Below are 144,179 nucleotides of genomic sequence, written 5' to 3'. Positions count from 1 at the left end.
ATTTAGTTTCTTTATTTCATTCATCAGAGTTTTCTGGTATTCCTCATATAGATCTTGTACATATGCTGTTAGATTTACACCTAAGTATTTCTCTGCTTAAATATATACACATACATGTGACATATATGTAAGCATACATAATTGAATACATTTTGTTATAATTAGTTTGAACAAATCGTTATCTATTAGATCAACTAATAAGAAAAACAATAGTTTTTATTTTACCTTTACTTATTCCTTCGATGCTCCTCTTTTCTTTATACGTAACCGAGTTTCTGACCTATATTATTTTCCTTCTCTCTAAAGAGCTACTCTTAACATTTACTGTAAGGCAGGTCCACTGGCAACAAATTCCCTCCATTTTTGTTTCTCTGAGAAAGTCTCTACTTCTCTTTCAGTTTTGAAGGATAATATCACAGGGTACAAAATCTAGGTTGGTGATTTTTTTCTCTCAACACTACATATTTCACCCCACTCCCTTCTTGCCTGCATGGTTTTGAAGAGAAGTTGAATGTAATTCTTATCTTTGTTCTGTTGTAGGTAAGGTGTTTTTTTCTCTAGCTTCTTTTAGTATTTTTTCTTTATCTCTGATTTACTGTATTTTGAAAATGATACGGCTAGGTGTATTTTTGGACATTCATCTTGTTTGGTGTTCTCTGAGCTGCCTGGATCCATGATTTGGCATCTGACATTAATTGGGGGGAACTTCTAAGTCATTATTGTTTCAAACATTTCTTGTCTCTTCCTTCTCCTTCTGCTGTTCCCATTACACCTATGTTACACCTTTTAGAGTTGTTCCACAGTCCTTCAATATTCTGGTTTTTCTTCAGTCTTTGTTCTCTTTGCTTTTCAGTTTTGGAAGTTTCTATTGAGATACCCCCAAACTCAGAGATTCTTTCCTCGGCTGTGTCCTATCTACTAATAAGTTCATCAATGGCATTCTATATTTCTGTTATGGTAGTTTTTTATCTACAGCATTTCTTTTTTGGTGCTTTCTTAGGATTTCCTATCTCTCTGCTTACCTTGCTCATCTGTTCTTGAATGCCTTCTACTTTATCTATTAGAGCCCTTAGCATGTTAATCACAGTAGTTTAAATTTTCAGTCTGATAATTCCAGTATCCCTGGTTCTGTTTTTTCTGTCTCTTCAAATTGTGTTCTTTGCCTTTTGATATCCTTTGTAATTTTTTCTTGATAGCCAGACATAATGTATCAGATAAAAAAGAAAAGCTGCTATAAATAGGCCTTTAGTTGAGATGTGGGGAGATGAAGTGTTTTATAGTCCTATAATTAGGTCTCAGTCTTTTAGTGAGCCTGTGCCTCAAGACTGTGAACTTTACAAGTGTTTCTCAGGGTTCCCCTCAACTCCTCAGTTGTGAAGAGATGGCTGGAGTGGGCTAGAGTGGGCTGGAGTTGGATATTTCCCTTTTCCCAGTTTGCTTGGCTCTTAGAATACCCAGCAGGTTAGGCTCTGGTAACTAGTTTCTCATGAGAGCAGACTTTTTAAGAAAAAAGCATGCAGTGGCATATTCCAAAATGGTTCCTCTTCCCTTCACCCCGTGAGAAGCTCAAGGGGATTCTTCTCTGATAGTTACCATGGGAAACCTTTTAAACTCCTAGAGGTAAATCTCACAATATTGTGGGACCTCACTCTAGGACTGGGTCCCCCTGGAGTTTTTAACTGTCAGACTTGTCCACACTGAGTCTGTAGCAAGGTATCAATCACAATTCACATTCTCCTATCCTAGCAGTCGTTCCCACAGCTGTTTCTACTGAGTCTCTGCCCTGGTTAGCTGTGACTCCCTGTGTTCACCCAACTTTCTCTTTGACATCAGGATCAGTGGTTTGTCTTGGTCTTCATCTCTCTCATGAATACAAAAAGAGTTGTTGATTTTTCAGTCTGTTCAGCTTTTTATTTATTGTTAGGATGGTGACTTCCAAGTTCCTTATACATGGAACAAGAAACCACACCATCATTTTTTGGATGTTTCAAAAAATAGTAATACAGACACAGAAGAATTGGACCATAAAGTTGGGGTGAGGTATTATGAGATTCACAATGATAATCTGTATCAGTGTGGTCATCTGTAAATCAATAGTGGTATTTCAGAGGAAGGAAGAATTGATTATTTGTCAAGATCATTTTAAAGATAAAAATTTATATACAAATACATTTTGAGTGTAGAATGCACAAATTTTCTTATTGGTGCACAAAAATAAAAATATTGACATTTCAAATATTTGTTGACCTTTTAACTTGCAAATTACAGAAACTGAAATAAATAATTATTGTAATTAATACCCCTTGGAGAAATCTTTCCAATAAAGATAAGAAATACTAAATATACTAGTTAGAGGTAGGTTTGGCTGCAAGTAAAAAGCACCTGAAAAACAGTAGTTGAAATAACATAAAAGTTGATTTTTAACTCATGTGGAATTCTAGAAGCAGGCAGTTCAAAAAAGGGATCTTCAGAGAAACGGGTGCCATTACCAAGGTTCTTTCTTGACTGTATCAGGTCCAGGCATGATGTGTGAATTCCATCCAGACGATAGTAAGGGATAAAGAGGAAAGAACAAAAGATGCACACTAGCTTCTTTTAAGAAAGGTTCCCAGATGCTGCCACAAGACATTTCCACAACCTCTCACTGGCCAGAACTTAGCCATATAGCCACTTCTAGATGAAAGCAGGGCGGGGGAAATAATCTTTGTTCTGAGTAGCCATGTTCCCAGATAAAAATTAGAGATTCTACTACCACAGAAAAAGACAAAAATTTGTATAGGTGGACCATTAACCGCCTTTGCTACAGTGTTACATGTTTTAGAATATTCCTTCTTTTTTGGAACTCCAACCAATTTGGAGGGTTTGCGTGTTTATTTTACTACATCATGAAAAAGGGGGTAGGAATGAAAAGAATAATGTCATCAAAGGAGGATGTACAATTTAAAAATGGTGTGATGGTTAGGTTTTTAATTTGAGTCACTCCTTTTTCTTCTAAAAATTCTTAACCCAAGAAAGCGATTTCATTGGGTTTTGTGAAGAGAGCTAAAAGACTGGATTTGAGAAGGACTGACACAAGAAAATGTATTAATCTTACAAATATGCGCTGTGAGATGCTCACTGCCCTTAAGGAGAAGATTGTAGCACCCTAAAGGAATACAAAGATCCTGGTTTGTAAAAGGCGAATGGCAACCAAGCCATTGCTATAGTAGTGGCCTGTGAAGGGAGACTTCTCTGCCTCCTTCAAGTTTGAGGTGCACCAAAGATCAGCCTGTTCCTTCTCAGGCCTTGAGTTCTGTGCTAGTAAATCTAATCTGGAGGTAAGTTCTGAGAGACACTCCACATTAGACTCAAACTCACTAAAACTATACGTGGGTATTCAAAAAAACAAGTTCTATTTTCTAATATGACTGAAAGCAAGAAAATGCCATTAGGGGCATGGTCACTGAACTGTTCTGTATGCCTCCCTTTTCTTTGTACAGGGATAGGATTCAGGCAGGGCGATAAGCTTCGGTTTTCCAATTGCTCCATTTTGTTCTCTCTCAGAGAGAGCCTAATCTCTTTAAAAGCACAGTAACATTTAATCTCCTCAATGTACAAGGGTTTTTAATATATCAGGAGGCAAGTAATTATGAAGATATTTTAAAATCTAAGGAATATAAAGCTGGAATCACCTAAAAGTCAAAATCCTGTTTAAGCTATCTGTAGCATATATATAAATGTGATAGAGATCAGTCAAATCTAATGAAGTATAAAACACCATTTTTATGTAAAATTATGCTCTTTTTATAAATTAGATTTAGTGACTTTGAGGTTAACTAAATTTATGGCACTGACATTAAGCCAATTTATCTCATTACAGTTCAGCTAAATTTGAAATGTTCTAGGAAAAATATATTTTAAAACAATATATATTCTTTTTCAAAGGCTTTTGAAATTGGCTGTCCCTTTGGAAAATTAAAATATTGGGACACAAAGGGATTAAGCAAGTGCCCAAAGTCAAGCTGGAAAAGTTTATTTAGACAAAGTTAGAATAAAAGATTATACAGCTCTAAAATGTCTGCAACTAAAAAGAATTCTTTTACACTAAAGCCATAATCTTTACCAGAGTCTGTTCTCAAATTAGACAAAATAGATTTAATTACAGATAAGATTCTCTGAAGTAAGCAACCATTAGAGAGTTAAGGAAAGCCCTCAGGTAGTTCCTTTGGCATTGTCAGATCTGACCTGTCTCAACCAGCGATGGCAAAGGGGAAATTTTTTTCTTCAAAAGATGCATTGTAGGCTCGTTGCAATGCTGGAGCAGGAGAGCTGTTGTCAGAGTAATATGCACCCAGCCAAAATATGTGCGTCCTCCACTACTTCCAGGACCAAAATAGTGGAATACCAGCCAAGGCTACATATCAATACTTGGTGAGGGAGTAGTTTCCAAAACACAGCATCAGACTGGCCCATAGGTACAAGTGGTGTTGCAGAGTAACGTCTAAGATTGAACATGAAATGTCAAGGATTTACTAGTAAAATACTCCAATCAGTAGGCATTGTCTAACCAATTTTTCATATATTTAACAATACCCTCTCCTAAAATAGCACAAATATCTCTAAAATATGCACATAAAATACACCTTATCAAATTTAAAAAATGGAATTATACAATGTATGCTCTCAGACCATAGTGGAATTAAACTAGAAGTCAATAATAGAAAGATAGTTGGAAAACCCTTAAATACTTGGAGTTTAAACAACATACTTCTAAGTAACACATGGGTTAAAGGAGCAGTCTTAAGAGAAATGAAAAAATTCTTTGAACTCAATAAAAATGAACACATAACTTACCAAAATTTGTGGGATGCAGTGAAAACAATGCTTAGAGGGAAATTTATAGTATTTAATGCATATATTAGCAATGAAGGACTATCTAAAATCAATAATTTAAGCTTCCACTTTAAGTAACTATAAAAAGAAGGTAAATTAAATCCAAAGTAAGCAAAGGAAAAGAAATAATAAAAATAAGAGCAGAAATTTGAAGAGATACATGCACCCCAATGTCACAGCAGTACTATATACAATAGCCAAGACATGGAAACAACTTAAATGTCCATCAACAGATGACTGGATAAAGAAGCTGTGGTATATTTATACAATGGAATACTACTCATCCATAAAAAAGAAGAAAATAATGCCTTTTGCAGCAGCATGGATGGATCTGGAGATCATCATTCTAAGTGATGTAAGCCACAAAGAGAAAGGAAAATACCATATGATATCAATCATATATGGAATCTAAAAAAAAGAAAAGAAGAAGACACTAATGAACTTATCTACAAAACAGAAACAGACCCACAGACACAGTAAATGATCTCATGGTTACTGGGGGAAAGGGGATGGGAAAGGATAAATTGGGAGTTTGAGGTTTGCAAATATTAACTACTATTATAAAATAGGCAAAAACTGGAAATAACCCATTCACCATCAAAATGAGAATGGATAAGCAAATTGTGGCCCACTTATTCAATGGAATACACTTACCAATGAAAAAGAATGAATTTCTGATGCCTGCAATGGCATGTATGAATCATGAAAGCATTACACTGGGAAAAAGTCAGATAGGAAAAGAGCGTATATTGTATATTCCCATTTAAACTTCTAAATAAATGAAACAAATTTGTGATCAAAGTGATGACTGTCTCTTGGAAATGGGGTTGAACAGAAAGGAGTATGAGGGAACTTTCCAGACTGTGGTTCACACAAGTGTGACGATTTCTAACATCATTTAATTATACATTTAAACATACGCTTTTTTCTTATATGTAAATCCTATCTCAATAAAAAGGACTGTGGGTGGGAGGAAAAAATATTCTCACTTTATTAGAAAAGAAAAATGAAGCCCTCCATTATCCTGACTGTTTGACAGAAAGTCTAATCCATTTTTAAGTATTCATTTTTTTTAATAGAAAGATAATTAGAACAAATTATCTGAAGGATGCAGTGCTGAGAGGGTATTCATTGATGTTGATACCAAGTTATGATTTTGAAAATAGAAAGCCCAAAGAAACTGATAAGAGAATTTGGTTTCAATTCATATCAAAATATAGCTTTGGATTTTCAAAAAAAGGTGGACCATATGGATTTTCTATACATTTTGCTGAAACAAAAATGGATAGGACTATTTCATAAAAGCACATTAATTTTCAGCTTAATTTGTGCTCTGAACTTTTTAATTCCCATGGCTTTTCTTAGAAAATCTATTACAAAAGGAATTCTAAGCTCAAATTCTGTTTCTGTCCTTACCCAGTAGAATGTTAACAAAATTCTTGGTTTGCACAATCAAGAAAACAGAAGGCAGGATTCTTGGTACCCTTATAAATCTCCTTTGCCCTTAATTTTGTTCTACTATTTATGTATGTATGTAAGAATGTATGAATGTATGTATGTACGTACGTATGTATGTATGTATGTATTTAAGTTCAGAAGACTCTTATCCAAAGTCCTTTTACTAATCCATACATCAATTAATTCAGTAAACATTTTTATCCAATATCAAGAAAAGGTAATTATTTCTGAAAATATTCAATGCTATTTCAATCAAATTCCTCTAACTTGAAAAATCCTGACAGCCGTGTTTTAGAGAATTTGATGACTCTTTTTAAAACTCTTTAGGAAGGAGGCTGTCAGATGTATTGCTGTGTTCACATATGTCCATGCATGAGTGAATAAAGCAATTAAATGATCCTTAGGTAGAATGCTAAATCCTCCCAGAAACTTTGTTAGAAAACTTGGCATCTTCACCTAGGCTACTGATCTTGCTTCCCTATTTGCACCAAAGCATTTTGTTTCTAAAAATTATGCTTAGGAATTAATTTACCTTATGCCAACTGATGAGTGAGATTTATCTTAATTTGAATAAACCATAAATGTCCATTCATCAGTTATGATCTTTGTTAAGGCAGGCTGCCAAGAAACAGCAGGTGTCTGGGCCAGAGTTTACTCAAATATAAGATGAACCCTTTTCCTATGTTTGAAAGCTATGAATCCTCCTTTTGACTTTGGGCCAAATATTTAATGGCTCTGAGTCTTGGTTTTCTTGTCTGTGAAGTAAAAAAGTTGATTATATGGAATGTATGTTTTAGTTCTCTGATTCTGTGGACATATGATTGATAGCAAAGGAAGAGCTTATTGATACTACTAGCACAGGACCTGACACAAAACTCGGTGTGAACACATAAAGTTAAAGCCAAAACTATGCCTTGGTGACACATCAGAGTCTGATACCATACTATAAAAGTAATTAGCAAAATGGTCCTTATCTTCAAGAAACTTACCATCTACTTTTGGCCACAAGATAAACATAAAGAAATAACAAATGGCAATACATAGTGAAGTGTAAGGATAGACATTACATATAGATAGTAAATTCTAAGGATCAGGAGAGTGCATTGAGACTACAGCTTAAAACTAACTACAACTAACAATGTCATCATGCCCCCAGTGTCGGTTTTTTTCCCCCATAGACTTTGATATAATGTGGAACAATGAATTCTCCAAAACCAAATAGAATTATGTTAAGTGGAAAATATTGCAACCCAGTATTCAATGATGAACCAAACTTTAAACTAGTGTTCTACTAAAAGGAAAAATAATGGAAAATAGGGATTATATTACGTAACCTCAATAGTTTATTTTTTCTCAGTTTAAGTTTCATACATGAAAAATGATGCCTTACAAACACTGTTTTACTTTGTTTTTTTTTCTAGAGCTGAGTGAAAGAGAAGCTATTAAAACATACTTGGTATACATAACATGTACTGTTTATTACCTGTGTGATTACATGACAGAAGTAGATGATGGCTTTTACAGAAGGTGCACAATTACATTGAAGGAGAAGGCCCTTATCCTCACTACTGATGTACTTTTGGTCAGTAGCATGCTGTATATATTTTTGCTAATGTAAAACAACATGAAACATTCATTTTTTTCAGTCATTTCAGAACACCCCTTTTTCCAGTTTATCTTATATTTTGATGCTCTGTGGACAGTCTTGTTTATTAATATTAATATTAATATTATCAAGTCCTTTAACCTTTTTACTAGCATGTATGTGCAGGAATAAATGCTCCTTGCCACATTTTAAAAAATATTTTATTTGATAATATTTTTAATTTGGAGTACATTCTAATTTATTTCATATATATCTTTATCCATCAACAGAACCACAAATAGGAAGCAAAGAAGTCTAAAAGTATCTTTCTGATCTGTGCTTGGAGTAGAGTCTGCCTATACAACAAATGCTTTCTGAATCCTTAGCTTTCTATTTAAGATATTTTTCCTTTCAGGTTGACTTCACTTCTTAAGCTGGTGCTCAGAAGATGAGAGAAGGCAAATTGAAATTTTATAAAGCATAGGCAACTGAAAAAAGAATACTCACAATATATCTTTCAGTTCTCTGGAAAAGCCAGTTCAAAAACTGAAGGCATCATTTGTCTTTTTTTTTTCCTTTTAAAAAATGTGGTGTAGTACCCAAAGTCTAGCACTATTTTTGATCCTAGTGTTACAGTGTATTTAGAATGCACTTAGCTCAGAAGTACCGCCAATACAATAGATCCCAAATGCTTTCTTTTAAAATTCAGACCAGGTTTTCTGAAATGGAAATGCACATGCAACTCATTTGTAGGACGGAACATACATCTTACAGTACATACTGGCATTAAATTGAAACCTGAACGATGAGAAGTCATTTGTGTGGGCAGGAAGCCAAATTGTTCCTGGAGTTCTACATGCAGGCAATAATTTATATCGACAGGTAGAAAACATGTTATGAGCTTTTGGTACAATGATGCCAAAGAGCTTGGCAATGACTCATAACTCAGGTATCATTTAAAAATCCTCAGAAACATGGGAAAATGAATGAAAACTTGCTCTGGTCTAAATCCAAAGGCAAAGAAGTCCTTGGGATCTGACAAGGTGAATCATGGAACACTACCAAAAACAGATAGATGGATGGATGGATAGATCGATCAAGATAAGATAGATAGATAGATAGATAGAAAGAAAGAAAGAAAGAAATACTATGTTTTGAGTTTCACTTCCCTCTTATCTCTATTACCATAAGGGATCTGAAGGAAGAATTAATGATATCTGTTTTATTTATTTTTATCTATTTATTTATATATTTATCTATTTATTTCCTCATCGATTTAAGATAAATTTAATGACTTTTTACCCTTTCCATTTTTTATCACTGTGATTGGTTCCATCAGTTTCTATTATCTCCTCCCTGTTCCCCATGGAATTGTCAATTACGAACAGAAGGAATATAAGCCATTTCCCTTAAAATTAGTTATAACCATGTTTTCTGAACCAGCTGGTAGGAGGAAGACAGACTAAATAAAGGAACAATCCCAGCCCATGGCCTTCCCCGTGCCGGAACAGTCAGAATTCCAAAGACAATTCCCACACCATGAACACTATAGATTTATAGTGAATATTACTTTCCCGGGGCCAAACCACTGAATTTTCCTGCATAACTGTGTAACCAGGGATGTTCTCTTTCCTTTAACTTGTCCTGCCCAGAAAAATCTCTACACATAAAATCATTTTTGAAGATGCCGTAGTTAACCAAAAGGGACTGCACAAGAGCAATCATGGACACATCTAACAGCGGCTTCAAGTCTGACAGCTGTTTCCCATCCAAGCACATTGCAAGGGTGCTGCCATTATTCCCAAGTAACTGCACACGTCAAAGAGTCATCCTGCTGTGGTTTTGGGTTCCAGTGTACACTGCAAAGTGAAATCAGGCACATTCCATCTTATTGACACAATGTGCCTCAGCTGCTAGTTTCTTCTTGAAGCTGGGCTCAGAAATGTCTAGGTTTCGGGGACAGAGGACCTGGTCATTGTTTTCTTGGCAGTGCTCACATCAGCTCTCATGTGGCTGGAGGAAAGTTTAAATCTTGAATTCTGAAGAGTCTCAAGCAATAACATTACAAGTTTCAACAGGTGGTACGATTCAAATATTCTCACCAAGTGCTTCCTTTGTCATTAAAACCTAACCTGTAATCTCTCTGAAGTAAAATGGAGTATTGTTTTTAAAACGCTGGAGTGGATCACTCCTTTAGCTAGGACAAAGAGTGCTTTTGTCTGGTCGGGCATGGGAGGGTCTTTGAATAAATTTGGTAAACAGTGATTTGCGAATGAGTAAGTAAAAACATGAACTACAGATGTTACTCAGTTTTCACTGTAGGCTGAGTTTAACTGTCCACTACAAGGTGTCTGTGAATGGGGAAATTACAAAGAGAAAATTATTTTCATCATCTGAAGTACATGAAAGGCAGAGAATTATATTTCTGCTTCAGCATTTCTCCCAGCGCCTAGACTATTTCCAGGTACAGAGCAGGCTCTTGAATATTTGTTGAAGGGATAAATGAAGTGCAGAATGAATCCTTTTGTGCTAGAACCAGATCTCTTAGATACTGATTACTTTAGTAACATGTCTTAGTTCTGTTACCAGACTCTGGCTGCTCGCTGCTTGAAAATCAATACTCGAGATGGAGGCAAGTGTTTATAGAAAGGAAAGTTGCCTTTAATCAGAAAGCCAGCAATCTGAGGAGAAGGCAGGCTCATTTCCCCAAAAACCATCTCCGAAGATTCTGCTCAGCTGTGAAAGTTTCCAAAGGGAAAGTAATCTCAGTTAATCATTGAGAAAGGGGATCAAACTAGTAGCCATCTCCAACTGTGTGCAGGCTTGGTGATGTCTTGTCATTTTTCTTTAGATGTTAGCTTATTCACACAGTATGTTCACAAGATTACTGAAGAGGAAGCTAGGGATGAGATCTGGTCATCTGTTAATTACTTATTCTTCACTTCTACTTCTTTGGTATAAGGAAAGAACCAGCAGGTTAGGCAAGATATTGTGTGATCAAAAAGATTTTAAAGGTGTGCTTGGCCTAGAGATGAGTAGAAAGAACATGGCGGTGCCTGGGTTAACGTTAGTTACAATATAGCTTTGCTAAAGTGACAAGAAAAGAGGCTCCCTGCTAAGGGTGGTTTTCTACGAAGAGCTGCTTACAGTTTTATGAAAGTTATGCAAGCCCTTGGTTCATTCACAAGTGTTTGCAGTACTTCAGAAATAATATCCAGTGACCTCCTTGACCTTACCTACCAAAAGAAATATTTCACACTGTGTCAGAAACTGATCTCTAAAGCCAGAAACCCATTTATTATTGTCTATTTTATGTTGCCAAATAGTTAAAAAGAGAGATTGATATCATTTATAAGTGTTTTAGGTAAATTTATTTTAAAGTGATATTGAAACTTTGTTCTTACCTAGCAATATATCCCCCCTTCAGTTCTTCCTTTAATTCTGTAATTTCAGTTTGTTTTTCTCATTCTTTCTTGTTAACAACAGTTCTATTCATGTTATTGATATATTTATAAGAAATATTTTTTTAAATTTTGTTGTTATAAGGTAAGACAATTTAGGCAGCAGAACCACCTAAATGCCTTTTAAATTAGTATTTCTTGCTAATTCATTTCGTAAGATCATTCTACTAAGTCACTTTCCTGAGAGCTGAATCAACTAGCCTGATCTGAACCCTACAGAGTAACAAAACTCATCAAATGGGGCTGTAAGGGAAAGAAAGTAGAGAGAAGGCAAATATCCTCTTTGTAAATTGAGATTTATACATGGCTTTTGCTTACATCTACCCTCTGCTTCATCTGATATCAAAGAGCCACAGGAAACCCAATCAGAAGTGTACAATGGAGAACAGCAGGTAAATACACTTACTGGATCCTCTCTGGCCCCTCTGCATGGTCTGCATTGCAGGCTACACATACGAAAAATGCCATTTTCTCTTCTATGTCAAGTCTCCTGAAACATACTGCCTGGATACCTACACCTAAGACTAGTTGTAGGAGATTAAGGAAGGCATTTGGTCTGTCTTTAAGACACTCAACAATCAAGGTAAGGGATAAAAGTAATGAACAAGAGATTGGAGCAAGCAATATCAAAGAATATATAATAAAATGTAATTCAATGATATAATTAGGAGTAGTTAACAGTTTGGGGGGGGCATGGCAAAATGAAAATGAGGCCCTCTTGTTCAAAAATTAAGAATTCCAAGATGTCTACAACAGATCATTAAACCAAAGTGGTGTTCAGCTGGTGAATGAACTGGTCTGGAAGGCCCAAGAATCCTTCACTCACTTATTTGGTGCCTTGGTGGGATGTAGAAAGCTGGGCTCAGCTAGGACTGTGACCTAGAGCACCTACTCATGGTACCTCCAACACTGCAGCCTCAGGTTGGCTGGTCTTTAACATGGTGGCTCGTGGCTCCAAGAATGAGGAAGCTGCATGGGCTTTTATTAGCAATGGGACCATTTAGAAGAATTGCAATACACTCTTAATGAAGCATTGCTTAATTCAAGGTGCATTTTGAATGCTGGTTTTTTTTTTTAAAGAGTATTTTGCATTAACGAAGTACCACTTTGGAAGGAACGCAGGAGCTAAAACAGCCAAGGACAGCAAATGACAAATCTAAACTTTGGCCCAAACAACGACTTTTCTTTGGATTTGCTGGGCCCTGGGCACCCAAATACCAATAAGGCACAGCCCTACTCTTATAGAGACTACAGTCTACAGTGAAATAGACTCCCATACACTAACTTAATACTATCTGATGGGTGTAGGTGCGTGCTAATGAGAGAGTGCTAATAACATTGCATGGTGGTAAATGATGCAACCACTCAGGTCCATTTTACAGCTCTGCCACTTACTGGCTGTGTGACCCTGGGCAACATATATAACTTCTCCATGCCTTGTTTTCCTCATATGTAAAGTAGGCGCAGTAACAATGCCCATCTTGTACAGTTTTATGAGAATTAAATGACTTACCTCTCAGAAGACTCCTTGGCACATAGAAAGCACTTGATAACTGTGAACTGTTGTTTCTATTACTATTATTACAGGCACAAAGTTGGGAGAGCAATTCATCCTCCTAGGTAGAGAAAAAAAACAAAATTAGGAAGGGTGAAAAAAAGCTGTCCTAAAGATTGATTAGAGTTTGCTAAGTAGATAAGGCCTTATTTAGGGACAGGGGAGAACATTGTTATAACTGGACATTTACAGATCAAAGGAATTCACAAGTGATACATAAATGTGTTGATAACATTTTTACATGCTATGGAGAAAGCAACTGCAAATTCACTTGAAAGCAGAAAAATTTTTAAAGAAAATACTTCATTACCTTTTATGAGCCTGTGGCTCTAATAATATGTAAAAAATTGAGACTTTTCAAAGGCAAGGACCATGTATTGGTCAACTTTATATTCACCAATACCTATTGAATAAAATCAATATGAACTTCATATTCATATTATTTTAGCCATTTCCCCATGACATGCTTCCTGCCAGTAGTAAGCAGGTGTCACCTGCCTTCAGCTGTAGGCAAAATTCATCCTGCCATGACTCTTTAGTTCTCATCTAATAATCCTGAACGCTGTGTGTTGGAACAATCACTCACCGTTGCTCAGGGAATAATCTCTACACTATTATTTACTGCACAATCCTGATTGATGACATTTTTGACTGAGTCAGGCAAATATGCGTATTCAAGGGAACAGACTCAGGAAGTTACTGGAGAAATTCTTTAGAGGCCAGAAATTGGCTGACTTTGTAAAGCACTGAGCAATACAAGAATTTATCATAAGCTAGAAGCTTATTTCTTTCTATAAAAGCTATTTCTTTTGCCCAGACAGAACCGAGGAATATTTTCCTATTCCAAAGGGAATTTTGGCCTTAGAAAAATGAGTTTATAAAATCAACCTCTATTTGGTGGACAGCACCCTCTAATACAGTGGATTCCATGAAATAAAGGATTATGACAGATTCATTTGTTTCTGCTTCAGCATTTAGCACTCTCCAGCTTCCCAACTCTCCTGTCACAAAGGGTTTGGTGTTCTAGGATAAATGCAGAGGAGTTTTTACACATGCCAGGTCTGAGAACAACTTGTCTAGTATAGAATGAAAGTTCTGTTTCTCCCTCTTGTATGTCCTTTACTGCCTTTAGATCCTAGGAGTTTTAATAACTGATCCATTCACATATTAGAGACTCATTTCTCTAATTTCATGAGCTCTCTCTGAAGTGTTTTCTGAAATAGTAGCAGTTTCATTCATCCTAATTACCTGGTATCAGGTAAAGTTAAAGTTGTGGATATCCACATCCTGTACAAGAACTAATTGTAATAAACCATATTTATACATCTCTATTTAAATTAAAAATTTTTTGATGTCTACAAGAGATTTTTTCAGAAGTAATTCAACATACTGATTCCAAGAAATTAAGTGGTGGAGAATAATAAGGCTGAGTAGGAATCTGGTTCTTTCCAAATAACTTCCTGGTGCTATTCATTTAATAAGTATGTGCCATTGGGGAGAAAAAAAAAAAGATTTTTGTGGGATCCTAAGTAATAGATATCTAAATAACAGAGTCTTCTCTTAACTAACAATGAATCACTGATAAACACACACTTTGGGTGTGTCCTGTACAAACACATCATCTATATTTCTTATCCCTTCCGTAACAACACTGAGACCCAAATCAAATCTTTTTAATTTGCTGAGATAATTCAAGGCAGAAGAAAAGAACCTAGGCAAGATCTAAAGAAAACAAACTTTCAGAGGTCAAAAAGAGCTAGACTCTAGATGAAATCAATATATATGTGTGTCTTTAAATGAATTTAAATTTAAAAATCAGGAGACTTCATACAGGCATCTGATTTCTAGTGTCTCTTGAAAATTCTGAAAATGAAGCAACAATGAGCCTCCATCAATAGGGGCTGGAGGGGCTGAGTTGTGTTGCTGTCTTTGGATGAAGCATGGGATTCTCCAGTCCAACTCATCAGAGGATGTGTGAAAATTCAGTTATACCTGGCTCTGCTCCACTGGCACACAGTTTCTTCCTAGCCTCTCCAGTTATCTGACTGGGACAGGGGATCATAAACGGAAGTTCCATAGTCAGTTATGCCATAAATTTACTATGTGACGTTAAGCATTTTGCTGCCTGTGTTTTAGAGTCCTCATGTGAAATAACCCTAGGCTTAGAGATTTTCTTCAAGTTTCCTTCCTGCCCTAATAGCCTATGTTTCTGTGACCAACTATGTCCAGTTTGTCCTTTACTCGTAGAGTTTGTAGTGTTTGTAGAAGGGAATAAAGTAAGCACAATTTTTAGTTTATAGACTGCAATTCTATTCGGTTATGCTATTTGATAATTTTTGTTCCCTGATTTACCCTATTTGGTATCAAAACAATTATTTTTTCAGTCTTGAGGTAGTAAATAATGATGGCATCTGACAATTTCAAAACAATTTTTTGATTTGTGTCGTAAGTGCAAAAGAGAATGTTTATTGCTTTTTAAAAAACAGCTTTGAGATGTAATTCATATAACCACAAATTTACACATTTAAAGTATACAGTTCAGTCCTTTTTACTATATTCACAGATATATATAACTATCACCATGGCCAATTTTAGAACATCTTCACCATCACAAAAAGAAGCACTTTTACCCTTTAGCCATCACCCTATCCTGACATCACCCCTGCTCCCTCAGCCCTAAGCAACAACAAATTTACTTTCTGTCTCTATAGATTTTCCTTTTGTGAACATTTCATATAAATGAATCATATTAACATACAGTTTTTCATAACTGACTTTTTTCACTTAGCAAAATGTTTTGAAGGTTCTTCCAGGTTGTAATATGTGTCACTACTTACTTCTTTTTTTATGTTAAATAATATCCTATTGTATGAATATATATCACTTTTGGTTTATCCATTAATCAGCTGATGGACATTTTGGATATTTCCACCTTTTAGCTATTATAAATGTTGCTACTATAAGCATTTACGTACAACTATTTTTGTGTGTGGATATATGTTTTCATTTCTTTTGAGTATATACCAAGGAATGAAATTGCTGGATCATGTCCTAACTATGTTTAACCACTGGAGGAACAGATTCTTTTCCAAAGTGGATGTATCATTTTACATCCCCACCAGCAGTGTCGGAGGGTTCCAGTTTTTCCATATTATTGTAATACTTAGTATTAGCTGACTTGTTGATTCTAGCCATTTTAGCGGGTAGGAAGTGGTATTTCATTGTGGTTTTGATTAGCATTTCTCTGATAATTAATGATGTTAAGTATTTTTTCATGTGACTTTTGGCCATTTATATGCCTTCTGTGGTGAAATTTTTATTTACATCCTTTGCCCATTTTTAAATTGGGTTGTCTTTTTATTATTGGAGTTGTAAGAGTTCCTGTATATTATAGAAACCATTATCAAGATATCTAATTGGCAAATACTTTCTCCCATTCTGTGGACATGTGTTTTATTTTCTTTATAGTGTCCTTTGATACACAGAAGTTTTTAATTTTGATGAAGTCCAATTTATCTATTTTTTCTTTTGTTGTTTATATGTTTGATGTCATATCTAAGAAGTCTTTGCCTAACCCATGGTTAGTTACAAAGATTTACTTCTGGTTTTTCTTTTATGAGTTTTATGTCTCAGCTCTTAAATTTAGATCTTTGATCCTATTGAGGTAATTTTTTTTGTTTGGTGTTAAGAGGAGGTTAAACTTCATTCTTTTGAATGTGGGTATCCAGTTATCCTAGCACCATTTGTTGAAAAGATTCTTCTTTCTCCATTAAATGGTCTTGGTACACTTATAGAAAATCTGTTGATTGTGCACAGTTTTATTTCTGGACACTCAACTTTATTCTACTGATTTATATGTCTATTCTTATGTCAATATTACATTGTGTTGATTACCATTGCTTTGTAGTATATTTTAAAACTGGAAAGCATGAGTTTACAACTTTTTTCCTCTTTCCAAGATTGTTTTGGCTATTCTGGGATCATTGCAATTTCATATGAATTTTAGAAGCAGTTTGTCAATTTCTACAAAGATGCCAGCTGGAATTTTAGTAGGGATAAGGTGAAACTGTAGATCAGTTGGGGGAAGTATTGTCATCTTAACAATGTTACATATTTCAAACTATGAACATGGAATTTTTTTTTTGTTTATTTATTTATTTAATTTTTAAGCAATATTTTATAGTTTTTAGAGAGTAAAATATACACTTCTTTTGTTAAATGTATTACTATTTTACTTTTTTGATGCTATTAGAAATGTAATTATTTTCTTAATGTCATTTTAAAAAATTTTCATTGCATGCATATATAAATATAATTGATTTTGTACTGATCTTATATTCTACAGCCTTGAAGAACTCATTTATTAGTTCTAATAGTTTATTAGTGGATTCTTAGGATTTTCTCTATATAGGATCATATCATCTGAGATAGTTTTGTTCTTCCTTTCCAACCTGTATGCTTTTTCTTTCTTTTTCTTGCCTAATTGCTATGGATAGAAACTCACATACATTGCTGGATAGAAACTCCCATACAATGCTGAATAGAAACTGTTAGTGTTGACATCTTAATCTTGTTCCAGGTGTTAAGGGGAAAGCATCCAGTCTTTTACTTAAGTATGATATTAGCAATGGACTCCTTGTAGACGCCTTTGATCAGGTTGAGGACGTTGCCTTCTATTCTTAGTTTGTTCACCTTTTTAAAAAAAAAATCACAAATGGATGTTAGATTTTGTCAAATGCTTTTTCTGAGTATTCACAAATGGGTGTTAGATTTTGTCAAATGCTTTTTCTGAGTGTTCACAAATGGGTGTAAGATTTTGTCAAATGCTTTTTCTGAGTGTATTGATATGATCATGTAATCACTGTTTTTTTTGTATTGACAGGATGTATTATCTTAATTGATTTTTGGTTGTTAAACCAACATTGCACTCTTGGGATAAATCCTGCTTGATCATGGTTATAACCCTTTTAATATATTCCTGGATTTGGTTTGCTAGTATTTTTTTGAAGATTTTTGCAGATATTCATAAGAGATATTGGTCTATAGTTTTCTTGTGATGTCTTTGTTTAGTTTTGGTATCAAGTATGGATTTGAAAATGTTTCCTTCTTTTCTATGTCTTGGAAGAGTTTGCAAAGAGTTACAATCCTTTGCAAAGAATTGGTATTAATTATTATTTAAGTGTTTGGTAGAATTCAGTGGTGAAGCCATCTGGGCTGGGGCTTTTCTTTGTACATAGCTTTTTTTATTTTTTACATTTTTTTAATTGAGTTATAGTCATTTTACAGTGTTGTGTCAATTTCCAGTGTAGAGCACAATTTTCCAGTTATACTTGAACATACATATATTCATTGTCTCATTTTTTTCTCTGTGAATTACCACAAGATCTTATATATATATCTCTGTGCTATACAGTATAATCCTGTTTATCTATTCTACATATGACTGTCAGTATTTACAAATTTCAAACTCCCAGTGTGTCCCTTCCCACCCTGTAGGTAGCTTTTTGATTAGTGATTCAATCACTCCAGTTTCTATGGGCCTATTCAGATTGTTTATTTCTTTATGAGTCAGTAACAGTAGTTTGTGTTTTTCTAGGAATTTGTCCATTTTATCTGTTATCTAATTTATTGCTAGACAATTGTTCATAGTATTAATTTATATTCTTTTTCATTTGTGTAAGGATGGTAGTAATATCCCTTCTTTCATTTCTAATTCTAGTAATTTGAGTCTTCCCTCTTCTCTTCTTGGTTAATCTAGCTAAATGCTTGTCAATTTAATTGGTTAAGAAAAATAGCTTTGGCTTTAAATAATTTTTCTCTATTCTCTATTTCATTCATTTTTACTTCAATTTTTAGTATTTCTTCCTTTTGCTTACTTAGGTTAGTTTACTTCTTTTTTCCTCATTGTCTTAAAAGTATAAGGTAGATTACTGACTTGAAATCTTTCTTTTTTCTTAACATAAATACTTAGTTATAAATTTCCTTATAAAATTGATTTTGCTATATTCCATAAATTTTGGTTTGTTGTGTCTTAATTTTCATTCATTCTAAAGTATTTTCCAATTTCTCTTTTGATATCTTCTGTGACTTGTTTGGGGCATGTTGTTTAATTTCCACAGATTTGTGTAAATCTCAAATTTTTTTCTGTTATTGATTTCTAATTTCATTCCTTTTGTGTTTGGAGAACATGCTTTATATTACTTCTATCACTTTAAATTTATTGAAATTTGTTTTATGGCTTACCATATGCTCTATCCTGAAGATTCTTCCATGTGCACTTGAGAATAATGTACATTCTGTTGCTATTGGGTGGAATGTTCTATATATGTATATTAGTTCTAGTTGGTTTACACCATTGTTCAAGTATTTTGTATCCTTATTAATCTTCTGTCTAGTTGTTCTATCCATTATTGAAAGTAGGTATTAAAGTCTTCAACTATTATTGTTGAATTGACTGTTTCTCCCTTCATTTCTGTCAGTTTTTGCCTCATGTATTTTGGTGCTCTGTTATTAGGGCATATATATTTATATTTGTTACATCTTCCTGATGGATTGAATTTTTTATCATTATAAAATGCCAGTATTATCTAATAACATTTTTTGTTTTAAAGTCTATTTTATCTTATAGTATAGTCACTTCGGCTGTTTTGTGGTTGCTGTTTGTGTGATACCTTTTTCCACACTTTTACTTTCAAACTATGCATATGTTTGAATCTAAAATGGGTCTCCTGTAGACAGCATACAGATGGATCTTGTTTTTTTTTTTAATCTGAGAATCTGCCTTTTGTTTGGATTACTTAATCTACTCACATTTGACACTATTATTGATATGGTTGGATTTATATCTATATCTACTTAGTATTTTCTAAGTGTCTCGTCTTTTTCCTCTATTACTTCTTTAAGTTGGAATATTTGCATTAAGTGAATATTTTCTAATGTAGCATTTTCATTTCTTTAATGATTTTTTGTCACTACATATGTAATAAAATATTTTATATCTACACTGTTCAATACAAGCCCTCTAGCTACATTTGGTCACTTAATACCTGAAATGCGGCAAGTGAAACTGAGGAAATAAATTTCTAAATTTTATTTAAGTTTAATTGATTTAAATTCAATTACCCACATGTAGCTCGTGGCTATTGTATTTAATAAGATAGGTATAGATTTGAGCAAAATTCTTCTGGTGTAGTTATCCATATCACCCTTTAATGTGTCATATTCTATTAATCATCTCCACCACTCTCTTTTAAATTATGCCTTCCTTTTTTGAAGTTCAAATGCTATTACTTTGCCTTTATTATTTCTGAATCCTATCTTCTCTACTGATATCAAGACTTCTAGTTCTGTAACAACACGTCCTATTGTTAGCTCTCATCAACAGAGGGTAGCTACTATAGACCTCCTCAATGATGTTGGTACTTCTCTTGGTAAAAGTAGTGTATTAAAGGTCCTCTGAACTAGCAGTCAGATGGTAGCTTTAGGGTCCAAAATAGTGTATCCACTTTAGCATGCCTACTTCTTTAAGACTTTTGATCTCTTCTCAACTATCAGACAAGGTAGTTCTGGCATTTATACAATACTTAATGTGCAGCATTACTTTTTTATGTTTCTAAGAGCTGACCTATAAAAGCACTGTCTTCCAGGATTCTTGCCAGGATGTCAAATACTGTATCATGAGAAGGACTCCCATATCTATAATCTCTCTCTTTTTAAACTTTCTATTCTGTCTTCCTTGATCCAGCACATTTAATATCGAGTCCCACATATACATTTATGTTTTTTGCTGGTACATGTGGACTAAATGTTTCAGTCCCTCCAGCATATTTTCTTTTCTCCCTTAGCAGACTCAAAACTTTATTAGCTGGGTTATTTTTTTTTAAACGAATCCTAGTTACTAGTCTCCTAGCCAGGAGAGAATATGGAAAATAATTGAAGGAAAAGAAAGATAATACACTTTGTCTTACAAGAGAGGTTTCTTCAACTGCCTGGAAACAAATATAGAGCATTAATCTTTAATAAGGAGAAGGTTTTCCCTTTTGCAGGCTCAGAGAGTTAGGGGAATCTAGGATCCGTTGTACGTAAGTGTATCGACCTGAATGTGTTATTTCAAATCTCAAGGTTCCACCCTTTCTTGACAATAATTCCAGGAGCTTAGCAAGAGTCCTGCCTAGGTTGAGAAGTCAGTGTTCTGTACAATTCAGTCCTGCCTTGTTCCTCATCATTTGTGACCTCTGATGCAGGAAATAAGAGTCTCTTTATATGCTTCCAAGTAAGCCTTCTGCCTTTTAAATTAGTGATTAATCACATACAGCCATTCATTCTCTTTCTCCAATGCATTAATAGCCCTAAGCAATATCCATCAAATTCTATTGTCCTTATAATTACTACTTGCCCTCAACTCTCAAACACCTAAAATATTGTACTTCTGCCCCTGCCCCAGTGCATTCCTTTCCAATAGTATCACACTGCAACTCACAACCAATAGACATACAATTGCACTGCTACGGCATGCCAAGGTACATCCACTCTCATCTACAACTAGTAATGGGATATTTATGACCAGTCTGTTAGTGGGTGACCCAGCTTGAAAATTCCACTTTAGGGCTTGCTTACAACTAGTGACATTAAAACTGACCTGAGATGGAGAATTGTGTTTAGAAATTTGTCCCAAATGAATACACAGGGACAGGACTTATATTATTACACCTTCCAATCATTGGGGCAGGCTGCTCTCTGAGCAGGAGTATAAACTTAGGTGAGGAAGCACTCTTCAACTGAATGCAGTTCCTGGGGAGGAACTCAGCTATAAGCCATCAACAGGCAACCAATAACAAACTAATAACAAAATACCACAGTCTGTGTGGCTTAAGCAACAGAATCTTATTTTCTCACAATTCTGGAAGCTTGTAGTCTGAGATTAAGAGGACTGCATGGTTGGTTTCTGCTGAAATGTCTCTCCTTTACTTAAGATATTCATTCATGTACCTTGACATAGTCTTCCATCTGTGTATATCTGTGTAACTGATTTTTTTCTTCTTATAAGGACATCATTTATTTTGGATTAGAGTCCACACTAATGACCTCACTTAAACTTTAATAACCTCTTTAAAGGATCTATCTCCAAATTCAGTCACATTCTAAGTAAGGTACTGAGGGTTAGAACTTTAACATATGAATTTGAGGGGGCCACGATTCAACCCACAACATCAACACTGGAATCTGTAGAAATAAGTATTTCAGACCTAAAGGGAAATGCGGTTTGGGTACCACAGCATCTGCTACATGTATGATATGAGACAGCAGTAAAATTTAATTTTATTCCACATGTTTATCCAGTTGCTCTAGCACTCTTTTGTCATTGACTTGGTGTCATTTTGGAAATCAATTGACATTATATTTGTCGGGCTATTCCTGGACTCTCTATTCTATCCTAATCCATGAATCCTTTGTCTAGGCTTACTTCAGTACTATTCTGTCTTAATGACTGTAGTTTTTCATGGAATCTTGAAATCAGATAATGTAAGCCTTCTAATGTTTTCCTTTTTTTCAAGACTGTTTCAGCAATTCTGAGCATTTGCATTACCATATACATTCTAGAATCAACTTGTTGCTTTATCCAAAGAAAATGAAGTCTGCTGAGATTTTGTTTGGATTTGCATGGAATTTATAGTTCAATTTTGGGGGAAAGCAATCTCTTAACAATATTGGATCTTTTGATATCTTAACAATATCGGATCTTTTGATGTATGAACATGGTATATCTTTCCATTTATTAGCTCTTCTTTAATTTCTCCCACCAATATTTTATAGCTTCCAGTATAGAAGTTTTATTAAGTATTTCATGTTTGGATGCTATTATAACTGGTATTTTTAAAATTTCTTTTTCTACCTCTTGGCTGCTAATATAATATATGGAAATACAACTAAATTTTGTGTATTGACCTTGTACTCTGTGACTTTGATTAATCCATTTATTAGTTCAATTACTGTTTTGCAAATTCCTGAGGATTTGCCATATAAAAATTATGTTATATGAGAATAAAGAAAGTTTTATTTCTCTTCTCCAATTTAGTACCTGTACTTCTCTTTTGGTTTTTGTTTGTTTGATTTTTGGTTTTCAGGTTTTTTGTTTCTTTTAGTTTTTTGAACATCTAAGACCTTGAGTAAAATGTTGAATAGAAACAATTAAAGAAGATATCCTTAAATTGTTTTTGATAATAAGGAAAAAGTGTTCAATCATTTATTATTGAGTGTAACATGTAGTGTTTTTTGTAGATGCTTTTTTTCAAATTGATGAAGCTCCCTTCAATTCCTAGTTTTCAAGGTGCTTTCATGAAGAATGGATGTTGAATTTTGTAGAATGTATTTTCTGCATTTATTAAGATAATTATATGTCTTATAACCATTATAGCTGTTAATGTGGTGAATTACATTGATTTTCAACTTTTATACCAACCTTGCATTCATGGAATAAAGCCCACTTGATCATGATATGTTATCCCTTTTAACTATTGCTGTATTTAATTCATCGATTTTTTAAAAAAATTATTGCATATGTATTCATAAGGGATATTGGTCTGTAGATTTCTTATAATAACTTACTAGGCTTTGGTATCAGTGTTAAGCTAATCTCATAGAACAAATTGCAAAGATTTCCCAAAACCACCTTTGTTTTCTGATAGAGCTTATGTCAGATTTATTAAATTAGTGGTATACAGATATTTTGTCTTCAAGATCTGTTTAAATTTTTAAAAATTACTGAGTCCCCAAAGACCTTTTATTTATGTGGGTTAGATTTATCTGTATACTGTATAAAAATTAAAACATAAAAATTTCAATGTTCATCAACTCATTCAAAAAATAGTAGGTTATAATAACATACTTTTATGAAAAATAGGTATTCTTTCCAAAAAATAATTTTGTGAGGAAAGAGGCATTGTTTTACATTTTTATCAATCTCTTTAATGTATAGCTTAATGGAAGACACCAGCTTTCATATCTGCTTCTGTATTCAGTCTACTGTAATATCACACATTACGTAGCTGATGGAAAACTCCACATGTAAGAGACTAAAAATGGAGAAGGTGAAGAAATTCCTAGTATGATTTTAGGAATAATTTTGACTTTACAGGCCCTTGCCATCTTAGATTATCTGTTTCTTCCTGTGTCTACCTTTGTAGTTGTGTTAACTAAGAAAATTGTTCATTTAAATTGTCAAATGTACTAGCATAAAGTTGTTTATAAAATTCCCTGATTATCTTTCTAATGTCAGTGGTATCTGTTAAAGTATCACCTGTTTCATTCTTGTTAACTGGTAGTTTGGATTTTCTCTTTTTCTCCTAATCTGTCTAGTTAGGGTTTTACCACTGTAATTACTATTTTCAAAACACTACTTCTTATTGAATGTTGGACATTATGTATGATACATTGTAGGTAGTCTAGATTATGTTGTCTTCCTTTAAAGAGGGTTGAGTTTTTTCCAGCAACTAATTAAATTACTTGTGGATCCTTTTGATCCTATCAAGCTTAATGTCATTCTTTGTCAGTTCAGATCTATTTTGGTTTTGTCTTAGTCCTAGTGGCTCTTAGTCCTTTGTGGCTCTTACTCTAGAGTATGGTACATACCTGCAAGGTTTGGCCTTTCTGAGGGTTAAACTGAATTATCTGAGGTGTTCAGTGAGATCTCTCCACTGCAGCTAGAGTGAAACTCTAACATTATCCAGCACTGCATGACTTCTGGTGTCCTCTTTTAGCTGCCAGCCATGCAGGAGCTTCTCCCAGCTTTCCCCACCACTCCATGTAGCTTCTTCCTATCAGGTACTCTTTTCTGTGAATTCCAGTCACTTCAGCCACCCCTAACTCTGACCTCAGCTTTTTATATTTAGCAAAATCTTCACCCTCAGCAGCCTGTGCCAGCTGGTAAGTGTCTCTAGGCAAAAAGCCAATGCAAGTATGGGGTTCAACTTATGTGTTCTCCTTCTTTCAAAATTCACAATCATGTTGTCCCTGTATCTAATTACTGAGAAAATTTGCCCTATGTATATTGCCTCATTGTTTATGGTGGGGACAAGTCTGGTACCAGTTATTCTTATATAGTTGTAAGTGGAAGTCCTTGAATCACTGTTTTTAAAAAAGTGCTAGTTAGCAAACTAAACTTTTGGATTCAACACCATCTTTTACCACATGAATCAAGCTTTGAAAATCTAAGAAAATGACAATTTCAGTGCTCAAACAATTAAAACAATAACACTTGTTGACTTCTCTGACAGGATGAACAACACATCATAGAGGAGTCCCAGATTTTTCCTACCTTGAATCTTCTTGCATCTGATTAAATGTCTTAGAACTTTCCAGCAATTTCTATGCATGTTTTACACCTTCTCTACATTCAGTTAATATTATTCTTGCTTATATTATCCTATATCCTCTGCAGTTTTCCTCTGTTCATCCCTTTCTTTTGAATACAATTTCCTTCCTAAATTTGCCCATAACTTCTACTCTTGCCTACTACTACTAATTCTTTCAGGAAAAAATATATATACAGATGCACTCACTGTATGCTAAGTCCTGTGCTAAGTATTGTAAATAAAGCAAAATATAAAAAAGGTAAGTCCTTGGCATTTATAGATCTTATACAATATAGGATATGTCTTAATTAAGGTTCTCTTGAAAGCAGAGCATGAAACAAAGTCATGAGTCCTGATAACCGAAGGTAAATTTGGAAATGATCCGAGGAAGGAAGGAAACAAGGATGGGGGAAGAGACTACAGATGGGAAAAGAGAAACAGCCAATATTAAGGTTGCTGCTGTGATAACAGGGGCTTGATTTCTGTTGGAATCTCCCAGAAATTACAAAAGGCCTGCCAGCCTGGTCCACCTGGAGACTGGGAAGCTGAAGCATTTACTTGCTGATTCTCAGCTCCTATTGGCTGTGCTTGTGCTTGAGTGGAGCAGGCACCTGTGGGGCCCAAGGAAGCCCTGGAGCAGAAAGTAAAGAGACTACTGGAGTATGCTGAGAAGGGCCGCTGTTAGGGAAGGAAGTCTGAGTTTACAGGGAATTGCCTATCGCAGCTGCAGTTGAAATCAGAGTGGGCTAAGCGGTGTGACCTGTGGCCTGAGGCAGCTGCCACAGGTGGAAATATCTGAGCATACACAGACAGACACTGAAAAAAATATAGGCACCATGATAAAAGCCTGGCAATGTGATAGTGAATGTGTGTGTACGTGCATGTGTATGTGTATGTGTGTGCACACACACACAGAGGGATACTTCACATTGAGTGGTTTGGAAGGACTCTCTGGGGCGATGGCATTTGAACTGATACCTAAGGAATAGGGAAGAGGAAAGATGTAGAGGAAGAGGATTCTAGACAGATGAAGAGCAGGTGCAAAGGTCCTAAGATGGCATGAGTGTGGACTGTTTGGGAAGCAAATGACTGAGGCCTCCTGAGAGCAGAGGAGGATGGTGAGACATAAAGGCTGGGACTAGATTAGATCACTCAGAGTCTATGACGCCATTGTGAGGAGTCTGGAGTTTATTCTAAGTCCCTTGGAAAACTATCAGAATATTTTATGCAAAGGAGAGATATGATCTTATTTTTATTTTAAATACTATGGAAATATAATGATTTTTTGATTCATACATATCAAGTATTCCTGAAGGTTTCAGTGCAGTTCCAGTAGATAATGCTGGAAAATATTCTTTTTTGGTTTTACCCTCAATTTTATACGAATCACTGTCTTTGACTAAAATCCCAGTTCCTTACATTCCACAACAACCAAATTCAATACTTATATTTCAGAGTTCACTGAGAAAGCAGCAATTGCAATTAATGGATGTCAGAATGACCCAGCATTCCTAGCTGATGAAGATTTACTCACTGAAGTAAGCCATGAAAAAAGTCAGTGTAAAAATTCACCATTTGAATGGTAACTCACCAAGATTATTTAGGGCTATTTTTATTTCTATGGAAAAGATGGTTGATTATTAAATTTTTAAAAGTTTTTATTAAATATTAAGACATGAAATTCTCATATAAATTCTATAGGCTAATACAATTTGCTTTGTCACAATCAAATTATTTTTACTAGTGATCCATGATCTAACAAAAATTCTGAACTGGGACATGGAATACCCAGCTCTAATGTTAATTTGTTCTGTGACAATGAATGACGGGTCACAAAATGATCACAAAGTATTCGTTAAGCATCTATTGTGTACGTGTCTTACATAGTGTGCCAGGAGTGGCAAGCTACAAAATATGTAAGACATGCTCATGCCCACAAGGATCAAAAATACATTTGAAATGTTCAGAAAATACTGCATTGACACTCGGACACATGATTAGTTTAAAAAACTGAAAAAAAAAAAAAAAGACTAGGCTTGGATGAAGCTCAGAAAAAAATGTGTCCTACTTACAATGCAATGTAAGAATTAAAAGTGGGTTTAATATTTTCTGAAAGCCATAAATTTTATTTTCAAGGGTTAAGATTTTCCTGCTTAATGGAATTCTTTTATTGAAGGTATCCTGCCTTGTTCCCCAGATATTCCACCAATGATAACACTTGCTTAATGGTCCATCTGTCTGAGGACACTTCTAATCCTAACACTTTCTCCGGAATTGCAGGTGACAGTGAAGACATTTTCATTTCCTGTGGTTAGTTCTCTTCTGATTGAGGTTTTAGTGTGATTCTGGTCTGACACATTCTCTTCCTGGGCTTGAAAAAACATAAACTCAAGTGGTCAGAACGTCCAGTCCACGTATATCATTTTTATTTTTCTTCTTTAAGTTTCAAACAACTTTTTTTTTTTTGGTTTGCGTTTTCACTGTCTTCAAATATTTTTGATCCATGTGGTTCCTTTGATTTATAAGTTGACATTTGAAAAGGTGGAACCACTAATGTGGATGACTTTGCTAACCTTAGAAGGAAGATTACTAGAAGAAATCTATGACTAACAGGCAGCAATCCTTTTATCTGTGAATTGAAATTATCTCTTACAGAAAAAGTGATATATACCTTTGTATATATCTCCTGATCTTGATAAATTAAAGAGAGATTGTACTTCCTTTTATTTTGCTATGCACTTCTCAGGACTCAGGAATTATTTGATAACTACATCAAAATATATATGCTGGTAGTCTGGTAAGGTCATTCGATAGATATCCGTCACTATTTAGTAAATAACCTATTTTATAGACTACTTTAGAATAGCCAGCTTATAGCACAGTATATTACATACTTTTTATGGTAAGGTCAAACTCAAACCTTTCTGTATGTAAAAAGAGAAGTAGGTCAGTGCATTTTTCATAGAGATAGTGCTATGGTTTGAGTTTAGGGGTATGAAGAGAAACGAAAAAGTTCACTTTCAGGAAATATATCAGGAAGCACTCATAAAGCAGAAAAGACATGACTTAGAAATAAATAACTCTAATGCATTTTAAATTGATAAATCGCTCACCTCTGTAACCTCCTAGCATTGTCGATCTTGAAAACCTTTATGGTATCAAATAAGATACATTTAAGTGGAAGGAACTAGAGATCACTTGAGAAAAATCAGAAGAAAAAAGAGTATTTTGCCTTAAGCCTGACTGCAGATCTGTTGCCCTAGTTTCCCTCCTCCCAACACAGACCCAAGTTAGAATGTGTTTTATGAGAAATAAAAAAGAAAGGTCACTCTTAAAGCAGCTCTTGGAGAAAACAATCTTAATTAGATCAAGAGGAGGGGAAAAGTGGGGCCTCACCCAGGGAGTAAAGAAAACAGGATGAAAGTGCTACCACTTCTTCTGTAACTCTGTTTAGAACAGGCTGAAGTCTGAATTTCCAAGGGAGGCCTTCCAGCCATCAAGAAAACACAAAAGGTTGAGGTGGGGATGAGAGGGTGGGGAGGAGACACTAATGAGCTAAGGGTTGGGAACAAATTTTAACAAGTGAAGGTTAGGCCAATCTGTTTTCCGGAAAAGCTGGCTGTTGGGTTGAATCACCCAGATTGACTGTCTGCTTTATCCGTGCCATAATCAGACAAACACGAGGGCCTAAATAACAAACTGACTCTGGCTGTCACGTGATTTTTTAATTTCCAGTCTGAAAATGCTTACACTTGTGATATTTCATAGATGCTGTAAACTCTTTGCAGGGGGAAGGAAGAGCCATTCTTCTGTTACATCGTCCAGGAAGACATCCGTTTCAACATTCATTTAGGCTTAGCATTTCAGCACATGGTGCTTCCCTCGGCACAGTCCCAACCATGTGAGGACAGTTGAACTCAGAAGCACTTCCTAAAAATTCTGTTTTGTAGGATGATGAAGGGGAGAGGATATTAAGGATTACCAGCCTGCAACTTTCATGGGTGCTCACAGTTTCAGACGGCTGTAGTATACGGTCCAGTCATTGCAAAGAAGCACTTAATGTACTTAACCAGAAATTTAGCTGTAATGCTGATCCTAATTTAGGATGGAATTAACAAAAGTATAGCTATAATATGCAAAAATCCGTTTCCAAGTCACATTAAATACTTGGATTCCTGGCAGTGTAGGTATAATTTGTGAATTTATAATGCCATACATTTTCCTACCATGTAAAAAAGTAATTTCCAAAATGCTCGCAAAAGCATCCTTGATCATGGAGTATGCTGGGTTTCTTTTGCCATAATGGTAAACAACATTTTCAATTATTACTAAGAGAAAATTGTGAAATCTTAATTTTTTTTAAAAAAGTGAATGTATAGCACTATTAATACTATATATAATGCACTCACAGAAAATAGTACCTAAAATCAAGAACTTGTCAAATGATTCCGCTATTGTTAAATAATTAGCAAATGGAACTGTTTTTTCAGACAGAACCCAAATGGACAAATTCTGAGAGAGCATATGATTTGCATTCAAGAGTGAAAGCATCTTTTAAGATTTTTTTTAAAAAGACCACAAAATAGCTTTGTAATTTAAAACTATATCATAAGTATAAAAATCTTTGGAATAATACCATGGAGCTTAAAGAATGGCTCCAGCAACATGACAGAATAAGTCAGAGCTTTATTGTTTAATTATAAACACATATAAATGATGCGTATATACAATAACAATGTTTAATCTTAAATACTTGGATTCAAAAGCAAGAAAATGACAGATATAAGGGGGATATTGAAAATCAGAGTGGTAAATTAAGAATCTGGTATTCCAGCATCCAACAGGAAAAAATTGCCCAAGATATACCTGAAAGTGTTTTAATGCCCATATAGGTGCGGAAGACATACATTTGGGCTTAGGCAAGGTTGGGAAGCTAAAGCATAACACTCCATCATAAAGCTGGGACAGGGGGAGAGCATTCTTTCAGTGAAAGGGGGAATAAAACAATTCTACTTACTGGTACAATTAATCAAGGAGGAAACTTGTGTCTGTCTGAGATTCTGATGAGGGAAAAAAAAATCTATGAAAAAACCTCCAGGCCTGTTCAAGTTTCTGTTATCCATGGGTAATGTTAGGACATGCCTAACCTGAGAAATTAACAATAAGATTGATCTCAGTTTGGTAAAATCCCCAAACTAAGCACCCAGTAAAAACAAATACAAAACCATTCCAGAGCAGCACTTCCATAACTGCAAGGACTCCAAAAGAAAACAAAACAAAACACATAAAGAAAAGAACACTCTTATGTTAGAATGAGCTCTCACAGGCAAACAAATAATAAGCCATGAGAGAAAGTAAGCACACAAAATATATATGAGGATTATGTAGAGGCCTCTTCTTCCCCTAGTCAAACATGATATAATAAAAAATATGAAATAATCTATAATACAAAATGAATAGAGTAAAAAATAAGGAACAGACACAAATCTCAAAGAACAGGACACTATAAGAATATATGGTAGATTTGGGAAAGAAAAATACATCTTTAGAAATGAGGAAAAATCTTTGAAATTAAAAATCCAATTGATAAAATAAAGATTAGACAACTTGAGAGGGGAATTAATAAACTGGAAAGCTGATCTAGGAAACTACCTCAATTGCCATGCAGAGAGATAAAGAAAAGTACAAAACAGAGGTTAGAAACATGGAGAATAGAGGATCAAACGTATGTTGAAATGGGATTTCCAGAAGGAGAGAAAGTAGAGAATGGGGAACATATCATATCTGAAGAGATATTCCTTGATAATTTTTCAGAATTGATGAAAGATATGATTCCACAGATTTCAGAACATTAAAGACAATAAGAAAATCCTAAAAGCATCTAGAGAGAAAAGACAGATTATCTAGAAAGGAAGAGATAACCTCTTAACATGAAGAAAGGAGGATGGAATTGGAATAAGCATTTATCTGTAACATTAATTTCTTTAAAAAATGATCTGGAGCAAATATAAAAACATTAACTATTGTGAATTGGTATGGTATGTATAATGGTATCTGTTGTATCACTTTCTTATCTACCTGCTTGACATATTTCAAAATTAAAAATTAAAATATGAAAAACTGAAGAGGAGTATGTAGTATTTATTATAAAATATCAGTTGTTTATCACACTAACCTCCATCTCCCCTCCCCATTTCAAGCACTCACTCCCCACCCCAAGCAGTAGTTATAGAGGTAAGAACACTTATACTGGTGTTCAACTTGGAAGAGGTTTAGCAGTTACCTTAATGGTGGCAATATCATTTAGATGAAGGGTAGACAAACTTCAAACGCTGAGACAGCTACCAGTTTTTATAAACAAAGTTTTATTAGAGCACAGCCATGCCCATTTTTCCGACCTATTATTTTCCCTGAACAGATCAGCAGTGTATTTTTAAAATGAAGTCACAAATCTTACATAGATTTGAAGGTAATAATTAACTAAGTTTAGTGGTCTTAGATTTGTACACAGAGGAAATTCAAGGTAAAAATAAATACCAAAGAATTCTAAAATATCTTTGAGTATTTATTTAGTTGAATTTTCCACCTTCAAGATTCTCAACAATCAAGCAAAACCGGTTTGGGTAACATGAATGTTCAAATCAGTCATCTAATTCTGCAGTACAACCTAATTAATCTCTTGTGTATACACATTTCCCATCCCTAGCCAGAGCTGCATTAATTTTATATTAGCTTAGAAAGCAGAGGAAGAAACTCTTTGTCTGGGCCTGTATTTTTTAAAATTCTCTCTCCATACATATTTGTTTTCTATGGAAAGGCTGGTAACACTGGCTCTTCATATATTTAAGATGCCTGAAAATCATGTTATACTATTTCACTTATATTATGATTTTTGAAGAAAATAACTCATCACTTAGTCATGGTTGAAAAAAATGACTGGATTTCTCACCTTGGTGTTAAAATCCAGGAACATTTTTTCCCTTTCAGTTGGAGAAAGTCAGATTTTTTTTTTTTATTAAAGACTAAAGAACTTACTGATTTAATCCCTTATGTCAATAAAACCTCTGTAATAATAGCATCTTTGAAGACACGAGTTACTACTTGCTCAAGATACAGCAAGGAAAATTACCCTGTCATTTCACTCCTTCAAGTCTGTTTGTCACCTGACTTAACATTTTTTCTCTGATCATATTACATTCTTTGGACTTCCTCTTCTCAACCACAGCCTACCCTGTCCCTGACCACCCTTCCCAAACATACACCCTTGTAGTCAGCACACATTTAGTGCCTTTATTACATATCTTCCTGATGCTCAGCTCCAATTACACCATTCTATAGTTGTCATTTTATAAATGGATATTGACTTAATTAATTAAACTTTGACACATTCCTATAACTAGAATGATCTTGCCCCTCTCTGAAATCCTGTAGGTCTTAATTTTAAAAACAAACATAAAGAGCCATGGAATATTTTCCATTTGTTATATATAAATAAAATTCTATCTTTTAAGTAAGACTGTAAACTCCTTCAAGTCAGGGACAATGTTGTATGTGTCTTTTTAAATGGCATTACAAAGAATAGAGAGAGAGAAAAAGACAGAGAGAGAGAAAGCCATCATGCATATTCCTTACAACATGGTGTAGAACCTAGTATCTGCGTTAGTAGTCGTTGGCTTGCCTTTATATACATACTTGTATTTATATTTGTACTATAAAATATTATACTATATATTATATTATATTTATAAAATATACATTCCATGTATTTGTTATTCAAGGAAATAACTACATGGTAAAAATAGTTGTTAAAAATACCACAGTACATTAGTGAGACATAGTCTGAAATCCAAGAAATGAATTTGGTAGGGTCAAAGAACTCTTCTTTAAACATAAATCAAGTATAGAAAGGAGCAAAAAGCAAACAACGCAGTCCCACTCAGATTTCAAGTCCATTTTTTTCCAAGGTGATTTATAGTTGGATTTATCTTTTAAGGGCTTATAGAAGAACTGAGCTTGAAAACGGGCAGGAGTGCATAATTGTTCCTTTTCAAGCCAGAAACTATTTTTCTTTCTCTTTGAAGGTTAAAGTCAGAATCACTGGATTTGTAACTTACTACTTAAGCTTCTTTACTATTTTCCCTCCTCTACTTTTCATTTTATCCATCAGATTTTCTGAGTTGTTCAAATGGGTAATTTTCAAAGAATAACAGTGGCAGTCCCCAAAGCCAGTAATAAATGAAATTGTAAAATTACTTTTCTTTATAGAAAGCTTACAGATTTTCACAAAGCCCTCTCACATTATACTTTAAGACCATCTCCATTGCCTTTCGCTCTCCTTTCCTCTTCCTCCACCCCTTCCAGTAGTTCTTGGCTCAGTTTTGACCTGTAACTGCCTTACATTGTAATAGCCATCAATACATATTGGCTGTACTTTCCAAATTAATGGACTTGTACATTCTCCAACTTTTTAACAAAATGTCCAGCAATTCTGCTTTGCCTTTGGGATAGTATATCAGAGTGGTTGAAAAGAAACCTGGGGATGAGAAAGATAACAGTACACATGCTTATATTCTGGTACAAACGCCTCCCTTCCCAAGACAAAAAGAAGTATACTCAAGAGTTTTCTTTAAAGAAAGAAGACTGGTGATACACTAATGGCACAGCAAGTCTGTCCTCAAACAATGGAACTGAATGAGATGTCGGCATTTTCCATGGAATAACTCATCAGCGGTTCACAGTGAGGGAAGAGTGTTGGAGAGAGAATAATGACCATAATTCAGATTGAGACAGCTTTGAAGACAAGAACCTTTTTTTCATCTTTGAGTCTCCAACAACTTAAAAATATTTGTTGTATAAACATTTGTTGAATGATTAAATTAGTTTTATTCTCCTGGGCCTTCCTGGCCAAAACCAATATTAAATTCTGTGAGCGTTCAAGTGATTGTATTAGAAGAGTTGTGCTATATTGTGTGTGTGTGTTTGTGTGTGTACTGACATAGGAAATGAGGAAATAAATGAATACGAATATATGCATTTTGAAGTTAAAGCAATTTCAACCAGAGAGCACAGAAAATGATTATCATCAATTATTAATCAATATGCCTATCAAAAGAGAGAAAGGTACATTTATTTAAGCAGTCATTCAGTAAGAATTCAGTAAATACTTGTAAATTGTGTGTTTTAGCCCTGAACTAAGTGTTGTGAATGATACAAATATAAGTCAGATGTCCAGCTGCCCCTCGGAGTGACTTCTGTGGCTATGACACACCCACCATTAGATAGCACTCAGCACCTCTGACCATTTACACAGAGAATCCACTCCCACTGTGCTCCTAAGTGAACAGTATCAGGTGTACTGAAGATTCCATTAGGGAGGACGAGAAAGAGTTTACTGCACCTACCACAGCCCTCAGCTCCATGTGTACCCTATTTGACGTGGTTTTCCCTCCAGTCCTTGTAGATCCCCAGTAATTCCCCTGGGCTTCTCTTTCTATCATCCCAGTCCACAGCTTTGTGCCATTTAGTTTTCCTCTCTCATGATTTGTCTGGAGCAAATATATTTTCCTCTTGTCTCATGGAAGAGCAAGCAGCTCCATTTGTTTTTCTCAATTCATGGTGTCATCACTCACTGCCCCTGAAGGTAGGATTCTTGTACAACTTTTTCTTAACTGCTTTAGTCTAGGTTCTGCCAAAAGCAGATTCTGATCTTCAAAGATTCAGTGAGGTAGTTTACTTGGAAGGTATACCTAGAAAACACTGGTAGGAGAGACAGGAAAGGGTAAGTAGCTGCTATGGTCTGAATGTTTGTGTTTTACCACCTCAGATTCATAAATTGAAACTCTAACCCCCAAAGTAAATGGTATTAGGAGGTGGGGCCTTTGGTAAGTGCTTAGGTTGTCAGGGCAGAGTCCTCATAATTGGGATTAGTGTTCTTATCAGAGACCCCACAGAGATCCTTCATCCCTACTACCAAGTGTGGACACAGCAAGAAGGCACTGGCCATGACCCAGAAGGAAGGCTCTCATCAGAACCTGATCACGTTGGTGCCTTGATTTCGGACTTTCAAGCCTCCAGAACTGTGAGAAATAAATTTCTGTTATTTATGAGCCACCCGGTCTACGCTATTTTGTTATAGCAGCCCAAACAGACTAAGACAGCAGCCAGTATAGTGTGCAGTATCAAGTTATCCCTTTGGGTAACTGGAGCTGAATCTTGCTGGGATTTCTGGCAGCCAATGTAGAACATGCACCTTAGAGTTATCTTGCCAAGGGGTGAGGTATCTATGCACCAGTTCCATCAGTTACCAGTTAAGGGCTGCTCCCCAGAGGTGAGTATTAATCCTCTAACATTTCTGGCCTGGCATGTGCACAGGCTCAGAGGGACCTGACAGAGTAGGCACTGGTTGCCCTTAAAGAAAGCCCTTAGGCAAAGAGATGAGATTCTGGGATCTGGAAGCTGGGCCTGCCTGCACACAGTGGTGAGGTCTGGGGATGTAGGAACAGGACACTGGTGGCATCTGTGCAATATCATTAGATCAAGACAAATAAATATATTTTCCTTCTTTTAAGGGGTTTCCATTCTGGTTAGGGGGATACAGCCTGTACGTAACGGATTAAATTACAATACCAGATTATCTGAGGCAATGTCTTCAGGAATATGATGTCTAGGGACCACTTGTTTCACCAACAGCTGCTAAGGACCAACTACATATTGGAAACTGGGATAGTTGTTGGGGATAAAGGTACATTCTCTGCCTTTAAGAGGCATGGAGTGAGAAGAACAGAGGCAAGTATTGTGACACAGAAGGGCTGGTGAATTAGAATGAGGTGGGGGGCACAGGGACAGCTCTGAGTGGCATTCTGAAGAGGGAGAGTAGGATTTAAGTACATAAGTGGTGGAGTCAGAGAAGGAAAAGAGAGGAAGGCTGACAGCCAGTGAGGGTGTCTTTGGAGAACACCAGATTGGCCCAGCAGTGGGGCAGTGGTGACAAGTCGTCTGTAAGGTGGGCTCAGCAAGAAGTTCTTAGTAGCCCTTAAGACAGAAGATGGGCTGTTCTCTATTATTATTATCCTCCTCTGACCTTAACCACCAGGGTCCACTTGGATCGTAATAGAACTGACACACCGTCACCTCCTTGACTTCTCATTCACCATCCGGGAGCAGATCCCTTGTTTCTGGTGGAATTATTAACAGCGATAATAGTTCTCAATAACATTTACTGAGCATTTACTATGTGCCAGACACTGTGATAGATGCTTTACATGCATTCACCCATTTAATCCTCCCCTAAACCCAAGGAGGTAGATGTGATCAGAAACCTGAGGCAATAACTTCCCCTAGATGGCATAGACATGGGTGTTGAAGCTGGGGTCTGAATACAGGAGTCTAGCCTCAGAGCCTACACTCAGAGAGATTAGATTCATTCAGCCCAGATATTTTGACTTTCCCACTCTTTTGGAGATAGTGGAGATCAGGCATGTTTGAATGAGGATGTGCAAGAAGGTGTGCTATCCAATGCTTCTACCATCCTCTGAGAGGAATGAGGGGTTCAGGTTGATCCCAAGAGACTTCAGACATGACACTCTTCCCCCTAGACTCACCCCCTCCAGTGTTTTCCCATCATCTACAAGGGAAAAAGAAGTCCCAAATGGTTGTTTCATGAGGAAGGACATAGAGAGGTATAGTTCTACCATTTTGCCTTACATTAGCAAAATTCAAGAGCAAATTTTAAGAGCTTTGTCCTAATTCAGGAACCAAAACACATGCTAGGGCTGCAATGAACTGAACTTTTGTGTCCCACCATAAAGTCCTAACCCCAATGTGATGGTATTAGAAAGTGGGGTCTTTGAGAGGTGACAAATTGTGAGAGTGGAGCCCTCATGAATGGGATTAGTGCTCTTATAAAATTGACCCCAGAGAGCTCACTTAAGTGTCTTTCTTTTCCTGCCCTATGAGAATACTATGAGAAGTTGCTAGTCTGCAACTCAGGAGTGGACCCTCACCAGAACTCAATCACACTGGCACATTGATCTTGGACTTCCTAGTCTCCAGAACTGTGAAAATAAGTTTCTGTGGTTCATAAGCCACCCAGTCTATAATGCTTTATTTTTACAACCTGAAATGACTAAGACAACAAGGACCTGAATGTAGTTTCACCTGAGAAAGAGCTTCTTGCCCTCTCTTATCTCTGCCATGCTTAAGACAAGGAGGGGTGTGACACCCATATACTGTGGGAGTCTTTCTGTGCCACAGCCCTTCTCAACTCAAGAGCCATGACTCTGGATTGGAGAAATGCCATTCTAGGCTTATCCCCCACCTTCTTGTAGTATTTTTTTTTTCTCTTTATGCAGCAAATTCCAGAATGTGCTGTTCTTGGGCACTTATTTGATTTTCTCTCATTGGAGCCTTCAGAAAGATAGATGATAACATTATTCCTACTGAAACTGATATCCTCACTATCCTGGGAAACACATGATCTCCACCCACCTCACATGACCCTGAAACTTGGCCTGCACTGATTGAAAAAAAAATGCTAGGGAGTAGAGGCTCATTTTTGCACTGTAAATTAAGCAAGTTATAAATTCTGCCTCAACACAGTTTTGGGCATGTAGGAAGGTTATTACAAAGAGAGGAGGTAAAGAATTCTTTGGCATCTTTCTGATTATACATAGTAGAAATTATTTTCTCTGGATTGAAACAGCTCCCTTGGATACTTCCTGCACTTTCATCTGGATACTGATTTATTTTTCTCTAAGTAAATTTAGGCAATGAGAAAGGTGCCTACTTGACATCTCCAGAGAATAAATCCTTCTAATTATCCACTAGAGAAGAGAAGCAGGAGAGTCACAAAGCAAATACCTCCTAAAATATTTTAGAAATATGCCTCAAGTCTGAACTATGCAGGAAATTACTAAAAATTAGGAAATTTCTCAGGCTGAATAACATAGTAAAATTCTGGCTATTCTAATAGTTGCTGGTAAATATGTCAGTTACTATCACTCATAAGGGAGGCTGGATGTGGGCAGTTTTAAAAAATAAAGACCTGAAGCTGAGCCACCATTCGGTGCAGCTCAGCTCTCCAAGCAGACACTGGATAGTAACAGATACAACTGCATCCCCTCACACAGGGTTACTCTGCCTCAGCACTACTGGCAGCTGAATAATTCCTTTCTGTGGGAGCTGTCCTGTGCCCTGCAGGATGCTGAGCAGCGTCCCTGGCCTCTAGGTGCCAGTAGCATCTCCTCCTTCCCCTAGTTGTGAAAATCAACAATGTCTTTAGTTGTTGTCAAACATCTCCCGGGGGGGGGGGGGGGCAAAACCATCCCCAGATGAGAACTGTGACCAGGAGAAACTTTGGTCTCACCACTTGAAGCCCTGGAACCTACCTACATGCATACTCTCTCTCATCGAATATGTCTTTAAGCCAAATCCATTCCAATTCTTTCTGGGGATAGCGCTTTCTGAATTTCTCAGCTATATGATGTAAGATAACCCATAATATATATATATTTAACTTCAGTGTATTCAGATATTATCCTTTTTAATGTTTTTATAGTACTCTATATGATTATATCACAGTTTGTTTAACCAGTACATTATACTATATCCAATTTTTCATGTTTATAAATAATGTTTCAATTTATATATTCTTTAATTCAACAATTTTTTTTAATATCTACTATTTCTATCAACTGCAATGTAATGGGAAGAACACATCTAATTCCATCTTAGATCTGTTTCTTTAGCTCTATCCCTGCGCTCATTTCCTGTCCTTAGTCATGCTGGTTCTGCACCTTTTGTAAAAGATTTTTGCCTATAGCCTGAAATATACAGGATAGCCCATTCTCAACGCTCTGACCTTTAAGGTCACTTTCCCGTTCATATAGAGATAAAAAGTTGCAGAACAGAGAACAACATTTGTCTTGTGGGAGGTTTACAGGAACATCATGACCTGACCTACATGGACAGCTGCAAGAACAAAGGATTCTGACACCAGGAAGTTTGCAACAACTAACCACAGACCCTCCCCTTTTTAGTATAAAAGGAGCCTTAATTCTGACTTGGGTATGATGGTTCTCTAGGACATTAGTTCCCCACCCTCTCGGTCTTCTGGCTTTCCGAAAAAAGTCATTATTTCTTGCCCCAACACTTTGTTTCCCGATTTATCAGTCTGTTGTGTGGTGAGCAGAACCAGTCTGGACTTGGTAACAGTAATAGATGCTGATGAATAAGGCAAACAAACATGGACCTTGCCCTCATTCTGCTCACATTGCAGTAAGGAAGAAAATATGTAAATATGTAAATAAAGTTATTGCAGATTGTAAATGGATACATATTTAAAATAATTCAGTTAATGATAGAAAACCATGAAGGAAATAAAGGGACGAGGCAGTGAGTAAGTGGTGAGGCCACTGTAAGTAGGGTATCAGGGAGACTTCTCTGGGTAAGGACTTTTGAGCAGAGGCTTAAAGGATGAGAATGAACAGCTATCTGCAGAGCGAGACCATTCTGAGAAAAGGGAAAAGCAAATACAAAGACCCAGGGGAGAGAAAGGGCTTGAGGTGCTCAGAGACCAGAGGGAGGCCAGTGTGACTGGAGTGCAGAAAGCAAGGGGGAAAGTTGGTGATAAGAGGTGTATCATGTAATGCAGGAACTGAAAAAGGCAGGGCCTTGTAGGTCATCATGGGCAAGAGCCTAAATTTTAATGTAAAAGCAGTGGGAAACCATTTAAGGTCTCAAGGAAGGGAGTGGCATGATCTGGTTTACGACTGAAAATATTACTCTGGCAAGAAATGAACTATTAAAAGAGAAAAACTGAATTAAAGAAACTAGCTAAAGGGCCTATTAGGCCCTAAATTGGGATTTAATGACTCCAGAGATGGCAGCAGAGATAAAGAGCAGCAAACAGATTCAAGTACAACAATCATCTTGATGAATAATTAAATGGACAGTAAAGAAAAGGGGACATGTAATGGATGACTCCTAGATCTGGGTCCCAAACTACTGGGAGGATGATGGTGCCATTTACAGAGATGGGGAAGACTGGGCAAAAATGAGTTTGACCAAGCTAAGTATGAAGACTGCCATTTTGAAGATATTAAATCTGCTATGCCTATTAGACAGTCAATTAGAAATGGCAAGTTGGAAATCGGATATATGAACCTAGAGCTTAGGGAAAAGATACAGACTAGAGAAATAAAATTGGGAGCCACTGGCATCGAGATGGTACTTAAAGCCATTAGCCTAAAAGAGGTCATGTGGGAAAAGAACTTGGAGAGAAGAGATAAAGGCACAGGGCAAAGCTGTGGGCCCTCCTTCCTTTAGAGGGGCAGAAGAGGAGGCAGAAGGAGCAAAGAAGATCAAGAAGAAATGCCATAGAGGTGGAGAGAAACCAGAGAAATGTGGTGTCATGAAAACTGGGAAATGACAGTGTACCAGTAGAAGGGAATGACCAATGGGGCAACAAACATATTTCTGTGCCTTTGTTTAAGTCTTTTAGTAGCATAATTTCCTAAAAGTGAAATTGCTTGATTGAAGGCTATAAATGCATTAAAAATTTAAGAGATATTGCCAAGCTTGCTTCCATAAAGCTTAAATTATGTGCGGGTAAGATAATGATAATGAACTTTTAATTGAAATTATCACATAACACAGAAATGTAAATAACTCATAAAGGTATAGTACTGACAAAGTGAGCACATCCGCGTACCCAGCATCTAGATGAATCAACAGTATTACCAACTTTTCAGAAGCCCTTCCTCATGCCCTCTCTAGGTAACTGCTATCTTGACTACTACACCATTATTAGCTTTGCCACTTTTTAAGCTTTGTATAAATATAATCATACAGCTTATAACTCTTTTGTGGCTGCCTTTGTTAAACATCACATTTGTGATAGTCCTCATATTGCCGCATGGAGTGATAGCTTATATATGCTGTTGTCTTTATATGACTCAGTTTATTTGTCCACTCAAATGTTGATGAACAATGCATTGTTTTCAGATTTACACTATTAAAAACAGTACTGATTAAGAATACTCTTGCACATCTATTTTGGTGAACATATATATAAATGTGTTCTTGGCATGTATTAAGGGGTAAACGTTGCTGGTTGTAGGGTATGCTTTATGTCCAAATTTATAAGATACTACTAAATTTTTTGTTTACCAACAGTTTATGGGAGTTTCAGTTATTCATGTCCTTGTCAAGATTTGATATTATTGGTCTTTTTCATTTTAGCCATTCTAGTAGGTGTGAGGGTCTTTCTAACTGTGGTTTTTGCTTCACTCCCCCTGATGACTAATAAGGTTAAATATCTTTATTATATACTTACTGGCTATTTGTATATTTTCTTTTGAAACATGTCTGTGTAAGTCTCTTGTATTTTTTTCTATTGGGTTGGTTTATTATATTTTTTCCTTATTGATTTGTTGGGGTTCTCTTGTATATGAGTTCTTTGTAAGTTTTATATGCTGAAAAGAATCTTCTCCCACTCTGTCCTTTACCTTTTCATTCTCTTAATGATATCTTTGGATGAAAAGAAGTTTGTAATTTTAATGTAGTCAAATTTTTCAAATTATTCTTTTACCATTAGTGCTTTCTGTGTTGTAGTTTACAAATCTTTCCCTTGTGTTTTCTTCTAGGAGTTTTACAGTTTCATGTTTTATGTTTACAGATGTCTTCAATCCATTTTGAGCTGATTTTTGTGTGTCTATTTTTGTATATAGTGTGATATAGGGATCAAAATAAAGTTTTTCCTTTACAGATAGCCAATTGACCTAGCATCATTTATTGAAAAGAACCATCTTTTCCCATCTGCATTGCAGTGTCACCTTTGTCTTGAATCAGGCAATCATACACCAGCTGATATAAATGTGTGGTTGTTTCTGGAAACTCTGTCCTGTTCTGTGGATATTTGTTTATTCCTGTTGCAATATCACACTGTCCTAATTTTGGTAGCTTTCCAATAAATCTTGATGACTGGCAGTGGAAGTCTTCCAGCTTTGTTCTGTTTTAAGTCTGTCTTGGTAATTCTTGGCTCTTTGCATTTCATATACATTTTAGTCAAGTTGTCATTTTCACACACAAACACACGCACACCTGTTGGAATTTTTATTGTGATGCATTGAGACCAATTAGGGGGAAAAGTGGCACCAAGTCTTCCAATCCATGAACATGGAATAATGAATATAATAATACTTTTATACTCAATGAAGATTTTAGTCAAGGGCAGCTTTCGCAAGAAAACAAGTCTGTGCTGACCCTGATATTTTTGTTTCATTTTGTTTTGTTTTAAGTGGAAAGTACTGTTTTCCAAGGCTTAATTGATCACCAGGAAGGTGTCCTTGCAAAAAATATCAATTAAGGTAACTCATAAAGGTCTGGCCTTAAATAAACCAGTAAAAAGTTGGGAAATGTCGCCAAAATACAAATCAAAAGGACTGGTCTGTAGATCTTCTTTCTGGCAATAGTTAGCTAGCAGGAAGTCACATACAAACATTTTCAGAAAAGAAAAAAACTTTTCTTTTTAACTTGTATGCTCTTTCCTGCATTCCAACTTAACACACAGTTGGTGTGACTGACTTTAGAATTAGTGAGGCTAATTCTACCTCACTCCTCACTCCAGTTTTTCCTTACTCTACCCCTTCTGCCTGTCTGCTTCTCTAAATATGTGTCCTTCCCTTAATGCAACTTAAAATTTTTATTTCATATGTTCATCTAGGATTTATTTTAGCTATAATAACTAAAAGCCAAACTAATAGTGACTTAAACCATAAGGACACCTACTGTTTATTTAAACAAGGTCTGGAGGTAGGGCTATGCCTGGAAGACAACAGATCAAATTAGACCCAGAAGCCATTTTATTGTTTCTGTGGTGGCAGAAACCAATTGGATTACTGTCACCCTGGGCGGAGTTAGCAACTGAAAACACCTAGCTGAAGCCAAAGACATGTGGGCAGAAGAAACCAGCAGACAGATCTTGTCAGAATTGGGGATGACACACACCAACCTGTTAGATAAGCTGTAATAAAGAACTTTTCAAAAAGTAGGTCCCACAGAAATAACAGGCAATAAATTTGTTTTCTGTGAAAATCAGATGGAGCTTCGGGAAAAAAAGGGCTGTGACTTTAATGTGTAACTTTTATTTACTCATCATACATCAAATTACTACCTGCTATCTTCCAGCCAATCTAGCCTTAGAAACTCAGGATATTGATGATTAAAGAGTATGCTTATCCTCAAATTCTTACTTTGGTTGAGAAGGTAGACATGGAAGTGATTACAATTCCATATGATGACTGTTCTAACAGTCATATATCAATTGGTATAAAAACCACAAGAGATAGCAATTAATGCCTGAGAATGTCAGGGAAGGCACCACTGTGAGTGTGATTTTTAAGCAGGAGAAGAGTTCCAAAGATCAGAAGAACACACCAGAAACATGAATTCAGTCATATGATAAAAATAGCATTTTCAGTGAATGAGAAGGCATATGTCTGTGTAATATTTTGAGCATGTGGGCAAGATTGATGATAGGAAGTTGAATTTAAAGAACATGTTCGGTTAATCTGTTTGAGGATTTTCAAGGTCAGAGTAGAAGGCTATCAAGGGGTTAAAAGAACAGAGAGGATGCAGGTGAGCATAACTAAACTGACCTATAGTGAGTACAGATATGGGGAAAGTGACATCAAATGCAGGGAAGACTCAAGTCTGCAGGTGTTGATAAGTTCAAAGAATAGGTTTGGGAGAGTTAAGTGGGGGAGAAGTGGTTCTTTGTTCAAAGAATGGAATTCGGCAGTTTAAGATTTCAAATTTGGAGCAGTCCCAGAGGATAAGAGTTAGTCCATGACCTTGAAGACCAAAGGAACTAGACTACAAGAGCTATCATATGAGCCACGGTATTAGAGAAGTTGTCCACCTGGACTTTGCAAGTACTCTCTTCAATTGGGTTCCCCTAGATCCTGAGACAAGAATTTGAGTGCAAGGAGTTTCTTTGCGAGGTGATCCCAGGAAGCAGTGGCAGGAGAATGTGAGAGACAGAGGAAAAGGAAAGAAGCCAATATTAGGGTGCATTATTGAGCAGGTTCCTGCTGTGGGCAACTGGGGCTCAATCCTTCTGGGTGATTCTAGGACAGAGCACAGAGAACCTGTCACAGAGATCCGCACTCCCTCTAGCGGTTAGAAAGCTGGGGTATTTCTTTCCTAAACTCTCTCTGTTATTGACTGGGAGCAGTTCCTGGCAGCAGTAACTTTCTGGCACTTCTGGCTCTAGATGAGAGTCACACGAGCTCATGCTGGTAGCAGTGAGAGCAGTGAGTGCCAAGGAATAAAGCTGTGGCACTGATTGTACCTGCTGTGTTTACCCAAGATCATTTTAGGAGTTGAACTGGATAGAAACTTTATGAGCTGGGCAACAGAATCTCCAGTGGAGTTGGGTGAGCAACATGGAAGCTAAGAGATAAATTAAGCATCTAAGAAGAAAGTCCTACTACAAATCGCAAACCCACACACTCCCAGCAAATACTGAAAATGCCTGGTGAGAGAACTGGAGTCCCTGATAAAAATTCCACTCAGTCAGGGGCTTTCAGGTATTATGATAATTGCAGGTAAGAAATACACTTCGGGCTGACATGCTTTTATAATAGTGTGTCATGAAGTCAGTAAGTCACAGGCTCACCATTTCTTTCCTGTCAGCCGATGTTAATTGATGTTAACAAGTCAACAGAGTTGCCCTTCTCAGAGCTATCAAGAACTGGCTCTATTAAGATGGCTTTAGGAGGACCATCTTCTCTGTGAAGCTCATCCTCCCAGCAGCCCCAGCTCTGCTTGATTCGTCTCCTGACTTGGGACTCAGCTCCAGGGAGACGGTACTTACCATCAAGAAACATCACAGAGGAGTCCCTTGTGAAACTACTTCTCATATGTCTCCCAGACCCTTGTTGAATTAAGAAAAGACTCCACAGCTTGTTCATGGTTGCTTCTGTGTCTGAGGAACTGATCTCTGCTTTGGTGAAGGAATCTTCTAGGAAGCTAGACCTCTGTATTTTTGTGGCCTTTCTATTAATGTCTGTTACTCATTCTTTCTTTTCTTATCATTTGCAATTTTGAGCCATTAATCCCAGATCATAGCTTTTAACAGTCTTCTAGCATATTTTGACAATCCCCACCTTACAAAGGAGTCATGTTCCTCAGTCTGTAAGATGGGACTTCATAATATCAATCCAACGTAATTCTATTCTTGAAATACTGTTTTTATCTACCAAGATTCTTCAAAGTTATCTACCCCAAATTACCAAACGAACTATCACAATCATTTCTTCATAGCTTAACACCACACTGTGTGTGAATGCTTATTATTTAAACATGGTTTATTATTTAATAAAAATGTAAAGTTCAATCCCACATATTTTATCTCTCACTGTGTTGATGGATGTCAGTAGGAATAGCTTTATCACTTATTTCCAAATCCTTCTGTCAACAGCAAGAGCCAATATATTTTTAAAATCCTCTCTCTGTTTTTGTAACACAGGAAGACTATTAAATTTTCACTTAAGTTAAGGATACAAAAATAAGAAACATGCATTTACAATACCAAGCGTAGTAAGTGACAGAGAGCAGGGGAGACTCTGTTATTCCACGTTCTCACTATATGTATCATGAGTTTCCACATCTGACTGGCTCCTGTCATTTCTCAAAGACAACTATATAACTACATACATGTGTAGCTCAAGTATTATATACCAATACATAACTATGTATGTTTGCAGTTCAGTAATTACATTCTAATTATTAAAATGTAGATAATCCCTTATTCTACATCAAGCAATTTGACTACATAGCAGTGATACTTGTTCTACTTTTGTTTTTTCTATTTATTTACAGAAACTGGACGGTGGACACAGGTGCTTCTTGTGGGCTGCTTGGCAACCTAACAGTTAATAATGTTCGCTTTAGGGTGTGAAACAAAGAGAGAATACTTAAGCTGGAAAACTGAAATTCTTGTCTAGTCTAAAGCCCAGTCACTATTTCCAAAATACAAATAAAGTCCTTCATCAAACTTAATGACAAACATTCTTCAATATTAAATAGTGTATTCTTTGTTATCAATGTAGTCCCCTGACAGTGTGTAGTCCTTGTTTGTGGTTCTGCTACGGGAATAAAGCTGTCTCTTTAATGTACCTGCCAGTCATAGTAAATAATACGTAGCACACTCTGAACTAAATCTTTGAGAATGAAAACTCTTTGAAAGAGCGAGTGAGAATATATAGGATGGCCAACCCTGCGTAGGTGGGCATCTCAATCAATCTTTAGGAGACAGAGAGCCTGGCTTTGCTCTGCAGTCATGCTGAACATCCTGGATACTCACAGCTCTATCCCATCAGGCTGGAGAAGTCTGCCAGTGGCCTTGTAGCTCCTCTGAGTGCCACTGCTTATCTGAACAGCCCTTTAGAAAAATAGACTTTTATTTTTGACCTGTGACTTCTTGGGATTGAGAATTCCTTGAATGAATAAATTCTATAATGTTCATCCCTAATTAGCAAATTATAGCCATAAAACAACTATACCTAAAATGTTAGCAATAAGAGGTTAGAGATTTAGTCATGTGCAGTAGGGTCCTGACCCATTTCCCCTATTTTTAGAAGCATAATCTTAGAAGTAGAGAGCAAAGGCTTACAGAAATGTTATGGATTACTTAAACATTCAAACATGTTGAATGCTGACTGGGTCCAACACAAAAATTCATTTTGAAAATCTTGTAGATCATTAACAAATGTAGCAGTGTTCGTAATATTTCCACACTTGACAACTGTGTGATTGGACAAGACAGTATCATTCTTATTCCTGCGTTCACCAAAGGCTACACTTGGATTAATGCAGTTTCTCAACCAAGCACCACTGGCATTTTGGGTCAGACAGCTGTTCATTGTGGGGCCTGTCCTGTGTGTTGTGGGATGTTTAGCAGGATCCCAAGTCTTCACCCTCCAGATACCAGTGGTTCCCCTAAGTCGTGACAATCACAACTGTCCCCTAGAGGGCAAAGCTGTCCCCAGCTGAGAATCACTGGATTAATGGGAAGGTAGAAGGAAGCTACTCCTTTTATATAAGTAATAAAACTCACACAGAACTCCTGCAGGAAATCAACTCATGCAGCAGAACACAGGTTGGCCTTTTTATTAGTTGGCCTAAACACCCTCAGGCCACGTTCTAGATTGCTGCTTGGATGTTGACAGTGAAGTCCATTTTCCCAGTAAAAAGAACTAAAAAAAAAAAGCCACTGGAATGATATATAATATGAGGCAGCACAACTGTCAATGGTTGGGATATTATAAGTACTCCCACAGTGGTCAATCATCTACAAGATTTTCAAAACAAATTTTTATGCAGAACCATCTCAACATTCGGTGTGTCTTAAAAAAAAAAATCTTGGTTTAAAACCCCTACTTGCTTAAAATAAAAATGATTCTTTGGTTTTGTTTTTCTAAATAAAGATGGAAATCCATCACCCATAGAGCTAATCTAATTAAGTAATTCATTTTTTTTTTAAACCAGGAAATAGGCACTGAGTTTTTCATTTCACTGAATAGTTCCTGCAAACTTGAATGCTGTTGTATCTATTGTCTCAGTTTACAACTGAGCTTGCCAGTTAAGGTCACTTCAATGTGAAACGAACTGGAGGAATTCTCCTGTGGACATTTCAAACAGTATAATTCTGCCATGGATATTTAAAACAGTATTTTTTTCATAGTCATTCCCCACCGTCTCTTCACCCTTCCCCCCCAATATTCAAACATATGCTCAGTACTTTCAGGAAGGAAGGAAAGCTACCCAGGAGGTATAAAATGAGCATGATTCAAATGTTTTGTCAGCTGGAGTCCTAGCCAGCAACCAATTTTCACAAACTCTTGTACGTTATTCAAATTATCATAATATTATTCAAATAATCATAACACAGCATTGGGTCTTTGACCTATTAATTATCCTTTCATCTATTCCCTCCCTGCTGCCGAGTTAATTAGTCAGATGGTGGGGTCTCTGCTTTATGTACATTATCTCAACCACAGAAAGCCACAAAGTTGTGTCAAGAACTGCAGTTAGAGCCATCCTTTTCCATCCTAATAATCATGTATGCAAATTATTTTTAAATCTTTTTCTTCTTGCTAATAGCCTTGCTATTCAGAGGAGAGCAGGCTTCCCTTCATCCCTTTTCCACTGTGTAATTTTTTTTTTCAGAAGAAATGAGTATTAGCCAGCCACCCAACAGCCCAAATTGCATTCCTGCCCTAGTTTTCCCTCTCCTTGAAACAGAGGAAACCACTTCTCAGACATGTGGAATTCTCTTTATCCTGTTCTTTGTGCCCCAAAGCCATGATTGAGTGTCCTTGCTTGGCACTGTCAGTGGAATATGGTCCTGTCCTCTGCTACATCAACGCCACTGGGTTCATCACTCAGAAATCTAATCCCCAGCAGTTCAGAGTAGCTTCCTGAAATTCCTTTCTCGTGTACCAGTAGAGCTCACCCTATGACATCAGTCTCAGTAAGTAAACATCAAGCCCCATATTTCATGTCAGAAATGCCATGAGGGTGTGAAATATTTTCGTATACCTCTGAACAAATGGAATGGATTTTCTGTTGAACTTTTTAGTTTTTAAGAATACAAGAGTTCCTTTCGGATTGGTAAGAAGATTATTTTTATGAATGCAAGATTAAAATTAGCATAGTTTTCTTTTCCATTCTGTCAATGAAAGTTGAGTCAGGAAGGCAGAAACTACTCTAGATATTTTATTCAGAGGATATTTAATCTGATAAATGGATTACACACTGATGGCAGAGCTAAGAAACCAAATATGGAATGGAGGCAACCCAAAGATTAACAACAGCGGGAAGCCACAAGCATCCCTAGAGAGGGGATGGTAGTACTAAAATCCAGAAGCCAGGTTTCCAGCTGAAGCTAGAACCATGAAGGGTGCTGCAGGGGAGGTGGGACTACAAACAAATGCAGTCACTTCAGGAAACCACCCCATGAGGCAGAAATGGAAATAGAGGCTGCTTCTTTCTTCCTGCCATCGAATCTCTCACCAGGCCTCCACTGCTGTAACTTAGCTAGAAGCCAGGTACAAGGAAGTCTGGAGAACATTATTTGCAGGAGAAAAGTGAGAGATGAATCTGGGAGTTGTACCCAGCTTCTCTCTCAATGATAGTTGAGTGAATGCAGAGCTAACAGGTGCTAATAGAATTAAGCCCCACCCATGAAGAATTTGAGAACTCACAAGAAGTTTACACAAGGCTGAAGAGAAAGCTAAGAAGGTTAAAGGAATAAACAAAACCAACTAAGAAACCATTTATTTCAAGTATTCTGGTACTTCTGGGATGTTGTGGTTGGCCGAATAATGACCCTAGAGAGTTCAAGTTTTCATCAACAGACTCTGTGAATATGTCACTTTACACGACAGAAAGCATTCTGCAATTGTGATCAAGGTTAATGGCCTTGGGATGGGGAGATACTCCTGGATTATCTGGGTGGGTCCAAGCTAATCATACAAATCCTTAAATTTGGAAACTTTCCTGGGTGCAATGAGAGAGAGAAGGTGACAGGAAGAGGCGTCAGAGACATGTGACAAGGACTCACCTGCTATTACTGGTTTTGAAAATGGAAGAAGGCAGATGGGAAGGGACGTGGGTAGCATCTAGAAGCTGGGAGTGACAAGGAAACAGATTTTACTCACCCCACCTGCTGCCATTTACTCAATCCATCACTTCCATGAGCATACAAAAATGCTAGTATTTCTTCCATCTTATCAAAAAAAAAAAAAAATCTTCTTGTGACCCTAGTTCTCCAGTAGTTACTGCCCTATTCCTTCACTCGTCCTGGCAGCAAGCTCCTTAAAAGAATTTTTCTACACTTGTTCTGTTTAATTCCACATTTCCTATTCTCACTTAAATCCTCTCCAACCAGGTTAATGGCCCCTGCCTCGCCAAGGATGGTCAAGTCTCAGTCCTCACCTTGCTTGATTCAGCAGCAGCACTGGACACAGTTGATCACTCTTTCCTCCTTGATATGTTTTTTCACTTGCCCTCTGGACCTCCAAGATCTGCTTTCCCTTCTACCTCAGGGGTCCCTCCTTATGAGTTTCTTTTGTTGTTCCTCTCCTCTCCTCTCTGACCTCTTATGCAGCTGTGCCCCAGAATTTATAGACCTTGGCTCCCTTCCCTTCACTATCTGCACTTGTTCCCTTGATGATCTTCTTCTTTCTCATGGATTTAATACCATCTATGCTCTGATAATTCCCAAATGTTTTCCCTAGTCCAGGATTCTCTCCAGAGCTACAGACCCAGATATCTAACTGCCTACTTGCCAACTCCACTAGAATGTTTCATAGGTGTCTCACCTAACGTGGCCAAGCTGAATTTAGATCCTCCCTCCAAACCTACTCCACCTCAGCCTTCCCCATCTCAGTTCATGGTTACTCCATCCTTCTATCAGCTCAGGTCAAAAAACTCAGACTCATCCTCCATTCCTTTTTTTCAATCACACCTTCAGACTCAAACTTCAAAACACATACAGATCTTAAAATGAGTGAGCAGACCTGGCAACTACTAATCAATTTTTCACCAATTCTTGGAGAAATGGCTGACTCTTCGGCTGGGGCTGGGGAAGTACAAAAATGAGCCTGTATCATCTTATTGTGCCAGAAGTGAGAAAGTGCACAAATTATGGTAGAGACATGTTAGATGGACACAGGTCCTGGCTTGAAAAGGCTCCCACTGATGAAATCCTACATAACTGGAGCATCTGAATAAGTGGGAATATGTTATTTTGTGTGGCAAAGGGCACTGGGTTGCAGATAGAATACAGGTTGCTAATTAACTGACCTTAAAAGAGAGAGATTGCCCTGGATTATCTGGGTGGCTAATCTAATCACACGAGCTCTTAAAATAGGAAAACCTTTCCTGGCTGTGGTCAGAAAGAGATGTGACAACAAATGGATAAGAGAGATCTTATATTGCTAGCCCTGAAGGTGGAGGAAGGGGACTACAAGCCAAGAAATGTTGAGAATCATCTGGAATGAAGGAAAAGGATTCACTTCTCGTGCCTGCTGATGCCTTGATTTTAGGACCTGATTTTAAGACTGTAGAACTTCTAACCTACAGAGCTACAAGATAATACATTTAAGTTCCTTTAAACCACTAAATTTGTGGTAATTTGTTAAAGCAGCAGTAGAAAATGTGTACATACCTAAAAGGACTACGACTTCTCATTCTCTATACCCCTCCTGTGCTGTGCTTTTCTTCATAGCCCTGGACATAACCAGCCACTTTGCTATATATGTATTTGTTATTATTTGGTATCTGTCCCCAGTTAGTTACAAAAAGCAAAGAGTTTATCTGCCTTATTTGCTGCCATGTCCAAAGTACCCAAACAGAAAGGACACTTAATAAATGTTAGTTAAATAAATATCGAATTGTGAGTTTACGTTAATAAGAGCAGTCATTCCTGGAGCTGCTTTTATGCTATCAATCTGAAACGGCAAATTTAGAATTTGCCGAAATACCATCAATATACTCTACCTTAAATAATTTCTGTAAGGGTGACTTTCACTTTCCTGTAATAAAACTCGCAAAACAGAACAGCAATAAGTCAATGTACCCAGGGCCGATTTTTTTTTAGTACAACTCCCACTGATCAGCAGGAGCAACTCCTGAACCCACTTTAATAAATGGATAACATTTCACCAATTTCATCTACTGTTTAGAGAACCTCCTCCAACCGTAAATCAGCTTCATGACCTAAGAACAGGGCAGGGGATTGTCAGAGTCCCTTTGCTGAGTAATTCCAGAAATGCCTTAAGGCTCAACAAAGGAGGGGTCTGACATTAGAAAGCAGGAATTTACAACCTAAAGAAAAGCCCCACTTGGGCAAAACAAAAAAATCAGGCTGAGAGCCCCAGGTGACCATTTTAGTCTTTGCTTACAGAGGTCTTCCTACTTCTGTGGAAGACTTTTTTCAACGAAGCAAATTAATCCACCACAATCTAGCTTAAATTGTAACTATGACTGTAAATCATCACCTTTGTCATGATTCTTTCTAATGTTTTAGGAGGTGATCATATAAACAAACTGCTGTAGGTCTGTTTGGTTGAAAGAGCAATGAAATGGCATTTTCCTGAGAACTTGACAGAAACCTGTAGATGCCAATGGTAAAGAGCTCAGGTCACTTTCTGTGACCTGCAAAGTGGCATAAATGGCCTGGGTAAACACCAGGAAAGCTGAACACACTTTTAAGCATGGCAAGGTGTTTCAGAGTATAACTTTACCCAAGAAACTATATTAGATTCTTAAGATGGATGTATTTTTCTAAGATGAAAAAACAAGAATGATTTCTTTTTATCTGAAAACACATTATTTAGATTTCTTATTTTCATCAAATGAAGCAATAATAGATTTTGATCTGTTGGTTCATCTTTCTTTAGAGTAACATACCTTTGAGTCAGAGTTCCACCTAACTAAAATCAAGACTCTACCATTATTATATGAGATTGCTCATATATGGAATCTAAAAAAACAAAAACAAAAAAACAAAGCATAAATACAAAACAGAAATAGACTCATAAACATAGAATACAAACTTGTGGTTGCCAAGGGGGCGGAGGGTGGGAAGGGATAGACGGGATTTTAAAAATGTAGAATAGATAAACAAGATTATACTGTAAAGCACAGGGAAATATACACAAGATCTTACAGTAGCTCACAGAGAAAAAAATGTGACAATGAATATATGTATGTTCATGTATAACTGAAAAATTGTGCTCTACACTGGAATTTGACACAACATTGTAAAATGATTATAAATCAATAAAAAATGTTAACAAAAAAAGACTCTACCATTTTGCTGAAAATCTATGCAAACTGTTCTTACCCAGACGATGAGAGCTGTTCACCAAAACTGCACTAAAATGAAAATATATTCTTTATTGCTGGCTTGCTAAATTTTTATTTACACCCACTTATAGGACACTATGTATATCTACTGGATAAACTCAGATGTGTACAGGAATGGGTAGACTTTGAGACAACTAAAAAAAATTACATGAGGCTAACTCTTGGTTTAATAAACAAATGGTGGGTTGTAGGGCACTGAGCAATTAAAGATTTATTGGGTCATTTCTTCTCACAATCAAAAGTTTTTCTTACATAAAACTGTTTTCTACAAAACAATCATACTCATTAAACTTGGCTCTTCACATATATGCTTATGTTCTTACAGCTTTGGAGAATAACATCTTCTATTTGTAAAGCAGGTAAATACTGTATGTTTAATTTTCATCAATGACCTGTTTAAAAAAATAGGAAACTCATTGATTTAGGTGACATAGTCACCTACAGAGAATATGTACTCCATAATGGATGGGATTAAAATTCAAAGTGACCTTGTTAAATTGAGGAAACAGATAGATCCAGGCAGAAAGACACTCAAAAATGATAAGCACAATGTGGAATCTAAAAAACAAAACAAATGAACAAACCTGTAGAAACAGAGTCGTAGATACAAGAGAATAAACTAGTGGTTGCCAGAGGGGAGGGTGGCTAGAGGAATAGGTGAATTAAGTAAAGAGGAAATAAGTTAATAATTAAAGCAAGCATAATACATACTACAGTTTTATGTTCATATGTGGTAGTAGAGTTAGAGATATAAAAATCTCTATAAGATTCAGAGGGCCAAAAATTAGCAGGATGAAAGTTTTTCAAGAATATTGTTTCACAAAAGGAAGAACTAAAATATTAATTTATTGAGCACCTACTGTATGTTAAGTAATGGAAATACAAAAATGTATTCCCATTTTCTCTCAAGGAGCTAAGAGTTTAATAAGAGAAATATAACTAAGCAAACAAATAAAACAAATGAGTGTTTTGATAGAAGACTGACAATTTTTATCAATCATCTTTAAGCAGGGTTTATAATAATAACAATGATGAAACTGAGGCATAGAGAAATAAGAACGTTACCCAAGTCGGTAGGTGGTAGAGGCAGAAATTAAACCCAAGTAATCTGATGCCACAGTCATGTTCTTAACCTCTCTATATACTGCCCTCTGTCTAAGGGCACAAAACTCAAAGATTGTAAGAACAGTGAATGAGTCACTAGTCACTACAAGTGTCTGACAGCTAATACTCAAGTTTAGGAAGCAAATTCCTACTGGGATCCACACAGGAAAGCTAGCCAAGCTGGGACCCAGAAGTAAACAGGCTAATTCCACAGACAACATGGGACCTCACACTCAGAGGCTATCTTTCCTTCGTATCAGACACATTCTTTCTTTTTGGTATGATATTACTTTCGGAGGAGAGAGGAATAGGGACTTACTTTAGTGGCTCCAAGTAAATAGGAGTTTATTCTATGAATGGAAATGGAAATGGATAAAACAAATCCTCTGCCACCAGGCCAGGCCTTCTTGGAAACCCACAGAAAGGTGAACCCCTGAGTCCCATGGAAGAACAGAGTGTGGAGGGTCAGGATTAGGGAGATTAATTGCTTGAGGAGTGTACATCTGGGGTGTTTCTAGGAACTCCCTCAGCAGCAGGAGTTATGGAGGTTTTGCTCTCTGGATGACTTGGCATTTTGGGTTTTGTTTTTCCTGGTCCTCATGCTGCCAGCCAACAAACTCACCCTTCCTTCTCTTAATTCTCTTGCTTGTGCACAGTCTGTGCCATATGATAGTTTCTGCTTCCTCATCACATCAACATGTTCATGGGCTTGACCACCTCAAACCTTGGCTTTTTAGCTCCTATTTCTTCCCTCCATAAATCTCCTTTCAAATTTTTTACTGAAACTGGTGCTGACTGGTCAAGCTGATCTCACAGTCCTTATCTGAAGAGCACTTTTCATACCAATTGACTTTAAAGGCTGTAGGTGAACCTATTAAATGTCTGACTTCTGCTTGAATTGGCTGTATCTATAGTGGTTTGAGAGGCTTGTAAGGGTTGAAGTAGAATGTGAGAAGGACAAGCCTATGTGGGTCAGAAGTTGGACGCTTCCGCTTCTGGTGGAAGGAATGGTATAGGACTGTTCAGACAGACAGGAACCAACATTTGTTGATCTGAAGGATATGCTAAGTACCCACATCCCACTTAATCAAACAACAACTCTAAGAGGTAAATATCATTGCCTCTGTTTGCAGGTGATAAAAATGGTTGTCACTGTGGCAGAGCTTAAATTTGAACCAGGTTTGCCTGGTCCAAAGGCTTTGTTCCTCCCACAATTCCATGCTGCTTCCATCCTTTTACCACAGTAGGCAAGAACTAAAAGGACACAGAAGGCAATGTAAATAACTTTTGTAACCATACTCTGGGAAGATAATCTAGATAAAATAGATATTCCTTTATATTCAGTTTCTTTGTTCCATAGAGAATTTTAAGAAAATAATGGGCAACTAACATCTTCATCTTGCCAGAATCAAATGTTACTCAGATGCAAATATCTAACCCAGATAAAGAAAAGCAAACTTTTTTATTAATGCTTTCTCTGGGCAACTCCCTTTGTGTCATGTACATTAACTTCTTTAGCCCTCACAGCAAACTTGTGAAAGAGGTACTTTACCATCTCCATTTTCCAGATGGGAAAACTGAGGCAGTGTGAGGGGAAGTTCTTGCCCAAGGTCATTTAGCTGGAAGCAGCAGAGTTATGACTCATATCCAGCCCACCTGGATCCACAGCCCATGTAGGCTAAGCCCTTCTACAGTGGTTTTCTTTGGGTGTATGCAAAAATACCTAGGTAAGTATGTTTTAGCTGTCCTCTGAAGAAAGGAAAAAGTTTCTTTTTTTAGACACAGTTTTTGATGTTTTGCTCCAATTAAAAAAAAAAGAAGCATAAATCTATCACAAGTAAAAGCCTGTCAAGATTTTTTAAAGCGGCTCCACCGACCGATATTTGAATTATTGTTTAAGTCTCCTGAATTACCCTTCCATCTGTTTGGGACTGACAAGTGAAGAGCTGTGAGTCAGGAGGAAGTCTGTAAACAATACAGTATCAAGCATGAATTATATCATTTTACTCTTGGAAAAGTGATGGTTCCTGAATATTGAAGTGTTCTCATTGTTGCTATAACAACTTCAGCTTGTTATTGTGACTTCCTCTGTTCAAGGCGAATGCTTATGTTTACCAGAACTAAGGTTCAGGAGGTTTAGAAATATTATGTATCTGTAATGCATGTCACTTAGCCAATTCATTTATAAAGGAAAATAACGAGCAACTGGGAGAAGGTAATAAATGAAATTCCTCGAGAAATGAGCTCAGAGAAGTTCAATGTGAAATATGTTCTGAATAAAGCACACTACTGACAGAGCCATGCGTTATCCCTTTACCGCAGCATAGACAGCACCTGAGTCAAGACTCAGATGCTCTGGACCAGTTGCAAACCCACCACACGGAACAATGCCTGGCACAGCCATTTGCTGAATAAAATATAAACAAATGCTAGAGCCCTCCCATTCAAGGCCACAGTCAGTCTTTGGTCTCTTCAGTTGATCTTATTGATATCAAGTAGAACACATGACACTAACCTTAGCTAGGATGGCAGATTTTCTGAGTTTTTGAGTTCTTGCTTTAGTGTTGATTTTCCTGCATAGAAAATATATACTCAGCAAGAAATTAAACACTGTTGAGCTGTTAATAGTCAAGGAAACAGATCAGTCTTATAATTTAGAATTCAGAAAAAGTTATACATTTTTTAAATTATAGAGCTTATTTTAATCATTACTGCTCCCTCCAAAGACAGGTAAGTCTGATCAGCAAGAGTGCAAGGTGCAAGTCAAAGGTGCTAGCGAGCCATTCAAATAAGCCAGTGCCTTCCCACAGCCCTAGTCTGACAGCTAAAATGTCAGCAGATATGGGGCAGGGGACAGACAGCTCCAAATTTACAGGAGGGGGGTCTTACTCTGTGATTACCTGTGGATTCCTCACAAATCACATAGACAGGGAGGAAAGCAGAACCCAAAACTGCAGGCAGGAAGGCCTGCCAAACCCTGTGAGTATGGACGAGAAGCGAAGAGCCACTCCACCAACCAGCACTGTGACTTCATTGCCAACCATCCTGTCTCACACACGCTGTGCCTGAGGGCAGGTGTCCAGGGCCATGTTCTGGAAAAGTCAGGGCACATCTGCCAGCATTTTTGCCCTTTCTCTTCCTCCTACATCTCCTTCTCCACTATCAACTCCCTTACTGTCACTCCCTCACCCACTACACAGACATCCAGGAAAGCATGTAAAACGAAGGCAAGAAAGAAAATGTGGGTCTGTGTGTGTTTATTGCATCATATGATATATTCTTACGGGGAGTGCTAGTCAAACTTTTAGAGTATACAAAATTAGAACATTAGAAAACAGGGTGGACCAAAGAAATACACTAGTCAAATATCTCTGTGGGTCTCTTGAGAGAAAAATATAGCAACCAGAAAATTATTTTTGGAGTATCTAGGATCTGATTCTAAGATGCAGTAAATTGTATGATGCATCACAGATTCAACAGTGGCTTTTCAGGAGGAAGAAAGCCCATACATTAGTCGTGTAAATATGTAATTTTAATAACTGAAAAAGCACTTATTCACCTGTATAATTATAGACTAACTTTTTCTTCCACTGTAATGACCAAAATTTGATACAAAGACTTGTTCATATATGCTGTCTAAAGAGTCTTTGGGTTCACATTTGGCCCTTGACAGATACCCCTGGGATCGTGGTGACAAGCCGTTTTTCATCACCAGTGCTCATCATTTTGGTTTCTCTGTCTCCTGAAGATTGACAGTATAATTCTGAGGGATATTGAAAATAATAGCATTTCTTCTGCTTTCCCTATTTGGTTAAACTAATAGTTTTATATTTTTCCTTCATTAAATTACACATCACTGGAAGTTAAACAGCTTTTCTTGAAAGTCAGCCTGAAGGTTTTGACAGATATGCTACTCATAAAAGTTGAGCTTCTTCATGGCCCATCCTGGCATGGTGTCACCTTCAAGAGAAAAACCAATCTTCATGCCCAGAAATAATGGAAAAGCAATTTCAATCTTTAGTGCAATCTTTAAAAAATGCCAGAAGAGGATTTTATTTATATCATACAGAATAATATATTCAAATACTCTTTCTCCATCTCTTTCCCTTACTCTTTCCCTCTGCTCTGTCTCCCTACCAAACAGGGGAAAACAAAACAGCTCCTGAAAATTCTGAGACCCATCCCCTACTGGCTGTTCTCTCTCCTCTCCCCTCCTGCTTTTGGATCTTTCCCTCTCTTCCTTGAGATACCCTCTGCCTTTCCCAGTGTCAATTAGCCAAGCTGGCTGTCTGCCTCTCACCCTTGACCCAGTCACCACTACAAAGCCCAGAAACCAAGGGAGTCGAGAGACTTCTCCATGGCAGGAAGGGAGAGTCAGAGGTTCATATTTGTCTTATCAAAGATTTTCAGGGCTTGAGTAATGATTCTCCGAACACATCAAGTGACGACCCCCAAACTCTCCTAGCTTTGAAACATCTTGTTTTTGCAGAATTTGGCAATTTCTTCCTTCTTAAATTGAATTGCCTGGCAGTTGTCAATCTTCTGTGTAGAAATAACATGCAGCCAAGCGTAGTCATTTTATGGGCATTTTAAGCAATAATCAATAAATTTAATTTTAATTATTAAATACCCAATGACTAATTTTGCACATTTTATACAATTATAGACAAAGACAACTACATCAGCATTTATTGATCTGCATGCGCTTGGCAAATTTCTCTTATCACTGGTCTTAAGAAGCATCTAAATTTCACTATGGGTATTTAGTTGTGGTATCTGGGGTAACCTAGGGCCTCTGTAGGTTATCTGCAATACTAAGAAGAAGTTGGTTATTAAGGGACTCAATCCATTCTGTTTTTCAAATTTTACCTAAAAATCATGACAGGACATTTCTAATGAGATTAGTAAAACACCTAATTTTAAACAACTTTGTGTTTTTCTCCCATTTTAAGAATTAAAGTATAATTTACATGCAGCATTATCCATTCATTTACTGCACATTTCTGCAATTTCTGATAAACACATACTGTCATGTAACCAGCACCTCAATCAAAATATGAAATAATCCCAATAATTTTGCATTTTCCAGAGGGTCATAAACATGGAGTCACACATGCTCTGTAGCCTTTTAAGTTCGGCTCTTGTCACTTATCATTGGGCATTTGAGATTCATTCATGTTGTTGAGTTTACCAATTCCTTTTTATTGCTGAGTAATATTCCATTGTGATGCACCAGTCTATTTCTCAGTTCCCCAGCTGAGGGATATTTAGGTTGAGCAACTTTGTACTGTGGGTTCTGCAAGGAGTGAGGTCCATATTAACTAGGCCGTAAGTTTCTCAGCCCAAAGGTCTCCATATAGATTTTAGCTGGTCTAATATAATTCTAAACAGTTATCTTGCCATGTATCTTATTTGTTAGCTTGCTTTCACCAAACACTGCATTTGTAGAGTTATGAAGTGGAACACAGTAAATAGGGGGAAGTACAGAATTTTGAATTTTAACCACCTGACTTCAAATTTAATACTGAACAGGCTATTTAATCTCTCTCACTTTCAGTTTCCTGATGGTAAAAATGGAATTAGCACATCCATTCACAGTCTTGTAGTAATGAAATGAGGTGATATGTTTGAAGGAATCGAGTAGAAGACTTGGAACATGGAAAATAGTAATATTAGCTCCCCATCACAGCTCAATCTGATTGTGTTATTTTGAGAAATTTCTTTATGGATTAAAAGAATTCTTTCTGCTTGGGTTTTTTTCCCCTTTCTTGTCAGTTTCTCTTTCCCATTCTCTCTTTCAGGCAGGGAGTCAGCTGACAGGGAGATAAGTGGTAGAGCAAAACATTAAAGCTCCCGGTAAGCCTCTCTCACATGTGCTTCACTAAAAGCCACAGATTGAGTGTGTTGAAGGAGACACAGAGAAAGGTCTCCCCTCTGCTAGACAGATATTCTTCCTGGGGGTCAGGGAGTGGCAGGAGGAGTGAAGGACAGATAGTGCAGAGGAGGCTGGGATGAGAGAGAAAATTACGTCCCATGAAGGTCACCAGGATGGTAGCAAAACCCCACAGAGGAAGGCCCCAGAGAGGAGAGGGAGCTGGGCACACACCTAGCAAAATGGGACTTTTAGGCAACTTTACCAAAAAATTCCTGCACTCCAAGTTTGACCCCGGGTGCCATCTGGACCTGATAAAGCTATACAAACAAGGATGAGAGACATCTCGGCAGTATCCTATGGGTACAATGACTAAAATATGATACACAGCACCCCTACCCTCCAAAACGAGTACTGTGTAAATTCTCAGAAACTTGGCAGAATCCCATGAACTGAGGGTATGTGGTGTGTTGCGGGGGGAGGTAGGGGGGATTGATTCCAACAAAGATTTAGAATTTTCCCCCTTTTCCAGCAACCTAATAGGATGCTCAGAGCCAGAAGTTGAGTAAGAGACAAAGAAGAAAATTTATGTCTTGCACACCTGAGCTTATAAACCAAGTATAGTTGTAATAACAGAGATAGAACACAGACATTCTTTCCCCCCTTATTTTGTTTCATATGTTCATCAAACTGTATAAATGAGAGAACAAAGTGGCTGACTATGAGGTGCATAACTAACATCAGGTAAGGTGGTCATAATCAAAGGCGATTTCTATAAGAAACGCTGAAACCCTTATAACCCTAAGTTAGTATCTCCAATAGGCATTTCTTTATGAAAATGCATCACCAAATTATACTGCCCTAATCCCTTGGCTAAAGAGCACCTTGGGGAATTGTCATATTTTTTATAACAATTTCCATTTAGCCCCGGCTAACACATTGAAAGTAAGACATTTTACCATGCATATAATTAGTTGCTTCCCTGAATATTCGCTGTCATTTTTACTCACTATTTGCTCATTCATTCATTTGTCCATTCACTCACACACCAAGTGCCTAGCAGGTTCCAGACACTATGGTCAACACATTAACGTCATCTGGACATGTACAAAGTCTTTAAGTACTCTAATCTGACCCTTCCTTTATTCTTGACATACGTTTGACCTCCATTTTCTGAGGATGAAAATCAGGCCCAGAGAACATGCCTAAGTCCCTGACAGAGTTCAAGGGTTCAGAGTCCTTTCATTAGGAGAAAAGAATTCTAAATGGTGGGAGCCTCACTGTTAATCTACAGTGAATTCCCAGAATCCTACTAAAGGCACTTAAAAAAGAAATACAGTTTCTGCAATAATGGAAAGACATACTAACACTGTCATTCTACTTATACTGTGAGGAGCCCCTGTGTAACAGCACAGGGTGAGAAGTCTGGATAAATTAAGAACCAACCTGAAATAAAACCAACAATTCAAACACTTGAAAAGAAAAATGCTGCAAACATTTGGTGATTATTTTCTCTAAGTTAAGACCCGAGCAAATTTTTATTTGTGGGCATTAAGAATGATTAGAATAAGAAATTTAAAATTTCTAAATAAGAGTTCTTGCTTTGAAACTTAAAATATATTTAGGAGGACACAAGCTTTTGCACAATTCTGATTTTTTTTTTAATTTTGGATTTTTTTTTTGTAATCAAATCAAATGATTCTGAAATTCTCAGGCCCTTGTTTATAACTTTGCCCAGAGAAGGCAAGTCTGAAATGTCAGCTATATATTGTCAAGTAGTAGTCATTTATACACGTAAATTTTTCCTAGCTGGAAGATAAAGTACCTAGAAACAAAGAGAATGCCTGATCTAAATAGGAATTGGCAAATACAAATTGGAAATTTTAATTCAAGATTAAAAGTTAAAAGATATGAAAATCAAAAGCAAGAACGTTGAGAAATAGCTGAAAAAATATTAGACATACAGAGCACGCTTCAAGGTTTGGACATTTATTTATTATCACCTTCCCCCACCCCCAATCCCAACTCCTAGCACAGGAAGCAATGTCCCTCTCCCACCCATGGCCACTCACAAGCATCAATCTAAGTAGCTGCTGGGATGGCTCTTACTGGTAAAACAATCACAGAAACAATATAATAATGTAACTTACTCCATTCTGCCAAAAGCACAAGGAAAATAAGATCAGATGTGTGGAAACTTAGCCACATAGCTCTTGTTCTCAGATTCCTCATCTGTAAATCGAAAGCATAGAACCTGATGATCTCATCTAAACTCTATGATTGCATTCAGTCCAAATCGTTGCTATGTTGGGGCATAATCACATGTGATGAAGTAATCCTTTCTGAATTTAAGAAAATTTTCCTGAAACTCAAGATTCCTCTGTTTAGTAGTTTTATGTTCCTAGACTCTTCTGACCCCTTAGCCACCTAATCAAGTGTCAATCCATGATGAGCTTGGGGTTTTGAAGATAGTGACAAGCCAATATTAAAATCATATAGAAACTCAAGGGACCTAGAATAGCCAAAATAATCTAGAGAATGACCAACAAAGTAGGAGAACCCAGATTTCCCTATTTCACATTTTAATGCAAAACTACAGTAATCAAGGCTGTGTAGCACTGACACAAGGATGACTGAATTTCACCAAAGGAGCCAAGAAAATTCAATGAAGAAAGAATAGTCTCTTCCACAAATGATGCTGAGACAACTGGGTAGCCACATACAAAAGAAAAAGTTGAATCCCTTTTTCACATCATATACAAAAACTAATTCAAAATGGACCATATACCTAAATGTAAGCACTAAAACCATAAAATCCTTAAGAAAAATACGAGAGTAAATCTTCATAACTAAGTTAGGCATGACTTCTTAGATATGACACTAAAAGCACAAGAAACAAAAGAAAAAAAAACGATAAATTGGACTTTATCAAAAGTAAAAGCTTTTGTACATGAAAGGACATTAGTAATAAAGTGAAATGACAACCGATAGAGTGTGAGAAAATAACTGCAAATCATGTATCTGATAAGGGACTAGCATCCAGGATATATAAAGAACTCCTACAATTCAATAATAAAAAAATTACCCAATTAAAAACTGGGCAAAAGACTTGGACATTCCTCTGAAGAAGATATACAAATGGCCCAACAAGCACATGAAAAGATGTTCAATGTAATTGGTCATTAAGGAAATGCGTATTAAACCAGAATGAGACATCATTTCATAACCACTAAGATGGGTTTAATTAAAAAATGAATGAAATACTAAAACAACTTGGATGAACCTTGAAAACTTTATGTTAAGTAAAAGAAGGCAGACAACAAAGAGCACATATTATATGATTAATTTTGTGTGATATATTCAGAATAGGCAACTCCACGAGGAAGAAGCAGATTAGGGTTTCCCAGGGATTAAGAAGAGGGGGAAATGGGGAGTGATTCCTTAATAAGTATGGGGTGTTTATGGGAAATGATTAAATTTTTAAATTAGGAATGCTGGTGGATGCACAACTTTGTGAATATATTAAAAAATCACTGAATTGTACTGTTAAAATGGTTAATTGTATGTCATGTGAATTTCACCTCAAGTTTTAAAAATAAGACAAGTTGCAGAGATACATATATATAGAATGAAACCTCAAAACAGTATATAAATTGTTTGGGCACACAGTTATCTCCTCATTTTCAAAAGTTCGCTTTATAAACACTTTGCTTGTACAAAAGGCTTACATTAGGACCTGTTTTCACTAACCAAAAGAAATCCAAAGAGGATTTTTGCTTTTAGGGGAAAAGGCAAAAAGTGAAAATAGCATTCCACCTTTGTTTTACAGTTAGCCGTTCCGTTGTAGTGGCAACAGCGCATCCCAAGCAGCGAGAGTAGTACCACCAAGTTCTTTCCTGGGAACTACACTCAGCATCTCAGCATCCAGCCCCGAGAGCTTTGAACTGTGTGAGCATCTGAGCTTTATCTTGATTTATTTCGTGCATCCATTAGCCAGATGTCCTAAGGTTATTGCCTCTTCACTTTAAGCCATTTCAGCTTATGAAAGCTTTCACAGGAATGGCTCTACTTTTGGATAGTGGGAAGAAACTGGTACACATATATTTGGTAAAAGTATAAATATATGGGAAGGAAAAAGAACAAAATGAGGATAGCAGTTACCTGGAGAAGGGGGGAGGAAATGTGCTCAAGTGATGATGCATATGGTCTCTGTGACATCTGATTTCTTAAAAAGGGTGGTGGGTATATGGGTGTTTGTGTCTGTCGCATTATTCTTGATCTTATTGTAAGTCTGAAATATTTAAACATAAATATAGCTTAAGTAAATCAACTTTTAAAATTTAAGTATAATATAGGTGAAAAAAATTAGTGTAAAGTTTGATAAATTTTCACACACTCAATACAACTGTATAACCAAGAAACATAATACCATCAGCACCATAGCATCCAGCCCCTTGCAAGGGTTAAGCACTGTACTGACTTCCAACACCACCAAAATAAGTATATTTTTAATAATGAACACCTCCTAGTGCCAGAAGCAGGTGGGGATTTAGGATGGACAATTTCTACTTTTCATTTTACACCTTTCTATATTGTTTGAATTCTGCCTTTATTTTTTCATAACTCTGTATGGATAAACCTCAACATCTTGACTGGAAGCTTTTCTACTTGCTGATTTTTGGTGATTTTTATCTCTACTCCACTCTTGCTTCCCATTGCCCTTGCCACACCCTAAACTTGTCATCACAAGAAATTATACTCTTGAAATCAGAAGTGCCTTCATTCCAGTGTCTCATCATGGCCAATGCCTACCCCATTGGTACTTTCATCTCCTGGGTTTTTAATCCCTTTTTCCAGTCCATCAATGCCTCTCTCTCTCTCCACACACACACACACACACACACACACACACAAATACACCGGAATGATGCTAGTTATTATAGTGACAGACAAATAAACAAAGAGACAAATACGATAAATATTCTGATAAAGGTATGCCAAGCAGTGCCCAAAGGAGGCTTCCTAGAGTAAATCCCATCCCCCTGGGGAGGGAATGTACTTCACTCACTCTCCAAAATCAACAGAACCTGATCGAAGAAAAATGATAGGTTATACCTCGAGAAAACTGGTAGCTGCTGGCCTTGCTCAATCACTTCGGATAAAATCATTATGCCACATTCTGAGATCTAAAGCATTTCCTTTCTGCTAATGCCATCTCTTTTTCTAAACCCTCATGTTTCCTGGAGAACCCCTTTTTTCAGATGTCCCCCCACCCCGTCTCTTCATGCCAGTTGGGAATGCATACTGGTCCCTGAGGGTGAAACGTCCTGTTAGTGGTCCTCATTTCTCCGTGTTCTCTCCTCTTCATAGAATCAACTCATATACTTCCCCATCCATGCCTGATCTCTAGAAAGCTGAAGCTTATCAGCAGTGAAAACCTGCCCCGACGTGATAAATACCATTTTCATCTGTTTGGCAGGAGGTTACACACAGGGAACGTGCAGGGAAACTGCTAAAAGGCACACATTCTAATGGGTTACTAGGTTAACAAGCAATGATGGAAAGCAAAAGATAATGCATATTGGATAAATGCATTGGAGAGAGAGAAGACACTCAGAGTGTGATAAACTGTAAAAGATGCAGGCTTGGGAAAAATGGACCAAGTCTAATAAAGAAGATAATAAACTGCTTAGACTTGGTAACTAGTATCTCTTAAAAAACACATAAAACAAAAACATTTCTTGAATTTCTTACTAAAAAACTTAAAACTGTATTATTTCCTTGGCCTTCGCAGTACTGAGAACAAAAATTGGCATGAAAGGTCCTACCTTAAAAGACCCGGTTTAAATAAGTCAGAGAGAGAAAAGACAAATATTGCATGATCTCACTTCTATGTGGAATCTAAAATAGCCAAACTCATAGAAACAGAGAGTAGATTTGTGGTTGTGGGGTTGGGGAGGGAAGATGGGTGGTAGTGATCAAAATGTACAAAACAAACTTTCAGTTATAAGATGAGTAAGTTCTGGGGATCTAACGTACACCATGGTGACTATAGCTAACAATACTTTTACTGTATACTTGAAAGTCACCAAGTTCTCATTACAAAAAAAAAAAAAAATGGTAACTATGTGAGGTGATGGATGTCTTCACTAACCTGATTGTGATAATCATTTCACAGTATATACATGTATCAAATTCTCACGTGGTACACCTTAAACTTAACACAATTTTATGTGTCAATTTTATACCAGTAAAGCCAGGAGCAGGCAGGGAAGACGGTTCTCAGAACCATTTTTTCTGTCACTGACTCCTGTACCAATCAGTGCCCTCTTTCTGCAGGACCTTGGGTCTGTTCTGAGCCACACCACTGTGTCGAAGTGTCAGTGATTTTCTGACACACTCTGTGTTGTCTTTGTTTGCCTGCCTCCACATCTGGTCAGATGGCACCCGACTTGTAGATATACTGAAGGAGGACTTGGAGGACAGGCCCAGAGATGCGGAGCAAGAACCAGGGTGGGAGCACACTGACTAAGCCTCTTGGGTCCTTCTGGTGGGAGGACCTCAGACCCTGCCAGACCACCCAGCACTGCAAAGCCCTTCACACCTCGCCCCTAACCTAGGTCTGAACTGCCAGGCAGGGCAAGGGTCACGGCTTCCCAGTCACACCCGCATTCTCTGATTTGCAATATTACCCACAGCCTCCGTGTTGTCATTCAATTCAGAGAAAGCCTTTCAACAAGGCCACAGAGGTCAGAGAGATGACTTGAAGCTCTGGGGAAGGCGGAGTTCCCATTTCCTGACTTAACATCTGCCACTCAGTTTGAGGCTCCCTTTCTTCCTCTTAGCTTTAAAGAACAAAAATTATTGAATAGCCCAGGGCTAAGGGTAGTGAAAAATCTCATTACATCTTCTCTGCTATCTCTTCTCAGAATGCATTTCCTAGTCAATATTCTTGCAACAAATCATTTTTAATTTGAAAGTCACACTCCACCATAAAATGTACACAAATATTAGGAGGCTAGGCAGGGAATTGCTATGCTAAGCATATTGTAAATACAAGAACCGTTTCTCTAATGCAAGAGGAATAAATTATCAATTTATCTTCCCATGGCTGTCTCATCTGGTTATAAATGATAGCAGAGCTTTAACTAAATATAAATATTGAAGTTCATTAAACAAGTAAGATTTTATCGAAAAACAAAAACAGAACAGTGGAAAGCTGGGACTTCTGTCACATCTCAGTAAATACAAATAGGGTACAAATTGGTTTAAATTAAACAAAATCATATTTAAATGTTGCTTGAAAGTCGATTTTAAGAAATAAAGTAGCTTAATGACTTGAATAAAGATGAAAATGACCTTTGACTTTTTTTTTATTTTGTTGTAATTGGGAATAAAAATAGTTATTTCCTTGCAAATTACTGCTAAGTTTCAATGGAATTTTAATTCTTCAAATTATTAATATTTGCATACCACTTTCCAAAGCCTAAATTAGGAAGAATGAAAGGTATCTTAGGTTTTTTTTTCTGTTTGCCTAGGGAAACTAGTCTGAAAGATACCCTACAAGAGAGTCTGGAGAAAGGGGAATCATTGTCTTGTATTTCTGGATGTGAGTGTGGGTGTGAATGTGTGTAAATGTATGCTTTTATGTCAGGGATAAGTGTATATCAATAATAAACTTTTCTCTTCCTCCCCCTAAATTTACCTATGAGCCAACTGGGATCCAGAGAAAGCTGGTAGTTCTCACACAAGGTATAGTGTAGAACTCAGGTAGTCATTTCATGATGTAACTTTCATCATTCAGTTTTCTCATAGTCTCCTTTTCTTTCTCATTCCTACTTAACATTTAACATTTTTTTCTTTCCTTTTCCCATAGGCTGTACTTTATTTTTTTTTAACATTTTTTATTGATTTATAATTATTTTACAATGTTGTGTCAAATTCCAGTGTAGAGCACAATTTTTCAGTTATACATGAACATACATATATATATATATATTTCATTGTCACATTTTTTTCTCTGTGAGCTACCATAATAACATTTTTAATAAAAACAAAAGTGTAAACTCAAAGTCAAGTAGAATCCATGTGAAAAAAAAAATCTAATGCAACTTTGCTGCAATAAGAAACAGATCCTTTGCCCTTGAGCGAATAATTCAGTGAACAAGCTTTCATGGAAACAAAACTCAATTCAGAGACACCCACATTTTAATTCATTTTGAACATTTTAAAGATGTTCTATGTGTATACAAAGTAGGAGGGTGGGAAGAGCCCTGGAGGTAGAACCTTAATGATAGCCAGAGGATCTCAGGTGAGTAGTGACTACCCCTGGTCTCCCACGTCTTGCCAATAAAATAAAAGGACTGGACTAGAAGAGGCCAGGGGGGTTATTTACCCCTGGCCTTTATGGAAGGCTGCAAAATCAACCAGCAAGTATCAATTGCAGCTAAGGAAGAAAAACTGAAGGATCAGAGACAGGAAAGCAGTCCTGAGTGTCACGTATGAGGGATGAGGCGAGGCTATAAACAGGCAGACAAGTCAAAGGGTCGTGGAATGGCTGGAAGCGACCGCTTTGGAAGAGAGAGAGTACTGATTTTGTGTGGCCCTGGCTACGTAGCACAGAGGGCTCATAATATTCATACCAATTCCCACATCCTCCTTGAAACCTCTGGACAGTGTAAACTGTAACAAAGTCTCCAAGTAAAAGCAGAAAGCACTAATCTAAGGCTCCACTGAGTCACACATAACATGCTGCCTCTGTCTTTGATCATGTTGTATATTGGTTATATGTTTTCTGTGTGGATTTTTTTGTCTTTCCCAATTGGATTATAAGCAAATTACAAATAAAGGCTAAATTTTACACTAGGCATTATCAGGGTACCTCCAAAAGCTATTTTATAATAGGCACTTAAATAGCTGTTTATAATTACTAAATCAATGAATAAAAGCAAAACTATTGCACGATATAATTTAATCACCTGGCCATCCAAAACCCAATCGTACATTTATCATGTGCCTACTATGTGTCAACCATTGGTTTAGAGGCTGGCGATAAAGAAATAAATCAGAAAAGAAAAATCCCTATCCTAAGGCTGTCACTCTATATGGAGCACACAGTCAAGCAAACGCACCATTATGATGTAACACGACCAGGGTCATACCTGGAAGTGGTGGGAGTGGTAAACTAGGAGCGCCCAGTTTCTTCTTGGGGAGACCAGGTGGGGTTGTCAGGGAAGACTTCACAGAGGAGGTAACATCCCCTCTCCCCCAAGTTTTGAAGAATAATTAGGAGTTTTCCAGAAGGAGAAGGACAAGGAATGGATGGAATTTCACAGTGTAAAAGTGTGTGATACAACTCATTAAGCATGTCCAGAATTCCTGTGCATAAGCTGGTGAAAATGAAGTTGCAAAATAAACAACAGCCAGACTCAGACGGGTCTTAGGTGCCATAAGAAGAAGTTAATTATCATTTCACAGGGCAGTGATTCCCAAACTTTTGGATTTTACAGACCAGTAAATTTCAAAGACATTTTAAGATGACCGAGTCTTTATTTTGTCTAATGGAGTCATTTTTTTTCTCAAATTTACATTTGCAAATATCAGCATTTCATAAAGGAAAGGAATTTTTTTGTGAATGCCAAAGAAAGTATAAAGGACATGATTCCAGAAAAAGTCCTTTAAATGAATAAATTAATTTCTATGAAAAATAATCTCAATAATTATCTTCACTTTTCCTTTAACTTTGAGACATTAACTATTTTATCATAAATTGGTGCTCATTTCATGAGGTTGAATCTTAGAACCTCAGAGAGAGCCAGTGAAGAACTAATGAAAAACCTGAAGTAAGAGAATTATACAAGTTTCTTTTTTTCTAAATAAAAATAACTCTTGTATTTCATTTGGACCATTAGCCATGTGTTCCACACACATTTTTAAAAATTTTCACATAATTGCCTATTTCATTGTCTTAATGATGTGGGGCCTGTGATGTCAAAGGGGCATTAAGTGTGTGGTGATAGCTATAGTGGGGGCAGCACACCCAAGGGAGATCACATGTGGCTTCAGGTTTCACATTTGCTGCTAAATTTCCTCATTGAGGCAGAAAAAGGCATTCCAGAAAGTCACATCAGACCCCTCAGAGAATGCTATACTTAAGCCACTCTGAAAATAACCTGAAAATATAAAACGTTAAATAATTTTTAGACTTAAATCTGGATCATCATACTCTTAGATCAACTTGATCTGTTGATTGGTTTCTTCATTTATATTGTTAATTCCACAGAGGAGCCCAAGTAGTGATACTTCAAGGGATCTTTATTTTTATGATTAATGGTGACATGTAACCCCAAATCAAAGAAATGCTAAGTGATGGATGAAATTCTAAAGCTTTACAAGTTCAGTCCACTTGGAATTCACATCAAAATGTACAGAGGCATATCCCAGGCTCATGCTGAAACTGCTAAATTGGGCAGTAAATCTCATGAGAGTTCAGCACATGAAATCTCTGGTATTTCCTGCTTTTAATTTGTCTAGAAATACTTCAAGGATAGCTTTTCTTATCATATTTCAGAACATGCCCTTGTAAAATGGAGACATAGAAGAGATTTGGTTTGTGTTAATAAGGTTACTTCAAATCTGGCTCAAGATTAGTTGTTACATTAATAAGACCAATTCATGTATCCGTTGACCAAAGGGAAATGGAGACCTCTTCACACAGCAAGAAGCTATTTGGTATGGCAATAAAAGACATTCTTTAATTTAAAAAGAAAATAAAAGAAAACTATTGGCAAATTCAAAGTTATATAGCAGAAAGCCATAGAGACAGAAACACCATTTTCAGGTAGAAGAACTGAGAAGTTATCCCCCAACGTCATCAAGCTCTTCATATTCTGCTTACATTGCTTTAAAAAAAATCCTTCTTGCCCTCACTTTCCTTTCTCTACTCGGCACTTGAAATGTCAAAATTCATTGGCCCTGCAACATACCTGGTGCCCCAAAGTGGGTTGTGTTCATTTTTCTTAGCTCAGTGATTTATTCCTTTGCATCAGTAATCTGGAAACATGTAAGGAGAGGCAAGAGATGAGGAATGAATGACTGAGCACCTGAGCATTCATGTTGATAATGAGCTTGACTAATTAATCAGCTCAACCCCCATTTTTTTCAAACACTATTGGGGTATAAACTAGGATTTGGCAAACACATGCTGTTTTTTCCAATATTATCACTGGTGCTAAGACTAACTTTGCTTACAAATTCTCTGCATCTACCCTCTCTAATCTTAGAAAAGTCTTGAAAGCCAAAGTGTCTTCTGTATATGCAATTACTGGGTTTTAAGGGAAATGCCATCCTCCTGAAATCACTACTCCACCAAAACAATGATATCTTTTATCCATAAAACTAAATGCAATGATTATTTTTCTTGATTCTCTTATTCTTATCCCAGTGATCCTTTGACTCTTGAATCCCACATCGATTAGTTCTATAGGAAGTAATTTACTTTGATTTAGAGAATGCAATGGATCGGATTACACCTGCCAAACTAAGTATCTAGTTCATCACCTAAGATCTATTTACACAATAGCATCAGTAGTAAAGGGAAGCATTGCCAATCACATATAAATCTCTTAATTTTCATTTTCAAGTAAAAAACTTTACTAACTCAAGACAACTTGAATGATTTTTCACGTTTTACAATAGGAAAGCCCACACTCAGAACTCTATTTTGGGATGAGAGGGGTGATTGGAGACACATACACACATATACACACACAATTTTTACTATAGGGCTGTACTTTTGTTTTAGGCAAGTACACTAGTATACTTTCTATTTGTCTAATGCAAAATCATGCCTTATGGCTCCACCTCTATCAGTATTCTCTCATACTTAACAAAGATTATGCCTATAGTTCCTACTTCGCCGTCAACTTAATTTGTAGTGGGGACTGGAATTTGCTCAAGGTGTAATCAATTTTATTTTCAGAGCCATTTCTGGTACTTGGAGGAACCTGCCAAGCACATTAAACTTTTGAGCTCCTCCTTCCAGGAAGCACCTTTGTTCTTTAGAGTTGAACCAAAAGATATAACAGGTTACTGAGAGCAAGTCCTTGGCCCTAGTTAATTTGCTGTTTTATAGAAAAGACTTATGCTAGTCTCTTGTTGGCAGACAGCAAGTTTCTCAAGAAAAGAAGGATCTGATGGTCTTCAGACAAGGGTGGTTTCATGTTTTGTGGGACCTGAGCTTCTACAATTTGGAGAACCACTTTTAAGAAAAAGAACGTAAGATTACAAAATTAGATACACATTAGCTACATTTTAGAATGAGAGAAGCAATCACAAGAAATGTGGGGAGTCTTGGGAGATTTGTTGGGAGATCTCTTGCCAGAAATGCTTACATGAAATGCTTCCAGACTGCTATCTGGTTGCTTCACATCCCAGTTCAAGCATTATCTGGCAGCTCCCAGCATCCTCTGTAACTCCTGCAAGTGAGGCACTCTTTATCTTCTTACGAAGAAATCGTCAGGAATAATATATGATTATTTGCAGTTCTTCCTGACTTTTGCAAGCTTTTGAATTTAGGGATGGGCCAAACTACTTGAATTGAGAACACTGACCATTGATGCCTCTTCAGAATTTTATGAGAACACTATGTACTGTAAGAAAAGGATGGTAGGAAATCTCTCTTGACTTGGCAGTTAACTGCCAAACAGGTAAAACAAAGACAGATACTGGCTTCTCTATCAACATAATAACCATTTTTGTTGCTTAGCTATCTTTTGTGAGCCAACCTTCCTGTTAGATTATACAATTAACAACTGTCTTACACCTAGTCATATGATTTTATAACAAGAGTCCAGTGGTGACTTTAAAGTTGGCCCTGCTATGCAAAGACTACCACAAAGGACCCCATTGATTCTAAAAGCTAAAACCAACCATTCTGCAATTGAAGTTTTATTTTTTTTGATGATTTTCCCCACTTGTACGTGGCTTATGGATACTTATTTCCACATAGCAAGTCTCTCCATTTACTTAATTTGAAATACATTTTGCAAAATATTTATTTCAGAATATATACCAAGAAGCTACAACTCTTAGTATCTGAAGACATAAAAAATAGTCAAGATGAGTATTGGATGCAGATCATTGGAGCTTTATTTAAAAAGGGCTGGATTTTGGAAACATGTTTGTCCATTTGTTTGCACAATAGGATAGATTCAAAATTGATTTTGATGAAGCCTCTTGGCTCTGTCTACGAGAGTTTCTTGGTATCATAGGTGACTATGAATTCAAGTGTGAATCCTTGAAACCCTTTATTTTCATAGAAAGAAGTCTGCCTACCTGTACAACTCAGAGAGAGAGAGAGAGAGAGAGAGAGAGAGAGAGAGAGGGACTTGGCTGAATGTTAAGCCATAAGTTCTTCATTTATATATGGTATGACCAACTACCCTAGGTTGCTTTAGTCTGTCCTGGTTTTGGCCACTAGAAGTCTTGCATCTCAGAAAACCCCTCAGTCCTGGGCAAACCAGGACAGTTGGTCACCCCATTTATACGGCAATACAGACATGTTGTAAAATAAGTCCTCACTGCTGCAAGATAGGAAAAAATCCAGATTGGAGCTGGGTTCTTAGCCTAGAACTTCCAAACCCTTAAAAGTTCATAACTTCTTGAAACTGTAGTTAAAATTTGGTACACATGTGCATTTTCTGTTAGGAGATTCAGTTTTCATCAGATTTCTTAATGTAGTTCACCTAGAAGAAATTAAAGAAAGTGTATCTTTGGAGGATTGCCTGAGAGATGTGTGGCCCATTATTTGCCTAAATGCTGTAAGTGTTTTGCTTCATTGCACTTTGGATGAGACCATCAGTTATTAGAACAACTCAGGGATGTTTGCTCTGTAAGGAAGCTAACAAGGACATTGTTTATTATGTCATGCTGCCCCTTGTATAAATAGCCTAGGAAAGAAATATATGTCTTTTCTTGCTATCAAAATTCATTTTCTTCTGATTAACTTTGATTTTTCTCTTATGGACAGATTACTGACCATATTACCCTTTTTCTAGTGTCTTCCAGACATATTAGAAATAAATATATGGCCTGCCTATAAAAAGGATATAGCACATCATAGTATATACCTTCTGTATTAAATACATTCCTGGCTCTATTTTATGTACCTGACCTTGTTTTCCCTTTGACTCATATTTCTCACCTACTTCTAATATTTATTATTCCATCAGTCAGGAATTGAGTTTGGCCATGGGCATGGGAAACTCCTCAAATAGGTGCTTAAACAAGTAGTCTTATTTTGCTTGTATAACAGTGAATCTTTCCTTCAGGAGAGGAGACTTTCCTTCCCACAGTTTCTATCTTGTGCTAGTCTACTCTAGCACTGAATCCTCATTCCAAAAGTGAAGAAAAAACACAAATGTCAAAAGGCATGTACCATTTCTGCTTGTTTTCATTAGTCAGAATTTTATCATATGACCAATGGAAGGAATATTGGGAAGTGCTGGTTTTGGGTTTTTTTTGGTTTTTTTGTTTTTTTGCTGGGCCCATTGCCACCTGGACAAAATCAGGGTTTGATTTAGAAAGGGGAGGAAAATCACAACCAACAGTGACCAACACAATTATATTCTGGAATTTTTTGTTATCTTTATAAGTCTCTTTAAGTCTATTTGGGTCTGGATGGTCATAGTAACAAATTAGATACATCAGATTACAATAGGCTACTGCAAAAGTTTCTCAGGTGGTTTCTGATATGATGTAATTACAACTCAGGCATATGAGGTATATACTTCCTGACTAATCTGACTTCTAAGTCAAAATCTAAAAACTGTTCCATTGCTAGAATGTGGGGCACTCCAGCAAAATTTTACACATAGTTCCTATTCTTAGTTAACTGCCAAAGAAATAGATCCAATCATCATTCATGTTGAGTATCTGCCTAATGCCAGGCACTGTGCTGGGTTCTGGGAATTTAAAAATTAGTAAATTTCAGTCAGTTCCTAGCCCCAAGATGCACAGTTAAGTAGAAGCATCAGCGAGCAAACCCCCAGGTGTGACAGTGTTTGGTAAATGATATGGTAGGTGCACACACATGGCACTATGAGAGCATGAGGAGGGACCATAATCTGCCCAAGGTGGGAAGGGCAGGGCAGGCATTCTGAAGGAAGTACCATGTGACCTGGAGGACAATTTGAATTAGCACATAGACGTGGTGAAGAGGGGATCTCCACGCTGATGTACATAAGTGGAGAGGGTGCAGGTAGCTCTGAAACATGCATGAGGTAGCAAAGCAAGAGATGATTCAAAAGAGTTCCAGATGCCAAAAGGCATGTGTGCTAAGCTTAAGAGTTTGGATTTTACACCACAGATGATGGAGAAAGTAGCAAAGATTTATTTTTATTATGGAAAGGAGTCACATCCATATATTTGAATATTAAAAAGGTTACCTTCCCCGCTGTGCACTTGATGGATTAGAGACAGGAAGAAGGGTTGGGAGATTGTGACAATGGCCCAACTAAGAGAAACTGAGATACCAAAGTAGGACAGTGTCTTGGTATGAAGAGGAGGAAACAGATTTGAAAGCTGTTAGGAGTTAGACTTCTCAGGACTTATGATCTGATCACATAAAGCAGGTAAGTATTACTAGGAGTTTAGAGTAATCACACATACAGGTTTATGACTTTCTAAACTAGGCATCTCAGTTAAAGGTTGATCTCGTTTACCAGGAAGGAGAATATAGGGCAAAGAGCTGGCAGGGAAGGGTGGGGTGGAAAGGAAATCTCAGAAGAGATATCAAGAAGAGAAGACGTAAATTCCATTTCTGATGTGTTGAGAAAAGCGCTGGAAAACCCATGTGGAACTGCCTAGAGTAGTCAGAATTCCGTTTCTTTTTTATTTCTCCAGGAATTTCCCATGGCATTATCCGCTCCCCCTTCTTTATCTCCAACATTCCCTTCTCTGTGACCTCCTTCCTGGGGGCCTGGACCCGCATTCCCAGCAGGGTTCCCATCCCCATCTCCAGTCTCACGTCAGCCACTCTCCACTCTCTGTGCTTCAGCCACACTGCCTAGCTTGTTGGTATGTGCCATGCTCTCTCCTACCTCAGGGTCTTTGCATAGGCTTTACTCTGCTTGAATGCTCTCTTCATTCCACTGTTCCTTTCACTTTGCTAACTCCCCTGCATCCCTCCTCAAACTTATAGGCAATCCTTGTTTATATTCCCAGAGCACCTGATACATCATGGTTTATCTGATTATAATTGCTCAACTGTTAAGAATATTTAATGTCTGTTGTTCCTGATAGAATTTCACCCAGTGAGGGCCAGGCCTTGCCATGCACAGAGCTTAGCTAAAACGCCCCATAGATAATCACTGATTAACTGATGATGCACAAGTCTGTCCCATCTTAAAAAATAAAAATAACTTCTTCCCAGCCCCACATTCATCTTTAGCCTCTTTCATCTATTTCTCCTTTTTTACCATTGAGTACCTTGAAAGGTGTTCTAGGGCTTGCCCTATGGATGCTGGTAAATCATGCAGAACAAGAGCTGGCAGAGAAGGCAAGCAGAGACCAGGCAAAGAAAGTATGATAGAAACCTGAACACTCCCCTAAACACAAAGAGTGTTCTACAGCCACTATTTTCATAGTATCTTTCACCATCTGTTTTTAAACTCACAGCAATCTGACCTTGTATCCCAGTCCTTTCTCTGAACCTTCTTAGGCAAATGTACCTACTGAATTTCTCACCATGAAATCTGACATTTGAATTTCAATGATTAAGTTGGCCCTGATGCAGCACTGAATGCTATGGACCTTCCATTCCTTTTCTGACTTCTCTGACATCACCTCTTCTCTGACTTCTCCATCACCTCCTCTTCTCACATTCTCTTCCCTGCTCTTTCACTATCTTTGTTGCTTTGACCGTGTAATAAATGTCAGCTTCTATCTTAATCCCCTTAGATTCTCACTGTCTACTCATCCTCAAGAATTTGGCTTCCATCCACAGAATTTCCCATGGGAAGTTCCCATGAAATGTGGGTCCATACTGTGGTAAGGTAAGGGATGAGATAAAAAAGATCTAGCTTAGATAGAGATAAATCGTAGGGTGGAGGCCGAGGAGTTTGCCTGGTGGCCTCTGCTCCTTAGTAAAGAAGACAGGAGGTCTTCTCTTAGGACTGGCAGAGGCTGATATGGACTAATGGGCCAGGGGGAAAGATGCAGAGTTGAGATCCAGGAGAATTAAAAAAGCAGCTGCCTAGGGGAATGTACTAGTTTGTTGAAATACTACTCAAGCATGAGTTTTCTGTAGCAGTTCCTGGGAGTCAGTTTGGTTTAGTTCAAGGAGCAGCAAGATCTGGATTCACCGAGCTGGAGGCTGGTGTGCCAGGTTTCAAGAGAAAACAAGGGGAAGAAGAAAATTACAGTGCTGCGGAGTGGATGGTGAGGATATAGAATGTAAAGCATTAGCTGCAGAGGTAGAAAGAGGAGCTAGGAAGGCACTAGGAGATCGGAAGAAAACTAGTGACTGAGGAATGTCTAACTCCTATCAACTTAAAGGCTGCCCTTGAAGGATTTATCTCCATAAATTAAAAAAAAAAAAAAAAGGAAGAGTCAGACAACTCTCTTCCTTTTCTGAATTTAGCTTGCTCTCTCTTCTTGCATGTTTTCCTTACACAGCAGAATCATTACACCATGAGCATTACACCTTAAGTAGCATGAACACTGGCTTTTGAATCATACAGATCGGCTCCCCTACCTACCACGTGACCTTGGGCAAGTTCTTTTACCTCTCTAAGTCTAAATATTCTCGACTGGAACCAATGTTAATAATAGTCTTTCGCACATAAGGTTGATGTGAGAATATAGTGAATCCATACATACAAAGCTCAGCAAGATAGCTATAGTACATAGTAAATGCTCAATAAAAGTTAGCTTTTATTACTACTAACATCTGGAGAAATTAATATTTGCTAAGGATTACCTTCTGAAGTTGAAAATTTTTAGACAGTATTTCTATTACAAGTTGTAGGTTTTACTGGGGACTTTCTACCCTGAGAGTATGTCCTTTGCCGAATTAGCAGAATATCTGAATTGGCTGTAACTCATCACTCCAGTCTAAGTCTGAAATCTGTAATGCTCAACTGGGCTTTTATTTCAACGTTGGGATACAGAAAGCTTGAGATTTACAAACTAGTAGAAAGACAGGCAACTCTGGCAACTCTATTCTGAAAGCATACTTCCTTGCCCAAGGGTGACAATGTACTCTCCTCATTTGTCAAATTAATGTCCCTGGCCTCCTGGCATCACTTCAGTGTGCCTTAAATTGGAGTTTTGGATGGATAAGAATTGTCTCAAGCTAAGCATTTTTGTCAATCACTGGAACCAAGCAATTTCTGAATTTGCCGCATCAGCAAGACACTGTATTCAGTTGTCATTCTTCATAACCCCATGAGCAAGAAGACAGTTACCAGACTGGGTTTAAGAGTTAGGCAGAGCTAGTGTCTAAGTCTGCCTATGTCACTTGCTGGCTTGTGATTTCAAGCAATTTACTTCATCTCTGTAAGCTTCAGGGTGCTCATCTGTAAAATGGGATGATAATAAGAATGTCTACCTCATAGGTTTCTGGTGACTATTAACTGATAATGAGATAAAGTATACACACAATGCCTGGCACATAGTATTAAAAATGTTGGCTATGACTAATGTTTATTAATCATTCATCAATTTCATTATGTTGTTTTATCCACCCAAGTGAAAAAGTAACTGGAAAAAAAAAATACTAGTTGAGTTACATGATTAATCTTATCAAAAAAGAAGTATGAATGTCAATATTAGGCCTCAACTACTTCAATACTTTCTAACTGAATCATCAAAATAGAACATTTATTTTAAAATCAAGTATGAATAAAACGTAAAAGTGTAATTTTATATGGTGCCATTTCCATGAGTGGGTTCTGCAGTCTTTGTTGTGGTTGTGGTTTTTGCTGCTGTGGTGTCTGTACAGCTGTTGACGTTCCATGTCTGCACCACCATCTTCAGGAAGACAGTACAAGAATCATGAGACTGGGAGGGGATCCAGGAAACAAGCCAATTTGGTCTCTACACGGGGGGACAACGCCCTCTGTTTGGTCATTTCAGTTTGGCAAAGGTTTCTGGGTCTTTGGGTACCAAGACTGAGTAGGAAAACACTGGATGGTAGATAAATCCTCCAAAACTTGAACTGTTCTTTTCAGAGCAGGGTGACAGGCTTGCCGTCCATCTTCGCAGCCTGGACCTGGGAACTGATCCAACTTTAAAATATGAAAAGGATATTCCCAAGCAGCAGCACTTGCTGCTTAACAACTTTCAAGGACGGGCTCTTCTGCCTTGTAATTAACTATAATCTCTCTTTGTGGGGATTAAGTTGCTTTCCTTTGTTCTTTCCTCCAGTAGAGATGGAGGGCAGAAATATGGGTGGGCGTCAAGGAGAGTGAGGGGTAAGAGCATATCTTAATGACAGGCCATTTCTTACATTTCATACTCCTAGAAATTCTCAAATCACAGTGCTTTTTTCCAAAATATAATTCTCTTGGTTTCTTAAGAATTATTTTAAAAAACAATTCCATTTCATGTATCAACTCTAAAATTACTCTTTCGAAAAATTATATGCAAAATATATTTGCTGTAACTGAGAAAATGGTCACTTCTGATAATAATTTTTTAAAAAAGAGCTATGGATCCTGCCTAACTAGATTCTCTGGACTGTTCTAAAAAGCAAAATTAATTTTTGATGTGTCTAAATAATTGCTTAACTTCACTGGTAGTAAATTTATAGTTAAGATTTTATGGATCAAATCACATTTGATTGCAACAGTGAAAAAAAAAATAGGCATTCTAAGAATCTGTTATTATCTTAGCTAAATAAAATATTTATGTAGGCTGGTTTCTTCAGAGCACAAAGTTTTCATTGATGGCTGCTCCCTGTTTCTTCAAGCTCAGTAATACTCTAAGTGAAGCCACTCAACACAAACCAAAGTTCTATTCATCATGCACATTTATTTAGTTCTATGGCTTTTATTTCACATTTACATTGGCTGGCTATAACTAAGCAGCAGAAATCCACCAAAAATTACTAAGACTTGGGAAAAAAAAAACTTCAACTCATAAACTAATATTTGGGCAAAATCTAGACAGCACATTTCTGAACAGAGGCAATGGGAATCCTTTACTGACATCACAAAACTCAACCATCCTTATTACATGATTCGGGAAAATTCTAGACTCAAAGCACAGAAAGAAACAAGCTATCTCAGAGCTCAAACACCTTCCTTCCACTTCCCTCTTCTGGAATAGTAACTGTAATCCAGCAACACTCACTAAAAGAGCTGGGCCTCCCAAGGGTAAGATGAAACATCTGCTTGCCTGCTAATGGGCTCTCATTCATCCTGTTCATTCTGCGTCGATTACATTTTTGCAAACCTTCAAGTAAGACTGACAGTTAAAAGAAAGGGAGTTTCACATCTGCTTTCAGGAAACTCACTGGAGTTTCTAACAGACTTTACTGTCCCAGGAATACTTCTTTGGACCTAAATCCTTTGAGAAACAGTTTAAACCATTTCTAAGAAGTCATAGTAATAATAACACTGAGGACAAATAAGCCACATCCCTACTGTACCTTGGACCGACCACATGCCTCCTTTGCCTTTTTTCTAATGTTCAATTTAGTTTAGGAAATAAGTCCTACTGTTCCCACTTCTATCAGGAAGATGTGATAAGTAGACTGGAAAGAGGAGCCAACATCACTGTGCAGACTACAGCTGTTCACCCCTCTAAGGGGCATGCTCACCATTTAAAAATGCTTTTGTGAAAACATTTTATAAGAGAGATTTTTAAGACGTATACACACACACATACATTCCAATTTCTCCAGATAAACAATTTTCACTTTCTTGTGTTTTCATCCAACACTGGTCAAAGGTGTGGCAGATTGTTTTATTTGAAAGTGGCTGCAACAATGTCTTCCATTCCACCTGCTCTTCTGCATGTCTCCTTGCTACTCCCTCATCAAGGGGTAGAACCCAATTGCCCTCTCATGAATTGGGGCTGGCCTTGGTGACTCACTGGCAGTCAACAGAATGAGGTAGAAGTGATGCTACATGACTTCTATAGCCAGACCACAAAGCGTCACCCACTATACATCTGGTTCTCTTGGAATTCTCACTTTCCATTTCCCTCCTCAGAAGTTACCCCTCTTAGAATGCAGGCACCACATGAGGGCAAGCCCAAGCTACGTGTTAACACCATGCACAGAACCTGTGGCTAATAGTCCTGGCTGAGCTCACTCTTTGAGTCCTTCTGGCCAAGGTGCCAGGAATCTGAGAGAAGACTACAGATCATTCCAGGCTCTTTTGATCCAGTCATTCCCAGTCATTCCAGTTTACAAACTGAGAACCTGCACATTGTGGAGCAAAGACAAGCCATCCCTGCTAAATGCTGCTGAATCCCTGGCAAGAAGAATCTGTGGATATATTAAAATGACTGCTGTTCTATACATTTAAAATATTTGATACTCAGCAGTAGAAAACTGGAACAAAATTTATATGTGCTTTTTCTTAGCTACAAATATAGGAGATGTATGGTTTTATAACTTTCACTTTTTTCCACTTACGCTGTTACTGATCACCAATATGTCTGTTATTCAAAGAGCAGTTAAAGAATAGGGAAAGAGTTCATATTTTAGAGCCATAAAGAACTGGATACCTGGACATTTCAAGGAACAGAGAAACAACTACTTATTTGCCCCAAGCCTTAGTTTCCTCCTTTATCAAATGGTGATAATAACTGTTACCTACAGGGATTATTGTGAGGATTAAATGAGACAAGTCACATAACTGTTAAGTGACACAATGCTTGACACCTAGCAGAGTTTTGGAAATTTCTTTTTTCTTATGTAGGCTACATAATTATCACTTTCTGGCTTCTTTCTTTCTTTAAAAATACAAAGATACATCACCAACTTCTAGTCATTCAGCACAATGCCATAAAAACAAAACTTCTAATATTTCCTTAAATAAGAATTTCAAGTCTTTCCCCTCATACAAGCTGAGAACTTATCATCCTACATTATATATGCGCTCTTTATTTCCTTCAAAATGTTAGCTTATGAAAGGCCTCAGAATGCTGATTCATATCTGGTGAGCACTATAGAAATGTTTACCTAATGTTCTTATTACTTTCCACTTTTTTCCCTATTGAGCTGTGTTCTATTGATTGCGGACAAATGTTCACCTTTGTTAAAGCAATTCTGAAGCTTGAGTTTCTAGGCAAAAATACTTCCATAGGTGACCTCACACTATTTAGTCTTCGAATGTCCTGGCACTCTTTTTCCCCTATTAAATATCAAAGTAGATGGCCCATCACTTGACCCCACGCTCTGGCTGCTGGACCACTTTACTGTTAGAACCACTGCGATGGTACAGAGTCTGGGAATACAATCTGTGCTTTCAATTCTATTTTGTGGTCTAGATTATTAATAAAAGTGAAGCACGAAGTCTAGGACTTAACCCTCAGCAGTACTGTCTTCCGAATTATTTTTCCTATGCATTTAAATTATTCAGGAAGGAGAATTCCCCATATTCTCAGAATGTTCCAAAGTATGAGCCTTCATGATTTCTGATGATTACATATTCCAATGTTTCACATTTAGAAAGAAAGGGATTTTTCTCATCTCTACCCTAAATCCCTCCTGCAGCAGATGAAGTTTATTCTCTCCTTATCAAGTCATTCAATACAAAGACAAGTTTCTCCAAAGCATCCCTCTTGCTTCCACAATCCTGCAACTTAAGGATTAATCACCCCAAAGTATTTTATCTACAAGATATGTAAAAGTTGACTTTCAAATTTTAAATCATTTTTATGTCTCTCCAAGTGGACAATGAACTATTAATGACAATTCTTTAATGTATTTCATGTATCATCTTCATCAGTGTCTGTTAGAAGAAATGTCAGATTAACACATTGAAGGTTTGTTTTGCCAAAGCTATGATGGTGATTAATCAATATCTTTTTTCTGGGAATTTAAAAATTATCATTTATAATGCTCTCTAGTATATTTTCTAGATGTGGAAATTAAGTTTATCCTTTCATACTTTACAGAATTATCTTTTAAAACAATATAGTATTACCTTCCCAACACTCTTATTCTTCTCAAATTCCAAAAAGTGATAGTAAGTGCATAGGTAATGATTTCAGTAAGTTCCTGCAAATATTTATCTCATAAAACTTATTTTGAAATTCATTATTAGTTAACTCCTTGCCCTTCTAAATCTCTTGGTTCCCTCTTCCTTGTTGTCTATTCTAATGCCCTATCTCCAAGGCTAAGTATAAACAAACAAATAAATATGTGTGTACTTCTACTATCATCTTCTCCTTGGTCACATAAAAACATACTTCTTGACTCTTTTTTGTCCCTGATTTGTTTTTTTTTAATATTTGTAAATTTTTAGATACAACACTAAAGACACAATCCATGGAACAAATAATTGATGAGCTGGACTTCATTAAAATTAAAAATGTCTGCTCCATATTAAGAGGATTAGAAGATAAGCCACAGACTGGTAGAAAATATTTGCAAAAGACTCAGCTGATAAAGCACTGTTACTTAAAATATAAAAAGAACTCTTAGAACCTCAACAATAAGGAAACAATAAAAAGATGGGCCACAGACCTTAACAAGAAGATATACAGATGGCAAATAAGCATATGAAAAGATGCCTCACATCAACCATCATCAGGGAAACACAAATTAAAACAATAATGAGATACCACTGCACACCTATTAGAATTCTAGGCCAAAATCCAGAACACTGAGCACACCAAATGCTGGCAAGGAAGTGCAGCAACAGGAACTCTCATTCATTGCTGGTGGGAATGCAAAATGGTACAGCCACTTTGGAAGACAGTGCCTTATAAAACTAAACATATTCTTACCATACAACTCAGCAGTTGTGCTCCTTGACATTTACCCAAAGGAACTGAAAACTTACATGCACACAAAAACCTGCACAGAGATGTTTATATCAGTTTTATTCATAATTGTCAAAACTTCGAAACAACCAAGAAGTCCTTTTATAAGTGAATGGATAAACTGTGCTACATCCAGACAATGGAATACTACTCAGCACTAAAAAGAAATGAGCTATCAGGCATAAAATAGAGGAACCTTAAATGTATATTTCTAAGTGAAAGAAGCCAACCTGAAAAAGCTACAAACTGTGTGACTCCAGCTATATGACAATCTGGAAAAAACAAAACTACAGAGACAATAAAAAGATTAATGTGGTGGACAGAGAATAGGCAAAGCACAGAGGACATTTAGGGCAGTGAACATACTCCGTATACCATTATAGTGAGGGACATACGTCATCATACACTTGTCCAAACCCATAGAATGTACAATGTCGAGAGTGAATCCTAAGGTAAACTATGGACTTGGAATTATTATGATGTGTCAATACAGGTTCATCCTTGGTTTATAAAAAGCAGTACCATCTTGGTGAGTAATGTTGATAATGGAGGAGACTGTACATGTATGGAGGCAAGAAGTACATGGGTAATCTCTGTACCTTCTTCTCAATTTTGTTTTGAACCTAAAATTGCTCTTTAAAAAAAACTGCCTTTAAAAAATGCTAGTATTTATTTTAGATCTCTTTTATTTTAACTCACTCCTTAATTTAGTGCTTCTTTTTTACTATTAAAATCTATTTTTCTTTCTTTTCAGCTGTCTGTTTCCACTTTATTCATTTAGTCACAAACATTCAGTAATACCAACTAGGTACTCTGTGCAGTGCTGGGCCCTAGACAAACCTTCAAAGAATGTGGGTCCAGGATCACATCTGAAGTCTGGGGCTCAGTGCCTAGTCTGCTCCCACCAATACCAGGTTTAGTAAAATAAGATAAAGATACAATATAAAAGGTCAGTTATGTTAAAATGTAGATCATGGATGCACAGCTAGAAGCTTGAGAGTTATGCAGGGAGAAGCAGAATCAAGACCATGGACTGAGCCCATGGACTCCTTGGGTTGAGTTCTGGTGTTAATTTCATCATCAGCCAGCATTCATCCGCACTCTCTTCCTATATTTCCCAGGACCCCCTTGCCCCCAGAAGTTTAGACTGAATTTCTCCTGATGAGATGTATTGTGTGTGGTTCAGAAGGCTGAAGGAAAGAGCCTTGAGCTCAGCAGAGGTGGCATTTGCAGTGGTCCCAGGGAATTACCAGTCTTAGTGTTCTGACCCTGCTGGAGCCAGTGCCCATTCAGTGACAGTTTTCTTCAGTTCTGACCCGGATTTGGTAGTAACTTTCTGATTCTCTGAAAGCTGGTCAAGGACTTCAGGGCTAGCCGAATGCCTTCCTTGACCTTCCTGGGCCTTTGGTCTTCTGACACTTCCAATGACTTTTCAAGCACCCAATTTCCTGTACTTTGCCTTGAAATTCCTACAAGGTTTTCTGCTTTGGAGACTGAATATTTACTGAAACACTGCTTCAAATTCCTTGAGACGACAGACAAGATATTTTAAAAATAATACTCATACAATGGGTCAGCAGCAGACCAGAAAATCTGAGTTATGCTTGAAATATGGCATGAAGATAGAATCAAATCTATAGAAAAACAAAACTGAAGGAAGCCATCATTTTAAAAACATGCATGTGAAGACTGCTGTGGAGGTGGGGGTGGTACAGGGGAGGGAGATCCAAATTCCGACTCACTGGACACAGGGAGTGAGAAAATACACGGGACAGTGATCAGAGTAATTGATAGGCTTGACTAACAGTCTCCCCTTTATCTCCTGCTTGTGCTGAATCAGGTAATAGTAGTGGACATCTCAGGCTAAAGCAGCAAGGGAGGGCAGGAAACTGAAGGGGTAGGTACCCAAGATAGTGTCTTGTCCTAATAGGTAACCCCTACAAAGAAGACAAGGTACTAGTACACTTCCATGGCAGCTTCTTTTGTCCCTCGCCTACAATTATCAGTGCTAATGTACAACAAGCAGAGTCAATACTCACAGAGCTGTAGGCAGGGATTTTTCAGACACAAAGAGGAACAGACAACCAAGAATCCCTTAAATATTTGAGGGAAGCCAACACATGTCATAAAAGAGAGGTCTGAAACTCCATTAACAACTTATTCCAAGGAAAATGACTTAATATAACAAAGACTTGAAATAAGTAAAATTAGTGTCCAAGAGATGTGAGAAGACAACATATCTGGGAAATTTTTTAAAAAATGGAAATCCCCATAAATAAAATATCTCATTGATAATATTAAAAATACAACATTTAATCTGAATAGGAGAACATTCACAGCTAAAGGATAATTTATTAATCTAGAAGGTCAATCCAAAAGGTCTCTCACAGTACAGCTTAAAAAGACAAAGCTGTGGAAAGCACGAGAACTTTGTGAGAGGCAAACGACAGACTCAGCCAAGTCCAACTCTAATAGGAAAAGGAAAAGAGCAGAGAGAATGGAGACTGGGGCGGAACAAGTAATCAATAAAATAATCAAATACACTTTTAGCTTAGAAAAGACTTGATTTCTCACACTTGAGGGATCAGTGAAAGCTAAGCAGAAGAACTACAGAAACATAACACTTGGAAATATCATAGTGAAATTTCAAAACAATAGAGAAAATCCTCAAAGTTTCCAGGAAGAAAAACAAATTTCATCTAAAAAAAATCAGAATGGTGGCAAATTTCTTATTGGCAAAACCAAATGTAAGAAGACAGTGGAAAGGTTTATTACAGTTCTAAGAAAAAAATATTTTGAATATAGAATCTTATATTTTAAAAGCAACTGTGGAATTGTTAATACCAGGCAATGTCAGACAAAATGGAATTCTAGGAAAAAAACATTTTTAGAATGGGTAAATAAAGTTACATTTTTCATTGATAAGAGGTACAGTCAACCAAGAAACATTACACAGCAAATCCTAAAACTTTAGTACTATAACACAAAATATGATAGAAGTATAAGGAGAAATCAATTAATATTCTATCATAATTAAAGACTCTAGTATACCTCTCTCAGAAATCAAAACACTAGTAGACTGAATATGCATCAAAGGACACAGTCAACAGAATAAAAAGACAATCTATAGAATGAGAGAAAATATTTGCCTATCATATATCTGATAAGGAGTTAATATCTACAGTATATAAAGAACTCATACAACTCAACAATTAAAAACTAAATAACCCAATTTTTAAAAATAGACAAAGGATATTTCTCCAAAGAAGATATACAAATGGCCAACAAGTATATCAAAAGATGCTCAACATCACTAATCATTAGAGAAACGCAAGTTAAAACCACAACAAAATATCATCTTACACCTATTAGAATGACTACTATTAAAAAAAAAAAAAGAAAAGAACAATTGTTGATGAGGATGTGGAGAAACTGGAATCCTTTTTCACTGTTGGTGGGAATGTAAAACAGCATCTTTGCCATGGAAAACAGTATGGCTGCTCCTCAAAAAATGACAACTAGAATTACCACATAAACTAGCAATCCCACTTCTGGGTGTACTTCCAAAATAACTGGAAACAGGATCTCAAAGACACATTTGTACTCCATTTTCATAGCAGTATAATGCATTATTAACAATAAGAGGTGAAAGCAATACAAATATCCACCAAAGGATAAATGGATTCCCCAAAAGTGGTCTGTACATGCAATAACATTATTCAGCCTTAAAAAGGAAGGAAATTCTGACACATAATTCAACACAGATGAACCTTGAGGATATTATGCTAAGTGAATAATCCAGGCTCAAAAGGATGAATATTGTAAGGGTTCACATTCATGAGGTACTAGAATAGTCAGATTCATAGAGACAAGAAGTAGAATGGTGGTCGCCAGAGGCTGGGAAAGAGGGGATTAAGGAAATTAGTGTTTAAGGGTTATGGGTTTCAGGTTAGGAAGACAAGAGTTCTGGAGGTAGTGGTGATGGCTGCAACAGTATGAATGTACTTAATATTACAAAATTGTACACTTAAAAATAGTTTAAATAGTAAATTTTATGTTATGTGTATTTTACCAGAATAACAATAAATAAATCTTTTTAAAAGAAAGAAACCACAGATAAGGTTGGGAACATACAGAAACAGAAGACTGACTTGCTTCCCAGGATAAGCAGTCCCACTGCTTCCTAGAATTCTAGGTGGAGACAGAGGTTCTTCTCCAACACAGGCTTCCACAGTAAAGTGGAAATAACATGGAAAGTCAAGGCTGAGAAAAGCCTAAAATAGTGTCTCCCCTAGTCCTATGTGAGAAGCAAGCGTTCCAGAGGACCTCACTGGGTACCACACTTGAATTCTCTGCAAAGCATTTATAACTATCTGTTACTTTTCCACTTTATCTTTGTGTGTTTGTCATCTGGTCCTTCCCATATGCTGTAATCTTGCTAAGCACAGGCAGTTCACTGTCCCCCATTTGTTTAGAACAGTACTGGCCCTGAATATGGGCTCCAGGAATATTTATTAGATGGATAAATATCTTGAAAATGAATCTTTATGTATCCATGCAAGCATTTCTATTTCAATTTTTTTTAACTGAAGTACAGTCAGTTACAATGTGTCAATTTCTGGTGTATAGTACAAAGTCCCAGTCATTATGTAAGCATTTCTGTAGGACAAATTCCTGGAAATGTAACTCCTGCATCAAAGGACCAATGCATCATACATTTTCATAGATATTAGGATGGTCAGTATGTCCAGACTGTTTGATGCGCTTGAAGTGGGCACTGTGTCTGAAGAGGTCAATGTATTTGGGCTCATCCATGCAACCCCAGACAGTTCCAAAGTGCAACCAAGATGAAAAACTACTGTTTTAGACTACCTTCTATGTTGTCCAGCCATACAATACTTTAAGGTTCAGCTGGGTGTGGTTTCCACAGAATTGCTCCAGCCAATTCACCCATAATTATCTAATCTAGTGATTCATGAAACCCAGAGTCTTTTATTTATAAATGTTGACAACAGCATGTAAGAAGTTAGGGAATGATTGTTTGCAGAAATTGCATGGCTATCTAATGCTTAATTAATCTTCTTGAAATAAAGTTCATAATTGGTACAATATATAAAGTTAAACATATGTCACCCATTGTGGCCTTTAATTCCTTACATGGATATGTTTATACAAGAATTGTGTGTGCAACTGAGGCTGTTACAGAGAAAGGCTTTGAGTAAAGTCTGATTATATGGTTCAAAACCTAACAAAGCATCTTATCTTTGTACTTATTAAATGTATGACTCTGAAGAATAAAATTTTTAAATGCCTCAGGAATGAAATAGGTGAGTAAATAACCAAAATATGTTCGTGTTTTATTAAAAAATTTTAAGATGTGCAATATGTTGTGTGTGTTACCCTAAAAGAGTTAGTAAAGAAAAAGTGAACCATATATAAGGGAACAACTGGACATAGGGAATGGGGAGCCAATATACAATTTACGAAAACTAGGATTTCCTGAAGAAAAAACTAGAACTAATAGACAGTGGCAATAGTAAAACAAAAATAAAAGAAAATGTTCTTGAGGGACTGTAAACACACACAAACACACAAACACAAACACACACACACACACACGGAAAAACCCACAATTTTCAAGGGTCCAAAACAGTATCAAGTTACATGCAAAGATAAAAGTCAGCCTAGCTTCACAAGACATAATTGTACTGTAAACCTAGAACTTTCAGGTTTGTCATTCTTGTATGTTGGCAATAGATTGTCCTAGATATACAAGGGCTCAGGAAGTATTTCATGCAAAACCTCTTCCACCAAAAAAAAATTTTTTTTGAAGATATACTCTATCTGACCAAGAGACTAACAAAATTAATTCCAGTTTTTAACATTTGGTATACTGCAAAGACAATGGGAATTTCCTGACAACTACTTTGATGCTGAGAATCCAGCTAAGGAGATATGGAAGTGAATACTTGTTGGGAAGGATGAGAAAATAGTAGTGGGCTGAAGAGCAGTGAGAAACCAAGCTTAATTACCACCTCTCCTTCATGGAGGCTTTGACTCAGAGAGAGGACATGAAGAAAGCTGTGTTTAATTGGTGAGATCTTATCATATGGGCATCAACCAGGTGGAGGAAGGGAGCCCAGACTATGAAGAAAAGGACACACTGGACATCGAAGCTGCTCTCTAACATCTGTTCTCTCCTCTCCCAGTTCTATTCAGTCATGGTGATCCCTCATCTCTTGACTGGTTCAGGATCCACTAAGCCACTGAGGACAGGGATTAATTTAAGAATAGACATACGACCAATAAGATGTAAGAGAAGTTTGCATAGGGCCTCTGAGAAAAGTCTCCTCCCAAGAGAAACTTCTGGAAGGTATCCTCAATATTATGTCATATTTTCCAGGAGAAAATTTTATTTCCAATTTTGAACTCTCTTAAATAGTTTGAAATTTTGTTACCATATGCTTATGCTACTTACACAAAATATTTTTTTAATACTTGAATTTATTTATTTATTTATATATTTATTTATTTATTTATTTATTTATTTATTTATTTATTTATTTATTTATTTATGGTGGGGGGAGGTAATTAGACTTATTTATTTATTTATTATTGGAGGAAGTACTGGGGATTGAACCCAGGACCTCATGCATGCTAAGCATGCACTCCACCATTTGAGCTATACCCTCCCTCCTTACACAAAATGTTTTTATACATTACTGTAAAGGATTTTTGTCATGGAAAAAATATACTACTTTTAATAAGAAAAAACATATATTCATGGAAATAAAGGATATATTTGGTTTATGAAATTATTAATGATGTTTTTCTCTTGTGGTCTTCCAAATTTTTTATAGTGAAAATAAGTGTTATTTTTTGAAAATTTTTATATCTTCTCAAAAATAACCAAAAGTTAAAACTCATTAGGCAGATCATGTCAGAAAAATTGAAACATTTTGTAATGGCCCACAGCTTCCATGCTTAACTTCTCAAAGCTTCCCAAAGCATATTATACCTTTGGGGATTAGGAGTTAACAGTTAGATCCATTTTTATATCAATTTTAGTTTTCAGTTTTCAATGCCTTGAGTCCTGTGTATTCAATGTGTCCTGAGAGCTTCTGGCCATATACAAATACAGTATCCAGAAGCTTCTGCTCTGTTTAAAATCTAAATGGAAAAAAGTTGAACCCAACACACAGTCTGCTCTTTGTTTAATTAATATTGAGGAGTTTTTGTCATAATGTCTTTCTTGTTTCTTATTTGTTCATTTTTGTATAGAAAGGTATATGTTAGTATTTTGGCCTTAAAATTATCCAGAGACGAGGGCCAGCAAAGGTAATGACATAAAAGGCAAATGGGGTATAGTTTAGTTACTTCTTAGTATCACCCATCTGGACTGTATAAATCCAATAGGAACTAAAGTAACCTTTTAGTTGAGGAGAGAAAATAAACTGTTAGGTACAAGATAGCAATATATTTCAAGCCAAAAAGGAGCCCTGAAGGAGAACATGAAACAGGATAGGAGAAAAGGGAGGTGAATAGTGAGTTAATTAATTCTGTCATATTAGTTTTGGAGAGACCATTTGGAACCGGACCCAAAGCATCTGGTAAGGTACTCGAATTAAATGAACTAAAAACCAGGGGGGGAGGGAGAATGTTTTTCACAAGATCCAAACAGCTTTGACTCACTCTTTCCATCCATCCTTTCCAAATATCACCAAATTCTAATAAAAGTTATTTGTTCCCGCATGTTTGGAGGTCAATAGGGCAAATCATTTTTTAGTCACCTTGAAATAAACTGGCTCCTATATGATAAAGCTTGATTTTAAAGACTCAAACTATGGGTATTAGTAGCACCAATGTTCAGGCTCAGATTCCAACTTAGATACATGGGGAAATGATGGAAATGACAAAGGATGGAGATGGCGAAAGGCAGTGAAGTCACTGTTGGGGCCAAACCACCTCAGTCCCAACAGACGGTGTTGTCGCAAAAGAACAGCCTCAAACAAAGTCCCAGGACTTAACTATGAGGGGTTGGGGGGGAGGGGTTACAAAGATGAAAAAAGAGGGGCTAAGACGATCTAGAAGGGAAACAGAAAAATACAAGGGGGAAAAATAAAAGACAGAAGGAAAAGAGAAGAAAAGAGGAACAAGAGAAAGAAAAAGGAAAAAGGAAGAAAGAAGAAATAAATGAGAGAGGAAAAATAGGACTGCAACTAACATTTAAAGCAGATTCCATGCATAGATCATGATTTCTGAGCTAAATTACTAATTGCTACTATTGTTGTCATTTTAAGGCACTAAGTTTGGGATGCTTTATTACTCAGCAATAGATAAATGAACCCCGAAATGTGAAATAATTTAATTTTAAAATGTGTTATTATATAACACATACCTCACTTTTAAAAATAAACGTTAAAAAAAGAGTAAGCAATTTAAGCAAAAATTGAGTTATGGCTCTTTCTACATGTACAACAGGCTTAATTCTATTTAATAATTTCAATGTTTGAATTTAGTTAAATTTAATCAATAATAACTCACTGATTAGAATGGACAGTTTAAAAAAAAATAAAAAATAAGTACTGGCAAGGATGTAGAAAAGCTGGAACTCTTGTGCTTTGCCAGTAAGGAAATAACATGGTGCAGTTGCTGTGGAAGACAGTATGGTGGTTCCTCAAAAAGTGAAAAAAAGGCAATGGGGTATAGCTCAGTGGTAGAGCACGTGCTTAGCATGTACAAGGTCCTGGGTTCAATACCCAGCACCTCCATCAAAAAATAAAATAAATAAATTTTAAAAAAATTAAAAAAAGAAACTGCCAAATTGTTTTAAAAATAAATAAAAATTAAAAATAGAACTACTGTATGATTCAGCAATTCTACTTCTGGGTATATATCTCCAAAATAATTGGAAGCACAGTCTCAAAGAAATATATACACACCCATGTTGATGGCAGCATTATTTATAATAGTTAAAAGATGGAAGCAAGCCAAGTTTCCACTGATGGAAGAAGGGATGATCAAAATGTGGTATATACATACAAGGGAATATCATTCAGTGTTACAAAGGAAGGAAATTTTGACACATGATATGACATAGGTGAATCTTGAGGGCATTAGACTAAGTGAAATAAGCCAGTCCCGGAAAGCCAAATACTGTATGATTTCACTTACATAATGTACCTAGAGTAGTCAAATTCATTAGAGACAGAAAGTAGAATGGTAGTTGCCAGGGGCTGAGGGAAGGGAGGAACTGGGATTAGCTCCATGATTCCAGAGTTTCCTCCAGTTTTATTCATTCTCATAATGTAACATAGCCAATATTTATTATACAATAAATTCACCATAATTTTTTCCTAAATTTGCATAAGCAAAATTGCTCATCAAATTTGTTGGTATTATCATGAAATGTAATAATATTTAGGCCAAGAAACAGTTGCCCAAACAGCGAATATGACACATTTCACTGGTTCATTAACAATAATAATGCATTTCATAGCCAATATATTGTGGCATGTGACATCTTTTTCAAGACTAATTGTCAAGGCCCTAGTCAGTGTTTATGTCTATCAAAGGTCAACTCTTATAGTCAATTATAATTTATTCATATTTTATATTTCAAGTTGGAACTATATCAAATTGTTTGACTCGTACAGTTATATTCCTAGATGTGATCCATTAATTTTTATGGCAGACAATTACAATTTTCAAAAATGTAAAACATGCCTTCTTCATCCTGTGCAGCAAATAGTTTATCTTTCTCATTTTACATTGCTGAACAAATTGAAAGTATCTTGCACCTACTTTGGATTATTAATTTCAAAAAAGAATATATTTTATTGGTATTTCCATAGGGAATTTGCAACTGTAATTTCACAAGTTATACGCCCAACAGATGGACTACATCCTTTTTTGTGTTTTTTTTTTCTATTCTATGCTATATTCTTTTACATTTTTTTTAATACATGGAAGCAGAGAGACATTTAGAGGGGAAAAAGAAAAGTCACAGTAAAAAAAAATTAACAAGTTTTTTCATTAAAAAAATACTCATCTAAAAAGATGATAATGAACTGATTAGAACTTAAAATTGTTCTCAATGCCTTTCATTTGTTACAATGGAAGGGAAGGTCACACATATCAGAGCCACCTTCCTGACAACAACACAGAATGAGAATGTCTTGACCCAATAAGTTCCTGTTGACTTTTGTCTTCTGCCTTAATATTTGGTTATCATAAACAGACAGAAAAGAATAGAAAAGAATTTCTACTCAGCATCCTCCCAAGTTAAGACTATCTTTCCAGTAGGAATAATTTCAAGTTTTGTCAAGCAATTTTTAAAATAATAATACTTTTTTTTAATTGTTTATAATACCATGACCCACATGATTCATGTCCCAGAGCAGTGGCTAAAAATATACAATCCTTGCAAACAAATTGAATTTCAATTTTAAAATAAATCAGGTTCTTTTCTTGTATTTCCCAAACACTATGATGAGGACACATGAGTCCCAGAAATTCCTCTTAAAATCCTCTTCTTTTTCCCCCTTCTTACCTGTCACCATGACATATATGAACTATTATTCTTATATCTTTCTCTTCAAATCCTCCAAAAAATTTCCTTCTCTACCTTCAGCCTATACGACTTTTTTTTTTTTTTTTTACTATTTTCAACTTATCTTCCCTTCTCCTAGCCTCTCATTACAGAAACTGACATTATATATAAACTGACACTAAATTGTTCCACATCTTCCCATCTATCTCTCTTTGCCTGTTCTCCTGTTCACTCTCCAAAGTCAAGAGAACTGGCAGGACATTTTTGAGGGGGAAAAAATGACTGAGTAAAGCTGAAAATCTCTTTTGCAGACAGGTTGTTAGTAAGAGAGAGAAACTAAAACTCTTCAAACACCAGTAATTTTTAGTTTGTTATGTTCTATTCTAATAGCTACAAATTCACTGCCCTTTCAATAAAAATATAAAGCTGCTCAAGAAGTCTCTAAACTTAAAAATCTTGAAGCCCTTCCTTCAACCAGACCTTAATTTTTAATTAACATCAGCAGCAAAACCAAATATTCTGAAGGTCCTCTCCATTTCTTTTTGATTACCTCGGAGAGCTTAAAACCTAAGAAAAGAGAATTAGTGCAACTGTTTTTGCTCTACACATTTCTGCTTTGGCGCGCGGTGGTGATTTGGGTTGAAATTTTGGCCCTAAGCACCATGAAATTCCCGCCCATGATGTGAGTCCCAAGAAACATCTGGGGTCTTTGCGCAATAAGTCTCTAAATCTTCATTCCCGTGCGGCACACACACGGGCTGCTGCACACTAGGATTTAATCAGCTGCCTTTTAGAAAAACAGGCACTTTGAATTCTAACATACTGGAACCAGTTGTGGTGTTTTGAAAGTCACAGCAGGATCACACTTAGACCCTAGGACAGCACTCCATCCAGAGTTCTTTCTCTCTTCTTACAGTTTCTCTATTTGTATAAAGTAAACTTTTCTCCCTTCGGTCAAAAGGACATAGGATGAGCTATGGGCATGAAAGCAGGGTTTTCTTGTCTCATGAATCAGTCAGTGACTTGGTTCCACATTAGGTCACCACAGAATACAGACTGTAACAGGAAAACATAAAAGCTCTAAAAGGGGAGGGGAGAGACGCTGTTCTGGAATATCGTTGCCAGAGTAACATAAACCTTGTGTGTTTTCGCAAGGAAATGAGTCACTTGTTTCTGTTGGCTAAAACTCTGTTTTCTTTAATTTCATATTTTAGCTGTCTAATATATGCTGAAAGAGCCCAGGGTTTCCAGTCTTTAGAGGAAGATAACTTGTTAATTAAAAGCTCAACAGAGGGTTTGCATGGTAATTAAACAGAACGGGATAAAAGGAGCACTCGAGCAACCAGGAGCACATAGCAAAGGTAAGGGTGAGGGCACTCACCTTAACCTTAATCAGTTCCTCAAGAGAGAGCCCTAGGGGTAGGCCAGGGGCAGGCTCAGCACACTGAGATAATTCAGAAGAAAATAACAACTCGAAATAAAATTTACTGAACCCAATTTGTCAAAAAAATATAGTATACTCAGACAAAGTCAGGATGTGTTTGCTTTGAATTACTGGGGTATTTATTTTAATGTTCCTTCTTTTGGATGGTTTAGCATTAGAAAGTATTAGAGCAGGAGCTGCAAATACAAGTGTCCACATGGCTCAGGCTGGCTCTGGGTAGCAGGGAGGCATGGGAACTGGGTCATTCTAGCAAAAAAGGGGAAGCAAACAACATACTTGTGTGAGCCAGATTTGGCCTATGGGGTTCTAGATTGGGACCTCTATTCTAAGGTAACAAGAAATGCACAATTCCTCACTTTTATTGGAAGACTGGCTTTCTTTTAAATGTATGTGCTGATAAAAAACGTCGATATCACTTCAAACTTTTTTATTAACACAACTGTGTATATTAAGCATCTAGTAGTTGCTTTTAGGACTCACATGTCATGCCTTTTCAAGTTCCCAAAATATATGGCCATTTAGTAGTACTCTGGCTATATTTTTTCTCCCTGCTTTTCTTGACACCTTTTTAAGCGAGTAATCAGTACCCCCTGCCTCTAATGCATTAAAGCCTCTTCCCCCACAGCCCCAGAATCCTATCTTCAACTGCCCACTTTACCGGGACTGTTGACCTGCTAAGCACCGTATCTAATGGACTCTTTTCAGTCCTTATTCCCTTTGGTCTCCTGTTGTGTTAGCCTTTATCAGAGCTACTCCTTGTTCAGACTGCCCGCCTTCATCAGTTTCCCTCTCAACCAAACTGTTAATTTCCCTCAATATCCTTCTGTCCTTTGATGACTTCCATATCTAAATTATCCAAATGATCTCTCTTCTGAATTACCTCTGGACACTTTTCAGTTGATACAGAATGTACCACTCCAACACAGTATTTTAAAAATCAGACTCCTCCTCTTCCTTCTTTAAACCAACATCTCTTCCTGACTTTGTTATTTCTGTCAACGGCACCATCATTCTCTCTGAGACAATCTCAGACCCAGGAGATGGCTTTGATTCTTCCCTTTCTTTCAATTCTCCTACAGATCTAGTCATTTACCTAGTGTGTTGATTCTTGTGAAGTAATCTATTTTGCATCCATGCCTGCCTTTCCAATCCACAGCCACACCCTTGTCCAGAATCTTAGTTATCACATCACATCTAATTTATTAGAACAGTTTCCTAATTGGTCTCTGCCTGCAATTGCTCAGTGCTGCAATCCATGCTAGTTCACTGCATTATTTAAAAACTCCACTGTGAGTTCACCCCAGCTCAGAGCTTCCGGTGACATCTCATGCCTGTAGGAAGTTTAGGCATCACAATCTAGTGTTTAAGTTCCCCACCTCTTATGCCCTTACTTTATCTTACACGGATCTCCCCATATCGCACATGAAGTCTTTCCCTCTGGTCAGGACTATGCAACACCTCATTCTTTCCCATTGCTCCTTCTCACTGCTCAAACAACTCAGCTTATCCCAGAAAGGATGCATCTTCCCATCTTATTCCTACTCACTACCTTGGCCCCCATCTCCTTGCTGAAGTCCTTCCTGATCATACAGGCAGCTCTTGCCATATTTTCACTTATATTTATTTCATTTTTCATGTGTTTGGGCTTTGTTCCCATCAAGAACTCCTTGCCTTCTATAGACAAGAAGTATGTCTTTGGTTCATATATCCTGTAGTCACAGTGATACAGCCACAGTAGCTTTTCTCTAGTTATTTCATGAATAAGGACGGTAATTACCTAAATAATGTCATCCATAGCTACTAAGTTGTACACTGAGTTGAATATTTTTAATACATTTTGATGAGTATGTTTTCAAGATTTCATAACTTCTTTTATAGACATCATTTGTTCATCTTTCATGAATGTCTGAAAGATTTAAGAACATTAATTAAATGTCTAGTCAATTTGCATCAAAATTAACATCATCCACAGCCTTATTTGGCATCCATGTTCTTTCTTTTCCCCTTAGATACATTTTTTCTTTTCAGGGATTTTTCTCCCTCCTATATTTGTATTTATATTACATATGTTTTAGTAATTCTCATTTTTATTATTTTTTTAAATTATGATTTAATTTTAAAAATTCTAACTCAAAAAGAATAAAATGTATATACTGTCCCACTTTTTCAGTTCCCTCTTATTCCAGATGAGTAACCATTTTATTAACTTCTTGTTTACTCTTCCAGAAAAATTTTAAGCATGTGCAAGCCAATTTGCTTTTTTCCACCTACTTTTCTTCACATTTCCTTTACATATTTTTTCAGCACCTTGCTTTTTCCAATTTATAATGTATCTTCAATTCAAAAAAGTCTTCCACTTTCTTTTCAAAAATTATCTGGCATATGGTACTATGATGTACCATAATCTAACCAATTCCCCACTGATAGACATTTAGGTTGTTTCCAGTCATTTTCTATTATACAAGGTACAATGTATACTTGTACATAAACTTTCTGCACATATGCAAATACATGAATAGGATAACTTTTAAGAAATAGAAGTTCTGGTCTAAGGCTACATACATTTGTAATTTTGACAGACACTACCAAATATAATAAACTATTTAATATGCACATAAATGATGCATAACAGTGCCTGTTTCTCCAAATTCTTATCAATATAGTACATTATCAAACTTTTGGGGTTTTGCCAGTTTAATAGGTGAAAAATTGATTATAGGTAGTTATTTAAAATCACCTTTATTGTGGTATTGTTCATACAATAAAATCTAAGTATACACTTTGATGAGTTTTGCCAAATGTATAGTGTAATGTGATCACAACCACAAACATAATATTGACACTCCTAACACACACAAAAATTCCCTCATGCCCCTGGTAGCCTACACTCTACTCTCATCTCCAGCCCCTAACAGTTACTTTCAGTTACTATAGTTTTGTCTTTTATAAAACTTCATATAAACTTTATATAGTATATACTCCTTTTCTATATTTTTCCCCTTAGCAAAATGTTTCTGAGCATCATCCATGTTACTGTGTGTACCAACCTTTCATTCCTTTCTGTTGCAGAGTAGTATTTCATGATATGAATAAACTAAAATTCATTTATCCACTTACCAGCTGATGGACATATTGGTTATTTCCAATTTGGAGCTATTATTAATAAAGCCACTATGAATATTTGAGTATATGTGTTTGTGTGAAAATGTCTTTATTTCTCTTAGATAAATTACTAGAAGTGGTATTGCTAAGTTGTATGATGCGTATTTTTAATATTATAAGAAACTACCAAATTGTTGCTATATCATCTTTTAAATTTCCATCAATATGTGAAAATTCCATTTGTGCCCTATCCTCACCAATACAAAATATTGCCAGTTTTTAACTGTAGTCATTTTAGTGGGTATGTAATGGTAATTGAAGTTTTAATTTGCCTTTTCCTCATGACAAAGGATACTGAGCATCTTTTCATGTGCTTACTTGCCATTCATCTATCCTCTTTGGTGAAATGTCTATTCAAATATTTTGCCCAGTGTGTATCAAGTTGTTTTCTTATTATTGAGTTTAAATGGTGTTCTTTTATATTCTAGTTAAAGTCTTTTATTAGAGAAATATTTCACATATGTTTTCTTCCAGGCTATGGCTTCCCTTTCATTTTCTTAACAGAATCTTTTGAAGAAAAAAAGATCTGAATTTTTTATTTTAATGAAGTCCCATGTAACCACTTACGATTTTATGATTTGTGCTAGCTAACAAATCTCTGCTAACCAAGGTCACATAGGTTTTCATCTATATTTTCTTCTAAAAGTTTACTAGTTTAGCTTTTATATTTCTGATTCATTTTGAGTTAATTTTTGTGTATGAAATGAGGTAAGGGTTGTGTTTCATCTTTTTACATACAGATACACATTTGTTCTAGCACCATTTGTTGAAAAGACTACTCTCCTTGTTGAATTATCTTGACACTTTGATCAAAAGTCAAATGCCATTATATGAGACTATTTCTGGACACTATTCTGTCCCATTGTTCTATGTGTCTAGCTTTACACCAACACTACAATTGTCTTAGTGACTCTACCTTTATAGGAGGTCTTAAATTCACCTTGTGTAAGTTCTATAATTTTGCTCTTCCTCAGAAGCATGTTGGTTATTCTAGTCTTTTTTATTTCCACATATTTTGTAGACTCACCTTGTCAATTTCATAAATACTGCTGGAAACTTTATTGGAATCATGCTGAAATTATATATCAATTTGGGGGAGACTGAATCTTAACAGTAAGTCTTCTAATCCATAAAGATGGTCTTTGTTTTCATTCAGATTTTTCTTTTCTCTCAGCAATGTTCCATAGATCTTTTTGCACAGATCCTGAATATTTTTTCAAAACTTAATCCTAAACATTTCATATTTTGATGCTTTTATAAATGGCATTTTTATTTCTATTTCAATTGGTTAGCACAGAATAGCATAGAAAAACATAGATAACATGGAAATACATTTTTTTTTATTGAAGTAGTGTCAGTTTACAATGCTGTGTTAATTTCTGGTGTACAGCACAATGTTTCAGTTATACATATATTCTTTTCATATTCTTTTTTATTATAGGTTACTACAAGATGTTATAGTTCCCTGTGCTATACAGAAGAAACTTGTTGTTTATTTATTTTATATATAGTAGTTAGTATCTGCAAATTTTGAATTCCCAATTTATACCTTTCCACCCCCTTTACCCCCAGTAACCATAAGTCTGTTCTCTATGTCTGTGAGTCTGTTTCTGTTTTGTAAATAAGTTTGTTCATGTCTTTTTTTTTTTTTTTTTTTGATTCCACGTATAAGCAATATCATACGGTATTTTTCTTTGTCTTTCTGGCTTACTTCACTTAGAAATGACAATCTCCAGGTCCATCCATGTGGCTGCAAATGGCATTATTTTATTCTTTTTTTATGGCTGACTAGTATTCCAGTGTGTGTGTGTGTGTGTGTGTGTGTGTGTGTATGTATTTATGAGACTTTTATGTATGTTAGACCATCAATAGCATCTTACAGATTACTGCTACTTAGGTTTTTTAAAAATCTTTTTTTCCTCTGTGGGCTTTATTTCAGATAGTTTCTATTGCTATGCCATCAAGTTCATTGATCTTTTATTCCGTAGTTACTAATTTGATATTACCTCCAATTAATACATTTTCCATTTTGGATATTGAACTTTCATTTATTTGAAAACTATAAAAAGTACTTTATACAAATACCATTTTTTGTCTTCCATTTCTCTTCTCATACTGCTTAACATTTTCTTAAACATATGAAGCATATTTTTAGTAGCTGTTCCAATGTGTGTTTGCATTGACTAATGTTTTTCCTGCTTACAGATCATACTGTCTGCATTTTTGCATGTCTGGTAGGTGTTTTCTGTTTTTTTTAATTGAAGTGTAGTTGATTTATAATGTTTCAAATGTACAGCAAAGTGCTTTAGTTATATACACACACATATATATATATATTCTTTCTCAGATTATTTTCAATTATAGGTTATTACAAGATTTTGAATATAAAGTTTCCTGTGCTATACGGAAGGCCCTTTTTGTTTTTCTATTTTATAAATAATAGTGTATATCTGTTGATCTCAAATTCCTAATTTATCCCGTTCCTCTTTGGTAACCATAAGGTTGTTTTCTATGTGAGTCTAATTCTGTTTTGTAAATAAGTTCATTTGCATCATTTTTTTAGGTTCCACACATAAATGATATCATATGATATTTGTCTTTGCCTGATTTCACTTAATATGATAATCTCTAGGTCCATCCATGTTGCTGCAAATGGGATTATTTCATTCATTTTTATTGCTGAGTAATATTCCATTGTGTGTGTGTGTGTGTGTGTGTGTGTGTGTGTGTGTGTATCTTCTTTAGCCATTCATGTCTTCTTTATCCATTCATTTGTCGATGGATATTTAGGTTGCTTTCATGTCTTAGTTACTGTAAATAGTGCTGCTATGAACATTGGCGTACATGTATCTTTTCAAATTAGAGTTTTCATCTTGTCCAGATATATGCCTAGGAGTGAGATTGCTGGATCATATCTACTTTTAGTTTTTTAAGGAAACTCCATACTGTTTTCTATAGTGGCTGCACCAATATACATTCCCACCAACAGTGTAGGAGGGTTCCCTTTTCTCCACACCATCTCCAGTATTTATTTGTAGACTTTTTGATGATGGCCATTCTGACTGGTGTGAGATGATACCTCATTGTAGTTTTGATTTGCATTTCTCTAATAATTACCGATGTTGAAGATCTTTGTTTCATGTGCCTGTTGGGATCTGTTTATTTCTTTGGATAAATGTCTATTTAGGTCTTCTGCCCATTTTTTGATTGGGTTGTTAGCTTTTTTGTTTTTGAGCTGTATAAACTGTTTGTATATTTTGGAAATTAATTCCTTATCAGTCATATCATTTGCAAATATTTTCTCTGTCCCCATAGGTTGTCTTTTCATTTTGTTTATGGTTTCTTTTGCTCTGCTTTTAAGTTTATTTAGGTCTAGTAGGGATTTTTTTTTTTTTTTGACATGACAATTTTATGCTGTTTGTTGTTGGATTTCTTGTATTCCTTGAAATAACACTGTATTTTATTTTTATTCATGATTAAGTAATTTGAAATCAGTTGTGTCATTTCAAAGATTGCTTTTAAACTTTGTCAGGATAGGTCCAGATCAGACTTTAGTCTAGAATCAATTTAGCCTTAATATTTAAGATTATGTAATGTCCAATACTAGGTCTTTCCGTCGTGGTTGGTGTAAGCACAAAGTATTCCCAGCTTCGTATGAGATCCTGGAATTTGCCTACTGACGTCCAGTGGTTTTTAATCAAGTGCAGTTTCCTTTCAGGCATGTGTAGATTAGTAATGAGCAAAATACTCAAGGGACCCCACTGCAGGTTTCCAGAGCCCTCCTCTGAGATAATATCTCCTTTCTAGTATATTCCCCACAGCTTCTAGCCTTAGTCTCCCTGAACTCCAATCTTTCTCCTCTTCTCAATCAGATAGCCTAGATCTATTGGGTTACCTATTTCTGCACTGAAGCCTGGAAACTTTCCAGGCACAGTGAGCTAGAATAATTATAGGTCTTATTTTTTGTTTTTTGGCTTTTTTCCTCAGGGATCATAGACTTAGAATGTTTGTTGTCCCATATCTGAAAACTATACTTTGTCTAGTTTCCTACTATTTTAAGGCACAAGTAAGGTCCCTCTTACTCTGTCTTGGCCAGAGTCAGAAATCCTTTCAGTTTAATATGAATTTCTCTTATGATATGTGAGGTTGAGTATCTCTCATGTATCTAAGAAGAGGCTTTTGTATTTCTGTCTCTATGAATGTGTTTATACCCTGCATCCATTTTTATTGTGTTGTTGGTGCTTTCATCATTTTCAATAACATCATTTAATGATAGAATTCTGCTTCACTGAATCTTTATAGTTCTAAAAATAGTTTTTCTTATCCATTGATATTTCAATAGCTCTTCCTAAAATAATTTGCAATGCTGTTCTACTGATGTCTTAAAGATTCTTTATTCCATTTTCATATTTGCATATTTCTACAATTCCAGGGCAAACATCAATTAAACATTTTTTAAGTATGTAAGGCTCATGTATATCTATTCTAGGGTTAAAAAGGAGAAAACTAAACAAAAGACACATTTTATGACCTTAAAGAACTTATCATATAAGTTGAGAGAGAATATATTTAAAGTTGAGAGGGGAATGAAGAAGCCAAAATTATAAAATGGGCTAAGATTAGTCATGGAAAAGCTGCATCTTAAGCAAAATTTTGAGCCAAACTTAAAATCCAAATATGTTGGGAGAAAGCAAGCAAAATGGGCTTTCCAGGGTTAATTCGGAAAAAAAAAAAAAAACAGAACAGAAAAAAGAAGTAGAATGGGGAGGGAAAAGCCAGCGAGATGGTCTCTAGGAGGCTGCAGCCTTCACTCAAAATCTACTTTTAAAAAAATATATAGAGCACGAGGTTAGTTTTGGCATTTTCAAATATGTATTTTGATACCATTTTGTACATGGTAATTCACATGCATTCACATTAGAATTAAGAATACAAAACTCTCAGAACAGGACACAGAACATGTGTCACGCATCCCAACATTAGCTCTTATTGTTTTAATACATGAGTTCCTACCTGCTTAGTTCTGTAGAAAGTCCTGTCTTCTCTCTCTGCCAGTCCACAGGTTCCTCCCTTTGATGTGCTCAAACATTTCCCGCAGTCCTTCCTCTCCACAGGGTCAGTTCCCATTAATTCTCAATGGGCTTCTGCAGCCAGAACTTGGACATCTTCCCCTGAAGCTGAAAATATTATAGAGAACTTTTTAGTGCTTTCAATGTAGTACTTGACCCTCCATCTTTCTGAATGTGCCTGCATCCTTCCCTACTGCTCCTGGGAGAAACATATAGTTGGTTCTTCTTTTCAGCTCACCTATAAATGATCAGGAAGTTGACATACAGTTCTCAGCAGGTTCAAATGCCTTCTCCAAGGTCCTCACACATGTGGACCTCATGGAAGTTACATTCAAATGAGGGAGAAAGAAAAAAACAGTAAGTCCATAATTACATAATAACAAGGGTGATAAATGCCAGGGAAAACATAAGGCAGGATATATCAGACAGGATCCAGGCAGGAAAACAGTAGTCCAATAAATTTAGTAGTTCAGAATTTTAAATGGGGAATTAGTTATGACAATGCTAGAAATGCTTGAAGAACAAACAGGCAACCAGAGATTTGCAATTGCCTCTCAGGTTGCAGAATAAAAGGAAGACGTGGTATTATTGATGCCCAGGGGTCAAGGAACCATGAAACGCCAGAACCATGGAAGAGATGCAACCATCTTTGGAGATGCTATCCCCAAAGAAAAAAGGGGAGAAATCTCCTGGATTCTCTTCTCCCTTCCTCCTCTCCCTTCACTCAAAAGACTAATGTCTGTCAATAACCAAACTTAACTGGAAGTCAATTGGCAAAGGAGGCTGGGAAATGTAATTTGCAAGGAGCAATCTTTGTAGTACATATTCCCCTTTGAAGGTGAGGAATAGGTCTGAGATGAAGCAGACAAAACTCATTGAAAGGAGGATTCAGAGTGACAGATAATGGGTGGGGACTATTTAAGAAAGGATGGTTAGGAAAGGTCTCCTGAGGAGATAAGTAAGAAATTATGTCATCTGAAGACTTGGGAAACAGTGTACCAGACAGAGAGAGAAGGAAATGCGAAGTCTCTGAGAAGGAAACTAGCTCAGCAAGGTTAAGGAGCAGTGAGGAGGAGGCTGGTGTGGGTGGAGCCAAGTGAGCAAGGGTAAACCGTGAGGAGAGGAGGTCAGAGAGAGAGGAGGCCAGAGCATGAATGCCTTCTAGGTTAAAAGCTGGGAGTTGGTGCTAAATGTGATAGGAATCCATGGTAATGTTTGAGTAGTAGAGTGTTGTGAAATGATCAACGTTTTTGAGAGGTTCCACCTACCTTGACAATACAAGTAACCTGAGATGCTAAGCGTGCATATGTTCCCATGAATCTCTGCTCTGTTTCTGCCTCCTGTCCTGCCTCTCTGGTGCAGAATGTCCCTCAGGACCCATGTGGGACTTACAAATCTTGGTACAGCACTTTTCCACTCTGGGCATAGTGTTATTCTTTCTGAGCAGCCCTATCAGCATTGTGTTTACCAACTGTTCGGGTGGAAGCAGGCTTTAGAGGATGATGCCTGAATTGTCTAGGTTGTATTGGTGCTAGGACTTTCTAGTAGTTAGGATCCAGACTATTAAAAGATCAGAAATGTTCTTAATGAACACAAGCCCAATCCCACCATGCGGAATGTGAGTTGGTTTTCTTCCATACAAGAATTTCAGCTACTAGGATTCACATTCTCTACAGTAAGCTAATTGAATCAAAAATATGAAGAAGTCTTGTATGTCACAAAATATTATTACCCTCATGATTTTAAATTCAACATTTAGCACTTTGTAAAAACCATCCTTAGCACCATACAAAAACAAGCAGTGGATCAGATGTGGCCCATGGGTCTCTGTTTGCCAAACCCTGCTCTAGAGTAAAATCTCTCAGTTGACAAATCCTCCCCACAAAGCTTCCAGCAGCTTCTTTAAATATGAATGGAAAGACAGAGATCACTAAAAAGCCTCTAACAGGAGAGTTAGAAACCAAAATAAAGAAGCAGCAAGAAGAGGAACACATAGGGAGCAAAACCAATGCAGGGAGCAAGAAGAAACCCACACCAAGGCACGCTGGCCTTAAAAGGGACCCATGAAATAACAAAGGGGGAGTATCATGCATAAAGTATCCACAACTAGCATACTATTGGATTTCTCAATATTAATGCCAGAAGCTAGAAAATAATGGGGTAATTACTTCAAAATTTTGAGCAAAAATGACTTCTGACCTAGAATTAATTCTCTCAATTAAATATGAGTATAGAACAAAATCATTTTAGTCAATTTAGTTTCTTAGGAAACAAGGATCTAACATAAAAGAGAAGCAATAGAAATCCTCAGGATGACAGCAAAATAAACCCCCTCATGGCTGTGTAGCAGGCCTTGAGACTCCAGACTATACTGGAACATGAACATGTATTGGTACTAGGGCCTCCACTTTTTTGTGGAGAATTAGGGATGGACTAGTCATATGTACATAGATAAGCAGGCAAACAAAAAACAGGGAATTATCAACAGGAAAAACGAGTCAGACAGGAAAGGAAATATAATAATAGTAGACCACATGACTCAGCTGTGACTAAAAATGACATTCAGAGCAATACAAACACTGAATTCTGATCTAACTCGAAATTATGATGTAATTCTATTAGGAAGATGGCGTGGGGCAGAGAGGAATTTAAGAAGGCTTAAATTCTCATTTTTCAATAGTAGACAAGAAGCCAGAAAATAATATCTAAAACAGAAAAATCAAGGAAAAGCAGTATAAACAGGCAATTGAGAAATAGAGAGGAAATATAGAGAAATTATAGAGGACAACTAAAAGGGTTGAACATAGTTACTGCTGGGACTGAGAATGAAGCATGGGAGGAGACAGCTCTTTGTTATTTCTGGGTAGTTGTTATATTGTTACGGAAACGACAGGCCAGCCAAGAAACAAGCACCACTCGGATGGTTGGAGTACGCAGATGTATTACGCCGGCGGGCTCAGAGGGGCTTCTGCTCCAAAGCTCTGAGCACCTCCAAGACGTGCACATGAGGTTTTATAGGGTAAAGTACAAGCTTGGGGTATTCGGCCAATAGGCATGGAACAGCTTTAGCAGCATCATTATCACAAAAGTGGAGGCAGGGAGGAAGCAAACCAACATTCCAAAGCCAGATACATCTCTTTGAAAATCCAGCTGGCTAGCAAAAAACAAAACAAAACAAAACATGAATAGCAAACCAACACTGATTAACTTAGATTTACAAGTTAGTCCAGCAGAACTCAGATCAGTATTCCGATACTTAGATTTGTGAGTTATCTTGTTAGCCCAGCCCAGCTTAGATTTGTGAGTTATCTTGTTAGCCCAGCCCAGCTTTTCTTTCACATTCTTAGACTTGTGAGTTATCTTGTTAGCCCAGCCCAGCTTTACCTTCACAATATGAATTGTAGAATTATGACTTTTTAAACTATGCTCATGTACAACGCTGATGAAAGAAAAAATGCACACACACAAAAGAGCATGTTGGCTGCTCTATACAGAACTGATTGGAAGGGACATGTGAAAGCAGCAGGGCAGGTGAGGGGTTATGTCTGGGCAGGAGATGGCAGCAATAGAGAAAAGGCTTGACAGACTCAGAAGGTCCTTTGGAGGTTGATGCAACCACATTTGGTATTGGGCTGACTACAAAGGCTAAAGGAACAGAACTGTCGAAGACAGTTCCCAGGTTGCTGGCACGAGCCCTACGTGGAGATGCTATTTAATGAGACGTGAAATGTGTTCAAGTTGAGGATCATCTGAAACTTTCAGCTCTGATGTTAGAGAATAACTTCCTAATACAGCATTTTAATGGTGACCAGCTTCTCTTATTTTCATAGGATTTGCTCCCCTTATGGATGAATCTAATTCTGGAAAGCTCCTCCTATGAGATTCAATTTCCCAAGTCACAAGGTGAATTGCTTTGTCATTACTCAAAGACAACTGTATAAATGGTCTACCCTTGGCTTGTCAGTGCACCACCTACACAATGCTGTCAACCTGCTTTACACTTTCCACCAGCCCCCTATTCACAAACTATACAGTAAAAGCCAGAATGAGTGGCACTGATTTGCTGAAAACATATTCATCTCTTTACTGAGCAGGTTGTTGCTGTTTTAATTTTGTTCAGCAAACCATTTCAGAATAAACCTACTATTAAAAACCTAATAAACTGAATGGAAACATTTAAACAGACTCCAAACCAAGCTAGAACCCAATACTCCCTAAAGTACTTGCATGGAGAAGAGCAGTATCTGTGGCAAATATTCACCTTAAGCAACCTTCTCAGAATTACTTTTTGGGACCATTTTGCTCCTCTCCTCTCAAATGCACTCTGTTTATAACTGAATCACATCAAAGTAACCAGATGTTGAGTCTTCGAGGACCAGTGAAGAACAAAGGACAGAGATGTCAGTTAACATAGAAAAGGACACCAACTCAAAGAAGCTACTTAGCCAGAAATCATGTGTATAGAAAAACAGCTATATGAGAAGAGACCAGCAAAACAATTAAAAGCATCAAGCTGACGTCTTCCCAAAGGCAGCATATGCCTCCAAATGCAAGCTGTACCACCCTTGGTCAGGAATTGGGAGAAAAGGAGGTGGCACAGAGGTTAGAGATGAGTTTTTTGTCAAGCTTTACTTTGTTTTGCTGGCACGAGGGCTGTGTAACTACTCGCCCTCGCATGAAGGAACGCAGAGCCAATTTGCAAGCTGCATGGACAACGTATGTCAGCAGCTTAACAGGTACCAGCCTGCCAGGTTTTTATTACTTCTTACACAAACAATTCTAAATACCACAACTTCTGGAGAAGTGATAAGCCCCAGTAGGTTAGGTTGGTTAGCATTCCTTTCCTTGCTTTCCTGGAAGCCTTTTCCACCAGCACTTAGGCTTTCTGGGCTGGGCTCTGTATCAAGTCCCTCAACAAAGACTCCTTCTTGTTCTATAATTAACTAGACAGTGTCTTTTTGTTAGGTGCTTCTCCATGTGTATATTTTTATCTTAACTGAATTATCCAGTGAATATCCAGAATTTTAGCACCGGGATAGACTTTATGTCTTCCAAAATCTACCAGATCAACTGTGTGTTCTAAATTTACTAGACACACATAGTTAAGCAATTTACCTGATCTTGTCAAGTTTCATCATGGTACTGGTGTATTGTCATTCCTGATTGGCATACATCTTAGCCAAGAATGGGAAAAGGAGCTTAACAGGCACAACTTGCTACAAACACACACACACACACACACACACACACTCACGTGCACACCCACAATAACTGCTAAAGCTGGTGAGACTCTAGTACTGACACAGGTATTTTAAAGGCAAGTTTCCATTGGAAATGAGTCATTTCTATCAACAAACAGCATAATTAATTTAGAATACTTTGATCGTTAGTTTCAGAAGTGATCACAGTGTTAAATTAAGAGGACTAGACAGTGTCAATTGAGAACTAAATAGGCACTCAAAGGCCTGGGGTAATATGGAAGGACACATTTAAGCTTACTTTACTACAGGAGATTTGGGAATGTCCTGGTAATTGACTAACTTTTGGTGTCACTTAGAAATAGGCTCAGCTTTTCTTTTTATCAAATGGCAAGAAATCTTCCTACCAGCCGGTTGGGACAGTAGTAAATGTTTATGTCCAGGAAGCTAATGAATTCCTTTCCATATCAATTGTAGATTTCAAAATAAAGATGGGTAGTATAACCTATGGAATTAATTTTGCTAGGACAAAGGTTACAGAAGTGATAGAAGACAGTATCCAAAAACACTACATTCATGAGTTCATTTAGACTACACACATATTAGTAGTCACTGTTCAGATTATTAGCTTAATTTCATCTTTTAGATTAGCACTTCCCCCAAAATCATCCAGGGATTTTTAAAAACTATACATTCCCTGAACTTACTCCAGATGGCAAGGTCCAGGAGAGAAGCCTGGGTGTGTATTTTTAAAACGAGCCTCACTGTCTGAGCCAGGTTTGCAATCACTGATTTAAGAAGATCAAGATAACTGGCTGGTAATTTGTTGTGTCTGTTTACTTCACTTGTCTTAAAAATCAATATACTTGTCATTTGGTGATCAGTAATGGATATGATTGAGTCAGTCAATTATTCATGCAAAAATTTCCTAAAGTGGAATTTTGGAGAGACTGAAACATTGCAGTAAACACCACTCTTGATCTCCTTCTTTCAACCTCAGTCTGCTATGTTTAATTTACTGTCAGGACATAAGGAGACGTAGTAAATTGTTTAAAAATCCATTGGATAATTTAATGTAGCCTTGTTAATTATTTTGTGGCTGGATAGGAATTTGAGAGAATATCTTATAAACCTTTCCTATTTATATTTTCCACTTTTTCCTTCCCCGTCTACCTGTATCAGGCTCTTCTCCACTGTTTGGTTTCATTGCCCAAGGAGGGGCAGAGGTTTGGAGTATGGAGACAGAGGAAGACTCCAATCTCTGATGTTTTTCAAAGGCCTAATTCTTTCAGAAAATTTATAAGGATGGAGGAAAAGGTAAAGAGGACACAATTTTGAAAGAAGAAACTGTAGTCTAGAAAAGCAGGCAGGAGAAGGAGGCTACCTTCTAAAATATTAAAAATCTCCGCGGGCTAGAAGAGAAAGTAAAGAAATCTTACTCCTCTAAGGCAATGCCCCCAAGGTGAGTCAAACCTTACTGGTAGCCACTTGATGTACCAGGTGAAGAGATCAGAGGTTCCTGCTTCCTAAACAGTACCTGGATCCCAAGCATGATATACAAACAGGATCTACCAGGCCTGAGGGATCGTGTGAACAGGGACAGTGGCCTGCTCAGCATTGATCTGTGTGTCCAGAAGACAAGAGACCAGATGCTCTGCCATCTACATCAACACCCTGTATGGTATAAGGTCCTGTATCAATTCCTAACATAATACTACATCCCAGGTGACTTGAAATAGATCTTTATTGTCTTAAAGTCCTGGAGGCTAGAAGTCCAAAATCAAGGTGTTGGCAGGGCCAGGCTCCCCCTGAAACCTATAGGGGAGAATCATTCCTTGCCTCTTTTCATTTCTGGTGGCACTGGCATCCTTGGTGTTCCTTAGTTTGTAGCCCATCATTCCAGTCTCTGCCTCCATCATCATATGCTGTCGTCTCCCTGTGTAGAGTCTCTCTGCTCTTCTTATAAGGACACCAGTCATATTGGATTAATGACCCATCTGACTCCCATACCTCATCTTAACTAATTATATCTGCAATGACCCCATTTCCAAGTAAGGTCACATTCCGAGGTTCTGCAGGTTAGGATTTCAACATATCTTTTGGGGACAAACAATTTAATCCACAACAGATCCCAACACTGCAACCTAATCCCAGAGTGAGAAGGAACCCCCAAGAATTCCTGGGGTGAAATTTTCCACTAACTGGTGGGATCAGCACTTTGATATCCAATTAAGCCAATTTAGAGAAAGTTAAAAGAAGAGGAAAAATATGTCTTGTGTACTTGTGTTGGTAGACTAAAAATCATGTGCACTATAATTTTTGTTCAAATGTTTAATATATATATGAAGTATTTAATATTTTAACAATCTGTTATGTACAATAGATCTGGCACTTCTCCACAACAGCTCCCTACCCTCAGTGTTCCTGTTCAGCACAGTGAAAGTATCTGTCAAATACGAAATACATGGATAAATAAGTGTATCATGGAGGATTCCAACAGAAAACATACAATTTACTGGATATTAATACAACCTGATATTTTTCTTTGAAACTATCAAAACTACTTATAATAAAGTCACTTTCTACTTTGATTGCTGAACCTGATGTTACTTTAAAAAACCATTTCAGCTACAAAATTTAGTTTCATTGGGATCTTCCTTACGATTTTCATAGTTATTTTCCCATAGGTTATTTGATTTTTTTTTTCTCCTTCAAAAAAGTAGATCACTAGGGAGTTGCAATCCCTCTAAAAATTCTAACTGCAGGTAAAACATTTAAAGCTCATTTGATTAAAGTCATTCCTTAGAAAAGCGGCTTTTCGAAAAGGTTAATTTTCTTCTAATGTAGTCAGATTTTGAAATCAGAATGCTAGTGCTCCAGCAGCTATATTTATCTCAGAAATGTCAAGCAAAATTCAGACTCTGATAACCAACTAGGAAAATAATAGTTACAGAACCCAAATCGCTCTTAAATTGTAGCAAAAAAAAAAAAAAAAAAAAAAAAACCTAACAGATTACACAGAAACATTTTTAAAAGATAGGAATTTGATTTAATTGACATAACATATTTAGTGACCTTGTTTCATGGATAAAAATAGGCAAACCTTCCCCTGTGTCCTTCTCATCTTTTTGAGGAAGAAACATAAGGATATATAAAGTCAGATGTTTGCATTGTTGGATTTGAGCTCCCCTGCAGGGGGGCATTTAAAGCTCTTTCAGAGCTCTCGAATTCAGAATAAAAGATTTATTTTAAAAAATACTGTGTGTGTGTTCAGAAAAAAAATGTTTGAGCTAACATCAATCCAAGGCACACAAACCCCCTGATCTCTTGCCATGAAGGAGTAATCACCTTTGATGTTACTGTAAAAGATTTCCAGCTGTTCAAAAACAATTCAAGGCCATTAAACTCATTTTAAAAATTAAATCCTTGTTTTTGAAATCATAAACATGGATGGAAACTACAGTCCACAAATGGATATGAATTTAGTTTTTAATATCTCTCAATTTATACCTATCCTATCACTATCTTCCACACATTTTACTATCTTATTTTAGGACCTGAAATACATTAGAATCACAGACAGGCAAGTTAGAGGAAATTATTTATCCTATTCCTCTTTCTTCAAACTGAAGTCTTCTTAAATTATTCTTAGATATTGAGGTGTAAGGCTTCCTAACCCTCTGTGTATTTGTGTTTTCTCTTGAGAGTGCAGGGTTTGGGGCAAACCAGGACAGTATATTTTAGAAGTCTTAGAAAACTCTCTGCTTCCCAAATATTGACTCGACAGAGATAAAAAGAAAGGAACCTACAAAACTTGACCTTATTCTTGACAGAACACTGGAAGGAATGTCGGTGCCCCAGCCTTGACCTAATTCCATTTGGTTTAAAGAAATGGAAAGGATTGAAAGAGGAAATACTTAGTGCTGTCGGGGGTGGGGGGGGGATGGTGCTAAATCAGAGCAGAGTTCCACAAGAATTAAATAATTATATTAGTTTGGTGACCAAGGCCAACCCTTTCAGGAAAATAAAGGAGACTCTAGAATCCAGCTAAGAACTCTTATTTGTTCCAATCTTGCCCTGGTCATGACTGAACTTGATTAAATGCCTGAGTTATAGGCCAGAAAACCCTAATGATGATATAAGTTATGAAGGAGGTGGTTGTGGCTAGTATACTATTCCTACTGTGAAGATAACTTAAGAATAATGTATATTCAGAATACCTTAATTTTTATCCAAACATTCCTCAAACTTTTTTGAAATAAAAACTTGGGGTGGAGACATGGTTAGATAAACTTTTTGAAAGGACTGTGAGGACAGATTTGAAAATGGACTTAGAATTATGCATTTATCTATTTAATAAATATATTAGACATTAATGGCTTCTAGATTCTATGCTAGGTCTTACGCTTAAAAGATGAAACTTGTCTTCAGAGAACTTAAAATTTAGTAGACTTGGCAATAAAATAAAACGAAGTACTGATACCTACCACAACATAAATAAACATTGAAAATATTTTACTAAGTGAAAGAAACATTATACTAAGTGAAAGTCACAGTAAAAACACAGGTTATATGATCCCATTATATGAAATGTCCAGAATAGACAAATCTATACAGATAGAAATTAGATTAGTGGTTGTAGGGACAGAAGGAAATGAGAAATGGAGAATTTCTGCTAATGGATAGAGGATTTTGTTTGGGGGTGACAGAATATACTATAATAATGGTTGCACAGCTCTGTGAATATACTAAAAATGAATTGTACACTTAAATAGGTGAATTTTATGGTATTTAAATTATGTTCAGATAAATATTTTTTAAAAATCAGACATAGTCCATTGACAGATGATTGGATATGAAACTGTGGTATGGAATACTACTCAGCCATAAAAATAATAAAATAATATCATTTGCAGCAACATGGATGGGCCTGGAGAATGTCATGCTAAGCATAAGCCAGAAAGAGAAAGAAAAATACCATTTGATATCACTTATATGTAGAATAAAAAAAAAAAAAAAAAAAAAAGACAAATGAACTTATTTACAAAGCAGAAACAGACTCACAGACATCGAAAACAAACTTATGGTTACCAGAGGGGAAAGAGGGTGGGAAAGGATAAACTGGGAGTTTGAAACTTGCAGATGCTAACTATTATATATAAAATAGATAAACAACAAATTTATACTGTACAGCACAGGGAACTGTATTCAGTACCTTGTAGTAGTAACTTATGGTTAAAAAGAATATGAAAAAGAATATATGTATGTTCCTATATGACTGAAGTATTGTGCCATACACCAGAAATTGACACGGTAAACTGACTATACTTCAATAAAATACATATATATATTTTTTTTTAAAAAAAATCAGATACATTCTCAAAATAGCATAAATGGCATAATTAATTATATACTAAAAGTGATGAAAAAAGAAATAGGAAGCACTGAAAAAGGGGTAAAATTTCAAACATAAGGCAGGAATAGGAAACACGTGATATTGATAATCACTAAATAATCAGTGCATTGTCATATCAAGACACTTCTCTGTGATTTATTCAAGAATAAACTCTACACAATGATATAATTCAGTATTTCAGAACCAATATGACATTAAAGATTCCAAGATAATGATGGAAAACTGAACCCATGCAATTATCTCCAACCACCACAAAAACCAAAGCTAAATATGTTTTAAAAAGTTAAAAAGTCACAAAGTTGAAGAAAAGACAAGAAGTGTAGCAACGGAGGAGCGATGGCAACAAATTGTTGGAGTTACCAGCCAGTAGCAACACTGGAAGATGGAAGACAATGAAGCAATGCTTTCAAAATTCTGAGGAATAATTATTTCTAAATTAGAGTTCTATACCCAGCCAAGATAACCCTCAAGTTTGAAAATACAAAAAAAAAGTCTTGCAAAAACTTATTCTCATAAAACCCCTCCCCAGGAAGCTAATAAAGGATGTCCTTTAAAAAAAAAAAAAGAGGAAAACATGAGATTCAACTTAAGAGAAAGATCAATAGATTTCCCATGATGCCAGCTGTTCAGGAAACTAAGAGAACAACCATTCCAGATAGGAACATGAAGTCCAGGATTCCAAGACAGATTTCTTGGGATTGGAGTATGGTTAGGGTTGAAACTGACAGATTATTTAATGTGTTTGACCATAGCCAAGAGGATTTTACAGTTTTTTTAAATTAGAGGTAGAAACAAAGACAATTTTTTTAAATGACGAAGTGAGGCAATTATTAACTTTAAGAAGAACAAAAGGTTGTACGAGAAAGAAATTGTAATCAGAATATACTACATAGTGAATGGGGAAGAATGTTTGTATAAATATAGTAATATAAACCTTGAATATTTAACTTGCCAAAAATTATAATTATCATAAAAAGAGGAAAGTGAAAAATAGCTGAGGCTGGGGACAATAAGACAGTTAGATTCTCATCTTGCAAGAATTAAAAAGTCAAGTAACACTATTTATAAATATTGATTTAAGCAGCTCAAAAAACACCTACAGTACCTGAATGTGGTTTCCTCTGGTAACAGAGCTCAGGCAGGGGTGGAGCAGGAGACTGCCATTTTCATCATCAGAAGTCTTGAAATAGCATTTGATATTCTTAACTTTGTAAATGTGTTTCTTTAATAAAAATTCATATTTGAGAAAATATACATAGCACTGAAAATACTGCCACGTCAAGAACATGTATAGTAAAGGGACATGTTTTATTCTTCTTGAGGTTCTCTCACAGCACTGAAACAGTGCTTTGAATATTTTAGGAGCTCAATAAGTATACATTGTTTAATAATGACCTCTCAAATGTTGGTTCAGTGCATTTGGCAATGGAGACCATGGAATATAATCTGGAACCTAATTCTGTCTTTATAAAGAGGATGTAGAGGTCACAACATGCTATTCAGTCCTTTGTCCTGATGCTGAAAAGAGAGGTTGGATGGCAACTAGAGCAAAACAGGGTTGGTGGTATTTATTATAGAATGCCTAGCAAACTGTAATGCCTAATCCATTAAACAATACTTTTCATTACCAATCTAATTCAGAGAATTGATAATATGAACCAAGTATTTCTGGTTTTTTACCCTTTTTATGCCCTCTTGAACTTTGTATCCTGTTCCCAAAACTTTCAAAAGGATTCTCTTCTTCCTTTAAAATCAGTTGATTTAAAGTGTATTTATTAAGAAGTTATCAAAGATGACAAATACATGGGGCCCATGTCACCTCTTCCTCACCCAAGGCAGGTACTGTCATCTAAAGGACATGCTCAGGTAGTGGAAATGGCATGGCATTTTCAAGGACAAGGAAGCTGACTGCCTTAACTGGAGCAGAAGTCTATATCTTAAGTAGCAGGAGATGAAAGTGACCACCAATGCAGAAACAATGATGCTGAGACTAGGATATCTAGTTGAAGAATTTGACTGTGATTCATTGATAGTGGTAAACCTTTCTGAACTGGGAAGCAGCTTAATAAATGATACAACATACAGCAAAGAGGCTCTGAAAATCTATCCATTCACTCAATGAATAGAGGAAATGAAGCTGTGATGGAATATAGAGAGATGATTAAAGTGGAAGAGAAACAATTTGGTGAATTATTAGATGTAGAGATTAAGGAGAAGGCAGTATTATAGATAATCTGACTAATAATAAAAACTTTTTTAGCATTTACTATGGTGCCAGGGTGTTGTGCTAAGCCCTTTCCATATATTACTCCTAAATTCACTGAGGTAGACTTTCATCACCATTGTTGTCCCATTCTCTACTTGAGCCAATACACAGTAACTTGCCCAGAGTCCCACAACCAAGAAGTTTAGATCCAAGATTTAAACCCAATTCAATCCATCTATTTCCTGGAATGGAGAACTTGGGAGGGGAGACTGGATATCCAGGTGGAAGTGATAAGCAGGTAGAAGAATGGGACAGATTTTTTGTGAGAAGTTAAAGATGCTTGAAAGGATTCACTATTATTTTGATAGAAAGTATTAATTTTGAAAATGAATGGGCACAGGGACAAGAACAAAGCTCTAAGCTGATGGCTAAAAGGAGAAAAAGGGGTCACCAAAGGAGAGATGGAAGAGTTGCAGAGGTGAGGAAAGAATCCCATGTTACAGAGACAGAACCTCAAACAAAATTTTAAGGAAAGAAGCTAATCAACAATACCAAATGTTCCAGAGAGACTTAGTGGGGTAACAACTGAGAAAAATTACAAAGGGCTGGTAGAAAAAGCACAGGAAAAAAATTATTTCAGTTGTTTGGTAGGAGTGGAAACCAGATTGCAAAGGCTTACTATGAGCACAGGTGATGAAAAATTAACACAATCAATACACATATACTATCTATTCAGGAATTTGGCAGTGAAAGGTGGTTGTGTTGATGTGGAAGTGTGATAAGGCAATGAGGTAAAGCTTTATATTCCAAGGTAAAGAATAACCTGGGCATAGTTAAAAGCAGAGAATAGGTAGATGTTTTTTCCATGAAGTCAATCTTAACTATAAAGAATATACCTCAATACACTGAGAAATCCATTAAACTTATCTGGCAAATGTAGTAGTCAGCCAACAAACATATCATTCCTTCCAGATAATCCTGGGCCTTAAGCCAAATAAAGTGCATTCTTAAGAAGATCAGTAAGAAGTGATGTGCCTCTGCCTCCCTGTTACTCATCTGGGAGAGAAATGCTTGCCAAGAGGTGCCTTTTGAACATTCAGAGGAGGTAGCTGATTCTGCCAGGGCAGGATCAAGTCCAGGAAGCTCACTCCTGGGACTGGAGCAAGGTCAGTGAGGAACTGAGTGTCGGGGGTAGGGTGGGGAATGAATCAAATGGAACACTCAAGAGGCAGACACTTCCCAGACATTTGAGTGGGTTCGTGTCATCACTTGGCAAATCTCATAGCAGAGTCAAGACCCAAGTGGCAGTCTGTCTCCACTAAATAGGCAAGCGACTGCCTTGTTGACAAACAGCCCTGCTATCAGTGCCCCTTACACCCATATAGCGGTTGAAACAAAAGGACAAAAGCTTGGAATCAGCCTGAGGAGCCAGCCAGTAGACACACAAGCTAATGTTTTCCAGATAACCGAACCTCCCACACAGCTGTGAGGTAAGAGGAGAAATACATTTGTATTTCTCCTTGATCAGTGCTAGAAGTGAAGGAATTTGGGGAAGTCAAAATCTCATACTCCAGAGTTCCCATTATGACACTAACAAAAGTGAGATGAGAATCTAGCATTCTCACCTTCCTTGCTAGAGATACTCCTCATCAGTTATGCTAACTCTCTTCTCTCTCTAATGAGTGGCCCCCTCAATGCAACCAATTTGGTTATTTGACATTTACTACATTTTCAATTTGAATCAGACGCTACTAATCCAGAGTTAAATCCTTAGGCAATAAGTCCTTTCTAAGCAGAGTTGGTAAAAATCCTAACCTTCTTTGAACGCCCAGAGCTAACAATTAACTTTCCATCTTTATGTCTACATCAAATCTGCCAAAAAGAAAAATAAAAAACATCTTCCCTGGAACACACAATTCAAAAGCTGAAAAGCATCTTAAGAATTAATCTCTATGCCCTATTTGGCTGGCAGATTAAAAACTGAATTTACATAAACTCAGAGCAGTCAGCCTTCCTTTGTTTGTGAGGGTAAAAAAAGGTCTTTACATGCTGAAGGGGAAAGGGTTGACCATGCTGTTACAAAGTCCTGAAAAAGTGGTATGAGGTTGTATGAAATAGAGTGCTTTAAATAGGAGCCAGGGGGTAATTTTAAGACAAACTTCTTAAGGGTTGGTAAAAGGGTAAAAAAAGGTTAAGACTACTATCCACTGGCATATAGGTACTGTCTAACCCTTAGCAAGAGAGGAAGGGAAAAGAGGGTTGAAGTTCAAATGGGACATTAATCTGGAATTTATTGACCCCTGGCCCAGGCTGACAACCCCTCTGAACTTGTGGTAAGTTTTTCTACCTGCTCCCTCCACCCAGCATAATATATCCCAGGCTGACAGGCAACTATATAGCCTGACGCCACCCTCTGGGCTGACTGGATGACGTTACACCCCATTAAGTATTTTAATATCACCCCTGTATACATCCAAAACTGAACTCATCATCTCCTCTTAAAGTCATTTATGAGAACTGTGTTATACAGCAAGGAGGAGGGAGCCCGAGAATAAGACAAAATTTTTGATTATCAGAATTTAACTATTAAATAAGTATTTACCAACTACATACTACGGGCCAGCACTGTGGATATTAGGAAGGAGTTTACAGGTAAGTAAAATTCAGTATATTGAGTGTCAAATCCAAATTCAGACAAGAAGCAGAAGAGTTCCAAGGAAGAGAAGGTCAGCTCTGCTCTCAAGAGGTGTTACAGCAGGTCTATAGAGGAGATGACACTCAAGCAGGTCCTCAAGATATGATTTAGCCCCCACAATGCAGAGGGACCTTCAGAGGGAGGGCACAGCAAAGGTGCTGAGGATGGGGTGCCTGGAGATTGCAAGGTGTTCACATTGCATTGGCAGCAAGGGTGGCTGAGGGTGTAGCTGTCAGATCATGTAGTTGGGGCTGGATAAGAATTTCCAGCATTTGGCTGGATAGTCAAGTCAGGCCCTGGGCTTGAAGATCACATTTAGGTGGGGTAGAGAGAAATGCAAGATCTAAGATCTACGGAAGCATTAAAAATCCTGAACCAATAAGGCTTTAAATCCAAAATGGTAAGGAATTACTAATTCTAAAATCTTTACTTTTTGGGGGAATGTTAAACGTCAACCCAAGCAGTAACTGCAATAACATATGATTATAGAAAGTCAAAAGTTATCTGTGTAAAATGGGATCAGTCTAAATCAAAAAGCAACTTTGGGTGTAATAAAAATCAAAAGGAAAGTAGACAGGCAAAATCAACATATCTTGTAATTTATTTTTCAAGAACAACTTCTATAAATTTCCAAAAATAGTACGAGATCACTTCATAGTTACTTCCTTGTTCGTAAACACATATAAACACATCACAGTGTAGTCTGAGGTTATGGGCTCAATTTCAGATAATTCTTATAATAGTGAAAACAGTTAACCTTATTAAGGAAAAGACCTTTATATATGACATCATTTGCAAAGGATATAAATGGCCTCTATCTGTTAATAGTCTGCTTTTAAATTCTATTCCACTAATATGACTGAAGAGACTATAATTTATATAGGCTATATTCAGAGAAATAAACTTCCTCTAACATCTGTCTATCCATGAAACTGAAAGCTCTAAAAAGCCACCATTGGCCTCCAAACTGAGGTTTTTGTTACAAATAACACCAAGAATTTGGCACAGAAAGAAAGCAAGGTCAGGCTGCCTGAGCAGGGGAGGCAGAGAAAATTCCTATGGCTTTCACTAAATATCTAGAGCTTGTTTCCAAGTGCAGCTGACCACAACTGTGCTCTCTGCCACCTCAGGAGGAGCTCAAACAGCAGTTTACTCCACCTTGAATTACCCAGCCACAACCCCAGGGGCTCCCTTCTCAAGGACCAGAACACCAGCTGGGATGCTCTGGGCTGCAAGGAACAGAAGATACCTAATAGTGATGGAAACAAAAAGGGCATTTAACATTTCACCAAGCGAGCAGTCTAAAAGGAGGGGCAGTTCCACAATTGAAGCAAAAGCTCCACAATGCCACGGAGGCCCCAGGTTCTTTTTATCTTTCTGCTCCTTTTACTCAGACATGAGATTGTGTCCTCAGCCTTTTTCTCCAGTGATTACACACAAACAAAGCTGCCGCAGTTCTAGTGTATTCAGTCTTCACACAGTCACTCCAAAATGCAGAAGGAAGACAGATTTTCCACGCATCTCTTTTTATTTTGAAGGAAGACGTCTCCCAGAAGCTCCCTGTTGAATGACCTTCAGGTCCCTTAACACTGGATTTGGGTATGCTCAAGTCCTAGCTACAGGGGAGGAAAGCAATATTGGTCATTTTCTTGTCTTTCATTCTTGCCTGTCAAAGCCTGACAGCAAGATAGATGCGGTGGCTGAGCAGGCAGCAGGAGCAGCTGCAGGGTGCAATTGGGTGGACAACCAACAGTGTCACTGGCAGAAAGTTAACTGCTTTTAATGGCAGCTCTGTTTAAATATAAACTTTAAAGTATGCTCCTTTGTACTTACAATTAACATCTCTTACCAGCATGCATTGCTATGTATGCACACTTAGGTAATAAATGAGAGAGGCATGGCCACCTTCCAGATGATGATGATGATGATGATGATGATGATGACTATAAATGCACAAAATTCTGACTGGCATTTGGAAAGTATTATGCTTAGTGAAATAAGTCAGACAGAGAAAGACAAATACTATATGATACCACTTTTATGTGTAATCTAAAAAATAAAACAAACTAGTGAATATAGCAAAAAGAAACAGACTCACAGATATAGAGAATAAACTAGTATTTACCAGTGGGGAGAGCAAAGGGGGGGAGGGGCAAGGTAGGGATAGGGTATTAAGAGGTACAAACTACTGCATATAAAATAAATAAGCTATAAGGATACAGTGTACAGCACAGGGAATATAGGCAATATTTTATAATAAACATAAATGCAATATAGCCTTTAAAAATTATGAATCACTACGTTGTACACCTGAAATATATATAATATTATACATCAACTATACCTCAATAAAAAATGGAAAGTACATTTCTAACTAATGGTCAATAAAACTGGGAATTTCTGAATGATTGTTGTTGTTGTTGTTTTGGGGGGGGGGTTCTTAGATATCAATTAATTCCTTCAGGATCTTATTCAGAAATTTAAACCCTATGACTTAATGTCCCCACCTGTAAAAATGGGTAACATTTGAAGATGAAAATATATATATATATATATACTTAATGAATTCTTTTCTGATAATTATATCTGAACTTGGATAAAGAAGAATTGATTATGTCAATTATCAGGCAGAGTTTAGCTGCGGGTTGCCTTGGGAGGGCCCCAGCTGGTCTTGGGAGAAAGGGTATAATAATCATCACACAATTTCACTGGGCTCTGTAAATATTTGTTGGATTTCCCAAAGCTACAGTACTGCCTATTAACAGCTCCACTGCACAAAAAGTTAATCAACATTTTCAACAGGAAGATTGTCCTGGCATCCATAACCCACTTTTTAAGATGAAAGACAGGCTCAGAAGAAAAGACAATTCATTAACTTGTTTTATGAATTTTGAAGCTACTGTGAATTATTTTATTTAATTGATAAACAGACCTACACAATTTAATGGCCACTAGGACATGTGACTTGACAATCCAAAGAGCTTCCTCTGCATCCCCAACATTCCCCCTTATCCCACCCCACTCACCAGTATTACTCCCTCTTCACAGGTATTTAAAATTATCAGTAAACTCTTTCTCATATGCACAGAGGTGGTAGAGATAAACTACAAACTACAGAAAATGGTTAAAAATGCAAATTTGTAACCTGGGAAAATCATGAATACCTGTAGTTTTCTGTTATCATAGTAGCCAAAAAAAAAAAAAAAAAGCCTCTGAGTGAGTAAGTCTGGGTTGGGGTGGGAAAGAGGGGGAGTGAGGTAAGGGAAAGCAGTAGAAAGATGGGGCCTTGGTTCTTCAAGTGAGGAGCTGGGACAAAGAACATGAGCACTGGTTTGAGAGCTTGTTAGAGATGTAGAATCTTGGGCTCCATCCCAGACTCTCAGAATCAGGACTTGCATTTTAACAAGACCCTCCGGCAATCCCTGTACATGTTTAAAACTGAGAAGCACTGCTCTAGGGCATGAAGCAGTATCTCCAAAGAAGTAGAGTGCAGGCTCTTTGAGCCCAGCAGGAGGGGAAAGAGGGATGAGGGGTAAATGCTGAAAGTGAGGGAGAGGTTAGGTGAATGGAACGGCCAACCTCCAGTGAGGGAAGAGGGTGGGAAGAGGGTAACAATGACAATCATGGCGATGCTAGCTTTAATTAGACACTGACAACGGCAGGTACTATGGTAGTGATTTTCATGCATTGTTTCTGATCTCCATAATAACTTTTTGCAGATAGGATAAGGAAGCTCAGGGAGGTTAGGTGACTTGCCTAGGTGTCTAAAACCAGCAATTGATGATCTCTGGATATACTCCTGGGCTATGGAATTAGAGACCCAAGTTAAAATCCTCTGTCTCTTTCTTACTAGAGGTATAAAATTTTAATCAAGTGAGTTCCCTCTCTATGTTTCTGTTTCCTCCTCTGGAAAATAGGGATAAGATTTATTTAGTTTCTAGGATATTGTGAAGTTGAAATGTGTATATATATATATATATATATATATAACCAGAGGTTCTTATCTTTGCATAGTATGTAATACATGTTAAATAGTAGTAGGATATGGCGTTATTACTATTTCCAATAAGGCAGAGGTCTCCAAAAACAAAGTAAGTTCTTCACAATTTTCCCCATACTGGCCCTGCTTCAGCAAGGTTATTTGGAACAGTGTAGATGCAGAAGTGCAAAAATGTGTATGATAGGTCCTGACTCTCTTTCAGCACTCACTCCTGTAAGGGATCGTCAATCACTAACAGAACCAATCAACTTAATCATTCTTGAAACAAAAAGCGGCCACCAATACGCAAACACAAAAAAATAAAATGCAAAGCCCACTAACAGTCCCTGCCTTGAGGAAGTGTTTACAGCAATGTGATAAAGGCAAGTTTTGCATGTGTGAAATGCAGAAGAGGAAACGCCACGCACTCTAGTGAATTCAGGGAAGACTTCATAGGTTGCTGCTCACTCCTCCATGACTTCTATGATGATTTATTTCTCATGTTAAAGTGTAATTTTAAAAAGTTTAGACAACACTCCAACTACGTAATGAATATATGTCAAAGATTGTGTTTAACGCATTGATCAATGGAGGAACCAGTGAGATATTAAACCTGGTTCAAATAAGACCTGAAGGACTAAGTGCTTTAGGCAATTTAATACATGAATATTAGGATAAGATTTTCTGGTTAAAAACAAAACTGGTTAATGTCTTACAGGTTAATAAACTGTAACCTTTGGAATTATCTTTTGTCATTGGATGAAAATTGTTTATATCTCTACCACACTTCCATGAGTGGTAGAAGGAAGAATTTCCTGTTTTCCCACCCTTACCACTTTCTAAAGAGCAGAAAGGAAAGAGTTAATTTTAATTATTCCATATACTTTGGACTTTCCTTTAACAGTGTTTTTAAAAACCAAATGAAATATGAGTTTAGAGATGTTGAGAATTATCTGGAGTCATATTTCTGAGTAGATGCATTGGTTCTTAGGATGCTTATAACATTTGCTGAAGGAGGAAACAAACTACTTCAGAAGCAACTAGATGTGATGGTGGAAAGGAGCCTGGTCTGGGAGCAAGAAGAAACCTGGATCAACTCAAGCTATGCCACTAGATGGTGGGGTGACTGTCTGAAGGTCATTTCCCCTCTCTGAACCTCAACTTCATCATCCAAAAATAAGGAGGATGACTAGATGGCCTCTGAGGGAGCAGGTCTCAAGCTTCAGCAAGCACCTGTGTCACTGGGGAAAGTCTGGTAAAAATAAATAAATAAAAATGCAGATTCCAAGACCCCAAACCCAGAGATTCTGAATCAAAATCCAAAACCTGCTCAAATGAGTTCCAGGTTTCTGCTGTTGGTGGTGTGGTTCTATTTTACAGCATTCCAGGTGATCTCAGTGCAAGCGCGGACCAAAGCTTGAGAGACTCTGCTTGGAAGTCTCTGCCAGCTTTAACCATCCACCACTGGGTATCCCATGTGGCCCTGTGCTCAGGGCCCAGAAGCCTCGGTTCAGCTGCCTGCTAGTTCTCTTGTCATGGGTATCCATGGGGATTTCATTTGTTACTATTTCCTTTGTTACCTCTTTCCTTTCAGGAAAGGATTAACAAACCGGCATTAGTACAGCATTTAATAGCTCCTGAAAATAATGTACTGTTATTTCAGAGGACCTTTCTGAAAGGCTTTCAGGTTGTATATTGTTGAGCTCCAATTTATTGTTTTACTTACATAAGACTTCTGAGTGGTAAATTGGTATATACATTATTACAATGTACCATTTTCTCAGCTAGTATTATGGAAGGAATTTTTTTTGAAATCTAATGCAGCTGAGCATTTACAATTTTCTAAGAGCTAAAATTATAAACTGTCTTGAGTGGGTTTGCCTTTCATCTTTGCTTATATTTTTAAATTGATTCTTCTAATACAGCCATTCAGGTCATTTAACCGTATAGGAGCAAGCAACATAAAAACATTAGTCTTAGACCCTGGTAAGCTTATATTTGCTGCCTATAGTAAAACAAGTTTATTCATGTCATTCTTTGTTTCTGTAAAAAGCTAACCATGACTTTCAAGGGACTTACACAAGTAGAAACAAGATTTAAATTGCCCAAGAGATCAAGGAAACTTGGATATTGTACCTTATATACACTAAGAACAGTTTTTATGATCAAAGGAGGAGAAAATTAATATCCCACTCTGTTGGAGTATTTGTCAACACACACACACACACACACTCTACAATCACGCACATTAAAAAAAATCAGAACTCTAATTAGTGGAAAAAATAAGCTAATGATGAAAACTCAATTGATGTTTAAAATTTACAAAAGCTTATTATTTTTCAAAGTGGAATTTGGGCTTTCTTTTACAATCTAACACTTCCCGTTATGGCTAAAACAAGAGTACTTGGAAAACCAAAATAAAACAAATAAATTAGCCCTTCATCTCCTAGGGGAGACACAATCTCCCTAGTGTTAGGTGGACAGGAGATAGATCTGTTAAGATGTGAGTCATCTGCCCACCTTCCATTCACCCCATGGCAGATGATTTCAACCAAACCCATGACTACTTTGAGGAAATGTCCCCATCCGCCACAACTCAGGGACAACTCTCTACTGTCACATAGTTCCAATGAACAGTGAACAAGATAAATTGCTTCAAGCAGAGCCCTCATCTCACCTAGAAGGCCTCTGTTTCAAGTCTTTTCTTCTCTATGACACCAATCTTCCATTTATCTAGAATTCTCTTTCTCATCTGCCTCACGCTGACATCCTTTTATACCTGTGCATGCACAGGATCTGTGAGTTAAGGAAGAAAAGCTTTGCTACTCATCGTCCCTTGTTCTCTTCATTGGAAAACATTCTCTTAAGTCAATTGAGAGAATTGTTCTTTGGTGGAAGGGCATTTACCAATTTATCTAAGAGCTGCCTTATAGTCTTTTAAAGTAAACTTTGTGTCAAAACAATAAATACCAAAAAGTGAACAAACCCTAAGTACACAGAGGAAAAATGCACCCAAAGAAATAGAACATCACCACTGCCCTGAAAGTATCCCTTGTGTCCGCTTTTAGTCACAAACTTGGAGAGAAAACCACTCTCATTACTTCCAATACCATATATTAATTTTACTCATTTCTGAAATTTATATAAATGAATTTGTGCACTGTGTACTTTGCTCTGATTGCCTTCTTTAGCTCAATATGTCTGTGGGATTCATTCATGTTTGTGTGGCAGTAGTTTGTTCATTTTCACTGCTATACCTCACATCTTTTTACAAACACCACAGTGTATTTATCTAGTCTATTCTTAAACAACGTTTGGTTTATTTCTAGTTTGGAGCTATTATGAATTGTTTGCTGTGAACAATCTTGTACATATGTTTTGGTGAACATGTACGTGCACTTCTGCTACATAAATACCCAGGACTGGAATAGTTGGACCAACTTTAGTAGATGTTGCCAAAGGACTTTCCAAGATATTCAAACCAATTTACACTCCCACCACCAATTACTTCAAAACCTCATTTCAGTATATAGTATATATCATTATGGTTTTAATTTGCATTTCCCTGAAGTTCAGGGAAGTTGATCACATTGCTATGTACTTATGGAAATTCATATATCAACTTTTATGAAACACCTATACAATTCTTTTGTCCATTTTTTTTAGGCTGCTTGCATTTTTCTTAAAAAACACCTACATTCTTGTAATAAACCCTACTTGGCTTTATGGAATTTTCCAGGTTGTATATTACTAAACTTTATCTGCTGTTTTGTTTAGGATTTTTGCTTCTAAATTCATGGAAGTAATTGGCTTATAATTTCTATTATTGTGAACTTTTCAGGTTTTAATAGCAAAATGTTTTAGTAGCCTCATGAAACAAGTTGGAAAATGCTCTCTTTTTTTCTGTATTTGGAAGAGTTTATAAAAGAGTGGTATTATTTCTTCCCTAAGTATTTAAAATAATTCATCAGTGAAGTGATGCAGGGCTAGAGTTTTCTTTGTGGAAAGACTTTCAATAATGGCTTTGATTTCTTTAATAAAATAAAAAGGTCCTTAGTAACAGATTTAATAGTTAAGACTTTTGAGGAATTTATTGATTTCCTGTAAATTATCAAACTTATGGCATAAAGTTGTTTACACCATCCTAGTTTTATTTCTTTAATATCTCCATGATCCTTAATGACGCCCCCCTTTCATTCCTAATTTTGATCATTTGTATCTTCTTGTTTTCATGAACAGTCTTGCTAGGGTTTAACAATTTAATCAGCCTTTTCAAAGAACTAATTTTTAGCTTCCTAGAATTGTTTTCTATTATAAGTTTGTTTTCTATTCCATTGATCACTTGTTTTATCTTTCTTCTATTTTATTTGATGGCTGTTCTTTTTTCAGTTTCTTAAAATGAATGTATAGATCATTCTTTGTCTGTCTTCTTTCCTAATATGGGACTGTAAATACTTTAAGTGTATCATAAAAGTTTTGATAAATTGTCTTATTCAGTACACAATATTTTCTAATTTTTATGTGTGACAACTTAGAAGTATATTGTTTAACTCTCAAAAAGTTGGGAATTTTCTAGTAAATTGATTTCTAGATTAATTCCACCATGGTCAGAGAACATAATCTGGATGATTGAATCTTTAAAATCTATTGAGGCTTGTTTAATGATGTGGCAAATGAATAATTTTGGCAAATGTTCCATTTGCACTTAGGAAAAAAAGAGTGTTCTGACATTGTTTGGTGCATTGCTCTATAAATACAAATTAGCTCAAGTTGGTTAATTTTATTATTCAGAATTTCTATAACCTTACTGATTATTTTGTCTGTCCAATCACCTATTAAGAAAGGTGAGTTGTGGATTTGTGTTTCTTTTACTTATATCAATTTTTGCCTTATACATTTTACAACTATGTTACTAGGTGGCTACAGATTTAGAATCGTGATAGCTTCTGGTGCATTTACCCCTTTTTCATTATGAATTATCTCTTTCAATCTGTTTTAACACTGTATACATTAAAAACTAGTTTGTCTAAAACTTGTAACTTTCTTTTGGCTAGTGTTGGTATATCCTTTTTATATCCTTTTAATTTTAATCTTTTAAGGCATGTGTTTTAAAATTAATATTTTAAAAAATACTGTTGAGTTTTGTTTTTTACCATCAGAAATTCTTAAGTTTTTTTGCGGTAGTATTTAACCTTTTTTAAATTTAGTGTAATTATGATACATTGGGGTTTATAGTTACCATATTTCTGTTTGTTTTCTATTTGCCCTACCTGTTTTATTCTCCTTTTTCTCTCCTTTCCTGTCTTCTTTTTAATTAATCAAGTCTATTTGTTGTTATTTCATTTTTCTCTATATTACAATATATTTATATTGTCTATGTTACTCTCTTTTAATAGCCTTTCAGTAGTTACCCTAGAGATTATAACATGCATCACTGACATAGTACAATCAGAAGGATCAAATTATTTATTTTACCACTTCCATTTACAACACTAGAACTTACAATACTTTGTCTATACAGCCCAGCCCCTCTCACCTTTTGCATTTTTATCATGCATTTTATTTTTATATATATTATAAACCTAGTAGTTATTAGTATTAATGGCTTTTACAGTCAAGATTTATTTATTTTTATTCATATATTTACTTTTCTGTATTCTTCATTCCTTCTTGCATTTCTGTTTTTCCATATGGAATGATTTTAAGTTAAAATTTCATTCATAAAAACTCCCTTAAACTTTTTAGTGGATATCTACAAAAATATTCTCTTCATTGAGTTGTCCAAAAAATATATTTATTTAAGCTTATTTTTGAAGAATATCTTTGTTGAGCATAGAATCCTTAGTTGCAGATATATATTTTTCATGACTTTAAAAATGTCATTCTGTTGTCTTCTGGCCTCCATCATTTCTATGAAAATTCAAGTATAATTCTTTTTGTCATTTCTTTGAAGATAATGAACCTATTTTTGGTGCTTTAAACATTTTTCTTATCATCTTTGGTTTTCATTATCTGTGATGTACCTGGGTTTATTTTTCTTTTATTCATCCTGTTTGGATTTTAGGTACTTCTTAAATCTATATGTTTATAAGTTTAGGAGAATTTTTGACCAATGTATCTTGAAATATTGCTTATGCTCTTACCTTTCTTTATATATTCAATTGACATACATGATAGAACTTTGTTACTATTTTGCATGTGTCTATAATTTTCTTCCCTATATTTTCCATCCTTATTTCTCTCTATGCTGCAGTTTAGATACATGTCTGTTGATATATCTTCCAGTCAACATGGAATCATGTCTTCTGTTGAATCTATTCTGCTGTGAAACCCATCTATTGAGTTAATTGTTTTTCAGTTCCAGAATTTCCACTTAAGTCTTTCTTATAGAGTCCAACTCTTTGATAAAAATTTTCATCATTTTCTATTTTTCTCTACCTATTCTCTTGTTCTTTAATATCCTAATGATACTTAAGATCCTTGTGTGCTAACACCCATACTGCATCACCTGTGGATCTCTTTCTGTTACCTGGTCATATGATTTTGTTTCAGCACATATTCAGTAATTTTTTATGGAATGCTAGAAAAATAAATAAATATATGAGGAATACACACACACACACACACACACACACACACACACATACATGCATACACACACACTAAGAGAGAGAAGGAGAGACTCCATATAATGTTAACTTTGCTAAGAGAGAGTTTGACTTTCCTCTGCTAGGCAGATGGAATGGAACTCATCAACCTAATCCAATCAGGAAGTGAACTGAGGCTGCAGTTTTGGTAGAGTCCGTCTCTCTGGTTTACTTCAGTTCCTAAGACATAGTCCTCTTCTTGATGGGTCCTGAATTCTAATTCTTATGTCTCAGCATGGCAAGACTGCTGAGAACTTTTCTGTGCTTTTGCAGGCTTTCTGGTCAGCTTCTTAGCTTTCTGAGCTACAAGTTTATATTTTCAACAAATATATTGAGGAGAAAACTGGCCTTATGTCAATCTCAGTTTTCCACCCCATTCTTTTCTTAGTTACTCCTCCCCTCCTGAAAAAAATCTCTCCTGGTTTTTCTGTCCCCCAGCAGCAGCCCTCCCTATGGAAGGCAAATTCCTGATTCTCAGTCTTGTCTCCACGCCTAGAATAAGCAAGTGCCCCCAGGGGGAAAAAGGCAGACTATTGGTTGAAATCTCTGAGGTTTCCCCCATTTTTGGAAAATTTCCTCCCTCCTCATTCCTGACTGTTTCAAGGTTCTCCTATGCCTTGAAACTAATTGTTTTACTTTGTTTTCTTTTATCTAGTTTTTCTAGTTGTTTCCAGCTGGAGAGTGGTTTTCTACAAACTACTTCATCATAAACAGAATCCAAAATCCCTATTGTTTTTAAAATTGATTCTATGGAACTTTTGCTTGGAACAGAAGTGGAGTTACTAGAAGATACATCCTCTGGGAGTTCCCTGGGTGATGTTTTACTTATGTATCTAAGAGTAATACATACTTATTGAAGAGTCATGATTACACAACTATTCAATAACCTGTTGAATAAACATAGACCAGCCTCTCAACTTTCCCCACTTAATAAATGAGGACATTAACTGCTCTTCTAATTTGATGGAGTTGCCATGAGAAAAAGTATTTTTTAAGTGTTTTGGAAAGGTAAACATAATGCACATTAGGAATACAGTTAGGAGTCAGTTCTACATGATCAAATATTTGTTTTTGCTCTAGCTGTTTTAGATGAATGTCTTTCTGCCCCAGCTAAACTGTTGACATTTCAAGGATAAGACCTATGACCTCTACTTCCATTTTATTTCCTGCAGGTTCTAGCTTAGTGTGATTCACAAAATAAGCATTGTTTAGATGTGTTACTGAAAAAAATGCCACTTTACCCTGTGTCTGTCCACGTTAAAGTATTCTGAAGTGCAGGTGACAAGTTTCATTTTGATTTTTATCAATCTATGTTGGTAAAATCTCAGCTTAGAGATTTTAATGTTCTGTGCTGACTAATTTAGGGAGCAAGTTTTGATAATTAGCTTTTCCTATTGCATCCTTTCAGTTAATAAAATCTTAGGATAAGGAAATTCCAGTTGTGTAGGAGAGCAGATGACTTCACTTGCTGATAATCATTAGACCAAAACATTTTTTGTGGTCATTACTAGTATACGGTAGAAATGGATCACCTCTTACAAAGATGAGGCACTTACAGTGAAATGCTTCTATCTACTCATCCATTTCCCACTCCACTGACCCTTCCTTTCATCTAGAAGCAAAGGGAATCAGTTGCTTATTTCAAAATAGTATTGAAAATCATTTAGGCATAATTAAAGTTTGCAATATCCTGTAATAAGTATTATCTTCTAATATTTTCTGCCAAGAATTGAATTTGCTAGGCATGACACATTTATTGCTGTCAGTAGATGTACCAAAATGTACCAACACCAGGGAATTAATAAATACCACAGCCCTCCTATGGAGCAAGTTGCATAAATATTTAATAGGAAATACATGATGAATTTCTTGCATGATTATGCAGAAAAACATTTGGGAATGGTTGCAGCTGTTACATGAGCTAAGCTCTGTCTCTTTTCCCCCCATCTCTTTCAATCTCTATCAATCTCAATATTGTACTTTAACTTCAGCAGGAAGCATCTCCAATGATAAGTACTGCAGACACCTGTCAACGTTTTAGGAAATGTGTGACTCTTTACATATGCTACGTGTGTGTACCTTACAACTTTCAGTGGTGCATTTGAGGGAACAACTGGAAGATTTTTGGAGAATAAAAGGGCCACCAGGGAAACCTGAATCAAAAGAGAAGGATAAAGAAGCTAAAAGAGTAACAGCTGCCACTCTTATGGGTGTATAAAATTTTCTCTGACAACACTTTATATCTGTATCTAAGCCCTGTGAAAATATATTCCAATCTAAATTTAGGTGGGTTTTTTTGTTTGTTTTGGCAGATACCTGATTGTTTTAGTATTACAAAGACTTCTTTTCTCTTTTCATGTGTATTAGAAATCCTTTAACTCTCCGCAAAAGACATACTTTTTCAGCAGGTAAAATATTCCTTTAACATTTTTGAGATTTCTGGCATATTCATAAGATTGAAAGTTCATAACACAAAAGGACTTTTTTAATTCGAGTTATAAATAGGAGCTAGTTCATCAGAATTGTGCGAGCAGTAAGGTCAGATCAACATGTATTGAAAGCCAGTTGTTTTGGGTCCTCTAGAGCCTTAAAGGGCATCTCTCTGAAACAAAAGCCACCCTTTGGTTCTTTTCAAACATCTCAATTCATAGTAGATCTTCAGCATCATGTTCCCAGGAAATGAGGACTCCAGAAAAACCTTAAAATTTGAAATCATCACAGATGGAACATAATATTATCAAATAACTGCAGAAGCTCAAATATGCTATTTTTTTTACGAAGGCCTGTGACCTTCTAATCAATTGCAGGTGACACAATGTCTCTGTCCCTTAAAGCAATTTAGTGCTTACTAGATGCCATTAAAGAGTTGGCACCCCATAAATTATCAAGTGATAATTATATTTTGGGCTTCAAAACAAGTAGAAAATCCTCCTTAACAACATATTTGTTCCCCAAGTGTGGTAGTGAGATGAGTTGCACCTCTTAAAATGGTGACTTTATTTACTGCCTTCACATTTTGGAATCCATTTTTGGTAAGAGCTCTTGGTCAGCCTAGACAGAGACTCTGCAATCACAAAGAAAAATGTATCTTCACTGAAATAAATGTTTCTGTCTAGAGAAAATTTAGAAAAAGACAGGATATAGTTAAAATCCCAAAGTCAGGATGTGCACCCAGGTTAAAAAAAATATATATGGACATTATTAGAGAGCAACATTCTTTTCCAAAAGTTAAAATGTCACCATAAAGCAAGATAGTTTATGTCCCGGCTTCCCTGAGAGTTTCTCACTGGAATCCAAATCTCTAATATGTGAGTATTCTTTGACAAGCCCACCAGAAAAAGCCATACGATATCTCTCCCACTATTAGGGAAGTTCAACGCTGTACTCCAAAGCTCTTACAAACACAGAATATCCAGAATGGCCTTGAGCCATACAAAGCATGTTCCCATGTCAGTGACTGAATGTCCATCCTTACCCATCTTGGAACTTTATCATTATAGTCCCTTGGGGATATAACTTCAGGTGAACAGGCTCACATCACCACCTCCTTCCGTTTTGCCAAAGTCTAGAATCACAACTAGTTCCTGTGGGAAAAAAAATTAGAAAAGAAAACTCCTCATATGCTAGAATCAATCTGAATGTTCCACTTATGGAAGTCCATCTTTGGCACTTTTAGAATATTTATATGCAGGCAAAAACATGTAAATTCAAGAAGAAAGCAAAAGGGCTTTTGCTGTTTTACAAAGAGATGACTGAAATACATTTCAGTCTATTAAGATACTATTTATATTATATTAAAACTTTAATTTCATAGAAGCAGAGAGCAGAATGGTGGTTGCCAGGGGCAGGGTGGTTGTAGGGTAGTAGGCAGGGAAGGGGAGATGTTGGTCAAAGGGTACAAAGTATCAGTTATGCAAGATGAGTAATTTTTGTAGATCTAATGTATAGATTAGTGACAGATTGAAATTTGCTAAGAAGGTAGATTTAAGTGCTCTCACTGCAAATTTACAAAACAAAACTTTAATTTACGATGATAGTATAAATCTCATTTAGAGCTTTGTTGTCTGGGTGGTAGAGAAAAAATTCTAGTCCTAAGGGTTCAAAAAAGACTTTTTCTTAACCCAGCATTATCAGTTATAGCCAAAATGCCCAAAACATTTATAATAACTCACAAAGGAAAAAAATAAGGAAATTGGCTTTACTTCTTTTTGTATCTTGCAGGTTTGTTCAATGTTACTTCTCAAATGAATGAAAATGAAAAAAAAAAATCCTTCTAAATGAATAACATTGCTTAGAGCTAATCTGCAATATTTTTATATTTGGAAACTGACTTGACCCAACTCAGACTTGCTCTAAAGGAGTCAGGCTCAAGTTACCCATTGGGAAGAGACCCAAGCACAGCCACCAGCTTTCTGTTGCCTGGATCTTTTATTATATCGGCTCATTAGAACTCCTTGTTTGTATTTGCATTTTACTCTTGGGCAATTTTACAACACAGAATAGTGATAAGCTTGCAGACTGATCCTACTCATTATATTTAATCATAACTGCAATAAGGAAGATCTTCTTATCATGCCTCTATCTCAAACACACTGCAGTGATTTTAAAATAGAATTCATACCTTACAATAGCTTTGGCATGTGCCCCCTCTGTCTCTCTTTTTTTCAAGACGCTCTTGAAACATAAAATAAAAAGCATGCAATAAACCTGGAGAGGTCCCCATTTTTAATTAGAATGTATGATTAGAACTAGGGAAAAGGCTTGCCTGAAAGTAAACATGTGGCGAGAGAGAGAGAGAGAAAGCTAGAGAGAAGAGAATGGATGAATATCATGAAAGGGTTAGCTGATCTTCTATGGCTGTACCACAAGGCCCTTTTTTAAGACATCCATCCTAGCAGGGCCAAGAGTACCCCATGTTGTTTTGGGTTGGTCTCCTGAATATTGAGGTTTATATTATAGTTTAATGGAGCCAATGCTTCAGTTTCTGGCATAAGTTACTAATTTTCTTATGCTAATGAAAAACACACATCAGCTCCTTGGAATTCCCAAAAGAAGCATCAGTTTTGCCACTAACTGCAGCACCGCTGGGGCAGTGGAGAGAGAAGGGGAGTGATTACAATAGCAAGACTTGGGACAGGGCTCTTTGCTTCCCTGAGTGGTCCTCTAACTGAAGACATTTGAGACTTGCCCCTCCTGGCCTTGCGTTCTCATGAATTTTAAGAAATTGGAAGCTCCCAGGAGCACCAGAGCATGATGAAATAATGGAACTGTGGCCTAGGAGATATGAGGAAGAAGGTCTGGCTCAACCTTCACACCCCAGCAGGAGGGAATTTGAGACATAACTGTTTGATCTTTTGTCTCAACCTGACAAGATATTTCTCTTCAGGGCCAAAGGCACTCATCCTGGCTTCTTCAACAACAGACGGTTTATGCGTGAGACAATTCTAATGAATCCGACAAGCATAAATATAATAAACTGGTTTTCCATGAAACATTTTTTCAAACAACCAGAGAATTTGGGGATGCTGAAGATTCTCCCTAAACTTTGGGGAAATTACCAAAGGAATTTTTTTCTCCCCTGAAACCCATCTCAAGACTTCCTGATTCTAGTCACTAATGCATAAAAATCAGCTTGGCTCAATAGAATTTGTCCTATGGATAAAAAAAGAAATGCCGCAAAAAGGTTGAAGACCCCATTACATGCAGTATCTCAACTTGTGCATATTCAAAACACAAATGCTTGGCAGATATTTTACTAAAATTATTTGCTGCAAAGCATGAACCAGGCAGGAAGCCGATGCACAATGAATTGATTTCCAAGTCTCATTTGTGGCTGATTTGAGGTTAGAGAGCATTTCTGTGCTGGGTGGAGTGGTAAAATGAATGTTTATTGTTTAGGATTTAAAAGGTCCATTATCATGCAGACTCAGTAAGGTTCTGCCACACAAAACTGAGTGCCAGGCCAGCAGGCAACTGATTCAAGTGACAAGAGGTGAGCTGCAACAGCCCTTCCATGTTAATAAAACATGTCCCAGCACTCAAAGGAACCCTAGCACAGTGTGAAAGCAGCTAGAACTTATTAATCAGAGCTACTGTTAACTCTAATTATAGAGTTAAAAAATAAACGGATGCCTTGGCAATAAAGCATTTTTTTTTGTATATTGAATCCTGTATTTCTACTGAATCCTCTTATAACTAAAAGTGAGTTTTAATAAAAATAAAAAGTCTAATCCCATTAATAGGGACTGAGAAATATCTCCATATTCAGTGTCCTACTTTTAACCTTCAAATCTTTAGTTCTGGCTGAAGTGCCTGTCAAGGAGTCAGAAACAGTGATCTCTGGTTCTGGTAAGGCAGTTTCCTCATCTGCCCAAAGGAAGGTGTTGGACTAGATCAGTTTGATGCAACTGTTGAGCATGCAGCCCCTATGAGTGTCTTATGAAAGCACTGATCCTCTCCCCAGAAAAATGTATGTACACACACGCAGAGGATATGTGGCATACAATATTAGGAATAAAACAACAGAAGTCTATTCCAGAATCCTAGATCCTGAAGCCCCTGAACCAGACAATTTAGGGTAATCTGAGCTTTAAAACCTATGATTCTAGGTTTCTGATCAGTTTCTACATGGAGATACTGGGCTATAGACATTTGACTTAGGTGCATTCCCGGGCTCTATTCTTGACTGATCAAGATGGATATTTTCCCCCTTCTTCGTGTCAGCTGCCTCTGCACAGCATGCAAAGGGAGAGGTTTTGCTTTAAATTAATACATATTCTAGTATATCAAATACCAATCTGTACCACCATGAATAATCCACACCTACCTATGTGAATAGGTTGGAACTTTAAAGGACGTAAGTGCAGGCAGGTTGCATTCAATAATGCATAGAGACCCTGGATGTAATAGGACAGTGCTACACTGCACCACCTTCCATTTCCATATAGGGTCTGTGCTGGTCTATGCTCTGGAGTTCTTGCTTCCACCATCTTGAAACCCCAAAACATTTGACATCACACCTAAAAATACTCTTTCAGCCTATAAAATTATCATGTAATATACTTTAAAACCCTTATGTCTATCCCTGACATTCACTTCATCCTTGATACTGTAATCTTTACCCTCAATTTACTCTTAGACAAAGGCTATCCCCAACTATCATAAATGAAGATCAAGGGGGACAGGGAGAGGGTCGGGATGAAGATGAGGCTCAGGGGTGAAATGAGGGAAAACAAGGGATTGGTATTTCTGACTAAAGACTTTTGATTTCAAGATCACTGAATCCACAAACTTTCCCCTCAGGCCTCTTACCAAAATTTTAATTCCAAGAAGTGGTTTTTAGTCTCTGTAAAGTCCATATACATGTAAAGAGATCTTTACCAAAAAAAAAAAAAAGATAAAGTGGTAAATACTAAAGTCACTTTGTGTCTGCCCAACATTGGAGTACTATTATTAGTTCCACTATTGATGCCACCAATCAAGTGACAGAGCAACACTGTTGCAGTGGGAAAAGATATTTACAATACATAAAACAAATCTATCCAGAGTTTACCAAGATTTCTACAAGTCAGTAAGAAAAACACTGCCAACTTAATGGGAAAAGTGGAGAAGATACTTGAAGACACACTTCAAAAAGAAGATATCCAATAGCCAATAAATATAAAAAACAATCTCATTAGTCATTGAAAATGCAAATTCAGATCTAATTAAATACCACTATCCACTAGAAGACAAAAATGGTAAAAGGTTGATAATACCAGCCTCAACAAATTTAGAGGACAGAAATTATTTCAAGCATCTTTTCTGATCACAATGACCTGACACTAGAAATCAACCACAGAAAAACAAATGAGTGAAAAAATGACTGCATGGAGACTAAACAACATGCTACTAAAAACCCAGTGGATCAATGATAAAATCAAAAAAGAAATTAAAAAATACTTTGAGACAAATAACAATGAAAACACAAACACACAAAATCTATGGGATGCAGCAAAAGCAGTCCTAAGAAGGAAGTTCATAGCAATACAGGCCTTCCTCCAAAAACAAGAACAATACCAAAAAACAACCTAACTTACCACCTAAAAGAATTAGAAAAAGAAGAATAAACAAAACCTAAAGTCAGCAGAAGGAAAGAACTAATAAAGATTAGGGAGGAAATAATTAAAATAGAGATTTTAAAAAACAATAGAAAAATCAATCAAACCAAGAGCTGGTTTTTTGAAAGAGTAAACAAAATTGACAAACCTCTGGCCAGGCTCACTAAGAAGAAAAGAGAGAGGACACAAATAAACAAAATAAGAAATGAAAATGGAGAAATTACAACCAACACCACAGAAATACAAAAAATCATAGGAGAATATACTATGAACAACTATATGGCAACCTAGAAGAAATGGACAAGTTTCTAGAAACATACAGTCCATCAGAACTGAGTCAAGAAGAAATAGATCTTTTGAACAGACCAATTACTAGAAGAGAAATAGAATCAGCAATAAAAAACCTCCCTGCAAACAAAAGTCCGGGACCAAATGGCTTCACTGGGGAATTCTATCAAACATACAAAGAAGAGCTTATACCAATCCTTCTCAAACGCTTCCAAAAGACTGAAGAGGAGACTCCCAAACTCATTCTATGAAGCCTCCACCACCCTGATACCAAAGCCAAAGACACCACTAGAAAAGAAAACTATAGGTCAATATCGTTGATGAACATAGATGCAAAAATCCTCAACAAAATATTAGCATACAGAATCCAACAACACATAAAACACATGATCAAGTTGGATTCATCCCAGGGACATAAGGATGGTTCAACATATGCAAATCAATCAATGTGATACACCACATCAACAAGAAAAAGGACAAAAAATCACATAATCATCTCAATAGATGCAGAAAAAGCATTTGATGAAATTCAACACTCATTTATGATAAAAATTCTAACCAAAGTGGGTATAGAGGGAACACACCTCAACATAATAAAAGCTATTTATGACAAACCTACAGCCAATATAATATTCAACATTGGAAGATGAAAACCTTCCTACTGAAGTCCAGAACAAGACAAGGATGCCCACTCTCACCACTTCTATTCAATATAGTATTGGAAGTCCTAGTCACAGCAATCAGGCAAGAAAAAGAAATAAAATGGATCCAAATTGAAAGAGAAGAAGTAAAACTGTCACTATATGCAGATGACATGATACTATGTATAAGAAACCCTAAAGGCTCCACACAAAAACTACAAGAGCTGATAAAAATAATTTGGCAAGGTAGCAGGGTACAAGATTAACACACAGAAATCAGTTGTATTTCTTTATAATAACAGTGAAATAGCAGAAAAGGAAAGTAAAGAAACAATCCCTTTTAAAATAGCATCCAAAAAAATAAAATGCTTAGGAATAAATCTGACCAAGGAAGTAAAAGACTTATACACAGAGAAGTACAAAACATTAACTAAGGAAATTAAAGATGACTTAAAGAAATGGAAAGATATGCCATGTTCTTGGATTGAAAGAATTAATATTGTTAAAATGGCCATACTACCCAATGCAATCTACAGATTTAATGCAATCCCTATCAAATTACCCAGGACATTTTTCTAGAACTAGAACAAATAATCCTAAATTTTATATGGAATCACAAAAGACCCAGAATTGCCAAAACAATACTGAAGAAAAAGAACAAAGCTGGAGGAAAAACTCTTCCAGACTTCAGACAATACTACAGAGGTACAGTAATCAAAACAGCATGATATTGGTAAAAACAGACATACGGATCAATGGAACAGAATAGTGAGCCCAGAAATAAATTTACAGACTTTTGAATTAATCTTTGACAAAGGAGGTAAGAACATACAATGGAGTAAAGACAGTCTCTTTAGCAAGAATATACAATAGAGTAGACAGTGGTGTTGGGAAAACTGGACAGCTGAATTTAAATCAATGAAGTTAGAACACTTCCTCACACCATACACAAAAATAAACTCAAAATGGCTTAAAGACTTAAACATAAGATAAGACACTACAAGCCTCTTAGAAGAAAACATAGGCAAAATATTTTCTGACATACATCTTAGCAATGTTCTCCAAGGGCAGTCTACCCATGCAATAGAAATACAAGCAAAAATAAACAAATGAGACCTAATTAAACTTACAAGCTTTTGCAGAGCAAAGGAAATCATAAGCAAAACAAAACAAAAACCTATGGAATGGGGCAAAATATTTGCAAAAGATGAGTCTGAAAAGAGCTTAATTTCCAGAATATATGAACAGCTCATACAGAATAATAATAATAATAATAATAATAATAATAATAATAATAATAATAATAATAATAATAGTAATAATAATACCCAATCCAAAAATGGGCAGAAGACTTAAACAAGCAATTCTCCAATGAAGACATACAAATGGCCAATAGGCCCATGAAAAAATGCTCAGTATTGCTAATTATCAGAGAAATGCAAATCAAAACTACAATGAGGTATCACCTCACACCAGTCAGAATGGCCATCATTCAAAAGTCCATAAACAATAAATGCTGGAGAGGGTATGGAGAAAAGAGAGACAAAATGTCTGTCTTCCAATTTATTCTAGTAGATAGAGGGCAGAAAGGGAAGGAGTTGGACAGTTAAAATTAACACAATTAAACAATATATATTGTTTTTGAAGGTAATAGGTTCTTGTTGCAAAACATAGGTTTTACTGTTATTCAGATATGGTGAGGCCAACAGCCCAGGGGATGACTGTCATTGAAAAAACAGCTGTAACACTCACAAGTCCCAAGAGGAGGGGGACACCCATCATGTTGCGGGGAGGATGGGACACAAGGGGAAGCCCCAGGGTTAATCAGGAGGCAGAAGAAGCAGGGGGGAAATGTGGGCAAGAGCCTTTATTGTGGTTTCCACAAGAAATAACAGGTGAGGCAGGTTAGGCAATTTTATGATTGACTATTTTGTATGATTTCAGCAGGTCCTAGAATGTAAATACCTGGCCCTGAGATGATGAGGGTATGGAATATTGTCCCAGAATGTAGGAGCTGTATAAAACAGTTGGCATATGGGCTCTAGATTGGCTGCCTTGCATATAAAAAAATACTTTCACAGGCCAATCAGTTACTATGTTTAGAAATCACTATATCTGAGGGGATAGCCTCTCCAGGGTCAATGAGGCACCAGATGTCAAAGCATTCAAAGCGTATGATTAACACAGTGCTCTGAAAAACAAAGATGGCAGTGAATATGAAATAAAGATGACAAGCTAAAACCATCAATAAATTTAGTGTATTTATCAAACAAATCACCAAATGGACATCTGAATTTTTGTTGGACTAGGTTTATATGCTCCCTTTTGTATTTTAATTTTGGTTCTTGGCTATCCATGTAGAATTAACTTTTCCCATACAGGAAAAAAAAAACATTTTGCATATGAAAATTCAAACACATTTTTTGACTAAGCACAACACTATAAGATAAAATAATAGACGGTGATTTCTGTTATCTATGTACTTGTGTAGCACTGAAGCCATCCAGCCAGACATAAGCTTAAGTCCTCATTCTGCCAGAACAGCTGCTTACTTAATACTTACATTCTCTGCACGCAAACACTAATCTCGTGGTCAGGTCAGCACCCCTACCTTAAGATCCACATGTAACTACAGCTCTATGAAGATATAGCAGAGAGATGACAGAATACATTATTTTTACAGTTTGCTGTACACAGTCTTAAATAATGAACAATGAAGGCTATACAATGATTCTGGCACCAATCTCTAGTCTTTCCTCACTGTGAAATAATTATCTTTAATTAGTGTGGTTAAGAGAATAGTCCTGATCTAGGTCTATGCTTAATCCTCTTGACTGTAGATCACCAAGAAATAGTAGCTCCGGGGTGATGCTGGTAGAGCAGACCTTGGTGAGTACAACAAAGCAGAATGGAGGACAACTAAAAGTTGGCAAAGTAATAAGCGAGAGTTATGATTAATCCAAGAAATAAATGGCAAGAAGCAAAACACTTTGCAAACATTTTTAAAACACTGCCATTCTATGCATAATCAAAGTAATCACAACCTATTCTAAGCACATAACACTTCTGAATAGATGGCGGCAGAGACTGGGGAGCTTTAAGAGGCCCCAGAGTGGTTAATGGGGGAATTAGCACAACTCAGAAAAGACATTAATTAGGTCAATCTGCAGTTTTGAAAAACTTTAGCACCTCTCCAATGCTATTATTGAATTAATGACCCCAGTTACTGAACAATAGACAAAGACTAACACAAAAATTTGGGCTGTTTAAAGCTGGCTTTGAAAGGGAAGTCCAAAGAGAGAGCTAGCAAACTTAGAAAACTATAATAATAATTAATGGAAGTGTGTTTGTGAATTATAAAAACAGACATATGTAAAATAATGATTCTTTATAAAGAAATCTTCAACACAAAATTTACAACTTTGTGGAAGGAAGAGAATGCCCAGTCATATTGAGACTAAAAAGAGAGACTGTACGTGTAAATTCTCTAGAAAAGAAACTTCACCTTGTATAGAGAGTATGAATTTGCACAATAGTACTTGGAAGCAAGAAGTATCCCAATAATCTGTAGATCTTTAAGTTAAATTAATTCTATTACCAAGTTCCTCTTACCAGGGTGAGGTGTCATATTTTAGGAGCCTCTCCTTTGAGCATTACAGAACCAAGGTGCTTATGTAATGCTTCAAAACAGGGAAAGGGGCTATCCCTTAATTTCATGGTGGTTCCCACAGCTGCTGCTGCTTTACTACTTGTAATAACAGAGCCTGGTCCTCCACTATCAGTCAAGCAATCCTGTTCCAGAAAGGGCAGAACTGTCTTCCCAGCAGTCCTCACCAATGGCCACCGAAACCCTTGTAAGAATCCTGTAATATCATTCTATAGGGCCTCATGAAGTAAGGGCAGAACTTTTAACAGATAGTACAATGTTTTGCAATGTGTGTTACAAATGACAATTTGTTATACAGATACCTGGAATTACATAATTCAAAATGTTACTTGTTTCAAAACACAGGATACCATAATCAACAAATTTTTCCAAATTTGGATAATCATTCAAATTCTTGTTGTTATGCAACAAGCAATAATCAATCATATATCAAGAATTTAGGCTCACTTTTTAATGGAAAAATCATGGCTTTGGCATATTTTGCCAATCAATTTAGGATGTGTTATATATACTTTCCCTTAAAATGATATAAAAATCAGAATTCATTGTCAATAAGTAAAGTTTCCTTCTCCATACAAATAATTCCTGAATGTGTTGTAAGTAGCAGGGCGAAAAAAAAATAGTAATGATTATTTTCCAGAATAACTGTCAAGTTACCATAAAAGGGATCCTTTATGAATGACAAGGCATGTTGACTGACTTGAATTCCCCAGGATGGTTTTCTACCTCCCCTACATCTACTTTAATATTTGATATGTGGGATTCTATACAGTTAACTAATCATAAGGTTTGATCAGCTCTAGCACATGGATCAGAGAAGTCGTCTAACACTAGCATTTCCAGTAAAGGGAGTACAATATGGTCTGGAATCTGTAGAGAGAATGGCTGAGGTCAAAGGCATTTGATGACGTTCTTCC

This window comes from Camelus dromedarius, chromosome 4 (genome assembly GCF_036321535.1).
Source record: "Camelus dromedarius isolate mCamDro1 chromosome 4, mCamDro1.pat, whole genome shotgun sequence".
NCBI lineage: Eukaryota > Metazoa > Chordata > Mammalia > Artiodactyla > Camelidae > Camelus > Camelus dromedarius.
Note: the sequence above shows the minus strand (reverse complement) of the source record.